At 41.6% G+C, this 144,179-nt stretch overlaps 2 protein-coding genes across 2 annotated transcripts; both read right to left on the bottom strand.

Moving 5' to 3' along the window:
- Positions 1-74,784: 74,784 nt before the first annotated feature.
- On the bottom strand, positions 74,785-97,240 carry ptp4a2b (protein tyrosine phosphatase 4A2b). The gene is made up of 7 exons (XM_070984703.1): positions 97,079-97,240; positions 79,826-80,118; positions 79,397-79,505; positions 79,213-79,305; positions 78,980-79,110; positions 76,721-76,795; positions 74,785-75,997 (listed from the first exon to the last, which is right to left on the bottom strand). The coding sequence occupies exons 2-7, from the start codon at positions 79,828-79,830 to the stop codon at positions 75,886-75,888; spliced, it is 525 nt and encodes a 174-aa protein (XP_070840804.1). The 5' UTR covers positions 79,831-80,118; positions 97,079-97,240; the 3' UTR covers positions 74,785-75,885.
- A 1,389-nt stretch (positions 97,241-98,629) lies between these two features.
- Positions 98,630-143,616, bottom strand: col8a2 (collagen, type VIII, alpha 2). Its single transcript, XM_070985257.1, has 3 exons — positions 142,879-143,616; positions 108,570-108,761; positions 98,630-104,138 (listed from the first exon to the last, which is right to left on the bottom strand). Exons 2-3 carry the CDS (start codon positions 108,730-108,732, stop codon positions 102,235-102,237), a joined length of 2,067 nt encoding a protein of 688 aa, XP_070841358.1. The 5' UTR covers positions 108,733-108,761; positions 142,879-143,616; the 3' UTR covers positions 98,630-102,234.
- Between the last annotated feature and the right edge of the window lie 563 nt (positions 143,617-144,179).

The following is a 144,179-nucleotide window of genomic DNA, read 5'->3' as shown; positions in this document are numbered from 1 at the left end:
GCTCTCTCTCTAGGCCCGCCGAGAAGCAATGATCAGACTCTGAGTTTAACATCAGCGGCTGATGGGCATCAGGGTCCCTAAACCCTCATATGCCTTCTCTTCTGCTCCAACACTTTTCATCTCCCTCCACCTTTTCCTCCGTTCCCCCTGTTGTCCTCCCCCGCAGGCTGCTCCTGTAATTGGCTGTCCAACAGCGCTGGATCTCGTGTGCGCGTTAGTGTGAGTGTGTGACTACGCGCGTATGTGTCTCCGTCTTATTGTGTAATTTTTCTCCCTCATCATCATTTCATGTTTTTATGCCTTTTAGATGATGACAGGGAGAGGGGATCTCTTAAGTGTATTCTCTCTCACTTTCTCTCTGTCTGTTGCTTGCTCTCTCTCTATCGCTCTCACACACGCACACACACAAACCATATAAACACACAGCTGCCGTCTTATACTTCATTTTCACGAGGAAGATAAAATCTCATTATGTCCTTTAATGAGCAGTCAAAATGACAAGTGACAGATGATATAAGCCTACCTGGCTTCATATTAACCCATAAAAACATTCTTTACTTAGAAATTGAAAATGTCAAATAGTTGTCAGGAGCCACGTGGCAGCTACCACAATCATGTGGAAAATATGTCCGATTTGATTATGTCACATCCAAAGTTATTTAGCTGAGCAGCAGTACATTACTGACTATTCATTTACAATGATTATCAATCGAATGGAATGGAATGGCATTCAAATGGAACACACATTTACTCCCATTAACACTTATCAGAAACATTTCAGGAAGAGGTAGGAAATATAACACCAACCTGAACTCTTCAAAATAAGAGCTCAGGTCATCCTGCTTGCTGGTTCCAAGGCACAATATTATCAGGTGTATCTGTGTATTTGCTGTGGGTCCCTTTTAACAGAGAGAAAACATAATTAAAGATGCATCACAACTTCGATTCAATGTGTACCAACGTGATTCAAGTCACTAAGGAGTTTGATTTTCTTAATGTGTGCATCCAGCGTGTTGTATAAGTCATGCCTGCTTAAATTATACAATTATGACCACATTAACATTTATGCTCCCACTCACAATTCCATAACATATCACACAGGGTCAAATCAATGATCTTTCACTGGTGCGGGCTGGTTGCACTGCAGCCCTGCCACAATGAACATCAGGGCAGAGCTCAGATATATGCTTTATTTTTAGTCAGATATAACTTTCCATCTACTCTGATCAATACTGTAGTTTGTTTGTGGTTCTATATGGCCATACAGCTGTTGTATCTTCATTAGCAGCACAGTGTTGGAGAGATGGAAATTCGTTTTGCTCTTTATTCATTAGTGAAATGTATGCTGAGATTTGTTTGCTTTGCAAGGCTCTCATTAAACGTGATAGCTTTTTTTTTGCCCCCTCTGATCTATTATCTTTCACATCTGCAAAGTATTTTTATTTGTTGGGCTAGGGAGATTGATATCAATGGCATCTTTTTGTCATTCTTAATCTTACACAGCTGATCCACATGTCAAATCACTGTGGGCACAAATTAAGTAACGCACTGCATGAGACTTTTCATGACTGAAAATGGGGGTGGCACTGATCAACATTTACATCGTGCTATCTCTGTGAAATACCAAATTAGCTGCATTTGCTCTGAAAATTCATTATCACAATTTGTACGTGCCAGAAAAAGGCATAAAACTCCAAATTCATCCTCCAGAGCTTTAACTGAACTGTTAATGCTTGTTACCAAATAAAACTGGAAAATGCGGAGAGACCAGACACCCTAGGCAAACTAATATGAGGAGCTAATTACATAGCACCTCATCCATTCCCCTCGTAACCGTGTCTCGATTTTACTTCTGAAACTTTCTCAAGCATAAAGACATTAATATCAACTCTGTGTGTGCTCCCAGCTTAAGTGCTCCTTTTTCTGCCACTTTAGCTTAGATTAAAAGCAGAAGAGAGTAAAACCTCCCTGCTCTCTACACCCCTGACACTCTATCTTAGTTTGTACCACTTCCCTTTTAACTCCCCACATCTGAATGTTTGCTAACTTCCTTTTTAATGCCAATCTCTCTGTAACGACTGTCCTCAGTCGGGGCCCAGGAGAGGAGGGAGTGCCTATGTTTGTGCTCCATCATGCATACACATAACCACCAACACTGTGCATGGAGACTCCACTGAGAGTAACAAGTCCTATTGAGAGTGATGTCACATACTCCCCTTCTGTGTCCGTGAACAACAAATCAGCTTCTCCCCATCTATAATACATATCCCCATCTGCCCCTGGAGGCTTTATCAGCTAAACACCCTCAAGGTGGAGATCCTAGGTATAACCCCATGTGTAAATTTGCTGTGCAGCTCAGAGGACAATAAAAAGCTGCCATTAAAATAGCATTTGGGGCCGTTTCTTTGTAATGAAGATGGAGGAACTGCACTCCTGACAGTGCTGGTAGATAAACCAGGGCTATATTCAAGTGTGGAGCGGTAGGAAGGTTGAGGTCGAGGAAGAGTATAAAAAAAAACTGACACTGCATTCTTGCATTTGAGCACCTTCTTGTGCTGGCATGTGCATTCAGAAAGTATGCTGCATATTCTTGTGTGCACTTTCATATATCTGATCCTGCGGCTGCACCTTCAGGAGGAAGCCGCCTTGTAGATGATGTATATTTCATTAATTCACAGTGTTGACCTCCTAGGCCGCTCACCTTCATCAGGCCTGTTGCTGAATCCTAAAATCACTCTCCACAGCTACCTCCACTGTCAGTGTGTGAGTAGTGGGGAAGAGGAAGGCTGTATGGGGATATAGAGGTTGCAGGGTGATTATAGCAATGGCTCTGCAACTCTGGCTTTGTGTCCTTTGATGGGTGTATGTGTGTGTACCGGTGCATTTTTTTCCCTTTTTGAAATGGGAGTTCAAGCAATGTGGCTCCACTACCCAGATGTCCCCTTTCTGAAAAGTGCTTCCACCGAAGAGGACAGTGGCATGACCCGATGGTGGTGACGGGCTATTCAGAGCTAAGGTGAAAAGGTGAGGTCAGCACCAGGAGGCAGAGGAACCCCAAAGAGGGAATCACAGATCACTTCATGCTGCCTGGAAGATTGCTTTGGGGGGGGGGGGGGGGAGGGGATGTAAAAGCGGTAAGATCCCACCTTGTGTTTTAGAATATAGACTTTCCTTCTTAGCAGGCACTTGTCGCATTGCAGTGAAGTTTCTGCAGTGTAGCAAATAGAAAAAAGCTATAACACAGGCACACAGGTACATGACATTATACACACTGCTTCACATCCTGGTTACACTTCCATGTACTTAGCGGACACTTAGATGAGCTTTTGATAACCATTCCTAAAATTTCCCTACATGCATGCATGCATTCACTCAAAGGTAGATAACATCTGGGCCTGTTGCGTGTTCCTCTGCCAGTGGTTTAACATGCAAAGCAAGCCAGGTACATCTACAGTGAGACTGTAAGAACTGAAAGTAACATGTTGACAAGCAACGTCGCCTGAGAATATTACAGGTGCTTCTATTATTTTTACCATATCTGAGAGAAGCTCTCATTTTCGTTAAAAGCCTTGCAGTGAAATGGAGTTTCCATAACAACACCAGACCTCTCAAAGTCAAAAAGGAATACATAATTGACACATATTTAAGTGCTGTAAAGTGATCATTTGCATCTTTGCTCTAATATGAAAAACAACAGTATTAATGGTGATTAACAACGACATTTAAAAAAAAATCTTTGCTGGTAACTTTCTGCTGAGCATTTTTCAATTAATCTTTATCCTCTGAAAATCCTGTTACTCAGCATTTAAAAATGGAAGTGGACTGACCATCTTTATATACTGTGCACCTTATTTTTAAGCCATTTGCAGAAATATTTTTTTCAATTCAATTCCTATCTTTTCCTGGCCTTTATTTAAACTTTTAGGCTGCTTATAATGAGAAAATTGCCAATTGTATTGCTAAAGTTTTGACCGGCAGTGTTGCAGAAAATAAAAAAAAAATACACAGTAGATAAATGAGAACAAGTAGCACAGCAGCTCAGATGGGAAGGATTAACCTTGAATCTCTCAACAAACTGGCCCATTTAAGGTTGGAAAATGGCTTTGGAAGGCATTTTATGACCAGTGGGCAGGTGCTATCACTGGAATTGATGGGGCTAAAGGAGAGATGTGGTGATAGAGATAGAAGAACAACTGGGAGCTGGTCTCTGCTATAGGGTGAGATGAAATCGGCACGGAGCTTGACAGGGGTAGGATGGGATGTTAAGAAGTAGGAGTGGGGGAGGTCGTAGGGTTGAGGAGAACGGCAGCAGGGGAAGGAGGGCTGAGCAGGCAGAGTGCCCTGCTGACCACTGATAAGGATGGGCACCTGTGGGTGGTGGCACCAAGCAGTTGTTTACCTCAAGAAACTCTCTCTATCAGACAAGACAAAATACAAGACAGGCAATCGAAATTTGGAGAAGAGGGCAAAAAAAAAAGAAAAGAGACAGAGCCGAGGTGCTAAATGTGTATCTATTTGTCTTCACTGAAATCTTTCTGTTTATAAGATGTGAGAAATTGCTAAAATACTGTTAGGTTCTGTTCTGTTTTGGGTTCTGGTTTGTTGTTTTTTGTTGTTCTCCCTCCCTCTTTCTATTTCTCCCCTCTTTGCAGTTCAGGTGTGTGGCAAGGGGGCGTGGCTGGTCCTGGCTCTCTGGTAGTTGATGAGGCACACCTGACTCCAATTCATTCATCATCTCCTCCATAAAGACCCGGCAGTTTCACTACTCCAGTGCCAGATTATTCCGACACGTTCGGTAGAGCTTCCTAGCTGTTTTGGTACTCTTAGTGAGATAATTCCTCGAGACTTTCTTTGTTCACTGCACGTAAGATTTCCTTTGTTACTTTGTTAACGTTGTTTTTTCCTTTCTCGTTTTTCCCACAGTTCCTTGGTTGCCTCATTGAGCTGCTAGAGAGCCGGCCTGCCCTTAAGTCTTTTGTTTTTTGTTTCTGTTGATTTAATAAACTTAGTTATCTTTTTGCAACATCCTTTTTCGTCTCTGTGTCTGCGTTCGGGGTCCAGTCTTTGTGACCGGTGTAACAAATACACCCTGATTAAAAAGAAATTGGCCTCATTTGTAGAATTTTCACAGAATTAAGAACAACCCCAGTTTTTTCAGTAACAAATAAAAGTGACCGGGAAAAACACACTGCATCTTGAGAAATAATGTCTTATTCAATATCACTTGCTGCGTGATACCATTTGTACTGAATGGGATCAACGTTAGCGCTTCCCTTGTTCAATTACTTTGAAATTATAATGCAGTGACACAATGAGCTGCTACACGCAAGAGGTCACAGACTCTAAATGAAAGTTTGGTCTTCGATTCAGTAAACCTAAATATAGGAGGTTAGATCGTGGGGTCAATTCAATTATTCTCAGTCTGGCATGGTTATTGATGATCATTATTAATGGGCTAATGATGTCAAGCATCCACTGACTGAATCAGACTTTCCAAATGCCAAAGAAACTTGATGCTGAAGAATTAAAGTTGGAAAAAGTTTTATTCAGGGGTGGCGCTCAGCCTAGCAGGTGGGGATCTGGTCTGTGCTCAGCAGCAAATGGTAGCATGCTGATGCACTGAACTAAATTGTGGTGATTGTGGAAAACATTATACCTGTTTAACATCAGTATGTTAGCATTGTCATTGTGAGCATGCTCGCATGCTGATGATAGCTTTTAAGTCGAAACACCACTGTGCCAAAGTACTGCTTCACTGAGCTTGTAGCATCGCCACAGACTCTTAGCACCAGTGCATCTAGTGACAAATTGTAGTCTTTTCTAAAAATAGTCACAAAATGAAAAGCTACTTATCTAGTGCTGCTAGCCTCTTAATAGCTATAGCTCTTCTATAGTCTAATGTGTTTGATTTGTATGTAATAAGGCAACAACGAAATCTCACATTGAATTTTATTTGTTTCTGACATTTTTTTGAAGAGATTTAATAAGAGGGACTGGTACGCAGTAACCAGTATAAATGTAGGTATGGATAGTATCTTACCAATATCTCTCTCTACAAGCAGGTGCTTTGGCTGACTTTTCAGTATCAAAAGTCCCCCTATGACCTTCATTGCCCCCTTCTATCTTTAAAGAATGCTTCATGTAAGCAAAAATACTGGCTCCGGATTCAGACATCGTGACTTTAGGTCCTCTCAGTAGCCTTCTTTTTGCCAAGATGTCAGGCCCCAGGCATTTAGACCTGCATTAACCTTTCTTCTTTCAAAACCACATACACTTTTATCTGCACATAGGCAGAAAAAGCAGGGAGAGTAAGAAACACATGCAGAATAACTTTGCAGAGGACATAGAGGTGGGTGGGTGAGTGAGCAGAAAGAGTGCCACTTTAACTGTTTGGGATTAGAAATAAAATATATTACCCTCAAAAAATGAAGCACATTATTGAATAGGCTCATGCATTCACAGATGAGTACTCCCATGCAGCATGAAATATGTATCAGTCTGAGATATGGTTTTCTCTCAGAATAATAATCAACGCTGTGGACAGCACAGAGCAGTAAAGACAAAATCAAATTCCACAACCACCCGCAGACACAAAGTAAGCCCAGCTGCATTGCAGCCGCTGGCAGCATCATCGTGGGGGATCTAAATGTTATGTTCCAGGGGCACTATGAGTTCACGCAGGCTAGACAAAGTTGTCATTGCAACAACAACTTGGTGAGTCTCCAGTGGCTTCATGCTACTTCAGCTGTCAGAATCTCTGTGTTTCTGCACAGAGAGCACTACGGCAAATGTTTTGGGGATAATTTGCTGGGAAATGTCAAAGGTTTGGTGTGTTTGCTGCACTGAGTATTTTGTGTTGTGTGCATGTGTTTACAATAGTTGCTAATATTGCCACCTTGTGATAGAATACTTAACAATTCGTGACGAGGCTTCCAAAATTGCTACTCTGCCCATTTCCAATTCATTTGCATATTCACTGAATTACCAGCATAAAGCCATTGCTTTTCAAAGCCGCTTCACCGGCCACCATTCACAAGGTCACGTTGAGTCGGAAACGCCATCAAATATCCACTGTTGGCAGTTTATCAACACTTTAATTCAGCATGAAAATAGCTTTCCTTTTCTTTTCAGGAAATAACTGAGATAATTGACAGCGGGTGAATGTGTAAGTGATTGAATGTGTACACTGAGGGGAAAAGGTAGATAACTGTTGAAATCAGGAACACTGCCAAACCTGACCTGTGTTTCGCAGTCTATGATGAGTTATCATCGATAAGTGACTTTTTAATGAAGATACGGCAAAATTATGCAATTGGAAAAGCCTGAGTAAATTTAAACCAAAAAGACCAATCACTTTGTGAAAAAAGCTCCATTAAGTAATTTACTGGGACCAACACCGACTGAAAGAACTGTCTGGAACGTAACAAAGATAGCAGAAGTGCTGACCTCACGGAGAATCAACCTCCTAGTCTAACACCCTGTTGCTACTGGCCACTTTCGGCTGATTAGTGTGGTTTGACAGATAATATATTTTTGAGTAGACATGGTCCAAACCCATGGGATTGGCCTAACTTTTAATCTAGCACCACCAGCCAATCAAACTGCTCACTTATCTAATGAAGTATCTCATCATCTACAAGATGGATTTTCATGAATTTTGATACATTCATGTTCCCCAGAGGATAGATCCTGATGACTTTGGTGATCCCCTGACTTTTCTTCCAGCACCACCAGCAGACTGACATTTGTAGTTCAGAGTGAAATGTCTCAACACCTGTTGGATGGATTAACATACAGTTCTGTGCAGACAGGTGGTAACAAATGACATTACCATCAGCCTCAACTGGACTTTGTATCTAGAGTTACTTTGCATGTTAGCAAATGTTAAACTGAAATACTGAACTTAACAATGAATAACACAGCTATTCATTTATCACATAATAACTGGAAGTACATGATGATTCCAAGAAGTCCTCCAGATTAAATTGGAAATACACTGTCATTGTCACTGGCCTCTAGAACAATACATTTTTGATCTGCCGCCACTATCAAAAGGACAATACTCACTGTGACAAAGCTATGCTTAAACATAAACACAGCATGGTAAAGGTCAAAATCATCTTAGTTTGTGTAAATTACTACTTTGTTGCAGTTAGGGGACTTTCTTCATCACGAAGAAAATAGCCACTGGGTTTGGAAATGACCACGCTCAAGGTTAAAAAAGAAGCAACACTGACCGTCGATAGAAAATGAGAAACAAAGAGGAGTCTTGTGTTAAAGTCCAACTTTTCCATGATTGATCCACCACCCCAATCTCTGTCTCCCCTCAAGGAGTTTGTGGCTCTATAATAACATCACACTACTTTCTCCTTTGCTCCTGACAGACAACAACCATGTTTACCAGTGGCAAAGCATTTCCCATTAAATTACATTTGACTTTTTTGTTTTTTCATTGGCCATTTATTATATCTGCTTCACCAAGATTTCTTTTTTTTATATTTCATATATATATATATATATATATATATATATATATATATAACTTTCACCGTACAATATATTACAGTCTTTCCAAGCTATTTCTGCCAGATGTTTAAGTAATGCATTATCCATGAGTAGCACGTACCGAACTTATCTATTATAAAAGAAATTACTGACAACAGTTTTATGAACTGTTCCCGAGCCTGTGTAGTAGTAGTAATATCCTTTATACAATCATGTGTTCACAAAGTGGTGAACCTGCTTGTGAATGACTGAGCCTTTCCAGGATGCCCATTTCAAACATGTGGAATGTTCCAAACAGATGTTTTTGGAGCATTCATCAGCATCAGTCTTTAGTTGCTCCTGTCCCAACTCGTTTCAAACATGTCGCTGCCTTCAAATGTTGAATAAGCGCATATTTACAAAGAGCAATGAAGTTGATGAGGCAAAACATTAAATATATTGTCTTTGTACTGTCTTCAATGGAGTATATGTCATGCCTTGTCCTACATGAACAGCAGGAAAACACAAAGACGTGTAACAAAATAAAATTGAAATTGAAAAAAATATAAGCAAATTATCCCACTCTGTTTTATTTGTATTTTACACACCGTCTGTAAGTTCATTTTTCTGTCCTCCTCACTAAATACAGCTTCAATTAAGAGCAATGTAGAGAAAGAAAAGATGTGTTCAAACAAAGGATGACAGGTACAGAAGAGAATGGAGGTGATTTATTAAAGGATCTCATTAGTGTGGGATCAAAGGGCACCTGAGTGAAATGTTCACTGTTCATGCCTTGTCCTACATGAACAGCAGGAAAACACAAAGACGTGTAACAACCCTCTTCCTTGGAATCCAGTTGCTTCTGACATCTCAGTGGTAAAGGATAAAGTTAACAGCACGGAGGCCTGGGAATTGTGTCTTTTTTGCATCCTGACAAGAGAAGTATAAGAATAATCAACGCTGAAGCATGTTTGCGCCACTGCAGTTATTTACATCTGATCTTTTAGCTCAGTCTTCCTGTTGACAGAAATGAGACGTGGCTACATCACAGTTGTCTTCAGTTCTGAGCCTTTCAAGGTTCAGAAGACTGACAGCTCTCTTCGGGCCAAGATTTGAAGCATCTTGATATATAAATGACACTTAATGTCTTTGATAATATTCTTCTTGGTATTTACTGACACGCTGAACGGTTCATGCTGCATGTTCGCTGTCACTTTTCACCTTCAAAAGACAGCGTGCTTGCTTGGCTTCGTTGACAGTGGCACTGGCTAATGCAATACAGTATTCACTGATCTGTAATGCTTTTTGGACACTGACACCTCTGTGACGGTTTAATTCTTTGCTCTTATCATTTTGACTGTCAAATCACACTGGAGCTCTGAGGTTAATGTACCAAAAGCTTTGCTAAGTGGAGCCCCCCCTCTTCATGAGATGAATAAAGAGCATGACAGCACTGAAATTACAGAGTTTCTGATTTCAACTGCAAAAAAGTGGTCGGTTTTAGTGTTTTACTGAAACCTCAACTTCCAATAACTTTCGCCAACAACCCAGAAACATCACCAGACCTTTTATTTTTTTGGGACTTAATATTTCCAAGTATCGCTTGGAGAATTCTGATCTGACCTTGAAGTCATAACAGCTTCTACACGGAGTGAAGAAGAAGGTAAATGGTAGGTGAAATAAAGTCCAAACCACTGCTTCCCTTGGAGAAATATTTTCAATCAAGTTATTTTTCAGGTCAGTAATGATTTGAGTAGGTGATGCTCCAGACCCTTGTTTAATGGGAGTTAAATTGCCTCAAAGTTGAAAACATATTGATGTTACATGTCAACAGTGATGTGGAATGTTTTCTGCATGTAGCGCTCTTCCTTCTAAAGAGCATAAACTCGCCTCTCAGATATTTCACTGAGGTCAGGTCAAATTCTCTGGCGCATCATCGTTGGTATCACACCTTCTACCTGGCATTTGCCATGTTGCCATGCATACTTCTGAATCATGTTATTTTCTTCTTCCCTATAACCCTCTGCTATAATAATTATAAAAAAGAGTACATTGCAATTACAGACACATTTAAAATCACAAACCAAGTGTTAAAAGACACTTACACTTACTTATAATACAACTGATTAATTCCAGCCTCAGCAATAATGACCTGCCTGACCCAAAACCAGGCTGCCGTTCTCTCAGTTTACAGTGCACAGAAAGTTGGAGTCAAGGCCACGACTAACCTCACTGTTGTGGAAAATGGCTTCCACATTTTTCGAAACTACCGTTCATAGTTTCTCTACTCTCTGACTGTTTTATAACCTTAGCTGGAAAAACAGGTCCAAACCCAAACAGGATCTTATCTCATTTGTCAGGCAACCACCTCTCTGTCATATACAGTGATGTACATTTTTCTCCCTTTTTTCTAAAATGTCTTGTTGCAGAGTCTTACTCTTAGTCTCATTTACTCACCTGAAGTGGTGCTTCTTTCCCAGCAAGTGTAGGCTGGAATACTGTAACTCTTAGTATTCTTGTCTCAGCCTGAGAGCCCACAGAATGGTAGCTGGGAGCAGAAAATATGCTGTCGCACCAAACTTCATTACGTTTTCAGCACTTATTCGTCTCATTGGATCGGAGTCTGGCGAGGTCCAAAGTATTTTCAGCGTGATCACATCCAGGTGTGGCTCTATTCTGTAGCCATGGGTCTCAAGTCTGTGTGTCAACATGTCTAATGTACAGCTTGAGCAGTTCTGGGCTGACTTGCTATCAGCTCTGAACACATGAGGCATCCTAATCAGGAGAAAAATTTATTTTCTGACACAAGCTGCAGAGTGTGGACAGAGAAGTGTAGGAAAAAGAACAAGTCTTACTGCTCTTTTAGACAGCAGCAGCTCATTAACTGGTTAATTGGAATCATCATGCTGTGGCCATTGTTGACATTTGTCTCTATTTGGGTAGCTTTGGGCTTCCCCTGGTCCTTTTTCAGATCAAGTCTTTTTTAAATATTATGTTAAGAGTCAAGTTTGGTTCTGTTTTGCACAGGTTCATTTGGATCTGATCCAAAATTCTGGACCAGTGAAGGCCTAATTTGTGATTTATTGATAAACCACCACACTGATTGAATGACAGCATAGCTGACCCCACACCTCCCGTCACATAACTGTCTCCAGCAATACAGACTGCAAATTTGCAATGTTATAGTGACACTACGTTACTTAGTGGCGACAGTGTAGTGACATTACTTCTACATATACAGTAGTATGTTCATTACACAACAGACTGTAAAAAAACAATGCGCCATATAAACTTGCCACACTGACACTTATGGTGTGAACTGATGCTTTCCATGGCATATGGAATTAATGTGGGATTGACTTAGTGGATTTAGCACCGTAATGTCCAACGTCTGCAAAATAGAGTGGAAGTGATGTATCTCCTGAAAAAGTGTGCATGCCAGTGTGAGTCAGTGAGTGTGTATTGTACACACACTGCAATGCTTCCCCCTCTGCTGCAATCAATCCCTTTAATTACTCTGTCGTCGCTGCTACCAAAGCCTTCATCTGAGTCCAAACATCACAGTCCTGGCAGGGTGCAGAAAGAGAGGGAAAGATACAAGGCCTGAAGAGAGAAAGAGTTAAAGCTGCTGTTAAAGATGTTTCAGGTGTACCTCACCTTCCATAAGATGGATAACTCTCATTTCCATTCTGACAGTGTGAAGTGTTGGATGCCTTAATATTTCATTGAATGTGCAGACGTGACAGCTTTTATATAATTTGTATGTTTTCAATTTGCATCTAATAACAGATATAAATCTGCCATTGCTGGAATCAGTTGAATTGATTTGCATGCATTAGCTATTAATAATCGAACATCATTTCCAAATTGGTTTGCATCGATTTTAGAGGAGAGGAGAAAGTCATTTCCAAATGATAAACTTCCAATTTATAAAAAAAAAAGTAGTTTGAGAAAAATGGCAGATATCTCTGATTTTCACTCAAGTAAAATTTGCTCCACACTTTCCCATAATGCACCATGACAGAGGGTTGGGTAGTCTTGATATGGCTTTTTAAACAATTTTTAACACCCGCTGCACTCCAGACCACTGGTTACTAAACTTTTATTGCTTGGGACCCTCTAATATGAAGCCCAGTCAACAGAATAAAATGCTAGCATTGTACACTCCAGCAAACCACTGATATGCACGTCACACATCCTTTAATTTTACTGTTTGTTGTAATTATGTCTTTTTTATATAATTAAGCCTTTATTTATTTCCTAAAATTACATACATAATTATACCCCGGCAGCCAGTTTACATGCAGGAAGAAAAAAGATGTAGGCTACTTAGTCAAACTAAATACTTAGTTAATCATGAATAATATATTATAGAACTTTTACTGTTACTATCTACATAAGATGCAGCATTTTGGTATGAAAACCCACATTTTCAATTTGACTAAGTATCCGTATGATAAATACATTTTCTGCTTGAAAATTGGGAGAAAATTCAATGAGTTATGATGACTATAATTGTGAATGTAACTTTTTGCCTTGATAGTACTTGCATTATAAGGCACAGCTTCAATGGACCAATATGGCACCAAGTAGAATAGCAACATGCCATTGATTCACCTCACAAACAAGCAAGCAGCTCTGTCTCTCAGCTACGTCGTCCACGCTAATACGTTTTCATTTAATGCCGAAAACCATCTCCATGCAGACACCTCCTGTTGGACCACTGTGTGTCAAACTTGCAAACAAACCCTAAACATTAACATTCACAAATGAGACCACAGTCTGTGTTAGTTGTAGGTAAAAAGACAGGTACATTTGCATTTCATACTTAATTTAAAGTCTTTTGTTCAGCAAATTCTTTTATAGAAATCAATGTCACTGCTAGGGATCTCACTTTGCAGTAAAACTCCTCAATCCCTGAGGCGGGAGGCTGCAGTGCTCTGTGCTCTCGTTGACTTGCTGAGAGTGCAGTACTCTGCCAGCCTCTAGGCAGTGTTCAGAGGCTGGCCCGGGGGTGTTACTTTGCTTTTCATCATTCTCAACCTTTAGAACGTGCCCATAGGAGGTGACAATGCTGTGGCTGGGAACTGGTGTTTTTGTTGTTGTTCACCTCTGTTGCACTTTGTTCTTTTGTCCTGGCAGCTCGTTGTTGTTCTGGTCTAATGAGATCACACAGAAATAGAAAAACGATTCACAGCAAGAGACATGTTTGGGGTTTAGTTTTGAAGCAATGTGAGAAGAAAGCCTGCGTTTATACAAGCATGCAAACACATAGTACCCACATTCATACAAATCGCATTGCACTACTGTGTCAGGTCTGGGGACAAAAGGGGGAGTTTTTTTGCCAAGAAAGCAATATTTCTCCATCTGGCTGATAGAGTGAATTGTCCAGAGCTCAAAAAAAAAAAAAAAAAAGCTACATGATGGGATGTATATTAGACCAAAAAGATTAAATGAAGTTTTATAACAACTGCAGGTTTGAGGACGAAGATCACGCTTTGAGACTTTTTCTCTCGCTGTCAGCTTTGCGGTTACACTGCCAGCTCTCATTTGTGCTGCTTGACTTTTTGTGTGTGACTGAGAAATATCTCTCACATGGGCGGGTTTTTCAAATGGTGCATCCTCACTGGCTAATGAGTTTTTGAGGGACAGTTCAGTACCCTGGATCTTGTTCAGTGCAGCGAGCGCGAGTTTTGGCAGTCGAGGACATGTGAAAGTTTGCCCGATTCCTGCAGTGCAAGTATTGATTAGACATGTTGTCTGTGCTGTACTAGACGTTTTCTTGTCAGCTAGAAGAAAAGCTGAGTATGAGCACAGACACACGCTAATTTACCAGGGGAATCAGCGGCGGCTGAGTGAAGTGTTAGCGTTACCCAGTGGACCTTTACCACTGCCATGTTAACTGTCATCATTTCTCTCTGTAGAACTATGTAAAATTGAGGGAAGTGAGCAGGACCCAAACAATCCTATGATGCAGTGCCAGGTACGCCAGCATATGGTCTATTATTACAGATTATGATCCAGCTAATATATCACAATATCACTACCACCGTAAATTGGCATCATGGGTCTGACTTATAAACTGAACAAAAGCTGGTAATTATGCTCTCTGGTGTAGTTTGTGTGTTTTTTGTTTTGTTTTGTTTTGTTTTGTTTTTTTGTCCAAGTGTTATTTTAAGGGTTTACTTGGGTACTGGTGTCAATAAGTAGCGGGTTCTTGACACTTAACAAGAGGTAACAGGTCTACTTGTTGCTTGTGAGTATGTGCTTTTTAGAAACATGGATGACAAGTAACTTATTAAAAATGTAACTTCCGTGTCTACGTTTAGATACAAGTTGCTTCTAACATCTGCGGTCAACATATACTCATCCAGGCTTCCTTTAGAGTACATGTTGTCATTTTGGATGTGATTATTACAGCTTACTTTTGCGTGGTCTTTTTTTGTTAATCACCTAAAAGATTCAAAAACCCCAGAATGGGAGAAAAAGGTTTTACCTGACAGTATAAAAATCTGTAACATTAATCAAAATGACAGCTCTTTCTTTTAATATTTGAATATATTTTACATATGACATTAATATCACTTGTACTGAAGCACAATTTTGAGGAGCTTTAGCTACAAAGGAGAAATTATACACAGCAGGATAAACTCTGAGACTACATCACTGATAACATGTACTTAATCATATTTAAAAGTACTGAACTTTCCTATATTCTGGCAATGAGACACTTTAGCATAGCAAGTGTGAGCTATAGAACCTCCAGTATATTGAGCATTCACACAACATGCAAGAGAACTGAGGCACAGGCTGCATGTTGCTGTTGTTGCAGCCATAATATTGCAGGAACAGCAATCCCTCCGGTACATCAAGAGATCATGTCTTCATAAGAAATGGTGTATTATGAATTCTGGAGAAGGGGCGAGTAAATAGAACATCAATATAATACTGTGAAATTCTGGGGGGGGGGGGCAAGCTGCACTCTGCAGTCAACATCTCAACAATCCAAACAGCTGACAGGAAAGTTTAGGATTCAGACCCAAATGCCCTTGAATGGAAGTCTGAGGCTTTTAAGTAACCTTTTTATATTTCAAAACCCATTTCTCTTGGAGAAACTATTGCATAAATTGTGTGCAGACTGTGACCGTGAGAGTGCGTAGTGCATGTCCTCTGTTGTGTATGTGCACTCCCTCTATTGTATATTGCTAGTGAATGATGGGAGACTTCTCTTTGATTTGTGGGGTCAATATCTGTCTATCACTAGCCGTCCATAACGAGCCTACAGCATTTGTCGTGTCATTAACGCATCAGACATAAACCCAACATGAATCAACCTAAATCTCCACTGTGTCAGCTGTAATCCATCTTTGGCCATCACACTGATCGTTCACACAAGTCTCTTTTCCTCAGAGTCCACACTTGAATTCATGGCTGCCCTGTGGTTGGTGACGTTTTGGTTTTCAGTGACAAACGTGAGAAATACATTATAATACCTGAATGTATATGCAATTAAGCATTATTTACACAGCACATTTAAAGGAGTGAGCAAGTGTTGATTGTTTTTTTCTCTCAAAGAGCCGATATAACATGTTACATCTACTTTCATGCTGTAAAGACACCCAAGCAAAGCGTTGATTTTTTCTTTGGTACCGCAGACTTTTGCCCTGATGTGACACATCAACCTAAACATGTATCAACCTGCGCGTATTATTCCAGGGCCAACTTGTTCATCCCTAATGTGGCTCAGTGATACAGCAAGACCTTTGCCGAGCTGAGGTTTTTTTTTCGTCGCTGCCTTCATTTTCTCTACTTATTTTTCTCCTGCTGGCTTGTTTGTTGTGGTCTGTCCTTGTGCCTGTTTCCTGGCAGTGAGCAGCTGAGTTAGAGCGAGCAGCGAAATTGCAAGAAATGGGCTGCTATTGCACTCATGGTTTGACATCATTTCCATATGGACATTTGGGGCCAATCAAGATGCTGAATTGAAGCTGGGAAAGCTCAGGTGTCTGAAAGGCTTTCATAATAAAGGAAAGAAACTGGCGCTCAGGCAATACAAGATACACAAATGGACAAGAATGCAGAGCGGGAAGGGTGCACACAAGTGCAAGCACACTTGTTAATGACTCGCAGAATTCTTGCCAACTCTCTCCTTATGTTACGCCTCTCTGTCTCGTTCCCTCTCATCGTCTCCTTCCCGCACACACAACACTAGAGTAAAATGCTCTCTGACCCAGAAGTGCCAAGGAATGAGACTACATTTAGCTGCTGTGGTGTATAATGCACTTTGATCACGTCTGATCAGACTTTGTGACACTTCCCAGCTCTTTCTCTTTTGCCTGTTGGGATAATGATTTGAATAATAAAGGAACAATCTTTTAAAGGTGCTTTTAGTTTCTCTATTTCGTCTGTTTCATATTTCAGTGAGAGGCATATCTCAGTCTTTCTGCTATGTCAGTTCATTTGAAGCAGGCGAGGCTTGAGGGGTTTCCAATCTGGAGTGTTTCAAGGTGGGGTTACGTCAGGAACTAAGGCTTAATCCTCTGCTTTTACTGCACGTGGATGTATAGTTGCAAATTACTAGCTAGAGTTTTTCTTTATGTTCTTCATATCTCTGCATTTCTTCCTGTCTTCCTTTGATCCAAAACCACCACGAATACGTGCTGAGATGAAAACTTACTTTTGATGAGAAGCTATGGCCACTCAGGCAGTCATAATGAATTCCTTTGGGAATCAGAATCAGAAAAATTTAACCTTTACTGGAAACTGCCATGAAGACAATCAGACGACCTATACCTCTGTGCTGATTTTTTCCTTTTCCCTCCCGCTCTCATAGAAACACCCGCTGAAAACATCTCACGCATACACACATATCAACCTCATATTTCTCACTGTGCGCTAGACACAAAGTCGAGATGAGCCAAAAGAGTGTACCCAGGAGAAAAGGAAATGCTCCATACTTCACGACATACAGTGATACTTTGGCTTTAATCAGGACTAGTTATAGGTCAACTCCATATCCCTCTGTCTCCATAATTATAGTGTGGAGGGGATACGGTCATGCTACATTATTTCTATGGTCATCTAATCTCTGGGTGAGTGAGACAGAGATAGTGGGAGTAAGGGAGAAATAGAAAGAGTTTTGCCGGTCATAAATGTGACCCAGTTAGTTTCTTGTCATTTTTTTTTGTAGAACAGAGAAAGGTCGAGCCGAGGCATATCGAACCTACATGGCTGAAATGCCAGAGAGTGCTACTTTATTCTTACTTTCACCTTTTGTCTTAAAGGGAAACTAGCTCGTGTTTCAAAGCTAATGTGAACCTGTACAAAAGGACTAAAATGGATGAGTCGGAAAACAAATCTGGAAAAAATAATTTATACACTTAGTCTTTAAAAACAGGAACTCATTTTATGATGATAGTGTTTTTCGATGTTACGCTGTTGTATTAAACACACTTGCCTGTCTAAAGTGTAATTAACAAGTATGGAGGGGTTTTTTTAATCATCTTTCCAAAGCCAGAAAGACACTGTAAAATTCTTCGAAATGGATTAAACAATCGCATTTCCACAGTTAGTGAAACCTACGGTCTGAAAATAGGAATAATAATAAATACATAAATAAATAAATCCACTGTATTGTTTCCTTTATAATGCTAGCCTTCAAGGAACATTAAATGGTGAGAATGCTATCTTACTGCTGGAAATATAGCTCTAACCTCAGTCTTTTTGCCAATTATCATGTAGGTAGCCATGAATTCATTGCATATTTAGGATACTTTCACAGGGTTTTCATTTTAACTGAATCTGATAGAAAAAGTAAAATGTCCTTTTCAAACAACTCATGGGGTTAGCATCAATTAGCTTGCTAGCTACAGCTGATAAAACCACCAAGCAAGAGTCATAATTTCATCTGACAAAATGTGAACAGCTAGTTGTAAGACCTGTTTCCAAAAAAAAAAAAAAAAAAAAAAAACTGTGAATGTCTTACAGTAAATCTGCAGCTGAATACACCCTTTCCAAAATCACTGTGAAGGTACCTCATCTGTGTTTGTATGTCACCTGAAGACCTTCCTCTCTGGTTCACCTCATCTGAAATATATATATATCAGTCTCTGCAGGGGTCCATTTATCCCACACTCAGCATGATCCCTCTTTAGACAAGATGGTCTGTACACTTCCCTTGAAAAAAACATGTCAATCAAGAATGTTTACAGGTTACAGGAAATCATTTCTGTCCTTATTTTGCATATTTTTCTTCGGGCTTTTAAATAGAGTTTAGTCTCTCCTGTGAAGTTCGAACATAATGATTCTCCAGTCAAACCATAATGTGAAAACTGCTCTTTACAAATGAAGGATGTTTTCATGTTTTTCAAGGATGGTATGCTCTTACAAGGGGCTTGAAAAAGGCTTAAACATTCTACTTTCTACCATTGCTTCAAGTCTTGAAGATTAAGGATTTTGAGCCAACAGTCCAACATCTTAAGTAAAAGGACTGTGTCCTCTATTTGAATAAGACTAACAAGGTCAGGGTACAACATTTAAAGATCATGAAGAAAGAAAGAAAGAAAGAAAGAAAGAAAGAAAGAAAGAAAGAAAGAAAGAAAGAAAGAAAGAAAGAAAGAAAGAAAGACATCCCTTTATTTGTCACACCACATTATATGCACAAACACGGCATGCTTAGTGATCATCTCCGCTTTTGCTTTTGCTCCTGGTAGTCATTCCTCCATACCAGGAGCTGTGGGCTGCCAGCCGACCGGCGCCCGGGGACCCGGTTCCTTTTTTGTCACCATTGGTCAGGTGGCGATCTTCTTGCATGTTTTTAGTGGGGGTATTTTTATGGAGGATACCCGAGGTGAACACGGGGGGAACATGCACACTCCACACAGAAAGGCCCTTTTCCTCGAGCAGCAGGCACTGAAGGCATGGTGGATGACACGCCACCAGCGCCCACAGCAGGATTCGAACCGGGACCTTCTAGCTGTGAGGCGACAGTGTCACCACTTGTCCAACCGTACCACCAAATGTGTATGTCATTCAAAGCTTTACACTCTTTCATTGCTTTAAAGAACACACATACTGTAGCTGTCTTTACACTGTAGGTAATGCAAACTCTGAAAGAAGCAGGTTTGTGTATGTGGCCCCACACATTCACTAACACACACATGTATTCCTCAATTAAAGACAATCCTGGCCTGATCTTTACTCCTCCAACTAAGTCCTAGTGAATAATGCTTCCCATCTGCCAAGGGTTTTTGCACCGATATCACCATTGTTGCTCAGACATTTAATACCATTATACTCCCTGTACAGGACGATGTACCCTGTACAGGATGATTGCTCAAACTTTTAATACCATCATACTCCCTGTACAGATTCTTCTTCAATTATCTAAACTCTTGTTTGGACTGCTTCTGCTCTTATTTCATTTCACTTCCAGAATTTTACACTATGCATTATATATATATATATATATATATATATATATATATATATATATATATATATATATATATATATATATATATATATATATATATATATATATATATATATATATATATATATATATATATATATATATATATATATATATATATAGCTTTTTTTTTAATTATTATGGTAAGTGCATGGTAGTAGTCAACATCAAACATACTCTTCAAAATAATCCATGCCAAATGCCGCTTTTGCTTCTGAAGTCAGAGAAAGAAGAACTATACAAGGTTTACAAATTTGATTTAAAGTTTAAAGAGGTACATTTTCTTCTAAGGTTCAACACAGTTGGTCTCTTGACCTGCCAGGCAATTGTCCACAAAACGCTGTGTGCTGAGTGCTTAGCACTCACCCATTTTGAGCATTGGAAGAGATGCAATCTTGCTCTCAATTGACGGTCATATTCTATGATGAATTTGATAGGGGCGGCGCCATTTCCTGTCTCTTAAACCCACCATGGGGTTAGATGTGAATTGCCATTGGATTATCCCTCTGCTGTAAAAAGTGGACATAGAGCACAGTTCAGATGAGTTCATGTGGAGAAGGCACGATGGGAAAGGCAGAGTTTTTTGCTGTAAATGCCCATTCATGTCTGTATGTGGTTGTTCATTTGTGCCCACACATTTGTGATTCAGACAACTAGCCTGCCAGGAAAATTTTAAGGGTCATTATGAAATTGCATTTTGGCAACCAAAGGTAAATTGCAGTTTTCAGAATGATAGCTGAGGTCTGATATATATAGGAATGGGAACTGAAACACTGTATGAACAAGCCCCGGGGCCACGCTATTAAAGACCATAGTGCTGATAAGCTCCGACATAACAAGCTCCTCTGTTGGTAAAGGATAAATTTAGGAAATACTTCCTATTTATTTAGGTTACATAAATGCTATCTTGCACATTTTATCTCACCAACTTTGTTTGTAATTTGCAGTAAGATTGTGTTCTTTTATGACGAATTTTCACTATTTCCAGTCCAAAGGAGAGATGTTTCTTTCATGGAGTAACGAAGGCTAACTCGAGCTACCTCTCACACACACAAACACATGTACACACTGCTCATTGGCACAATGCAATAACTCTTTTGCATGTTACATTCAGGAATACAAGCAATCTTTCGACACATCTTGCGATTCTTCATTCTTAATTGTTTTACAGTTCCATCATCTATAATAGTGATTTGTTCAAAACCTGGCTGTTTCTTTTGCTGTAATTAATTTATATTCCATTACAGTTATACAGAAATAGCATTGAACAACAAATTTCAAATTTCAAAGGACATCACCAAAGTCAGGAGGGTTCATTTACTGAGGACTATCAATGTCTTCCATGACAATCCATTTAAAACTGTTGATACTTCAGTCTGGACTAAAGTGGCACAGCAACTAATGAAACAACAAACAGCAGACCAACACAGCCATGTTGTCTTGTAGTCCATGTAGTCTGTAAACACTACAACATCACCATAGCAACATATCATCATGCATGTTTCATTTTGCCGTCCTGCTGTTCCAACTTTGTTTTTCCCATGTGAATGCAGCATTAGTGTTGCTCACATGTCAAATAGACTCTGGTTACAAGGTGCTGTTACCCATGAAAACCAGGGCTTCATGTGTCTGTGATCTTGCTTTTCAAAAGAATTAATTTTGTCTTCACTCTATTTTTCAGTTACCCAACTATCGAGATCTCTTAGCCTTGAGCACACAGTGCTGGAATACGGAGTTCCATACGGCAGGGGCAATGTGATATGATTGATCCAATGCTGAATCCAATATCTTGTCATGTGTCATTGTCTCAATAATACTCCCATCTTGGTGAGGCTGACCTCTATTTCTTCTGTTTTGTTTGGTTTCCTCTGGAAAAAACAAACATTTCTTGCCTCTGACTATTCCTGCTGGGTGACTAAGTGAGCCAATCATCTCAACTTTTGCAGCAACAAACATGATTCTGTCTCTGTTGCTCTTCAAATGTCCACTGTTTCTTAGCAAATGACACAGCTCTGCTGACCTCTTCCCCTCTCTGGCAGAGAGAGAAAAAGAATGAAATATACGACCTTTAGCTAGAAACTCCCCGCCGAGCTTGATACGTGTTTTTGCTGAGTGTTCAGAGAGCAGATCCAACTGCTCCTTCCTCTTCTAGTCATACTGAGTGACAGCACGAAACCGGTCGGGAAAGCATAAAGGATTATGGACAAAGCAAGCTGGGCTTCACGAATTGAGAACTGTCGATTCAGTCACTTCAGGTATTATTTCACCATATTATATTCACCCTCTATTGCTGGATGAAAGTTTCATGCCTTCACCTAGCCTTTATTCATCTCCCTGTCGATGTTGTGTGTGTGGTACATGTGTCCTGTGTGCAATTCAGCAGCAGTGCCGCAAAACGTGGTCAAAGCTGTCAATCACACAAAACTGAAGTGATATAATGATGTGTAATGGGCCAATCGAGGTGCTGACCCAGTAACAAATGATGATAGATACACCACTACTATGCACATATTTTAAAAAAAAGATCAAAGACACACCCAAGTGACGCTGAGTGATCTATTAACTGCCTCTATTAACTCATTTTAATTTGCCCCTAGTTGGAAACACAGTCTCTTTGAAATGTAGTGTTTCAGTGTGTAAGATACAGAGTGCTCGTTCAGCTGTGTAGATGCACACCCACCCACAGAGGTGCATGCTGCTGTCAGTGCCTATATGCTTATGTGACAGATATTGAATACATATTAGACACCAAGCAAAAACATATAAATCTGCATGGTGTATTAATTATGTGCCATTTGTTAACACTGCTTTTTACCACTCAGCTTGCAGCTACAGGAGATCATAGGATATAGATGGTGGTGTTGAGCCTGTTAGTGCAGTGCCGCAGTACGAGAAAATGTATCAATAATTTATCACACCACATTGATGATTATATATCATAACCCCATTTCCTCATTCAACCCTATTGATTTAAGGTGCTAGCCCTGGAACACGGCTTTATTGGTTTTTGGTAAGTTGATGTGGCAACTCTCCTCTGGAGTCGACACTTCTCCTGTTGAGCTCATTGTGCAAGCTCCTTGGTCCAGAAGGTGTCCATGAAAACTGTCATCTTTAGCTTCTTCTACCTTGCACCAGCACGTTGAGGAAGTCCAACAACAGACCACATCCCTCCTGGCTAGTGGTGGAATCATAACATCACAATATGAGCCTCTGACAGGGACCTTACATGGATGTGGTTCAGCTGCAGCCTGAAATACAGCACTTATTTCCTAGAAGTGCTTTTTCGGAGCCTAAATCATTCATGGATTGATTGAGCAAGAGAGAATTGATCCACAACAACTTTGATACATTATCAATGAATCTTTTACATTGTTTTTTTTAACTAAAAATGCCCAACAATCCCAAGTTCATGCTTCTCAATTGAGAAGACTTGCTTCATTTATTTGCTTTCTGAGGTAAGTTACTGAATATCTTTGGTTTTCAGATTAGGGCTGGGCGATAAAACGATAGCAATATGTCTCGCGATAGACACGTCATCAATATCAATAAAAAATGCATTCGATAAAACATTCGATTTTTTTTTTTCTTCGTCGGAAGAAACCTAAAGTTGCGAAGTGAGTTTGGTTGCATGAACAAAGGCACTCGCTCTCAGGTAACCGAGCAACATAGGGAGTAATCGCTAATCAGTGGGAGAGACACAATAACACACCAATCATGTAACAGTATCAAGTTCGGTTGCGCCATCTCGTTGTCTCGTGTTGGTTGCTCCGCGAGGAGTGAGATGAGAAATAGAAAGTGCTGCAGCAAGCGAAGAAATTGTCGATTAAACAGGGAGAGTCAGCTTGCCAGTATGGACTTTTTTGGATTTTAGAAATCTGACCGTAGTTAGACCAATGTGGTCTGTAACTTATGCAAGACTGTCGTCCCCACCAAGACCGGTAACACCACAAACTGGTTTAACCACCTTAGCCACGCTCACTCTTTGGAGCGCAGCCGTATTCGCCAACGTCCAACAACATCTGCAACCGCAGCACCACCACACAAGCAGCAGACCACCATGCAGAGGTATCTGCTTCAGTGCCTGATGACAAATCATCTAAAAGGCACGAAGACGTAACGAAGGCAGCGGCATATCATATAGCTAAAGACATGCTTCACTGAGCACTGTGGAGAGGCCAGGTTATAAACATCTCATACACATGTTTTTTTTTTTTTGTTTTTGTTTTTGTTTTTAAACACACTTGCAATAAAAATATAATTGAATAGTTCATGTATGTTTAGAGTAAGAAGAGTGATTAAAGTTGTTAATATGTCTAGGCTGGTTTTATAGTTCAGTCAGTGTTACTGTACTATCATGTTTATTTGTTTGTATGTTACAGATGTCAACTCTACCTCAGTTTCTGCTATGTTTCCAAAACACTGCACATATTTGAAAACATTTTATTCACCAGAGGGTGAATCAGCTTGTGAACTTTCTGCACTAAACCTGCAGAAAAAAAGTTCTCAGGTTTCTCTCTGTTTGCATTTTTACACTTTTTTTTTACATTTATTTGAGTGTTTTCCATGGTTGTGTTGACATTTCCTTTCCTTTCTGCCTTGATAGCTGAGGGGATTATAATCAGAAGAAGGTCAAATTTAAAATAAAAATGTTTAAACTGAATGTATTTTTCTCCTGGTCCTTATTTTAAATAGGTCATAAAAAATATCAATAATTATCGATATTGACCGATATAACACTTACATCGTGATAGAGTTTTCAGCCATATCGCCCAGCCCTATTTCAGATAAAACAAGCAATTTGTGAGAAGCATTTTTCATTATTTTCAGACATTTTGCAGGCTAAATGGTTGATCAAATCATTAAGGAAAATAGCAGAATAATAAACAATGAAAATGTCTAAAAGCAAGATCAGTTCAGACATAAGTGTCAAGTTCTGACTGAGCTGGCCACTGTGACACAACAGCTGGACCAGGCCACAAGCCCTATGTACTCCAGGTATAAAAGAGAAATTTCTGAGAGGAGAATAAAGAAACATAACAGATATTATTGTCAAAGCTGAACTGACAGGGCAGTTTTGTGCTTGAAAGATGACAGGAGAAGATACAGGAATGTGAGAAATCTAATGCCATATACAGCTGCACATGCCTGCTCTTGGACACACACATTTATCACTATTCAGCACAGGATTTCAAATATTCATGACCATCTGCAATGCAATTCACATGTCAACTTGACTACATTGATGGCACTTAACAGCTGCCCAAAAAAGTGATTCCTCCAGCCAACGTTTGCTCATAAGTCTTGTCAACAAGCTGACATGAATGCCACTGGATGCTAAGAATGTCACAGATGTAGTCAGAGAAAGTGACAGTTCCGTCAACACGTTTCACACGAGGGTTTAGATTGCCATTACTGCCTTTTCAGATGTCCCTTTCATCTATGTGAAATATTTTAGTTTACTTTTTCCTGTAACTTTGATGACAAGGTGGAAAATAAAGACTTTGCTGACCGTTAACTGTGCATCTAAGTAAGAATTAGACTGTGAATGGCAAAACAGCAGTTGATGACATGTTCTTACCACGTGTAATAAGATTGATTTGGAGCAGGAGGATTTGTAGCTCAAGTTAAGTCCTGTCCATTCAGATTGTACAAAAAAAAAAAAAATGTCAACGCCTTGTCATGGCCCTGTGAAGACAAGAGAATAACCAGAGAAGTTGTTAAAAGAAAAGTGAAATACACTCACCCTATGTGGCAATGACATTAGAATGCAAAAGCATTCTTAATTGGACAGAGAGAGTCTGTTCTTTCACTCAAGAACCTGCCAGTTGACAATTTTTAGAATGGATGACAAAAATACATCCTTATTTTTTAAATGACACACTAACATTTCCGAGAAGAAAGCCTTTTTTAACCCACTGACCAAAATCAGACAGGAACAGCTAATACAGCGAGCGCTGGATTATTCATGATTGTCCTTTTGCCCTTTATCAGTGGACAAATGCTACAGCCAGAAATTCACCATGAGTAAAAAACAAAAAGTGAGGTACTGCAAATGATGCCTGTGCTGTATAGGCTGGCAAAATGTCAAAACAATTATGGATGTTAAGGATGAGCAGCGACCATGTTTGGGCTGAATGTCAGATGATGAACCTGTGGGTTAGACCCACCTTTCAGCTGAATCTACTCCACAAAGATGTTGGCTTTGCTTAAAAAATAATCAGCTGGAACATGGTTTTAGAACCAAACTTTTAACATTTGCCTGATTTTCAGTTATATTTCTTGCCAGAGCTAATGCGTAAGTGAATTCAGAGGTTGACAGCTTGTTCATTCCAACACAGCTTTCACTTTAAAACAGTGGTTCCCAACCTGAGGGTCAGATCTCCCCAAAGGGTCACATAATAATTCTTCACATAAAAATTCTTTTATTGGTTTATAAAGCTCTTAATGGTCTTGCTCCTTCTTATTCTGTCTTGATTATAAAGCACTTTGTGCTACATTTTCTCATGTATGAAAAGTGCTATACAAATAAAATTATTATTATTATTATTATTATTATTATCAGTAGTAGTATAAACCTGAGGGGTTGAAAGATGATCTCATTTTTGCCATTTTACGGTGAAACACTTGATAGTTTAGATGATAGGGAAAAAACAAAATACAAACTAGAGTTACTGTCTACTGTCTCACAGTTGTACGTCTCTGCTAATCAGTCAAGTTGCAGTTAACATCCTCATCTGTCCATATAATATAGTGAGGACTTTAAAATGAATTTAATAAACAGTATTAAATATCTTTTTGGGCAAAATGAATGTTATCACTATATTATCATGTATGATTCAGTGAACAGTTTCAAGGCTGACGCCCAAGATTAGCGTCACCAGTTCAGCATCTAACCAAATGTGAAATATGGCCACAATCTGCACTTCTGGTCCTGAGTTAAGGTGTTCAATAATGACTAGAAAATGTTTTTGCAGAACATTATGATGTCCCTTTTGACCTTTAAGATATGCCATCATGTTATCCTGTGAGACATTTGGGGGGAAATTTTGTCATGAATTCTTGAGTTAAGCTGAAAAATATGTTTCCGAGAGCATTTATGCCAGATGTGCCACAGGATTGAAAGCTCCTTAAAAACCTGGTCAGTGAACCTTGAATCTACAATATTTCATCACAGATGTTTTTTTTCTTTACTTTTTCCACATATGCAACCTATGACAAGTGTTCACAAGTAGACATCATTTTGCTTTGATGATGGACAAGCAAAAAATACTGAGAAACTACTGATTTATAAGACAGATTACCTGCAGTTCTAGAAATGTTTCTCAGCTGTAATAATCAAATACTGAAACAATCATCTTGAAACAAACCCCTATCCGTCCAAACAAGTCGAGTCAATATGACTAAAGCAAATACGATTCGCAAAACCTGCCTATTGCTTACAGTATTTAGACTAATGGACCCCAAACAGGGATTAAATCTAGTTCTGGACTAAAGTGGCATTTAAACACATTATTGATGTACTGGTTGAAGCGATTTCCCAAATGAAGATAAGAAACAATCTTACCACAAGGTCAATTTAGTAACTATGTTAGAGCTTTTAACTGATCTTCATCCAGCAAATTGAGTTTGTCAAGTTAATATAATTAATATACAATTGAATGCCACATAATAGCTACTAGTTCAAAAGTTCAAAAATGAACTCTCAGAGATGGTTAAATGAATGTTTTAATCAAATGTATCAGGTTTGACTTACTAATAATGCTGTCTGCCAATGGAGATTTGGTCTGTCACTGAAGACCAGCAAGCACCACCGGCCAGACAAGTATGTATTGACAGGAGAAACGCAGTCAATAATTCTGATGTAATCAGTTTCCAAGAGCATTTTGAAATTAAAAATGCAGTGGAATCCATTTCCCCGCTCAAGCCCAAATTTGCATTGAGAAAAACCTTTTCTCCAAGTGCTGATGAAGGTTTTTGGCATGAGCGTGCTCTCATTTATTTTGCTCCTATTTTGCCTGCATTTTAAAATTTCTACCAAATTAAAGGTTTTGTGTGATCACTTCCAAGATTTATGGGCACCATTAGGCCAATGCTATGTGCAAATACTCTCACTACAAAAGGCTGAAATTATTCTTGTTCAACCCAGACAAGGACGACACAGTTAAGCAGTAAGTATTGTTGATTTAAAATGCACTGAAGACAGCCAGGATCAACAGTAGGAGATAAAAACCTTTTCCTCAAAGCACTCTGAGCTGCATTTCTCGTATGAAAAGTGATACGTTGACTCATTTTGGCAAAAACTGATACATAGTTACTTTGAGGGCACAAACGGAAATAAACTATGAATGAACAAATCCAATGTGGGTTTATTACAATATAACCAACCTTATATTTTACTCCAATAGCAAAATATATTCACAAGCTCACGCAGAAAGAAGTACATGCAAACAACATTTTCATGCAGGCTGTGTGTGCAGCTCTTTGTTCTTGACAGGTATTCCACAATGCAGAGATGAGTAACAGCATCTCTAATGATTGTGAAGGAGCGTATTGATATTCATGTTTGCCCAATCTCAGGGACACACCAAGAAATGCTGCCTGCTGCTGATTGTATGATGAAAGCACAACACTGCCTTCGTGGTGAAAAGCCCATAAATAAATAAAACTCATAAGCAAAAAAGCAGAAATGACGCACTTATTTTTTGATCATTGCTGTAATGTATTCACTCACATTCCCATGCTCAAGTGCCACGTCTTTCGTGCTCTGCTTGACTAACATTTATCTGAGAAGTGCTTGCTTTTATTACCATATTAGTCTACATTATGATGAAAGAGTGTGTGTGCGTTTTGCAGAATGTGTGAACCTTCCTCACTACAGACTGCCTGCTGCAATCTCTTCGTAATACAGGAAATGCATGCTGCCTCACACCCTGATCAAGCTCTCTCTTACACACACACACACACACACACACACACACACACACACACACACACACACACACACACACACACACACACACACACACACACACACACACACACACACACACACACACACACACACACACACACACACACACACACACACACACACACACACACACAGGCATCTGCCAAAGCACCTGTAGAGGTCTTTAAGCTTTGCCAGCTGCCCAACCAGCCCAAGCTCACAGTGCCAGTGGCTGTCATAATCTACAATGGTGCCTCGCAGAGACACATTAAAAGCCGGTATAATATGTGGGCGTGTGTGTGTGTGTATGTGTGTGCAGGACAAGTTTAATAAGAATAGTTACATATTTGTGCTTTGGAAAATACTCTTCATTGTGCATCTCTCCTTTGAGGTAGAAGGCTAGTAATTACTTTTTCTTCAAAAAACAGGGATTGAATCTTGCTTCCCCTACAGAAGCAAAGAGTAAACACATAATCTAAGAGGCTTTGGTGAGGAAGAGGAAATAAAGTTCTTCCCATAACTCTTCTTTGAAAGGAGGTCTAGCGTTGTGCTTTCACTCGTGCGCTCGCTCGCACCTCCTTGCTTTTGCTCTGTTATCACAAAAAGACACACAGAGTGAGGGATCATGTTCTTTGACTGCCACTTCTCCCCCCACCTTGTCCTCCCCACACCTCACCACCTACACCTCTTTATTATTCCTTGTTCTGTCCTCTTCTCGTTTCAGTTCAGAAACTTTTTTCATCTGTTTGAGCTCCTCCTCCTATTCTTCCTCCTGTTTCTCTGTCACATCTCTGTGTGTCTCGTCTTTTCTCTGCCTCTCTGTTAGATGCTCTGTCCAGGCAATGTTTCACTTTCTACTTAGGTCACTAAGCATGCCCCTTTCTCCCCGCATTCTTTTCTCTCTATCACTCTCTGCTGCTTTTTCCCCTCGGAAAAAACTAAAAGTCAGCACCCAAAAGCAGCAGATGTATTATGTATTATTAGATAATACATAATACAAATTAGAAATTTAGTTTGTTGCAGGAAATGTGTACATATAAGGTTGAACATCAGTTGTTTCAGGGCTGACTTGTATTTGATAGAATTTCATTTCATATTCACCTCAAAGGCGTTCATGAATGAACTTCACATTCTGATTTTGAATGGAGCTCACAGCTTAATATTCAGACATTCTACTGCGATCCCCTATCAGCCTTGGATAGCTGGAGGGGTGCGACACTATAATTCTGAAAGGTAAAATAATGATCAAAACTTGGTGCTACAATATGAGATTTGAGAAGAGATATCTTTTAAAAAAGTAATAGAAGAAGCTCATAAAAATTTCATTTTCAATATCTACATTTCCATGAGGACTGATGTACTGAGGAAGATTGAGTGATATGATCAAAAGCTCCAGAACCACTGCAGGGTGGAATGGACAAACAGCCCAAAATCACTGAGCTAAATCCTATTAGAACGTGCTTAAAAGTACACAGACAGATTCCAAGTATCTATTAGCTGTCAGGGTTGTTTAGACTGTTCTACAAATGCGCCTAACTGAGTGCAAAGATAATATTTCATAGCATATTAGCATTACATTAACCCATCACCTAAAAATGTTTATCAGTTAGTAAGGATCCTTTTAATTTGCTTTGTAAAGAATTGTGATACAGATATGTTTTGTGCAGGACATTTCACAGTTAATGAAAACTAGTCAGTGCTCTCTGGTGGACAAACTATGTTACCTAAAATATATCTTTGGCCATCCTGTACTACAACCCCGATTCCAAAAACGTTGGGATGCTGTGTAAAACACACATAAAAACAGAATGCAATCATTTGCAAATGAACTGGGTTTTTTTGTTTTTTTAATGTTTTACACAGTGTCCCAACTTTTTTTGGATTGGAAAGTTGTACAATTTCTTGTTGACATGCAGTATGATACCACTATATCTGTGATAGGCTCTGCTGTCTTTCATGTGCACGTCCAGACTCTAGTTAGCAGCGAGACAGTCTGTCTGCACTGCCAGTCTGTTTTTACAAAGAACAAAAGACACTTTTTTCTTCAAATTCAGAGAACAGATAAATGCAGGTGTGTCTTTTTCGAGGCAGCTTTCTTGGCTGACAATAAATACGACCAAAATCACCACGCAGAGCGCCTTAACCAAAAAGCAGCGTTACTTTGTAATGGTCAGAGGTCAACTGATGGAATGAATTAGCTAATAAATAAAGGTGATGGTTGTCATCTGTGCCGGCAGAATTAGAGGATGCCTGTCAGGCTTTTTGTCTCTAAACCTCTCTCTTCTCTCTTCTTTCCACATACTCATGGCTGGCTGTGTTCTCCCTGCCAGGAGCCCCATTTCAAGCACTCTCACCTGCCTTCCTTTGAACAGCATCATTCACATTTTCTCCAAGATTAATATATTGACCTCTCCATCACAGTTCTGCCTTTCCTCATCATCCATCTATTATTTCCTCACCACTTCCCACCCATTCTCCACCTCCTCCTCTCTCATCTTGACCCCTCCATCCACCACTGGGTCACCATGCCGTCCAGCGAAGCAAGCTTCCAGTGGAGTGGGCCTCATGATTTTGGCAGGGAGCTAGCCAAGAGCACTGGCCCGGGACCAGAGCCGCGATCCTGGGCGGCCCGTGCCCAGATTAGCCCTCCTAAGAGTGGCACTGGAGCTCCCCTGTTCCCCGTGCTCCAGCTGGAGGAGAGGAGATTAGAGCGAGAGGGAGGAGCAGATTGAGACACTAGAGATTCCAAAAGCCGTTTTTAGACCGCCTGTGAAATTGGATAACAGATTACTCTCAAATGTCCTCCTAACACTGTATATTAAGTAGAACTAATAACATTAATCTAATAAATTGCCAAATACTTCAGTGGTGCTTTGAAGGGAGTACAGGGTGGATTCAAACTGGGTGTGCACTCCATCTCCTCACCAGGCAGCACATACAGTTGCTGCTTTGTGTTGTGGTTGCTGGAGTTGTGGATGGGTGTTGTTGGTGTTTTTATCTTCCTTTTAAAGCTACGCTAATCAGTACTTTTAATATTAGCATTGGTCCAAATGACAATGTGTAATCTAAAAGGCTCAGAACGAGCTAACTGAAAACACTGAGGGGAACGCTTGTCCTACAGTTTTATGTTCAATAAACCCACAGTATGCTCCTTGCTCAGAGCCAAACAGAGGACAGGCAAAGTTAGCAACTGGCTGTTGAACAGAAAAGAAAAAGAAAAGAAGGCAAAAGGAGACTGAATGTTGAACTTTGTAAAGGCAGACACAAACATGGCTCAAACAAATGTTCATGTTGATCCATGTACTTCAGATTATAAATGGCCAATTGTTTTTTTGTTTTTTTTTAGCACATTTGCATTAAGAACTTAATAAGATGATGTTGGATTTCAGTTTGTTCACGAACTACAAATGACCAAAGAAAAAAATCTTAGAATTCTTATGTAAGATGAGGAAAAGCAGCCAATTCTCTCATTTGAGAAGCTTTAAAAGTCAAATGTTTGGCATTTCCGTTTGAAAAATGATTTTCAAGGATTATTCTATTATGAACATAGCTGCTGAATGTTGATCAACTAATCATTTAAACATTTATGTAGCTCTAAAATGCACTCAGAGGAATCAGAGACATTACAGAAAAAAAGTGATTCAATACAAGGGCAATTAAAAGCTGATGAAAAGCCTCCTACCTCTACCCTCCTCTATCCTTTGTGTCAAATTAAAACTAAAAAGTGTAACAACATAGGAAATTCAAACATCTGTAGACATGTCAAGCCAATGAGAATCTTGTGTCACCTGAGTATTTAATCTCCACATAATACAGTAAATACACGCTGAAGCCAAAAACACCTACAGCACTCAAATATATCAAGCTCAAACACAAACTGCTTTGTTACTAGTGATAGGTGACAAAAACAGAGGCTGCTCACATGAGATACCGAGCTTTTCTGGCCTTCGATTCATTTTTTATTTTATTTCCTTAGTTTTATAACAGCTCCAAAGCGGGACACAAGTTGCATCAGGCCAAGAAAAGAAAGACTGACACATATCAGCTCAGGCAACCACTCACGCCGTCAATCTTATGTCAGCCCCAAAAACACATGCTCGCACCACATGTCTCGCCTCCCACAGGAGCAGCACCACCACCTCATCCGCAGTCTTCTTCCCTTCCACAAAAACTAATAGGAGGTGTCAGGAGAAACGCCTCCTCATTTTCTGTGGGTAATAATCACATGCTGGAGCGATCATGTCATGCTGTAAAATTGGATTCTGCTTGGCTGCTATGTGTGTGTGAAGCATCGTCGGCTCTGTTTGCAAAAAAGTCACTGATTCCAGGGGGTCCACAGGCTAAATCAATACAGACTTTTGGTGGGGTGAATCAATAGGCAGAAACAAAGGTTAACCTGCCTCAGACTGTGTGATGGCTCTCTGCAAGCATCCAGCAACCCTTAACCTTTAGCACGGCATCATTCACTCCAGCTCACAGTGGTGTGGCCCTGTTTAACCAATCATAGCAATAGCCCCTCCCTTGAGAGATGGTTAAATCAGCTAGTTTTTTTCATCTGCAACAGAACAGTCATTATGTCATTTACCCTCTAACATGTGCTTCTTATTTCTAAATTTGCCACCATTTCGAACAAATGTTTTATCATTATTGCATTGTCAGGGCTGCATGGCTCTACTGTCGATTGGTAGTCAGAGTGGTGATGTAGGAATTATTGCTGTAGTCGCTCACCTGTGATAAGAGCATCAGATAAATGGCTAAAATGTGAAATCTGAAAGTCTAAAGCTACTTGGTGGATGTCATAACGTGGGACATTATCTTACACTGTCCATCACAGGGTGAGCTCATGACAAGAAATTCGACTTTTATTACAATCATCTAAGGTGAGGAAGAGAGAGACGAGAGACAGTGACCAGAGAAAGCAGCCTTCCTGGATACACTGTGACACTCTCGCTCTTAAGTCGCCTCAAGTGCTGCACTTCCAATAATTCAGCAAGATCCTTGACGTTCTCTGGGTATTTATAGAGAAACTGCAAGGGGACTTGTGTAGTGTGTAGTTTCAACCAAGCAATCTGATTTGGTCAAAGGCTAATTCCAACTGTGCTAATGCTTCCTACACAATCAGCTTGTATTATTTGGCGGCACTGGAGTTAATGACATCTCTTTATTTTTAGATTTACTGGTGTGTATTTTAATCCTTCATTTAAACAGGTATTTTCATTGAATCTGGATGTCTTTTTCAACTGAGACCTGTGTACAAAAAATAGACACACAACACAGACAGGTGCAGGTAATTCACAGACACATATTATGCATTTTCACAATTAAGAAAAGCATTTACAAGTGTGACTGCTTATAGATTGGTAAAATGAATGTAACTTCAGATTTTTTGGAGCTCATGCCATTGGTTTGCAGCATAGTATCTGAACTCACTTTTTCCAAGTTCAATGAGAACAAGAGGCACAGCTAATGTTAAAATGTCCTGTGACCTGACACTGTAAGTACTGCTTTTAAAAGAAACCAGACAGGAGAGGTAAGTTGGTAGTTTTTGCAGCAGAGCCTTATAAATAAATAACACACAGTGCTGCTCCCTTCTGTTTGTTAAAGAAGACGATCCCACCTTTTCACATAACATGCACTCTGTGATACACAGAGTCAAGAGGCTTCCGGGTGGAAGGAGAAGCATGCATACAATATCAACAGAATCAAACACATAAAGAATTGTAGATTGTACAATGGTCTTTCAGTAGCCAAAGAGAAGGATTTGTTTCTATACAAAAATCCAATTTTGACCTTCAGTTTGCTCAATAGGTATTCGTCATGGTTCATCGAAGTGAGTCTGGTATAGGTTATGACCTTCTTCACTGTCACAATAAGTAATGCAGGTTTTTTGGTCTTTTTCAGTTTTTAAAGATAACTACAATGAAGAATGTGGACACACATGAGGAACTGGTGAAAGGTTTAAATCACTGGACATCAAGGGAAGAAGTAATTTATTGGATATATTTACTTGATAGTAGGGAAGATTATGGAGCTATTTATCTTTTAACTCACAATCAGATGCACGCATACCACAGAGACTGCTGTTCAGTTCCCTACAGTGGTGCCTCTGGCTTTGGCGTATGAACACATTTGGCAGCTTCTGCTGATGGGAAGCTGGCGAGGTGACCATCGTGTGGTTGTGACTTAGAGCTGTCAAAATTGGCCAAAAATTCTGTTCAATTTTTCCCAATGACAGAACATATATGTTCGAACCATTCCATATCTTTTTTTGCGCATTTTGCCCGTAAGAGGGCGAACCAGTGCAACAAAAGACATACTACTTCTTCATCATTTCAGTATAAACTTGTCTTTTAAAAGATCTACATAACTACACAAATGAAATAAGATTCTATACCATGTTGAGTTATTCTCTCATTTCAGTTTGACCTACATTTCATTTTCGATCAATGAAGGATGCAGAGTTTCCAATAGGTGTTGGTCCATGTGTCCTGAAAGAGTTCAATGTCCTGGACATATGGGAGAAATTCCACTAACTTTATGGAGGCTATATTTTCCCATTTTTTGTGTCCAAGTGACTAATGGGGAGATCAATGTTTGAAGTTTTTCCAGTATTTAGTGAGAGTGCTGCAGCTGGCAATCACAAAACAGGCTGCAGTGTAATTCCTCCAGGCCTTTGTGCATCATAAATGTACATCCACTTAAAGCGCTCCTTTTTGCTACTGACAGGCTCAGATTGTTATTCCAAGTGTCTGACAACATTGTGGAAAGGATCCCTACAGAGATAGACCTTTTTTTTTTAAAAAAACAGTCATAACGCCTTCGCCAAAGCCATCAAACTTGATTCACAGACAAGAATTTTATCATCGTAGAACACACTTGATTCAAACTTGACAAAAACAAAACTCACCAAAGCCTTCCTGGCCGAAATAAACTCTGAATTCACCGACTCAGGAGAGAGTGAGAGAGGGCGGGAAAACGGCGTGTAGAGCCAGAATATTTTCACATCGAACTCAGGAATTATTTTCACCGGACGTTATGACAGTAGAGTTTTAAATATGTTGGAGTTCATTACACTTTTCCAGTAAAAAAAAGACAGTAAACCTTAACAATGTAGTCATATCAAGTCAAACCATGATGTGTCCCTAATCTAAACTAAAATGTAATGTTTGTGCCTCAACCTAGCTAAACTTTAGCACTGTCAGATCGCAAGTCAGAGTTTGATTTGTAATGGTTTTGGGAAGGCACAGAGAAGACAGATGCTTCTGTGAGTCCTTCTGGGACATGAACAAACAACATATTTTGTCATTTAATTTGGAGGAGTTGTTTCGAGGACTGTCTAGCCTCATGGGCACCAACAGATGAATTTGGATGGTCCAAAAATTCCCAATTCTTTCTCCATAATGTTGCCCTCAAATGGCAGACAAACTAAATTATTATTAATGGGATGCTTCTGGCCAAAAGAATAAATCCTTTGTGTAAAATTCAAGTAAATCAAGTTTGACATGCCAACATTACATTTCCACCAAGATGAATTTTGCTAATGCGTAATAGGTAGCCGTCCTGCGATGCATTTGAATGAAAGTCTTGGGAGAAAAGGCTGGATAAAACACATGAATCATGAATCAAGTGACACGGATCTGAGGTCTAGTCTGAGAGTTCAGGAAAGCTTTTAAGTTTAGTTTCAAAGCAATGGAGGCCTGTTGCAGTGACGGCTCGACCTCAAGTACTTGACTGACTTGTACTGCTGGGTGGAAGCACAAAATGGAAAATTTACGAACTGCTGTTACATGCTTATATTTTATATATTTCCTTTACTCAGCGCTCATAGATTTGATTCAAACTGGGATTTACTTTCATTTGTCTCTCAGGTATAATTCACTCCATGCAGAGACTCTTGTGAGAAAACATTACCACTCATAGCTGGAGCTAAATAAGGCCGCTGACATGAATACCAGAAATGCTGTCACTGCCGCAGCATAACAGCTGGAGGAACATGCCGAGTGTAAGTGGAATGCATCTATTTCTGTATATCTGTTTCCGCAAACCCTGCTGATTTAACACAAAGTTGTGCCTATTAACTACAGCACTTCTCATTTTCTTACAGTGCCAATGTCATAAGGATTGCACAGCACACATGGGAACAGTAAACATCCTGTCAGATGTTTGGGCTCTGTCGTCTCTGTCTGAAATGCTTTGAGTGAGTTTAAACAAATTAAGAAGTGACTTTTACACATTCCAAATAAAACAAAAAAGACGATCTGAACGCTGAAACTGCATTTAACGGTTTATGACAGATGAATACCAATGTTTCCCTCCTTTGAACACGCTTGGCCGTCACCCTGCACCTTGTTTGGATATGCATTATACATCTTTCAAGTGACTACAGATGTAGAAATTCCTTTAATTTGCTTGGATTCACCCCAGGTGTATTTGATGAAACTCCAAGACCTACTGTAAGGGATCAATTCATTTTTCAGAGTATGCCAAAGAACATGAAAATATCACTGAAGAACAGAGACTGTGATGTCTTAATCAAAGCCTGCGAGAAAAAGTACATTTGTCTTAATGTGTATCTACTGATCCACAGAGAGAAAAAGACAAACAAAGAATGGGATTATTCTACTGTTTGTTAGGCACAAGTACGTGCTGGCTGTCCCAAGGTCAGAAAAAGAAAAAAATTAGACATTAAGCAGGCGTGCTGTGCATGCACAATTCTTGGCTCACAGCTTAGGTTTCACTGATGCAATCGATGATTCTGAGAAGGCTTCAGATTCGAGGTTTACATGGAAATCAGCCGTTAAAAAGAAAACGCATGGCACAAAACCTCCCGTTGGCTTTTAAGACCTAATTATTTTCAAGGCAGCATGTAGGTCTCTGTGTGGGAGAGAGAGAGAGAGAAAGAAGGACAGAAAAAGAGGTTAACAATATGTGTGGAAAAGCAAAAGCAGCTCCAGCCATGCAATCACAGAAAATGACACATGACATTTCGAACTCAATTTGTTCCATATAGCAATCCTCGCTGTAAATTACCAAACCAATCACCCATGACCGTTTCTTTCTCCTCCTTTCCTCTTTGCAGGCAACACATGCAAGGAAAAGGACAAACCCTCTCAGCATGACCTATCTGTAAAATCGGTTATATATTTCAAGGGCAAATGCCACATGTGACCTTGGGATGCACTCCATGCATGAGAGGTGAAATCAAATAAATGGGTTGCAGGCTAATGGAGCCAGGAAGAAGATTTCAGAGAAGTGGCGTTAATACAGCTGGCCTTTCGCTTGACACCTTTTATCTCCAGTGGTGCTGCTCTGCATTTATTTCTGTTAACATCTACACTTTTTTCAGCCAAGCTTCCTATAGATTAAATAAAACTCCTGAATTAAATTGAAATTATCTCAGCCCCTGGACATTTGTTTTTGCATACTTAACGAATGGTGGGATTTTAATGCCGAGATCAGATTATGCAAAATCAGCCCAGTAATTGCCTGACCCGACAGACGTGGGGCATCTGGATCAAAATAAGCATCAGGCATGCTAATTGCTTGTTTTATCCTGTGTGTGTCACAGACGCAGACCAACAACAAAGCCTCTGAAATGCCTCCCAATGTCCCAACATGAAGACAGAACATATGTGCACTCATACTCACAGCACTTTCTTCTGACTGGGAAGGAAAAAAATGTTCCAGGTTGACTTTCATTAGCAAAATGTTGATTACTTACACATTTGCATTGCTAGTGCAGTCAGATGAACAGTGGCCGCTCACCTACACGAGCTATAATTAGATTGGTTCAACATGTAGTCTGCCATGTGTCAGGTCGCAGAAACAATTAATGACTATGATCACATAATCTGACACAAGGATCATCTCAATACAGCATAAGGCTAACAGATTAATAATTCTGGGGCAGAGTGACAAACTGAATTCCAAACATTTGCGATATAGTCTGTCCTGGTGCAAAGTTCAGTTTTATATCACAGCTGGCTGAGACTACAGTTTGTGCCACAACATGTCAAACACTTCTCAAGCAATATCAAAACAAACTCACGACAGTTTACAGCAAATCTTATGACAGCAGCCATGAGGGGAATTAGACTGAAAGAGCTCAAACTGCAAGACAACCGACCGACATCTCTGACATGCCAGAAATCCAACCAATCGTCCGACAGCCAGATTGCTGATTGTTCAGCCAATCAGGTGTCATGACCCAACTAATGTGCACAGCAAATGGTTTGGCAGAAATTTAAAATCCGTCCGGATGACCAATTCAGAGTTAAAGCTCGTTTTCAATTGCTCCTATTTGTCCTGTTAAAGTAACTGCTTCACGCTCTTAATACAAACACAACGCTCAGTTTGGCTGAGACATTAACAGACATATACCCGCAGTGACAGAAATTAAATTCATCAGAAAACATTATGCTTGGCATGCATATCATATGACAGCCACCTGGAGTTAATTGTTTTTTCCACAGTCTGTTTCTGGGGCAGGCTTTTATTTGTTCATGTTGACCACACCATTATTTTTATTTGAGGAAATACGGCAGTTCAATGTATCCCTTCCACATTACTGGGTAGCTAATGCTAGCTAGCCACTGTCTGGAGATGCCTCGACAGAACAGTGTCTGCCTTGTCCATGCTATGACTGATGACCCTTGACAGTTCTTGACGCATCTAGTTAGCCATATGGGATAGCCACCATTTTTCAAATTTGCAGAATAATGCCAACCTTGGAAGTGGTGTTATTTCTGAAAAATTCCTCCCCAAGCTTGAAAGAAATGCCATATCCCCCAGCTCTAATTCATTAATACCACGCACTCAAGCAATGTTGCTGTATACTACAACATCTAAAAGGTCTTAGCCTAAATCACATGACTGTGTTCATGGTGATATCAAAGTGAGAGACACGCTTTGCCCTGTCCTTGATCTCTCTTTGCCTTGCAGATTGAGTCATCTCTTATGACACCTAAGAGACTATAAAATGTTGGGACAAGGCATCTGTGTCAATAATTAATGAATGTGTCCATTTAGTCCAAGAGTTATAAGACGTTGTAACCCCTTTCATCTGTCTTGTTTATTCTTTCCATCTCCTTCACATACTGCTTTTCTTCCAATCACAGAGGTTCGGATTTTGTTAGAAGAATTAGCTGAAAGCGAAAAAGAGTCTTGACTCGCTGGATCTGAATGAAGCCACTCTCTGAAAGTAAGACTCAATATTTAACACCTTGTCAGTCATCTGAGGGATGGATTACATCAAACTGAAGTGGGAGGCTGAGTGGGTGTGCGACAGAAAAAGAAATAAGAAAAAAACAAAGCCAAAAGAAGCAGACACTTTACAATTGGGATTTTAAAACAAGAGTTACGATGAGAGAGCAAACATGAAAGCGCGTGTTTGAGGCAAGGGGTGAAAACTATACAACCATACGAGAGCCTGCATAAGTTGACAAAGATGCACCGGTGTCTGTGGCGACCGCTGTGTTCATACGACAACATTGCTGCAGAGCAGATGTATGAAATAGAGGTGGAGCAGCGATGAAGCCAGCCATGAAATTGATCTGAACATAGAGACCTTAAGAGCTCTTACACACACCGCAACTGCCCCTACATGCACGTACGCACAGAAATGCCGACAGAGGGACAAGAAAAAGCCTAAGATGAAAAGAGGACCTGAGGATATTAGTAAAGCAACGAGAGCTGACCTTCCACACTCAGGAAAGCAATATCCAACTGACACAGAGCAGAATGTAAATCCACAGCCTCGGTAATAACTAGGCAGCTTCGCCCATGTGCTGTTTAGCTTACATGGACATTCCCATTTATTCAAGCGTCTATTATATGACTGATTTGGCCGTGCTTTACTGCTGCCTCCATGCAGCTGATGGCTGCCAGACACATTTAGAAGCTAATGAAAGTGCAATATACCCAATCATTGTCCATGTGTGTATGGCTTGAGTATATCTGGTCTCCTGATTGGTGTGCTGGAGAGGATAGAGAATTAATATGTCAGTTTTAATGTAAATGTAAGAGATGGATTTTACTCGATAGATAACATGTTGCCTCAAAATGAAGGAAATCATTTACACGCCTCTCTCAATCCATTCCTCTTTGTTTCCTGCAACCTATAACTCTAAATATCTTGCAGTTGGAGACCCAAGGCACTTGGAAAATCAATATTTTTATTGATTGTAATCACTCACAAAACATATCAGCCATTACAGTGAATTAATGTTGAATATGTTGAATACTTATTGCATAGCCGGGGGGAGGAGGGTCTGCAGTTCGGTGTGCTGAGGGTCTCATCACTGCTTTTTGCAGATGATGTGGTCCTGTTGGCATCATCGGTCTGTGACCTCCGGCACTCGCTGGATCGGTTCGCAGCTGAGTGTGAAGCGGCTGGGACGAGGGCATCTGGTAAGGATGCCCCCTGGGCACCTCCCCAGGGAGGTGTTCCAGGCACGTCCAGCTGGGAGGAGACCACAGGGAAGAGCCAGGACTAGGTGGAGAGATCTCCCACACTGGCCTGGGAACGCCTCAGGATCCCCCAGTCAGAGCTGGTTAATGTGGCCTGGGAAAGGGAAGTTTGGGGTCCCCTGCTGAAGCTGTTGCCTCCATGACCTGACCCCGGATAAGCGGTTGAAGATGAGATGAGATGTTGAATACTTGGTCCACTGGAATAAAAACGACATATATGCACATTTGTGCACATACCAATTACAGCCCATGTGTTTTTATGTATGAATGCATTTTAATCAATCTCCATTATGAGAATTTGTGTGAATGCATGTGTGAGCAATAGATTTTCATGTGTGTGTCTTCGTTCCCTCAGTTCATCAGCAGTCTTTCCTGCTTCTAGTCTGCAGCAAGCTCTCGTCCAAGCCTCCCACCCAAAATAACACGGCAAATTTGCAAGAATACATTATTAATTTCCCGTCAGAAATGGCAGCCGCCTCCCAAGACAAGTGCTCCTCGCATCTCATTTTTTTCCTTTTTCATTTTCATTTTTCATTTCCTGTAGTGCACCTGAGACACAAACACTCGCTCACTGCTCCCCCTCTGTGCTCCCGACCCTCTTTCCTCCCACCTATGTGGCCACACTGACATGTCATACACATGCACACACGGTATATACACACAGTCACACATAAAGACATGGACTCAATATCATATCTTGTCATATTGCGTTCTGAATATATAGGAAAGCAGAAAACACACATGAAAACGCAAACACACCCAAAGGTGCTGCAGTGCCAGTTCTATGTGACACCGAATCACTGAGATTGAGACATGTTGGTCATCTCGCCTGCAGATGAAGAAAAAGAAAAAAAAACAACATCTTTCTCCATCTCACTGCTTTCGTCAGTCCTGACCCCCCGTCGACTCCAGCTCTTTATCTGAGAGTCTGTTTTCAGGCCTTTATTCCATGCTCTGTTCAGGAGAAACACTCAGGGTGTTGTGTGACTTGTGGAAGGGACAAAGGTCTCCACACACACCCAGTGCCACACAAACCCAGTGCACTGTAATCCATTTACAAAATAAACTTAAGATATCTTTAACCCCTGGACTTTTCAGTGCTTTTTTTTTCTCTGACAAGTGACGCACAAGCACAAGTTGGTTTGGGATTCTATCCATCAAATGGGACACTGCCTTCAATCCTCTATGGTACAGCAAGTACATTTATTTGACAAACCTAACCTCGAACCCACAGTTTTGACAAAATCTGTATTCTCAACATGACTTTCACAGTGTCATTATGTCCCTTTTAGAGTGCTATTGTGAATTATTTTATCATTTGCCCTTTTTGTTAGATAAGTACAGTAGAGAGTAATAGGAAAAGAATGAGATGACATGCAGCAATGGCCATTTGTTGCAATTACATGCTTCATTTTCACCCATTACTGTGTGGTCAAAACAAGCACTTCAGCTGTCACAGGCCAGTTATTTTTTTCTCTTGTATGCACACAAGCTCACTCAAGCTCAGGATTGAGAGCCAGGTCAAAGTCTGGTTCACTTCCTGTGAGAGTTCACACAGTCGGGAAATGATCCCTTATTTTGGAAGCCTGAGGGTTAGCATTTAGAAACTTGAATGTTTGCAGTGAAGATAAAATTTTCTAAGCTCAGAAAACAAATTGTCTTCCTGTCCACACAGGAATATGGACAAAGCATCTGGGTCTGAAAAGTGAAGCCAATGCAGAAGTATCTTAAACCCATATTCTTCCTAACGGTCAGCAGGGGGCGACACCACTTGCTGCAAAAAGAAGTCCAATTGTATGTAAGCTGAGAAAATTCTTCTCACTCGATTTAGTGGCTCAGTAAACATCAATTATTAGTTTCAAGTCTTCTTCAATACTGCATAATATTCATGATGTACACTGTGGTCCCATTTAGAGTAAAATGGACAATAAAGCAGGAGGACTACTCCAAGTTACTGACAAGTTGCTACCACGCCGTGTCCTCAGGTTCTCAGTCAGTTCCAATCAGGATAGAGGCATAGCAGTTTTTATCATCCCCAGCTCCACCTTCGCATACAAATATGGTCACCTCTGGCTCCAAGAAGGCAACTGTCACAATAAATGTGTATCTTAAAATCACATGAATAGGCATAGGAGGAGCTTTTATTGTCATGTAGATGGAGCAAGAGCATTTCAATTAGGTGTTTTGTTATATATTAAGTCGAACATTTTGACCTGTACCCCTGGCACCCACATCAAGTGTAATATTTAGGAGCCACAGCGGTGTCAAAGCGATCATCTTCAGTGCATTATAAAGGGGTAGCTGAAATCTAACTCTCCCTTATACAACATATGGATTTAAAAAGTATAGTAACTTAATAAAATGGGGCAAATACTTTATAACTTTGTAAACAAAAGATATATTTTGTTTCTGTCATATTTTGTTGCTGGAAAGTTATTTGAAGGCAGCTGGAAAAGGGGTATAAAAAAAATCGTATAAAAAAAATCATATAGAAATTGCACTGTTTCATCAAATGGACCCAAAATGTAGCAGTTATGGCTGCAGTGCACAAAATGAGATACATAAAGCATATACTGTAATATATATATAATATATTTTGAAGATTTAGCCCTCAAAATGAAACCATCTAACCAAATATATATATATATATATATATATATATATATATATATATATATACACATAACTATGGATGTATGTATCTATCCATCAAATTTGATCAAACAAGTCTGAAAGTGCATCAACAGCTTCCATGTATTACACTACAAATACTTTACATAACTGCACAGATCTCAACTTCTGCAGAATAATTAGTGGTTAATTAGTTGTCACAATTCATTTATGACACTTAGCCCACCATTTCACCAACCATTACGCATTCTTTCTTTCTCATGTGTCATTGGCCGCACTTCACAACATGAGACTGAAGTAGAAATTAGATTTAGCTGGTTTGTTGCTCATTAGCATTGTGGCTGTGTGATGGGTAATTAACTGAGGGCTTCACTGGGGTTGTATACAGTGGCAAATAAAAAAAAAAAAAACTTTAAAAATAATTCTGTAAAAGTTGTTTGACTTTCAATATTAATTGCCATAACCCACTGTTACCCCTCAATCAAATTAGTCCTGACTAATCAAGCTGTTAAAAAAAAAAAAAAAATTCTCCACAGAAGGATCTTTTTAATGCATTTATATTCATTCATTATTTCTATCTCATTCAATTATTCTGTCACTGGCCCCAGTGGCACTGTTGTGGCAAATTAAAGGCAGTTTGCAAAGAGACACACACACACACACACACTTTAGCAATGTTGACAAAAGTGACATATCTTCATTAAAATAATAACGCACTGTTTATGCACCAACTCATTGACATGCACACATGCTCTGCTTATCAGAGGGTGTCTTTGCCAATAATGTGATTATTTGCAAGTGTAATGCAGTGCTGAATACGATGTGGTGAACAGGGAGTAGGAGTCGGGATGGGGTAGGGCGTGTGTGCATGCTGTGTGAAAAAGGATAAAAAGAAAGGACAAAAACAGAGGGAGGAGGGGTAAAGTGCTGATTGGATAATTGAGCATTTCTTTTTGGAGCTAAGCCATAACAATAACTGTTCAAACACATTGCAAAGGGTCCAACCCTCCTAAGGGACAGGACAATGATTGTTTACGGGCGATTAGGCAAATTGCTAACTAAAAATATGTGTGTTTAGGAACAAACAAAAAGTGGAAGAAGACTAATAGAGTTGTTAGAGCACACTTTCCAATGGCAAGTTCCCATTAAGACGAATGTTTAAAAGATAAGGGGTCAGCCCACAGCTCAGACTTCCACATCTTTCTTGCCAGCATTTAGTTAATGATGAGGTTAGTATTATTTAAAACAAAGTTCAGATGAGGTTCTCAGTTTGGCCTTGAGGCTGTTTCAGTAGGAAAAGCAGCTTATCTTTCATTGGCAAAAGGACCACTGAGTGAATCCAAAGGTAATTTCCACTGGCTGGGCTTTTCTGCAAAAGCTTCTCACCTCCACAGAGAAGGTCAACACTTTCGGCACAACTGAAACATATCTAAAATGCGTCTCAATCATGAGTGCCAGTCTAATAAATCTGATATTACCAGCAGACTTGTCAAATGCAGAGACCATATTATTCATTTTAATTAATTTCACCAGCACTTTATGGCATAGTTTCGTATGTAGGAAAACATGAGCTCATATCTGTGTTGACCATGAAGCTCACACCAGCAGCTGGTCAACTTAACTTAGAACAAAGACTAAAAATGGGGGAACAGTTGGCCTGGCTTCGTCCAGCAGAAACACAATCTGCAGACCGACACCTCTGAAGCTCACTAATCAAGTCCACACTAAGAAGATAAAAAAAACATGTTGGAGGAGGACACCCTCTTTTTGGCTGCTCCCTCGTCAACCTGAAATCATGTTTGATGATACTTCAAACATCTGCCAGTATATGATGAACAAATATACCTCAAGCCTTAAGATTATGTACAGAAATAGTCACAGCTCTCAAACAGAGGGCATGCTAAAGCTTGAGAATATGAGAATATGTAGAGGCAATCATTCAGATTTTATCAGTATTTCAAAAGGATTGGAGATGCCCACTGTGTAACCTTGGCTACTAATCATAGAGCATATTTTTCTCCCACTCAAATTCAGGGCATGGCTTCATGCACAGACACAAAGAACTCAAAAGGATTCAGAGTGTTACATTATTGAGGTTGCAATGAAACTATCCACGTTAGGTAGCCTTGAATAAAGTAGGGAACAGTGATGTTAAACATAAAAATGGACAGGAGGAAAGTATAGAGCAGCTCTGCCTGTAGCTGAAGATGATGTTTTGCAGGCATTTACTTAAAGGAATAAGTCAACATTTTGTGACATTTATTCACTTTCTTGCTGAGACATAAGAGGGTCGATACAACCCTTATGTCTGTATGGTAAACCGTGAGCAGCTGATTATCTTAGCACAAAGACAGGAAAAAACAGCTAGCCTAGCGGCACCTCTTAAACTCACTAATGAGCAAGTTATATCTCATTTGTTTCATCAGTGCAGGACCAAAGTGTATAGATGACAAGTTGTGGCTTTACAGAAGATTATTTCCAAGAGTGTTATTGTCACTGTGAAGTTTTCAGGTACCAGCAGAGACTTCAGGCAATGACTGCACCCCGCCAAGAAATAATCTAGCACACGAACCCCCACAAAACCACAATTTTTACGTCTTGGTTTTGGTCAATCTGAGCATTCTGGCTGGAACAAGTAGTTCCAAGCTTCATTCATAAAGTTGATATTCAAATTTGAAATCGACATTCGAATGCAGCACAACTTCTTTTTTTATTATAATTCATTCTGTTTAAATCCAGAATTTCTGCACAGCTGCAGATAAGGATTTGGCTTCACTAATAATTATTTGTATTATAGGCAACTATTTCTAGAACTAGATTTCAGTGCCAACATGTATGCATGTTGATGAAGAAAGTTGATTTTTTTTTTATTATTATTATTTAGCAATTTAATGCAATGATACACTATTAAAACTGAGGATTTTATTTGAGGATTTTCAATGTCTCTTAGAGTTATGCCACCATAAAATATGACGAGAGACATTTGAAGCTTCATCTAAAAACCTCAATAGAAGCTTAAAATGCAAAGAAATGATATTATTACTGATATTATTTCCTTTGACTGACACTGACGAAGTAGTATGGAGGAGTAGCTGGAGTCCGACTGAGAGTGCACAAAAGCACCTAACAACATAATAGTCTGAAACACACATTGTAGTGGAGCGCAGCAGGAATTCCCATTTATCCCTAATTATTTTATACAAGTCATTGTTGAGAACAATCACAGAGAAAAAGCCACATTCAAAAGCAATACCTCTGTGATCATGGTCTTACATTTTCTGTCTTTAAAGGCTTGTGTGTCTAAGGGCAACTCTAAAGGCCGGCTTGTGGACTTATCCAGAGCACAGGCCTGGGGTATGGTGGGGTAATGTTATAAAAATGGCATGCAATATTAATGGATGTGGGCAGCAGGGCTTCTTATATCTGAGGTGGCTGTAGATGGTGAGTCAGGGCAGGTCTGTGAGAAAAGTGAATCCTTTCACTGACTCTTTGACCACGGCTCTGTGTTTGTTGCACACACATACAGAAATTCTACTTAAGACTAATACAAAACATAAAAAAACAGACAAAGTTGACACATGCAGATAATCACAATCCAGCAGACTAATCCACGAGCAGGGCAGTCAGTAATGACGAAGCATTCAGTTTGGCGAACACATTCCTATAAGCACACTCAATATTGTGACATTTTGACAAACAGCCTGCCAGCCCTGGTCTGTCCATAGAGAGGGGACAGTAGCCAGCAGAAAGTGCTCAGAGGCAGCGCTCTCCTCTGGGGATGAAATCTGCTCAATGTCCTGGAAGGCTGCACAACTTCAAGGACAAGCCTCCGTCTGAGCACAATGAGAATCCAGGCTGTTCCTGACAAGCTGAACTTTCAACATTGTTGTGGACAAATCCATGACCCAAAATTAGAGTTTTCTGTCGGGGAGAGGGCACGATAAGCTGATGAGGCAGTTATCAGAAAATAGAGCAGAATTAGGGTGTTTCATTGGAGCTGTAATTCTGCATGAACTGCTAATCTCTCTGATGACCTGAATGTACTGTGAACGTGCCTCAGTGTGTACGTGAGGTGATGTCAATACCATTAATTGAACAATTGTTTTCTACTTAATTTTAATTGGGAAAATGATGGGACCTGCTTGATTGGTTGCCACTACAAAACAGCAAAACATTTACTTTAAGTTCAGTTGTCAGAAGCTAATGATTATTCATTACTTTAATTAATGCACTTGAACATTTGTAGCTAATTTATTTTCATTTTCAAAGTATTAACTTCTCATTAATTACATTTTAGACATAAGAGGTTTGATGATTTTCTTGCAAAGCTAACAAAGTATGTTTTTTTTTTTTTCAACTGCAAAGCTACTTTAATAGCTGTAGTAATTTCAAGGCTTTCTGCACTACATTTGAATGTTGTTTCTGGCTCTGAAAGAATCAAATGTATGAAAATTCCTCTCATCAATCTAAATATCAAAACAAGTTCTGATGAAACAGGAAAAAGTTGCTTTTTGACAGTAGTATCCCCATCTCACTCTCCTCCCCCTGCTCGGTCCTTGTTGATGCAGATCATTCCTGCTGAGTACAGATATTTGGGCGTGTTTGTTATGGTTGAAGTGTATCATTCACTGAGGCTGTGCTGCGCTGCATCACATGAATTAATGATGAATGCAAGAGGAAAGGAGAGAGGGCAGAAAGCTGCAGAGAGGCGACACAGAGATGGACGGAAAAACAGAAGCGTGAGTTAGAGATTAGTCAGAGACATTAGGAGAGGCTCATTTTAAGAGGCAAAATGAGAAAAAAGATTGGAGGGAAAATGAGACCAATAGTGAGGGGAAAGAAAGGAAATGGGAGATAGCGAGGAAAAGAGAGGGAGCAGCAGCTCCATAGATTAGACACGTGGTCTTATCTTCCCTGGTTGTTTTGTGTTGGAATAATCATGGAATTCATTTGATTACAAGTGTCTCATTGAGAAACATGGGTTTTCAGAAGTGTGCAGCCAAATGCTTCAATCACAACCGCACGGCATTTTGTCACTGGGGGTTTGTAATGAGGACTAAATTCACGTCCGGATGATTCATCTCATCTGACATAGTGCCGGGCAGTCTGACACTCTCAGCCAATTCGTACTGTTGGAGTCAGTTCCTGGAAATGAATAATTTTGTAGTTTTTCTTTTAGTTTTTAGCAGCGCTAGCAGCGATGCTTGAGGGATGACAATTCAGACCATCTGCATTCAGTCCACCATTTTCATCTAGACTAAAATATGTGAACAACATGGATCGCCGTGAAATTTTTGTATGTACAGTATATTCATGGTCCCTGCAGGATGAATGGTTATGATGATGATGGTTATTAGTGAAATACCTGAACCAGGGTTGACTGGATTGCCATTAAATTTGGTACAGATATCCAATGTGGCCAGAGAATTCATTCTAATGACTTTGGTAATCGTCTACACCTCTTATCTTTAGCCACCTCTTTTCCATGAGGTTGACATTTGTGCTTGAATGTTTTGAACGGATTGCCATGAAACTGGTACATTCAGGTCCCCTCCGAGTAGTAATAACTGTTGACTCCCTGACTTCTCCACAAGCATTACATCAAGTCAAAACTTTCATTTCTCTAGTGTCTTGGTTTATCGCCAAATACTTTCAAAACAAATGACATTCCTACATCCCAAACTTTGTGTTTGGTGCTGTGCCAATGTTTGCATTCCAACATGCTAAACTAGCATGGTAAACATTACAGTGCCAAACTGCACTGCATGTTCGCTTACCTAAAAGTGCCAATGTGCCAAAGCACACCTCACAGAGACGATGTATTTTGTGAGTGCTGTTGTAGTATACTGTAGTATAGTATTAGAAAACTAATGTTATGTTGTAATGATTCAAAGAAACGTTATACTTTCCAGGTAACCTGGAGGGTGATGTATAATTTTGTCAGTTCCTCATGTCTATCATTGTCTGTACAAACAAACAAACATCTTGAGTGACATGATACAACCCTGACTCCTAAAAATTTCATTAATATACAACTAAATTGCATCCATAATTATGTCGTGCTGACAAATGTAATCACTGCCTGGATAATCCAGGGTTCATCTTCAGACCGTGGTTAAGTTATGGCAACAAAAAGAACTTTGATTGAGGTTACGAAACATCATGATTGCGGCTGACTTTTTTTGTATTAAAACAGACCATAATGTTTCCTAACATGAATCATGTGCCTAAAAATAACCATAAAACATTGAATAATGCTGGAGTCACCAAGAGTGGATAGTGCATTGCAAGATTGACTATTTTGGAGAGAAAGAAATGAAATATGTTGTCAGAAAACATCAACATCTTTACAACCTGCCAAGTACACTGATTAACAAAATTTCCTCATTATGGTAATACAAAACATAATTTGGACAGCATTATAGTTCCTTTAAAATGTACTTGTTGTTGTTAACTTGTTAGTATATGTAATGCACATCATTTCTAGGAGTCAGGGCTCCATGACATTTCCAGAATGTCATTCAGTGCAAACGTTTCAAATTCCAGTTATAACAAATTTAATGAGAAAGCACTTGTGATAAAGGTCACTTGTGTTGGTAATACTGCAGAACTTGGGTTTGAGGATCATACCCTGCACATAGATGGATCCATCCCTGCACATGGATTTTACACTAAGCCTCTGTAAGTTAATTTGTGGAAAATCACCCTTTTCAAATATGTCTGGATGTTCGATGTAAGATTATTTTATCATTTTGTTGATAGAATTGACATACAATCAGTGATAAAAATAAAGAAAAGAGCTACAGGGGGTTGTTTTATTCATATCTATTCATTGTGAACCTACACAGCTGTAGATCACTGGAGCCAGTGTAAGCTCTGTTCTTTTTAGTTTTTTTGCATATTGAAATATTTGTGTTTTGTAATTATTGAAGAGGAGATCCGAAAAAAACATTACTGGAAAATAAAACAGGAAAGCAAAAACACAACATAATAATAAAAAATGAAGGAACAGAGCAAAGATTTGCATTAATCAATAAAATATCAATATTTACAGATGGAAGCGTTCACCAAAATGCCAAGGATAGATAGAGGATATTAAAGACAGGATTTTAAAGGAGTTATGAAAACTGTTGCAGCTGACAGATGGTAAGTGAAGAGCCATTGTATTTTTTGTTCAAAATAAGGTACAATTCGTTCAATTTGTTGTAATATGTTCAGAACATTATGAAAAATAGAGAAATTTCCATTTGAGAAAGAAAATTCAATCTCCTCCTTGCACTTGCAGTTTAACAAAATTATATTAACTGAAGGTCCAATTACTTGCTTTTTCAGAGCTTTATGCCACATCTCACAGTCCTTATTACTGAAATGAAGTCGTCTCAGGTGTCATGGAGATGGCCCAATTATTGGCACATGGCAAAACCAACTTCTAATTGATTGAAATCTCTGGATAAAGTTTGTAAGTGAACCTTCAATTTCAATTATTCTGTAGAATATGATGTCTGGTTTTGTCCAATCCAAACAGCTGGAACTAGTCAACTTTGTCAATTTTCCATAAATGGTCGAGCTTCTCCATTACTCTTTCAATATGAATAGGTGGTAAGTTTAGATGTTTTCTTTTTCTCAGCTAGTCAGTCTCTAGTTAGTCTAGCTAGTCATAGCTGTGCCGCTACTCATAGAATCTGGAGACATGGTAAGTAACTAACAATCTGTTTTGTACAGGCTTCGTCCTCTAAAATTATCGTTAGTGGGATAAAGGCAAAGCAGGATGTGGTCCATGACCCACTATTTCCGTCCAGTACCCACAAGCACAAACACATACCCACTTTTCTAGAAATCAATAACCAGTCCATACCTTGCCAATGAGTCACAGCGCAACAGTACATCCCAGCACATCATATGCACACAGGTGGCACAGAGACAGTAGCTGATATTCACCATGACAGAGTTAAACAACTGTGTAAGACACAGAGACAATGGTTACACACTGTAACAGTCCAGCATAGAGCACAGTAGGAGAGAAAACAGCTCTCCACACACCCAGAGACATGAAGGAGAGTGCACTGTTGTACACCTCAAACAATGAGTTGGATAAAACACTCGATACAGACTGAGTCAGAGAAAACAAGACATCCATGAATAGAAGCAACTAAAAAAACGGTGGCGATAACAGATCATTAGAATAGTAAAACTTAGAATAGATTATAGATTATACTAATATTATCAACATCATGATAACTACCACAACTACCAACATTTTCTGATGACTGACTGATATTATCAAACTTGAACAAAACAAGTTTTACAAATGCCCTCACAGTGTGGTTTGCAAATACAAAACATAATCATGTTGTAATGTTTAATTGCTGAAGATTTTCTCACAGGGGCAGCACGGTGGCACAGATGGCTGTGTAGAAGTGCACCATCATTGTCTTTGGCAGATTGAATTTCTTCAGCTGCTGTAGGAAGTACATCCTCTGCTGTGCTTTCTTGATGAGGGAGCTGATGTTCAGCTCCCACTTGAGGTCCTGGGAGATGATAGTTCCCAGGAAGCGGAAAGACTCCACAGTGTCAATAGTGGAGTCACAGAGGGTGATGGTGGCAGGTGAGGCTGAGTTCTTCCTGTAGTCCACAACCATCTGCACTGTCTTTAGAGCGTTGAGCTCTAGGTTGTTCTGGTTGCACCAGGTCACCAGATGGTCAACCTCCCACCTGTAGGCGGACTCGTCGGCATCAGAAAGGAGTCTGATGAGGGTGGTGTCATCCGCAACTTCAGGAGCTTGACGGACTGGTGACTGGAGGTGCAGCTGTTCGTGTACAGGGAGAAGAGCTGAGGAGAAAGAACACAGCCCTGAAATGACAACCAAAGATGGCTCTTTGGGAGGCTTTTGCATCATGTGGTACTTGAATGCTGTTGAAACTATAGCTATCATTTATACATTTTTTACCTCTATATGTGGAAAGATTTGTCTTCGTCTCTTTTCTCACCAGATAAATGGAAGGGCCATGAGGCAAATATCACAAATGAGGAAAGGTCTGAATATTGTGGCCAACATCCAGATGTAGCTCCAATTATTTTTCCATGGGAGTCGAGTGCTGAGTTGACCTTAGAGGTAAATAGTTGAGTTAAAAGACCAGTGTGCAGGATTTAGTGGCATCTAGAGGTGAGGTTACAGATTGCGACAAACTGACTAAACCCCACCTCACCCCTCCCTGTCCAAGCTTGCAGGAGAACCTATACTGGCTGCAAAACTTGCTAAAAACAAAAAAGGCCCTCTCTAGAGCCAGTGTTTTGTTTGTTTGTGCTGCATGGAAGAAGAAGCATCAAAGGGTATCTTTGTCAGTTCTTTCATAGTCATTTAATTTGTTCAACTTGTTGAAATTATTTAATTTAGTGATCAAAAAGCTAAAATTAATGACATGACTGCATTCCGTAATTCTTGTTTGTGAACACTGAATTGAGATGGATTAAAGGCAACTCATGTTCTTACACTCATGCTGGATTTAAGGAAACAGAAATCTATGTAATTTACAACAGACATATTTTGATAAATATGCATTACAATATTCAAAGCAGAAAAAAGAATCTGCTACAAACCTCCCAAAGATACCAATAAGGGTGTGTAGCTGCTCCTGCTTTTCCTTTTCGCTCTCTTCCTCCCTTTCATCCAGCTCCCTCTGCCTCCTCTCCTGCCTTCCTATGGACTCCTTCAGGTATTCTACAGCCACATTTTTTCTTTTTCCTTTTTGGCTTGGGCCTTTTGGAACCCCAGAAAGTTGGCTTGTGCTAGTGGATGGCCCTGGAGCACAGGTACTAGGCACCTCATCAGGCTCCTCTGCAATATCTGATGAGGATTCAACTGCTGTGGCAATGATGTTAAGAGGTCTGATGGAATTCCTTTTGCCCCAGAGCCTTGTGCATTGCCACGAACAAAGGCCAGTTCACAGCTGTAACCTTCCCACTCGGGCTGGACGATTGGATGAATATATCAGCGATGGATTCAGTCAGTTGTAGGATGTTTTTGGGAGACAGAGATTTCGTCATTTATTTTGCTAATTTAATGGTCTGCCTCAAAAGTAGGAGTGAGGGCAGTGGTAATAGATATATATATATATATATATAAATATTTTGATAATACAGCACATTCTGGAAACACCCTTCATTAGTTTGAATAAAGTCTGAAGTTAAGCCTTTCAACTTACTATCGATCTTAAGAATGTGAAATAAAAACGAGCCATTTGGACAAATTTGTTAATTATCAAAGGTTGGAAACAAACCCTTTAAATTGTATCAGCTGTTTTTTATACAAGGTTGAAAAACAAAGTTCAGATAGTTGGATTGGACATACTGGACAGTAGCTGGAGAGAGCCATGTAACTGAGAGTGTCCCAAGGGATATATGGCTGTTCTCAGTGCTGCCACTTGTTCAGGACTCGACACATTGCCTGTCTCAGGAATAGTGACTCTTTGGTGCGGATCATCAGGCAGGCAACTGTCCTCCCAGTGAAGATGTGGTAGGTCTAATCTCTGAAAAGATGACAGTCAGTCACTAAATGATGCTTATGAAAGACTTGAATTTATATGTCCACAGAAATCGTTCTTTTCACTTCATTTTCCAATCTTGTTTTCATTCCAGATGCTATTGTAGATGCTCTCACAGAGAGACAAGTTGGTTGAGAAAAGGCAAAACAAAATCAAACCAAACAGTGGCAAGTTCAAACAGTAACCAAGTGCAGCACCAATTCAGTTCCTAGGACAAAATCCCTTGCACACACAGATACCAACCATAAGCCAATCCATCATGTAAAATATTATGAGCTGCACAATTTAGTAAAAGCATGTTGTCTGTAAACATGTCCTACATGTGACCCGGTAGAACATTTGAGAAGTATGTCACAAAACGCTGAGTTTTGTAAAAAAAAAAAAAAAAAGTTACAAAAATATAAATATAAAATATAAATTCATTCAAACTTAACAGAAATAAAATTAAACTCACCCAAAACTTCCACAGACAACAGAAAATCTTCACAGACAAAATTAATATTTTGGCCAGGAAAGACCAATCGTTTGAAAGAGGAGTGAAAGAAGCCATCCATGTCAAACTTGAATGACCATGACTGAACAGAGGTGGTGGTCTACAACACTTACAATGCAATCCTGAGATCCCTCCCCAGGTGTCTTCACATCCATTCACACCATGACTCGTGTGAGCCTAATGGCTCACACAATGGCTGGATGGGTCAATAATCCTGCATGAGGATGAATGCCCAGGACTCCCCACAAGTCAGTTAGAACTGAAGAACCCTCTTGGATGGGAGGCGAACCGTCTTCTAGAACATTAAACAAGTCCAGTTGCCTTTGTGAAGACCTTAGAAGTTCCACTGTTTCAAAAACTGGCCGAAATAAACCCTTAATTCACAGCTACATGTGAAAATATTGGGAGAGGAGCTAGAGGGAGGGTGAACATGGGAGAATCAGCTGGGGAAAACACCATGTAGAGACAGAATATTTTAATAATGATTTAATAATTGAATATATTGGTCATTTATTAATTACTTTGAATTATCTCTGCTCTCAGAGGTAGAGGAAGGGTTAACTTTTACCCCAAAGACTGGCAATTTCCATTAACAGCTCCGTGGATTGCTCTGGGTAAAGCTAGCTAGCTACAATGAATGCAAGACTGCTCAACTTCTTCAGCTGAGGAGAAAAATTGGGTAACAAATTGCTGTCATTTGCTCTCCCTTTCAGCCCTTTTCTGTCTGTTTTTCTGTTTCTGGCACCCCAATTTTGGGTTTTGAGTTTGACATTCTGTACATTCTCCACACAAACAAGACTGTCAGCTAGTTTCAAAGGTTCCTGATTGTGAGCACAGCTAGGCAGTGGTAGTACCCCTCACCCCACCCCCACACCCCCTACAGCACCCCCTTCCCCAGAAGGAACTGTTTTGCCTGATCAGCCCAGACATATCAATCAACAACATGCTCACAACAGAGGGAAACAGATCCAACAATATGTCAAAGAATCCCACAAGAGGTGAGCTACCAAGTCTGAAAAGATTGTTGCTCTTGTCTGAAGCATCCTTAGAATCCATTTATTCATAGTTGCATAGTCAGAAGTGCATGTCAAAGTTTCAGTGCGGCAAGCCTGTGAACACTGCCATAAGTCCTGGTCCTTTCCACTAATCATTGCAGCATGGATCTATTACCACAAAGCCTGCTGGGAAAAACACTCTGCTCAAGACGCACTGCTCATCTGCCAGCATATTTTACTCTCTCCCTCTAGAGATGTCTCGTAAGATGAAAATGAAATATGAGAGTAATCAATATCAAAGTGGTTTTTCTCTGTCTCATGAAGAGTAATTACGATGGGCACATCTAGAGGAAAGTGTGATTTTTATTACCAGGGAAACATACTGTAGTCGTTAATGTCTATATTCACTGTCAAACTTACCTATAAAAAGGGGTTTTATATCTCTATAGGAGAGAAAATAAAAGAGTGCTCTCGTGTATTTCATCCTTACATGTTGGTATGAACATGTGTGTTTGTTTTTACATTCCCCCTAAAGGCTGCAGTTACAGAGGATGCTGATGCTTAGACTTATGACAAAGTAGTTTTCTGTGTTGACAACAAGACCTGCCTTTCCTTTCTGCCTTCTCCCTCCATCGGAAGCAGCAACTACTGCAACCAAGCTAGTTTTCTCCTTAAATGACGAAGGCTGATCTAAATGTTAACTCGAGCAGGAAGGCACAACGCAATTTCTGCCTGCCTGATGCGTTGATCAATAATGGGAACTCCTTGATCTGACATTTTCACATTAAATCAGTTGCCATCAGATGTGATCTATGCATGCTGGCATGGTACACCTGATTTCTATTAAACATTAGAAGCAATAAGAAGAAACAACATTTTGTTTTGTTGTGAAAACAGGTTGATTATCTCTTCATCTATTGTTTTCTCAAGATACATAAAAAAAAAAAAGAATTGTAAGCATGGCCGTTCTCGGGTTCTGTACAAGAAACCGTTTCAGTTTGACAAAGATGTGGCTCCCTTGCAGAATCTACATCATTTAATTTTGTCCCATTTCAACTGAGAAGGTCTTTGAAATAATTTTCAAGGCCACTGCCCAATAATCTGATTCCAAAAATATCATTCAATATATACACATGCACAATAATAAAACCTGTGTTTCTGAACTCGTGTAACACGACGCCTTTCTTTAGCACAGTTACTCATTTCCATCAGTGAACTGCCCTGAGCTTCATTCCAGAAACATTGTCTTATGAATCTGTAAAAATTTATATACTCTCTTTCATTTGGCTGTCAAGCCGTCTGGTGTCTACAGAAGCAATCCTTTTAAAAGCCTGCACCAGAACTATGTAGAGCCGACGTAGCTGGGATGATTAAACACTGTCTGGCTGTGTTTGTGTGTTAATGTGTGTGTCCAGGTTTCCCTCGTATCCCTCATCCTGAACATTAAAATCCTTCGTCTCCTCGACAAGAGGACACCTTACCACAGCTTCTCTCCATCTTTTCCCCCATCACTCTTTCTCCAGTAAATGGATTAGACTGGAGTAAGTCATTCCAAAGACTGGAATAACATGAGCAAAGTCAGACCCACTGAGAAATGCTTCCCATTTGCGAAGTAATGAAGAGAAAGACGAGTGGGAGCAGGCAACAAAGAGATGCCCGAGAGATGGAGAAAACACACAAGGCTTCAGGCAATGTTAGGAGCTCTCAACGTAATCAGAAGTGACAGCACAATGTTGGCATTATGGATATTTGATCATGGCCAGAGATGCAATATGCACACGCTCATGGGAACACACACATGTGCACATAAATGAATTCAAGTTTACAAATACGTGAAGGTGCACATGTGCATACACACACTTTCTGCAGTACACTTCAAAAAGTGTTGATTTGCCATAAATTCTATTTCTGGTGTTCTGTAGCTGCAACACCACCCACCTCAAAAAAAGGCACACTTTGAACATTGTGATTCACATTTTTACATCATGTCAGCAGGATTCCATCTCCCTCTAATCAGAATATGTCAAATTTAACTTTTCCCTTGCTCTCCTGCAGTGCAAGATGTCTGTGGTTGTATTCTTCCTCCTGGAAAATAGCAACAAAAAATCCTGTGACATTTTCTCCTGCCTGCCATCGAGCCTTTGTCGGCCTAAAAATAACTCCGAGGCATGGAGAATTCACCGGCAGTAAAGCATATTTTTTCCCCACCTCTACCACCAGGAAAAGACCCTGAAAACAATATTCAATATGGTTGCTTGTGCCAGCATCAAATCAGAGCAGGGAAGTGATGCCGGTGATACATCATCATTACAGAACCCCTGGAAAAAAAAAAAAGTTTAAATAATGAAATTTCTTTCTGCACTTTGCACTGGAACACCTCATTATAAATCACACCTAACTCATCACAAGATCACTCATTTCTCTCCCGACTATAATTCTGTGCTTCTCTCAGGAGAATGAAGAAAGAGTAATATACATGAAATCCAATAGATGCCAAAGGTGTTGTTTTGACAGTGTGAGGGAGCAGGAGAGAAGTGAGGGGGGGCTCCTGACATGGGATGATAAATGTATGGCAGAGGTGGAAATGGCTTCTACCTGATTTGATATGGAACGCTCTGCCTGTCCCTCTTAATCTCACAGACTTGGTAACATATTCATTGGCACTGTCAGACACACTGCTTCATGGGCGAAAGGTGGGGAGTGTTACCTCATACTCTTATCTGTATAGCCCCATGTGCAACTTCTGGCATTTCCATACAGCACACGCAGAGCGCTGCATGGGCTGTTCCAACGTATCCTCATCCCAGGTCGTCAAATATCGGCGCCACTTTATCACGCTCCTCTGCATCTCATACAGACGCAAGGTACTCTTAGTGTCTGTGTGCGACGCGCAAAATATTCCAGCAAGAAAGCCTTTCTAACCCAGTGAACTTTGTGAAATGGTCAGTGCTGTGAAATGCTCGCAATTTACCAGCAAAACTACTTTGTTAGTTTTAAGAAAAGATCGATTCCTGAGAAGCATTTCTGACACATGGTTAAAGTTGTGAAACAGTCGCAGTTTGGTTTAGGGACCAAAACTACTTGGTTAGTATATGAAAGCCCGATGTATCTCACACAGACGCTACCTCGTGTGTCTTTATGAGATGCTGAGGGGTGTGACAAAAACGTTGGTATATGTCGACCTGGGAATGAGACCGGACTGGAGGTTCATAAAGGTGCTTTTAGGTCACAGAGGCACTGATATATCATTTGTTTATTCAAACAATATTGATTTTTCTCAAAGCAGACTCAGACACAAACACGAACTATGGCTAAACTGACCAAGTGCCCCAGCTAATTCAACTATCTAGCTGCAGGCATAAACAGATTCTCATCTCTATTTTTTATCTGTATCTATCGCAGTCTACATTTTTCTGACACACACATATGCACAAATTCCCTGCCTCTGCATGGAGAGCTGGGCAAGCTGCTGCTGCTGGTGATATAGTGAGGCTGCAGAGGCCCCAGCTGACCTGGGCTCTGCTGCGCTATGAATCTTTTATCACATCACCTCTGCAACCGCTGCTCTCCACTCTACCCTCCCCCTCTCTGCTCCCTCTTCATCGTCACACTGCAAAAATAACCAAGGAAATGGTGCAACATTAGAGAACATTTTAACATTAATAAATTATTAGCATATTTATGGCAAGGCATTAGTGTCTTTTTCATAAACAGGCCACACCACTGCCAAGACCATCATCCTCCCCCAGCCATTTGAACTCTTTGAGCAAGCATTCACGTTGCTTCAATTCTGTCCGCATTTTGATCTCAATATGCAAATTCATTTTTAAACCACTTTTACAGGGGGTGACTATCTACAGCTTTTTCCTGGCAGCTCTATTTAGCGGGAAGAGGTGTTGTTAAGTTACCTTTTGACTTGCTGGGTACATTTTCTTTTTGGCTGAGATCTGACCACAATGCGAGCAGACCCCCTCCAGATCCGATCGCACTTCCAACCACAATGCATTCTGCATGTATTTATACCTTGCAGTACAATGTGTTTTTTCCTTAACCAGACATGATATCCAGACACAGATCACATGTTAATGCCATATGTAAAGGGGTTCAATTGGCAGATGACTAAATAAGGCTGAAAACACTCAAATTTTTTCTACAAAATAAATAGACATAGACAGAAAGCAACGAATGCAGTGAAGCAAAGGATTCCTTGATATGAACACAAGTCCTCACAGAACAGAACAGGAACAAAAATGTGATAATCTGGTTAGGTATTAGCCTCTCTCTGGTTGAGGTATAAAGCAGATCAAGAGAGGCATTGGCTTCTGGAAGAAAAAGAGGAAATAAGGTGGATTTGTGTCCATGTGCATTGGTGAATTCTCTGCAAAAGTTAGAGGAGGGTAGAAATTCCCCTACTTGTCTTGGTTTTCACCCTGTTGGCAGGGCTGGATGGAAAGAGGAGGATGATGAGGGACTGAGAGAGAGAGAGAGAATTAGAGAAAATGACAAGCAGGATAAAGAGCCTCCCCAAGCCTACGCACAACTGTGTAAACACTACAGTAATAGCAACACTAACACAGCATACAGCAAGCTGTGTTCAAATTTAAATGCCTCTCTACTTAACCTCGAGTCATTCTTGACACTGCTGTCACTCTGTCCCGTGACAGTCTGGAGAGAAGGTGTGGTGTTCAATTATCCCCCCTTTACAGGACGAGCGTGGCGACCTTGGCCACCCTGGCTTTACTTTAAATGAATAACGGAGGGGGCTTTAATGTGAAATGCGAAACAGTACGGCACATGACAGGCAATTACTCTTGGTGATGTCACTCTGTCAAGGGGTCAGTCCCACCGCCATTGTTGTTATGTGCTGCTCCTCCCGCTCGCCTGACTTTTGATAGACATTTCTTTAGAGTTCAGGCCGAGCGTTGCTGGCAGTTTGTGGCTGCGCCTGGACAGAAACTCAATATGAGCCAGGACTTGTATGAATGAACTAGGAGAAAGAGATGGAGGGAGAAGGAAAGAATGCAATGGAGGGCGAGGGAGTGAGACGGCAGCTTTGGAAGTGACACAGAGAGAGACGCAATTTTGAAAAAAAAAATCACTCCTAAAGACTTGAGGAATAATGTTTGTTGCCATGGTTCATTCATGCCAATGTCTTTTAATTTCTGTCACATGCATAACATATTATTCCACAGTTAGCCCCGTTCAAGTCCCCCGAGACATCCCAGACTGCGTGAGGAAATTTTGAGTGACAGTGGAACACCATAGCTGACTTCAAAAGCGCTGCATCATTTAGGCAAAGAAAGAAAGCCCTGCTGTTTTATAAATACAAGCACAAGCGGGCGTCTTATGAACGTTCGCAGCGGCAGCCTTTTTTGAATTTTCCTCAACGTAACTGCATCCCATTTCCCTATTGGCCCTCGGATTGCTGCTCATCTCTTCCATAAAGAGCAGGGAGAATTTGTAAAAACGGGAGGAGCGCTCTTCCCCTGGGCCCCAATTAAAACTTCCTTTGGCAAAGTGGCAGCTTTTTATCCCTCGTTTTCCCAATGTTTTCTCGCCACATCTCTGAACAAACTGCAGGAAAGAAGCAGTGAAAGCAGGCTATTATAAACTAAGAGCCAATTGAGGGAGGAAGGAGGGGACGAGATAGGCTAGACGATGGAAAGAGCAAGAAAGCTATTAGTCACGCATTAGTCAGAAATTATGGAATAATTTCAAATGTTAAAACTCCATATCTGGTGTTCAGAGTCATTATTATACGGTCTGCTTGAACCTTAGGGAATGAGTGGACTGCTTCTGTAAAACAAGAACAGAAGCTAGTGAACGGAATTTACATTATACCGTGAAACCAAGAAGTGGCTGCGAGAGGTCTTTTAAATTGAGCTATGAGGTATGAGTATACGGTGGCTGTGTGAAGCAGAGGTGATTTCAAGCTCAACATACTTGTTGACATTGTGTCACATTTCAAACAGATTTCGATCCAGTTGTGAACAGACTGCTGAACCTGACAGAAAGTGCATGCCCAGATGTTTATAGTTGAAGCATGATGCTCCAACTCAGGCTTTCAGTGATTGAGTGTGATTATATGCAGCACCGCTCTATATTTGGGCATTCACATTGATGCCTGCACATCCCACGGAGTTTCACTTCAAATACAATCAACTTAAAAATCCCTACATGCTTCTTCTGCTTTGATGCGAAGCAATACGCAGTGCGATGATTAGCAATGCTTGTGGGGTTGGGTTGGCTGGCTAGATGTCTGTACTTTCTTTTCACTATCTCCATAAGCCAACAGCTCTGCTTGTTGTCCCTCAGAATACAAAGTTTCCATCTGGAGCGGACCATCAGATTCAATTACTGAGGACAAAGCCCTCAGCAGCACAAAACCCGCAGCATTCAATAGTCAATGGAAATAAATAATATGATTTCTTTTTTTAAAAAGAAAAGAGAGCTCTGAGATAGTGGAATTGGCTCATGAGGTATTTTGATTAAAAATATCCGCTGATTGCTTTCTATATATTTTTCTATCCTATTTCATTTTTGTGTGATTTGCAGCAGTCGAAAGTTCTGAAAAAATAAAGAAAGGCTCGTATTCATGGCTAGAGCCAAATATCATTGTGTTCCTGTGAACTCATTGGAATGGGACATAACTTTAATCAAGGAAATTACAAATTGGGTTGAGAAGATTAAAAAAGTTGTCATGAGGCATGTTTACAGCTGATTGTTAACAGCGGTTTTTGGAAATAAAAACAAATTAAAACATACCAGATGTTAGAGTGGCTTCACAAACAGAAATAACACGCTTGTCTTCTCAGAGAGTGAAACCTAGAATAAAGAAATGAAAGGTAAATTTGTCAAATTAAAAAGCAAAATAAAAGACAAGATGCAAGACGCATAATAACACTAATATCAAAGTGAAATCTTCAGCTTTTGCCTCCAAGCATCACTTTTATTACACATGTGGAAACACATTCATCACACTCACCAACCAATACACAACAACGGTGACTGGTCAAGGGCGATGTAAATGGACTTCTGTATGTAATGCTGGCCCATGTGAAAATCAATCACTGATTAAATCCCCTCACATAATCTTAGTGTTGACACCAGGAAATCAAACCAAGAAGCCCCAGCCTCACACTGAATGAAGAACAAGCGTCAAAACCAATTCAGACTGAATATCAGTAAAACTCAAAAAAAAAGCCTCCAGCTTCCAAATGCTCTACTATAGCTCTCTACAGCATGTAAACACACCATCAGTTTGAGACTGACATATTAACGACACTGATCCACAGCTATTTCACTCAGGCACAGATAAGAGAGCCACCATTGCTCCACATAAATGAAATCAGGGACCATATCTCACACTGGTACATGATGCATTATGAAATATAGAGGCAACCATGCAAGCTGGGTAGGTACTGTGTTGGCAGTGAAATGTGTGTGTGTGTGTGTGCGCGTGCGCAAACACTGCAGGGAATGTGACAGCAGGGATCAGATAGCAGTGAATGCATTCCAGACTGGATTTAGAGTCTGCTGATATAAAGGGTTGAAGGGGGAGATTGTCTCAGATATTTATTGACTGCAGCGCTTGTAGAGGCAGTGGCAACGCAAGCAGCAAAAGAAACTTTCATGCTTTGTGTTTCCGCAATGCCAAACTTGTATTTGACTGGACCTCCACTCTGATACAGCTTGATGAGACAGATATCCCTCGTGTGATGCCCAGCAACGCGGTGCTCGCTGCACTACTGAATTTCCTTGCAAAACATGTAATCATACTGCAAACTTGAATTGAACATTCTCTTCAAAATTCAGCCCCTTTAAGTCACTGATTTGCACCTTGTCAGCAAATAATTACAGTTGTGCCACGCTTGATCAAGTCAACATCCACACTATGCCAACCCTTTGTGGAGGTTCAGCAAAGGACATTTCAGGACATAAGGCCTCTGAATCCTGTCACTTAAGATTAATCTATGCCACTCTGGCTTCACTGGTGATGAGGCAGGAGGATAGACTACATGCCTCAGGGAGAAAGATGGCAAAGAGAATGGAGAATTTAGCCTTTGCAGCGAGAGTTATGAATGCTATAAAAGGTAAGTAAAGAAGAAATGGCTGCATGACAATAAAGAAAAAGTGCACTGGTTATACTGTTGCCTTTCAGCATGACTGAGTGCACTGCGTGCAAACCCTCCATGTGTGCTTGCCTAAGGTAACGACACAGTTTGTCACCAGGAGTTTACGTCCTAACAAGTCTTTTTCTTGTAGTCAGATTGAGGCAAAGGCCCTTGAATGGACAAGCGGCCTGAAGAGAGAGAGTCTGATTAGCTACAAGAGGCCGAGCCCTCTGCAGACCTTTTCCCAGACCTTTTTCCGTCTTCCTCTTCTGCTTCTGGAGACAGCTGAGGAGAAAAACCTTTGGTGCTTGGCCCTGAATGTAGAATAGCAATCTAGCAGTGAATGCTATGGGACTACGAAGCTTTAGTTTAGGAGAGACACTGCATCACATTTTTCCATATATATGTGTGCGTACAAACAGCCCAACAGGGATGCATTTTCTGATATGCTCTCCCACTTCAGTTTATTTTCACATCCCGCCGTTTGTTTGCAAGCAAGATTGCCTCCAAGTCTTAGATGGCCTGTGCGTATTACCATCAAGGTGCTGCTCCGCAAACACATTTGAGAAAACACACACAGAATAGTGCACTAGTGCATTTGCATGAAGACAAGTTCATCAGTTTCTCAACCTCTCGTCACCCTCCGATTTCCTACCCTGCCACTCGTATTACCTCCACCAACAGAAAACCTGTTATACATCTTGACAGCGGTGGGTGTTTGCCTGTGTGCCAGTGCAGTAAATGGTTGGAATACTAAATAGGTTTATACGTCGTTTCTATATGGGCTGTGCTGCAGAAACAGGGTTGAATTATACATGCACTTGGAGATTACTGTCAGTATGCGCATGGAGAGGGAGAGGGGGGAGAGAAAAACAAAGCATCTAAGGTCAGAGGTTTGCTATGTAGAATCAGCTGTCAATTACAGTGGCCTCATATTCACCCACTCGTGTCCCTGTCTCTGGTGCCCTCTGTCAACTGCACTTGTTGAATTTGGATGTATTATTGTTTGTTCCCTCCCACCATCTCGCTCGCTCGCTCGGTCCCCCTGATTGCAATCGCAATCTCAGCCTTCCGGCATTAAGTATGCAAGCCCTGCTGCATGCGGTGCATTCGCTATCAGCAATCAGCAAATGCCACCGTCTCTTGCCTTTTTCCTGCAGGCGGGATGAAAAAAAACCTAACACATGCAATAAGACAGAAAACTGAACACTGACAGGGGCAAAAAAACAGAAAGCAACATATCAACAAGTGCAGAGACGGAGGTGTGCAATTACACACACACACACCTGTCCTTGTACAACTCAGGCACTTAAAATGAAGAAAGCCCCAAGTTACCTCATTATCCCAATGCACAGCCTTGAATCTTTACCTTAGGAATGTGGGAGTCTCATCATCAAACTATATTTTTATCTGACCTTTATGAAACACTTACTGTTAAAGGTACACGTGGCCCACAGTTACGAACGTCTGACTTTGCCGAACCTGGCTTCCACATTTTTAAAAGCTGTTAAAAACAATCCTTAATTATTGAAATGTAACAGTCTTTTGGACTTTTTCTGAACAAACCTTCCAGAATTACAGAAAAGCAGAGGTGCGTTTCTTGACACGTTCAGAACGTTGCTGTCTAAACCTCCGTTTAGGAGGTGTGATGCGACCATGAGAGAGATTCTGGTGGTTTTGAGGAGATTAAAAGCATTTTTTTCAGACAGATGCATGTTGTCTGTCATTTAATGAAAACATCAGCGCCTGCACTTTTATCATCTGAACAGGCAGACATCACTAATGATCGCAGCTGAGAAGCTGTGGAGCACATACAGATGCCTCAATCTCACACACTGATGAGCTCAATGTGTACTTCCCACTGTGGCAGTCACAGTCGAGCCTGCATTTAAATAAAGTTGCACAGTTGAGTAGGTTAGCATACTTTGTTCTTTAAGTTATTCATTCACTGCGTGTGTTTCTCTTAGAAAGCAAAGTACACAAGATGAAAAGTATCTGAGCAAAAGCAGTACCTTAATTCCTTGATTGACAACTTAATACCTTCACAGGTGGATCCTCTATATTTTAGAAATTCTGAAAAAGAAATGCATATTTGTGTATGCAAAGTAGGGACTTCAAGGAATTATTGAACATTATGGAAAATCAAAGGAAGACTAGAAACTAGGGTAAATAGCTAACCTGGCCCTGTCCACTGAAAATGAAATCTTCCCACCTGCACCTTTGAGCATCGCTAATTAAGATGTTAACCCTTGCTCAATCCATACAAAAAGGTGGGGTTGTATGCAGGGCTATTTCTTGGCTGTGCAAGGTAACTTCCTGGATTCTTTCCATTATCAAGAGGTTACCAGGCAACCAGTAGTGAAAGTTACGGCATCTGACTAACAGCTTCACCACCTGACGATCTGCGCCAACAGCCTTTCATCCATTACTGGAGAGGCCATACTACATTTGAGTATCCTTCTCCACAGCAATGTGATATGCACATATTCAGAGGCCGAGCATAAATACCACTTTGATCTGCCCACAATAGAAGAGTAGCTTAGGGATAATGGTTAGATCACCTCTCCAACCCCCTTTCATCCACTCCCTGGAATATCACTCTGGCAGTAGTCAATGAGCAAGGCTTTGTACTAAGTGTCAATAGTGGAAAAGGGCAGCACTGAAAAGAAAGCATTACTGAGTCAATGATTTGACCATTACTGCCAGATTAGCGTTACTTGCATGATGTGGTTCAATGGCGAGTCTGAACAAGGACTATCCCGGAGACACGCTCTTGTGAAGCAAGGTTGTAAGTCGGCGGGCAGAGCATTTGTTGTGCACTGGGAAAAACTAGTTAATGCCTTTGTTTTGATTAGCAGTTTGACCCCAGAGATGGACTTGGCTCGCTTGTCGTCAATGAGAGACTGGAGGAGGGCGTTGGCATTCAGACCAGATTCTTTGGCAGCCTTTTCACTCAGCGGGGATCAGCTGTCTGCCAGAACAGATTACACCTGGGATACTGACGCTGTCTCCAGACAGTGTTTTGACAGCTGACCCCCCCAACAAAAATGATGGAAAGACTGTGTACCACAGAGGAGTGGTTAATACATACCACAGTTAATACATATTAAGTTTTACATACGTTGAAGTGTCAAGATTTTACTAGATCCATCCGAGCTAAGCCTGAAACCCAGCCTTAAATATTCACTGACATTAAATCCTGGAGGCACTTCAGATAGTGTGTGGTAATGGAAATATTACATTCTCAAACATTAGCACATCAGATTTATAAAACTATGAAGTACAGTATGTTATTCATTTGCCTCATGAAGCCTGACCGGGGCAAAATGAGGTCTACTAGTAAATAGAAAAAGATGGATACATGTAGGCTGATCTACATCCCTGTAAGTAATATTCCTCCACTGGACACAGACTCCATCTCCATCTGAATTAACACATATGATGTTTGCATACTGCATATTTGGATGTGAGCGCATACATATTTCAAGAGGTTATACCTGTTTTGTCTAGCGTCTTAATTCTTCAAAGACAGGAAAGAAACAAGGAATGGTTGCTAATTAAGTAGCACAAGTTGTGTGTGTGTGTGTGTGTGTGTGTGTGTGTGTGTGTGTGTGTGTGTGTGTGTGTGTGGGCAGATGACACTTTTTGCACATTGCTGTTTTCCAGAGCTAATCAGGTACGTGCTGAAGTGGAGGAAATGCTCAGGCGGCACAGGACACATCCTGCTAATCACGAGAGCGGCAAAGGTAAGGAAAATAAGAGAGATACAACAAAGATTAACAACAAAGGAATGCACACACCTGCCTACTGGAATGGTGTGACCCTAGCTGCTAATGAATAGACAGCTCATACACAACCAATTAGTAGATGTGCTTGCTCAACCGGCCACTTAACGCATGCTGTGTCAGGACGGATTGGCCTTTCATGGCTGCTTTGGGGCTACTGATGTGGCTGCTGACGAGTGCATAAGAGAAAATGCTTAAAGTCTAACCAAGCCTCTTTCTCTACTGTGGTATTCTACTATTATGATTTCATCTTCAGTGAGTAATTAAAAGAGGGTCAGGTAGCTAAAAAAAAAAATCAACCACACACTCATCTGCTGTTTGCTAGCTTGCTTCAGTTCTTGTCTTTTACCGGCTTGGAGCAAGAGGGAAAGAACAAAGAGGGGAGTGGAGATGGTGCTTTTGAGGGAGGGGGAGAAGTGGACTGAGAGATAGATGAGGGTTAGAAGGTGAAGCTGCGCCTGTATATCCACGGGAAAAGAGGAAGATGGAAAGACACAGCTGGAGCTGAAGATGAGAGGTAGGCTGATAAGCAAACAGGTAAATAAAGACTGGTGGAAGTCAAGAGAAGAGAAGAAGAGCTTTCCATATATAAGCTGGAGGAGACGAATAGTTTAGACAAACTAGAAAAAGTGGAGTAGGGCGGGGAGGACTTGGCACAGCAGAGGGAGGATGGAAGCAGCACCGTGGTGAGATGCCTCATGGGAGGATGACACATATTTTATCCCCTGGAGAGCGAAGGATAGGGGCCAGACAACCCCGCTGATTGACTGGCAGTGTCTCGGCCTGTCATTCACCATCCACTCACACTCATCAACACTGGCTGGGCTCCCTGCGATGGAGCCAAGGGCAGAAAGCAGCACCGCACAATGAGGCTCACCCACATAAAGCCACTGTATGCCAAACGACTGCGCCGCATAAAAGGAGCTTTGGAAAAAGTGCAATTCCCCATCCTCAGCTCTTTTTCAATAAACATCCATGTTATTCTGGCAAGACATCTGAGAGCTGTGTCAACCACTTCTGATATAAACAAACAACATTTAATTTGCCGTCATCTAAGGGAAAGAGTTCGAAAGAAACGGGCTGCAAACAGTTTTTACAACTTGTAGAAAATAAATAATTCAAGTCAACCTGAAATCAGCATCTATTGATAGAGTCTCCCCTCGCTGAGTTTGGTAAGGGTGAGTTACAGAGAAGTTAAACAGCCTCCATTTTTCAACATTTTCCTTGTTCCACAAACAGTAAATATGTGGCTATTAATTACCACACGGCTTCTGCTGCTGAATCCAAACATCCCAAATACAGTGGCAGTATGACTCACCAGACTGGTGCTGTCCAAGGTGCTGCCAGAGAGAATATATCACACTTCTCAACGCTGCACACCACCGGCATTGTCTGAGGGATTGGTGTATCAGCACTGCTCTCTAGTGGTCATGACATGTATTACTGCATTGTTCATATAGGTCTCTGTCACCATCTAGTGGGGAGGCAACACATTACACTTTTATCTTACGGCCCTCACTGGAAACGGTGAGGGGATGCATCTCGACACCCACTGACATTGTACTAAAGCGTTTGACCTGAATAAGTGTTTGCAGTGATGAGGAAAATACAGAGAGAATGGAGCTGCAATAATTTGGAAGCATGTTACTTTTCCTCTGTTTGTGTGAGGATAATGAAATGAATGTATAATTTATTGACCAACATGCCCTGTTAAATGTTGATGACATGATAAAGTTGATGAGCATGTCTTCTGCATTCTGCTTCGATGAAGCCATGAGTGGCATTTCCTGCAGACTGGGGTGTCTACCAACACACTGGCTTTTTTACAGAATCCCAAAAAACCCAACTATTCGTGAGCTAAATTTTTACTGCTGCAGGTACCTTGCCCTTGTGTGTTATCTCCTCTTACATGATTTAGCGTGGCAAAAGTAGCCACATACAATGGCAGTACCAAGCTGGCTACTGGCAGGTGGCAACCAGCATTAATGTGCATTACCGCAGTACTATGATGAGGCAAGATTGCAAAGAAACACACATAGTTTGTATTGCTTAAAAGTGAGCACACCAGTTCTTTCACCCCATGATCCAATATGTTCCAAAAAATTGCCACAATATGGATTTTTCCACCCCCCCCCCCCCCCCCAACGTGAGGATCTAAATATTTTTATAAAGGCTTCTCCTCACTGACAGGAACAAAAAAAAATCCTTTATTATTGTCATTGATATCAGTATTTGTTGGCCTAAAATGGTCAAATATACTGAATATATATACATGAATATAAACACCTCTCTAGGTGGTCAAAACCCCAAATTCCTCCATCGACCTCAACTGACTCCACAGCCCTGACTGTGGGCCTTGAAGACAAAATCAGTTCTCGGTTGTCACAGTTACTTATCTTCACTGGCACATTTATGATTTTTACATCCCTCTTCATTCATCCTTGAAGCAACGCATTCTAAAGTGACAAACATCCATTTTTACAAATGTGCCTCAGTGCTGAGGGAAAACTGATAATTTCTGTGAGTGTGCTGTCTTAAAAGATGCTTAATCCCACTCTGAAAATTAAATGGTTTTGCTCTGAAGCACCAGAGAATGATATGCACCAGTGTAGCCTGTGGGGAGTTACTGAGCGGAAATACTCATTCTGCATTAGACAGAGACAACTGATCAAAACAGACTAATTAATGTATGTGTTTTACATATATTCATTTCCGTATCAAATATTAATGAAAATAAATGTATTTGTTTTTCAAATGAGCACAAGGCTATCAAATATTTCAGACACACCTCATTAAAGATACAGAGCCAAGAGCGAACATGCATTTTTAAAGGACCACGATTCACAATGGAGCATCGCCGAGTTGTCTGCTTCGCAGTGTGGCCTAGATCAGCTATTCGAAGGGCTGACTGTTGCATGAGATCAAGGTCTTCTTGTAAAAGAATTTAAACCTCTTGGCCTTTTTCCCCCTGTGTTCTTTACAGCAATATAAAAAGTAATGCCTGGGCTCTTGATGGCCAGTTAAAAAACAATTGGCCCCCTGAATTTGCAGGGTATGTTTAGATTATATACCCAGCACTGCAACAATGACAATGTTGAATCTTGTGTCATAAATGTTAGCGGATATGCTGTATTGTATGCAGTGGTGCGAGTGTAATGATGTAAAAAATTAGATTGCAAATTAGACTGAGGATCTATAGTCAGTTGACAGTTGTTTAATCTCTCTGGCTAAAACTGATAGTCAGCTTTTGTTCCAACATGTTTCTGAACTTCATCAACCCCATTTATACCAATAACAGCAAACAAAATACAAAATAAGTTCAAAAAACAATTTTTTTTTAATTAATCAGCAAGTATTTTTAAATAAGAAAAATTAACAAGATCCAGCTTCTAAAACATGAATATTGTCTGTTTGTTTGCTTGCTTGTTTTCTTTGTTTGTTTTCTTTCTTGTCATAACAAACTGAATCTTTTTGGCATTAGAACATGTCACCTTGTGTTCTGGTGGATCATAATGGCCACTTTCCTCTATAGAACAACATACAATTAGAAAATATCTGACATTTTAAAAGACCGAGCAATTAATCGATTGATTGAGAAAACAAGTGGTAGACTGATCAGTAATGAAAATAATCAGGACTTGAACAGAATTGCCTTCATGAAGACAGAAGTGAAAGCAGGTCTATTAGACCGGATGTCTTAATATACTGTGTGAGTGTATATTAATCAACGCTTTTTGACGTTCAAAGCTGCTGCAGACTAATGATACACTGCTTTTCTGTAACACTGACAGAACTCCATAGGTACCAAACACTGTTCCATAATTACTGGATTAAAGAACAGATTCCACAACAACTACCACCACATCAGTGGGTTGGAGAGACACAAAGACAATTACCACCAACAGACCCAAGTTCACTCAAGCTCAGCTAACGTTAGCTAACACAAGCTCAGAGAATAGCGCGAAGGTTCAACAGCGCACAGGGAAACCCAGCCACAAGCTCAAGAAAATATCAACCGCAACACTGACATTTGCTGGCACAGCGGCTGTTAGGCCTCACAAAAAGCCCAACATTATAAATAAAAGAAGTTAGCGAGCACTCACTGCGTCTGGAGGTCCCCAGTCTCTGCGCGTCCGCTGAAAAAGTCCTCGGTCGTTGGCCGCCATTGGACTTGTAGACGAATGTTCTATCCAGAGTTTTATGTCCTCTTTTGCACGTAGAAAAAGTCAATTTCACCGGTCACAGTGGATCAGGCAGTGAAAGTCTCTGACTTTCATTCAATCGCCTTGTTGCTGGTGTCCAAGTGCAGGAAAAGTCCGCGTCGCTCTCAGTTTGTCTGGAGGGTCCCAACAGCCGCCTGTCGCTAGCAGTGAGTCCGCTCAGGGGACGGGCCTGACAGAGTCGCGGGTCTTCCAGTCGTCAAAACGGCAATTTCCTCTTTACTCATTAACACTAATTAATGACACAAGTGCTTTTTTTCGGGCTTCAGTTGACTTTATTTCCACTTTAGCCCCAGAGCAGGTACTAGCTAGCTAGCTAGCTAGCTAACTATCAGCTCTGCTCTAAGCTAACTTTAATGCTCGTGCTCCTCATTTGATTGGCCCTAACCAGTTGAAAAATAAACAAATGTGTCTTGATATGTAAAGTTTTTAAATTTACTAACTTCTTACATTTTATTTACAAATATGTTTTGGAATAAATTCAAACCCCAAATTTCTGACTCAAAAGTATCTTTTTGTGTCACCAAAATATTTAGATTTATTGGCATGATGCTTTAGTCACATTAATCTTATTTTCCAAAGCCTCCAGTAAGTTCTATAACAACATGTGCATGTGTGATCATTATGTTTGGAGTGCTGCTGTCCTGTGAGAACTACATTTTTCTGAAAAGTTTTCACAAGCTCAGAAAAACAGCCTGTTTTTAGCTTTGTGACCAAATCCAAGAGGGGTTTTCAATTAGTTAAAGAAGCTTAACACCTAATCCTTCAGTTTGTCAGAAATATTCAAATTTACAATCACCAAATCTGGAGATCAACTGTTTTCACAGGACAGAAAGAGGATGAAGAATTGTAATCTAAAGTAACAAGTGACTTAAGTCGTCAGACAAATGCAGTCGAGTAAAAAGCCCAATTTTTGCCTCTGAGATGGAGCAGAGTACAAGCATAAAGCTGCAGAATGGAAACACTCAGGTAATTACCTCAAATTTGTACTTGAGTAATTGTATTTTGTTACATTCCACCACTTGTAGTAGGCCGAATGTGAACAATGACGGCTGTCAATGCCGACTTACAGCAGGATGTTTCTTCAGTTTGTTCTCCTCGTGTATGCGTGGGTATCCTTCAGTCAAAGAAATGTGACCAGCTTCAAATCAAAAGAACTGAACTGTATCTATTACTGTGCACAGTTAAGACGTAATGGTTACAGTCCTCTAAGACCTCAGACAGGAGTGATTCTGAGCCAGATGGGCCCCCTGGACAAGGTTATTATTCCCAGTTCAATAGACAAGACGGATAATATGAGATGAAAACACAAGGTGAGTCTTCCTAACTTGCTGAGGGAGAGACGCAGCAGGCCGCCATCTTCTCTTGTGCTTTAAACTCAGTGCACAAAAGGTCTGCGGCTTTGATCACCATCTTACCCAGCAATGACAACCCACTGAGTCATTTACCTGCTGGGTTGCAGTGACTACAGCGCCACAAGATCCTGTGAGCTCTGGGTGTCATTTATTGGTGGAGCATAAACACATCATTGTTGCCCAAATAGATGTTCTCTCTGACTAAACTGGCTGGTCCTCCATTACCATTCTGTAGTAGGCCTACAACATGACCAGTCAGGCTATCTGTTTCTCAGGAAATCAACCAGCACAAGGCTTCTTTAAGGATGTTTGCAATGAAACAATCTGCTCCTTGCACTGACATGAAGCTATTCAGCCTATCTACAGACTACAATGAATGCAGCTTCTCATCTAGATCAATGCAAATTAGATTTAAATCTTGAGTCTTTGTCATATACTTCACTGAAGAGATTTATATTATTCATAGCACGCTATGCAACACTGAACTGGTATCACAAGCTTATTTTGGTTTGCTGCATTGTTGTGGGCAATATCATTAAGTATCAATCTCAGTGCTTATTCAGTCAAAGCCAAACTTCACAGTCATGTCAAATTATTATTTTTTCATTGAAAACTGTCAATTGGTGTGTCAATGACTTCAAAAATTAAATACTGAAAAAACAAGTTTAAACATACTGTAGATGTATTTGCTATTCCTGTAACTGCTGATGCGTTTAATTGCAACTTTCAATTATTGACTGCCCCCCATTCTCCAGCTTAGTTATGCTGTTGGTGTTCCTTCTTTCCCCAGACTTGATTTAAAGCATAGATCTCAGCCATGACAGAATTTGAGCAGCAGAGGGGGCACTTTCTACTGGTTCAGGGATTGGCTGAGGTCGTGATTATCAGTTGAGGCTGTGAGTCATTTCTCAGTACCAGAGTGTCCTGTGCCTTCCACGTGGTGCTGAGTCAGAGCGCTTTGACTGGCATGGCTAATGAGCACACACTGTCTGGGGAACACCAAGTGTTTGTCACCGAGCAAGGTGACAGCATTGTCGCTCATGTTTAACACAGGATGTATATTAGGACTGGTGCAACAAAACTCAGTTTTATAAATGAGGAATATTCATTTAAAGCATAAATAGATAAAAGTATTGACCTGAAAACAACAGAGCAGTCATATATGCAGCAATATTAACGACTAATGTTAACATGCTGTGTCAGTGTTCACTCCCACTTCTGAAACAAAACAATTTAAACGTTCAAAGCCAGTGAGGCGAGAGAAAAAGACACATGGATGCTTTTTATTTCAATTTATTTATCTTTAAAGAACCAATACGAATTGGGGATGTTTTCAAAATGGGTACAATGATAAAAAACTGACCATTATCATTCTTCTCCACGTTGTCTTTCAGATTGGATCTTAGGCTCTGTAGATGAGTTTAAATATGCATATTTAGGGAAGTCCTATTGTAGCCCATTGGATGAATGAAAGCAGGAGAAGTACCTGTTGTAGGAGTTGTTACGTATTTTCCTGTTTAACTGCCTGATGAGTGTCTGAAGTGTATATGTGCGTGTGTGTGTGGTATGCTCAGCAGGGTTTGGTGGGCTTATCTGAGGTGGACTGATTATTGCACTCCAACAAGAATTAAAGAAAAAACAAGACATGGCTCTCGAAGGATAACAAAAAAAAAATAAAAATTGGATAACAAAGTGTCCTTGCCCCTGCCAAACTCATAACTGCCACACATATCATATCTTGTGAATAAATATTGCAGACATATTCAAACTCTGTGAACCCCTAAATTGAAAGTGACATTAAACAAGTGAAGGGTAGAAGGAAAACAGTACTGCATTTTCGGGTGAACTTTTGAGTTTTTGTGCACAAAACCAAAAAAATAAACCTGGACAATCGCAATATGTGTTCAAAGTTTAAAAATGTTTTTAAAAAGGTACATTATTCTGGCCTAATCATAATATCAATAATTAGTAGAAATAAAAATCAGAATATCATTGAACATTTTGTCTTCTTACCACCATTGTTTGTGTAAAAATAAAAATTCATAAAATGGAAAATGTTATCCCATGATTACAACTGAAACAAAAAGAAACAGGATGGACTCAAGTTGAAAGAATTCTGGCCCGTGGTTGAACAGTAGAACCGGGAGGCGGGCCTATCTGTGTGCTTTCACATTCCATTCATTGGTTCGGCTGGTGGATCCCCAGATCTGGATTCATTCATTCGATCACTCGCTTGCTCTCTGATCAATTAACCATGACTCAGTATTAACAAATCATCACAATAATTACTGATAGCACTCTCTTCATTTTTTTTTAATCTCCCCGTGTTGGAAGATTCCCCACTATATGCGCATAAGAAAGATGCATTGACAGGCAGCCTACTGCACACAGCAGTTGTGGCCGTTGGTATCCTTGAACCGCAGACGCATTTTGGGTCTGTATTTCTCGAGGTAAAGAAGCTGTTTGGAGTTGAAGGCTCCACGTCTCTTCCTATGAAAAAGCAGAGAGGGGGGAAAAAAGGAGGGCAGAAGATTAAAACAATGACATTGACAAAACAGAGCAAAGAGCACGCTGTAGTAATGTTCAAAGAAATCATTCAACTTTGACATTTGGGGAAATACATTCATCTGCCTTCTGACAGAGTGAGATGAGATCTATGTCAAATGTAAGACGACAGTTAGCAGCCAGTTAGCTCAGATTAAAACAAAGACTGGCAACAGGGGAAAACCTCAAGTTGTCTCAAGGCAACAAAGCGTAATAATGAACATGTCCCATTTATTTGTTTAATCTGTATAAAAACCAAAGTGTAAAAAATGACCATTTTACTGGGGTTTATGTGGTGGGCTATTTCTTGGCTGGGAGCAGTAACTTCCTAGAGTCTTGCCCAGCTGAGAGGCGAATGCTGAACTGCTCCTTCAACACTGGACACCTTGCAGGGTACAGTGTCTTGAATTAGAGCAACCAATTACTAGTATTTGCAGACAGACAAAATCCAAATTTCATAAATTGTCAACATCGATAAGCCACAGAAACAAAAAGGCATCGCTGATTTAGCACACAAAGAACCTCAAATCACAGTTTAGCCGATAACCATAATGGACGATGGCTTTTTCATATGCACCCTGCTTCTAATTAGTCAAATTACACTATTTACTGATTAAGAGTCACTTTTTATTTAAAAACTTCAAGTTTAAACATAGGGAGGGTACTCACTGCCTTATGAACTGCACAGCATCCTCGTACTTCATCCCACTCTCAATGAGGGCTAAGGCCACCAACACTGGAGCTCTGAGAGGTAAAGAAATCCAGTGGACCAGTTCAAGGAGACAGTGAGAGAGTCAAAGGAGAGAAGGAGAACAGAAGATTAAATGCCATGGTTCACATGGTTCCATAGTAATATGGGGGAGGGAAAGGGAGGGGGTTCAAACCTGGGAAACAGGCCTGGGAAATCAACAGGGGTGCACTGCTGCCCTGCTGAGGCACTATGTGCACACCCTGAGCCACACACACACAAAACTGTGATAAGTTACAGTAAGACAATCTTCTCCTTTCTCACCAGTAGGAAAATAAATGAAAACAAATATCTGAGCCACCTGTACCACTTGGTGGGCAGAATCAGAGCGTTTCCTCAAATGTCTTTTCTCTCACGCAAAATTTACAAGGGCTAGAATGTGAGAACAGAGGGATTGAAAGAAAGTGAGAAGAACAAAACAGTGCAATAGAATGGATGGAGGGGTGAGGATTAGGAGTGTCATGGTATGTGTGTTTGTCCTGAACTGTTAAGTACAGGACGTTTGGCTCTGAACAGGGCTACAACTGTCTTTCATTGGCAATTAATCTGTTGATTACTGTCTCAATTGATCAGTAGCTTGGTCTGTAAAATGTTAGAAAATGGCAATAAATGTTGAAGTCCTCAAATGTCTTGTTTTGTCCACAACCTAAATATATTCAGCTTACTGTCACAGAGGAGCAAAGAAACCAGAAAATATTCACATCTCGGAATCAGAGAATATTGACTTGATGACAGTAACACTTGAATGTGTCGACTGGTGGAACGAGACAAAAGTGGAGGGCGAGCCCTTCTCCCCTCAGTGTTCAGCCTCTCACTGCAGATTCAAACCGAAGCAGTAACTAATGCTATCAGAGGGTTTTGGACTGTGGATATGTGACCATACTCAGTCTAGGGAATACAGGATTTAAGCACAAGTCTTAAGATTAAGCATTACTGACATCTGTGTTATTTATTTTTGTTTAGATTTTTTTTTCTTATTGACAATATCACTACTTGAGAGCCTTCAGTGTTACTGTAAGTTAAATGAGCCACTGCTGAATGTTCATATTTTTCATAATAAATGACAAAAATGAAATTTTCTACACTTTTTTTCCTGCTGTACCGAAAACATACCGAACCGTGACCCAAAAAAAAAAATCGAGGTACACACTGAACGGTGAATTTTCTGTACTGTTACACCCCTAATTAAAATACTGTTCAAGAAAGAACAACAACAAGAAGCCACATAGCTGCAGCCTCCCACACAAGGGCCTAAGGAGAATGTTGGCTGCTGTAAAGCTGGGGAAAGAAGAAGAGATGAATTCAGAAAATGCCTGTCTAACCATCTACTGGTAATTATACAACCTCTGGAATGCCACAGCAACGCAGAATGCTGGAAGCCATTGAGAAATCATTGGCTTATTGTGCGATTGTGGTCAGGAAAGACATTTTCACACTCACTCGCCCTATCATGTGCTTCAGCCGTCTTTGTTTTCACACTTGTGTTGTTATTCGGCTGAACTCGTCTTTAATTCGCTGTCGCCTTGCTCTGTGAATTTGACTGTGCATATCTACACATCGCCCGTGCACCCTCATGACCAACAGACAGATCACATGCAAATGTGTTTGCCTTCCCTTTTTCAAGCCTGCAGAGGCAACAGCAACACTGTGGCTGTTGTCCTGCCTAGGTTGTGTGGGCAACACCGAAGAAGCCACAAGTGTTAAAAGGAAGGGGGGTTGAGAGGAAGTTTAAAAGCTAGAAGATGAAAATACCAACTTCTTGAGACACTTGTAACTTTTCTGTTGCCCTGAGTGTGTGCTGCCTCTTACAGATGGCCTTCATCTCTCTGGAGTCACTTTGATGCAGCCAAGATAAATGAATCCTGCTCTAACCACCCAAACAGCAGCGTCACACTAAGCAGAAAATACTAACAAGAAGGGGAAACAGAAAATGAGATCAGGTAAAAAAGGAGGTATTACACTACAGTTACATGCATTCCCTTAAAAATGACACACTAACTGTTGTGTGCAAGCACGGGAATTGGTGTTAATCAATCCATATCACAATTCATGTTACAGGACTCCAGATGGTTTGCTAGGTAAACAGCAGGGATTTTACACCAGAGGCAGTACGACAATCCAGACAAGCAGTGCTGCCTCTTGAGTCACTGTTATCTCTCTAGAGGAAACAAGCCACTCACCGGCCAAGCCCTGCCACACAGTGCACAGCGATGCAGCAGCCAGGTTCCTCTCGAAACTTGGTGTTGAGCAGCTTCAGCCACTCGTCCACAATCTGAGTGGGAGGAGGGGCACCATCATCGAAGGGCCAGTCCTAGAAGACATACAAGGAGAGAGAGTATGTGTGTGAGCATCTAAGGTGGAAAGGATAAATATGGAATGAGAAAAGCTGCCACAAATATGTATCAACACTTACCACAACCTGTATCCCCTCCTTCTCTACTGGGGCCTTATCATAGGTGGCATCACAAACTCTCACCAGTGTGTTCACGTGAAACTTCTTCAGCTCCTAACAGGTGTCAAAAGAGAGGATTTTAGACTTAGCATGCACTAATGGACACACACGGACACTGACGTGAGACTGAGGGATGGGGACATACCTCGGTGAATTTGTTAAGCGTGGCATTGGTGGGGTTGTGGGTGATGAGGAACCTCATGCACTCGTAGGCAATCTCGACTGCAGCGGGGCGGTTCATGTTGGCGAGACGGCTTAAAAACAATTACAATACAATACTCTTACAAAACAAAAGCGACTTTTGGCTCAGAAGTCAGCAAAGACTGCTAGGAGACTTATGTATTCAGGAAAGGGTAGAATAAATAAAAATGACAACGAGTGGGAGAAGGATGGGTCAACAGGTGTTCAACTATGGGATGATGTACACAGAGAAAGGGAACAAAAAGGATGAACTAGTCCACAGTACTCCGGGATGTAAAAAATGAATTAACACAAAACCAAAAAATTTAAAATAACAAAAAAGAAAAAGAAAAAAAGATGGAGAGATTATCCAGGAGTCATCCAATCAGTTTACCCCATTCAGGAGAGCTGTTTGTGATTGGCTGTTCAAGGAGAAAGTGGAAAGCAAAGGTTTTTCGTATTGGTTGGGACAGGGCAGGACAGTCGGGCCAAGGACTACGCAATATCCCAGGGGGTCTTTGGAAGAGTCAGCAGTTCCTAGCGTGCTGGCAGTCAGGGGGGTTTCTGGGTAGCGTAGTCCCTCGGGGGGCGGCCGATTCACTTCTCCACAGAGGTGAGGTGCTGTGCCTGGCAGAATTCTCCGCTCACACACGCCATATAGGTGTGGCTGAAGTCAACACAGAAACCCTAAAAGAGAGGAGAAAGACAGGAGTGAGGTTAGATGATGATAACCGTGATGACATCACACACCTACAACCGAATGATTGTGTGTTTTTAATATTGAAATAGCAATGAAGTAGCCAGTATTACATACTACTACACAAAACCACTGTCTTAATATTATTCAGTCATTATTTAGTGCATCATACATGTAATATCACCATAAATTTGGACTAAAAACTCAACTTTTTTTCAAGTGCTTGCCAAGTTTGTTTAGAAGTTGCTTTACAGAAGAACCGCAAATCATTAAATCGCAGGGTCAGTCTGAATAATTGCAATAAGACACTTTCTTCAAATAGATCAAACCTTTCTCAACATAATTTTGATTTCCACCATCCTTGTGGCCACCTGCATTTAATCCAGCCTTCTTGCTTAACTGAAACATAATCTGGAGAAGACAGCTGCATCTTAAACTAAAAGTGTACGTAAATATATAGTCAGACCTTTGTACTTCTAAAATTTCAGCTTTCTGCATAAATTCCATTAAATCCAGTTTCCAGAAACTCAAAAAAGGGACCATCATGACTGAATATACCTTCCAGAAGTTATGAGTCTGCTGTGAACTGACGACACCTTTGGATTACATCACTCTGTCAATTCACCATTTGCCACCAAAATGGAAACTAATAATATGCACAGCATGGAGCACACACAAGGGCGTCTTACAGCACAGGTAATGTCTGGTCTGTAACTAGCCAGGGAGCAGTCAGTTAAACTGTGCCAAGTCCTTGACAGTCTAAATCCAACCGCCATAAACTGGATAGAACCGTCTCAGAGCAAAGTAGGATAGGGAGGGGGGGGTAGGCTGGCTATCACTACGCTGACTACGAACACAAAGTAGTGGGAGGGAAACAGAGAGAACGGGCTTGGACTTCAGCACCGTGTCACAGGCAGTAGTCACAAGGTGAGGATTGCAGGGTGGGCAAAGCTTCAAACAGCCCCGGCATTTCAGTCCCACGCTCCCCCTTTTCACCTCCTTGAGACTGACACAAGACTCTGTACTCTCTCTTCATTCCTAGTTACCCAGTTACAATTTCCTCATTTACCCTTGACTGTAAGATGGGATATATATATAATTTTCATTTGGTCTTTCAACCTACCTGCTTCATTTCTAGTACAGTTTAGAAAAGAACCAATGGAGACACCAATTCTTTCGCAAACCTAAGACCACTCTTCAACAACCACACCAACTCTCTCCCTTTTCTCCCACTGACTACCACACAGTCACTTACCCTCTCAGTTAACTGGCAACCACAGAGCCACTGTCAAAGGGATGTATCAACCCACTCTCCTCTATAAATTTCCTTCCTCCCCTCCATCTTTTATACTTGGCAACAGCCACAAGAGCACTAAAAACAGCCTTTTTTTTCTCATGTGATGGCCGAGATCCTCCATGACGCTTTTAATTACCGCCTCTGAGCAGTACTGAACACAGTGCGGCATTGCTGCAAGCGGACGACTGAAGCTTGGAAAAACGGTAACCTGACTTTAAAAGGCTTGCTTCTAATCCTCCAGAAATGAAAAGAATGGACAAGGGGCAAGAGGGGGCAGTTAACATGTGCTTTTCACCTGTGAAACCCAACTGTGGAAAGGAGAGCAGACAGTTAAGAGAGACTCAAACATGGAGGAAACAGTGCAGAACAAAGAGCGGACAACCACACCAAGGACACCACAATGACAGCTTAAGCTAAAAGATGAAAAGCTACTGGATTGTGGATGGTTGCCCAGATGTGCAAAGTGACTTCATACCGTCTGCGTTTAAATGCAGCCAAAAGTAGGGTTACCAAGGGGCATGAAAGGCAGACTAAGACATTTCAAATTTGACACCGACATACATGAAATGAAGAACATCTGGGCTAGGTGGAAAGCATGAACAGTTAATGACTGAGGCTGTCAACGTGTCGATATCCACACTTTACTGACTCCATGTTTAAAAAGGATACAACCTCCAATCGGTGTACATTTGAAAGCACTGAAAGTACCGAAGCCAATAAAAGAATGAATGGGTAAGTCAAGCTTACCAGTCACCTCTTCATAAACTGTACATGTAAGCAGATTATGATAATAATCAATATTAGGGTAATGTAACCCCAAAAAAAAAAATCTAACTAACAACTGAACCTTAGACCTCAGTCTTGAGTGAGCTTGTCTATGGAGAAGTGTATAAACTGTGGTAACATCAGGCCTGCCAGCAGCCTGCCAGTGGCTAGGAACGCATGCAAATCACTGTGAAATTTGCAAACTGGTTCTGCAGTTACACACCGCACAGATGCAGGAAGAACAAAACAAATACTCACACATACACTCAGAACCTGTTTGTAGAAACAAAAACATGTTTGACCACACAGGAAATAAGAAGTAGTGCACACAAAAGCCTTGAAAACTGTAGACTGGGAGCAAGTCAGCACAGCCACAAAACTTTTAGCTTTTTTTTTTTTTAGCTTGGTCACATCTCAAAATTCAATGACCAATTTAACCTTAAATTAATCCATTAAATCCAGCCTTTCTATAGAGGTCACCATCACTATCAGGCAGAATGTGGGAATGAATGAAATATACAAAAACAAATTGAGGTTGGTGGAGTTACAGTGGTAGGCACCATTAAGGCTGACTTCTCTTGTTGTGGGATCAACTGCGGAACTGTGGCACAGACATCTAAACTACACACACTTCAAAGGGTCAGCAATATACTTTTGTTAAAGTTGCATCCGGCCTTCTGTGCATGTGCGTCTATGTACAAGTATATATACTAAACTAGGAGAAAGGTCACAGAGTAAAGGCAGAGGCCCATGCAGTGGCCAAGAGAAAGCTCCCTTGGTGCCCTGTTCCTCATCACGTGGTCTACTGTTGAGAGCAGGACTGCAAGAGGCGGGAGGGAGGATTGACTGGGGGTCGATAGGGAGAGCTTCCCAAATCAGCTGGCCTCTCCCAGAACCGCCTACAGTGACTTAGGAAAAAGAACATGGGAAGTGAGAGAGAGCGGGGAGCGGCAGTACTAGCTGATAAGGGCCAAGGAATCTCAGAACAGAAAAGGACATGCAAACCTAAACAGGTGATTACGTTGCAAAAGACTGGAGATCAGGGCATGGGTACCCAGCAGCTGCTAACTCATCATTTTAGGACGATTCATCTGTCTGCCTGTCAGTATAAAGCCGAAACATGAGACAATTGTAGTGTGATTTAAATGTATAGGATGAGGCAGTTTATTATCATGTTCATACAGTAACAGATTATATGATTCAATATTTTCCACTGACAAAGCTCATAATATCAGAAATAGATAAGAGCACCGTTAAAGAAAGGTACCACAACTTAAGTGTTTGGAGACAGAGGAAAGTGCTACAGTGAGAGTGCTAATTGAAAGGCTTTCACACTGTTAAAGATTTTACTGCCACGGGACTCTATAATTTTAGAGCTAAGGCGGTGGACAACTCTTGCGGACACCTGATAGTGTCACGTTGCCAATCACTCTCACACCACATATACACTATTTGCACCAAGCGCATAAGCATGGTGATAGTCACAAACTGGCTTGAGCAATACATTTGCCACAAGAGCGAGGGGGTGGTTCTAAAATTAGAAGGAAAAACACACACACTCACACACAAGCAAATGAGCCCAAATGTCTGGACACTGAATATACAGACTGGAAGGGCATGGTGGCAAAACGTCAGAGTTTCACACAAAATGTGGAATGTCTGAGTATATCTTCTTTCCCCCCTTGTGAAAGATGTTAGTATTACATGCAACCCTGTCTGGTGGTCTGAGGTTGTGCCTGAGTCTCGCTGATGTTTTGTCTGGAGCCAGACTGGGCATGACCAGACTGCACTGCCTCAAAGCAGCTGGAGGGCTACTTTGGTGTGTGGGAGCCGAGTAAAGGAACAGTGGGAGTGCCTCTCGTCCATGGCAGGATGGACAGAGAGGGGAGGAGGGAGGAAGCCCTATTCTCCTTGGAGGGCGAGGAGCATGGACAGCACAAGAATAGATAAAGGCTCTGATGATCTTACCTCACACAACCACCTGTTTGCTACAGTGCACACACTTCTCCTTTCAGTGTCTCATTTAGTCTTCAGAAAACAAATACACACATGCAAAAATACTAGGGGACAGGAAAGTACTGCAGTTTCCTCTCAACTGTCTAATACAGCTAGCATTGATCTGAAATTCACAGAAGAGTCGGGGGGAACCCACTGACAGTTGCAATCAAACCATTCAAACAAACCATGTATCAGTGGAAATAGAAATGGGGCCATGTGTCACAGAGGCATGCCTTCATTCCTGTGGCCTTTGCGAGTGCCAAACAAAAGATAACTGATATGCTTGGAAATGTCAAAGAGGACAGGGAGAAAAGAATAGTAGCATGAAGAAATCGGTAAGATGTGAAGGAAAATCGTGGACGGACATAACAATGGATAAGAAAATTTCAACAAGGGCCAACAAGGCAGAAAAAGTAAAGGCAAGGGGGAAAAAATTAGCCAAGAGCTTGGCAGTGACTACAGCTGAGATAAAAGAGAGGATCACACCTGCCCAACGGTCCAGCTGGTTCCTTGCAGTGACGTCAATGCTGTTGATAGGGCTGGGTGGGCGGATCTCACCACAAACTGGAGCTCTCCTAAACTTAACTGTGTGCTCACATAAGCTCACCAACAAGGGGTGAAGAAAGTGCTATTCATTCATTTCAAGTGAGCCCTGGGACATAAGGTGACAAGGCAACAGCAGGTTGGGATCTCACTGACTTGAAGGGGAGAGCTGAGCAGAGGCCAACTTAGCCCTACAAACACACAGGCAGGCTAGCACGCACACGTACTTTTAGGGAGTTTTTCCACACTTGAGCGAATTGGAGAGTTTTTGGACATGGGGGGGTATTCCGCAGACCTTGGTGCATTTGGTTGAGCGTGAAAGTTGGTTTCAAACATGGTATGGGCCAGACAAGCAGTCTCTGGTCAGCTCAGACCGGTGATATGGGGTCACCCTCAATGAGCTCAGCTAGAGTCTATTTTCAAAAATGAAGGTGTTAGCATGATCGACACGGAAAGTGGCACAGCCTGCTCATCCGTCCTACTGTATGGTTACAGCATTAAACTATTAGGAAAACCACTCTTCAATAACAATGATCACTTCAACGAGATGACATGCCCTAGGATTACAGCGCAAAACACGAAGTGGAGACCTGCACTGTTCTGAAAAACAAGAAATTAGCTGAGTTCAGCTGAAGGTGCAGCTGCCAAACACGCAGGCATGACTAGTTTCCATCTATTTTTACATGTCAGCAGGACCAAGTAATAATATTAGAATGAAAAGAATTGAAAGTTTTCAACATGTGCAAGTGTGACACAGTTGTCATGTTTTTTGCCACGTATGCCTGTTACACAATCAGTCGACAGGTCAGGATTCCAATGTATGAAAACACACCTCTCTCCCAAAAACATTTTGGTTTAAAGTATTTGGGTCTGACAAGTCTGAAAATACTCTAAACGTATCATTCAAAGGCCTCCGCAGGTCCCAAAATAAGAGAATTAACTTCATGCTCAATAAAAACAAAAGTGTGCTATGGACTCTCTGGACACAGTCCAAGACTAAAGTGGCCTGTCAATGTGGAGTATGGTGACAGGTCACCACACCATTCAGCAAAGAGTACACACACACATAAAGGAAGTAGTGTGCACAACTCTGCCGGGCCAGTCATGCTTGAAAACACACAAAGACAAACAGACAAGCAAGAAACCAAACACACACACACACACACACACACACACACACACACACACACACACACACACACACACACACACACACACACACACACACACACACACACACACACACACACACACACACACACACACACACACACACACACACACACACACACACACACACACACACACACACACACACACACACACAAAACTCCGATAAGCTACACTAGTTAAGCTTCTAATCCTTTTTCTGAGTCTTACCAGTTTATCTAGCGTAACAACCAAGACACTAAAATCCTCAGGCATGTTGGGACAAGACAACGTTCAGATAGACTTGTATGCAAAACTTAACTTCAACAGATCCTAAACTGTTGCCATGCCTCCCATGAGCTGCACACTCCTGGGGTTTGTAAACATGGGTCTTAGGCTGAAAGTGATACATCAACTCAGTAGAGTCTGTGCAGCCTCATGCTTTGTTGACTGAATTCTGATAAGGTGCCCACCTACGGGTTTCTTAGAATGTAGTCCTGCATCAGGGAAGAACCGGTTCACATCCATTCAAAACCTTTCTGAGAACAGCGCCTTTACTTCACCTGCCATGAGGGAAGGGAAGGGCTGATGCTTAATTATAGCCGTGTGGGAAGCACTGCCACCAATACCAGCACCTTGACCAAATCACAGACTTCAGATGACTGTTTGACCGGTGACAGCAGCAGGATGTTGAAACACATTTCTCTCTTTTTAAAGCTCAAGAAAACAAATATACATAGTTGCAACCAACATTACAGACACTGGAAAGAAAGGTTTTGGCTTCAGCTTCTTGGTTGCGACTGCAAAAGCTTGTACAGAGCCCCCATTCTGTAGAGTAGTGCTGGGCGGTATGACCAAAAATGTATATCACGGTATTTTTCAAAATTATAACATTTTCACGGTATAGGACAGTATTTTTTTTTTCTTTCATCTGGAAGACAGATGTTTTAACACAGGTATATCCAGGCGCTCATTTGGGCAGAGTACCGTTATCTCGTCCAAGCATATGGAGAAACTCCTCTGTTGAAAACACTTTTTCAGCCCCTTTTCTGCTTGCTAATGTTCTGATCTCTCATAAAAGGACGAAATGCAAATAAAACAGTAAAATAACACCTCGGGCTGCTCAGCAGAGTCCTCTGTTAGCGCTTCGCTCATTCATGAATAAATGAGACAGAGCGGTGAAACTAACTGCACAGTTAGACCTGTCAATAGCTCAGCAACCCATTGGTCTATTTTGATGATCGACACCTCTATTGACCAGTCAGAGTCAAGAGATACGAGCGGCAGCGCCCAAATTCACCATAGTAACATCAGTGACAATCCAGAAGGAAGTAAGCCCAGAGATAGGTTATCGCATTAAGAGCGCTCCCTCCACTCCAGAAACCCCCTCCTCTTTATGTAAACAACCAGGACCTTCGTCAGTCATAGGAGGAGACATCAGCAGCATTTTTTCGAGCTGGAATCTAACTTTTGACCACAAAACAGCAAAGGTAAGACATACTGTATGATTTAGCAAAGTTTTTTTCTGCTACTGTTTGGCTGCTAGCTTGCAGAGTTTGCGTCGCGCAGTGAGGAGACAGACGTCTTAGTGATCATCAGACTCTGCTTTCATATGATAGCAGGCTTGTGTGGTTTGCATGAAGTGGCGAAATTAAGTGGACATACTATTTTTGTCTTTTTGTTACAAGACATACTTGCGGCTAAGGTGGTGGAGCAAATTGCTCCACCAAAGTTCTGGACATTGTGTAATCACATACACCGGTGTGGTGGTGTATTAGAAATTCAGATCATAACAAAAATATACACCGGTATCTGGTGTGGTGGTGTATTAGAAATTCAGATCATAACAAAAATATACACCGGTATCCGGTGTGAACCAGTATACCACCCATCCCTACTAAAGACCATGTCCCTGTGGTCGTCCATGGCAAATAAAAATCAAAAGGGCTATATTACAAGCTAAACCAACATATTTGATAACCTATTAGCAACTACTGTTAGCATTCAACCACCTCCAAGCTAACGCTTTCACTATCCATTGTTTTTTCAGGGGCTGATTAAGCAGGAACCTGTGAGATGACAAAGATTGGTCAGATTCCCTGCATTTATAGAAATTGCAACCAGGAACACAGCAGTATGACATTATCCTTTTGATAACAGCGTTAGAACTTCCCACCCCGAGTGACATCAGAGGAAAATAGCCACTGTGTGAATATGGTCTATTGCACAATAATTTAATATGCACCATTGTAGTCATTGGACTGTTCTAAAAAAGTTACATCACATGTACTTTGCATTCTTGAAAAGGTCATTGTTGACAAATGTTTTTTTTTTTCAATGAGGGAAAACAAGCAAAGCCTTCTCTTCAAAAAAAAAAAGCAAATACTACTTTAAATATGAAGGAAAATGCTTAGAGGAGCAGTTACAGTAAGGCTTTTTGCATATGTTCTACACACCTCAAAGCCAAATTCAGTCACTTCTTGTGCAGGTCAAAATATTATATGTAGTGAATATGGTTGTACTCTAAACAGGAAATGTGCATTTTCATGGAAAGACAGGTTTAGTACAACCCTGATTCCTGAACTGTGACACTGTGTAAAATGTAAAGTAGAAACAGAAAGCAATCTTTGCAAACAAACTGTGTTTACACACAACGGTTTCATAAAGTGTTCCTGAGCCCAAGTAGTAATATCCTTCACACAATGATGTGTTCACAAAGTGGTGAACCTCGTTTTGGATGATTGAGCCTTTCAAGGAATTCCCTTACATACCGTTTCAAGATACTATGATGTGCATTTAGAGCATTCCACAACTTTCCCAGTCTTTTGTTGCCCCTGTCGCAACTTGACTGAAACATGTTGCTGGCATCACATATTTACAAAAGTCAATGAAGTTAATGAGTGAAGCACAATATTGTCCTTGTACTAGTTTCAACAGAGTTTTGTCAAAAAGGACTGGGAAATTATCACATTCATTTTCATTATTCTTTTAAACAGCATCCCAACACTTATAAAACTAGCCTATAAAACTTATAGGCTACCTGCCCTTTTTGCCCAGTCACCTAAGCAGAGCCTTATAAATGAGTCACAACTAGTCATGTCTACCTGTGTCAAGGTGGAACCACGCACAGACAGTCTGACTCAGGCTTGTGGTCGTCTCAGTCTGAAACATAAGGAACCCGTGTTTTTCACATGGCTATTACCATAAACTCCCAAGATAAACAGGCTCCCCTACATTGGGCAGTAGTACTTTGAAAGGGACTCAAAAGAAAACCACAGGGCAAGACGTCTCCTCAGTGTTAAGACAGCTAAGTGCTATCAGTCCAAAACTCAAATGTGGTAATAGAGCCACAAACATTTAACAGCATTCTTGAGAAATACCTTTAAAAACCTGCAAACCAAAATGATTTGGTGTCAGATTATGACAATAACAAAGATCTTGTATTCTAGACAATATGACAACCAAAATAGTAACACTCAAGAGCATATATATATATATATATATATATATATATATATATATATATATATATATTAAAAAAAAAAAAAAAAATGATAAAGACTTTCCTTTTGCACTTGCAAAGAAAAACCATTCCTCCTGTTATAGCCTGTCTGTGGGTGGACTGTGTTTGATCAAGGCTAGAAATAGGTTGGGGGTACAGCATGACCCTCCGTAAATGCAATACTCCAACCCAAAAACCCCCAGGGCTGCCAACAAGTTGGATTCCTCCAACCACACCAGACCTCTTGAATGGTTTATAGTTTCACCACAAAGTCTCGCCTCGCCTTGTTCACACGTTCTTCATCTGTTCAAAACAACAGTGAAAGTCTGTAGAGGAGGGTATACAATAAAAGGAGAGGAAATCAAAGGTAACTGTACTGACAAATGGCTTAACAGGAGTGTGCCAACAGACAAAACAGGAAAGCTTTACTGAGGTATGGGTAAGTATAAGAATGCTGCTATAGATCAAAGTTATTTGCACGAGTTTGACCACGGGATCATTTGTTTACTCGTCCCCAAAAATAAACCTTACTGTACATTAGCCGTGAACTAGAGAGCAACGATAAGTACTGAAGGTATGTGTGTCTGTGTGTGACACTCTGGTTCTTTCTGTTATTTCTCTCCAGTCCTTTGTTTTTCCCCCTCTCCACTCTGGACATGCATTAAGTACACTTCCCCGCCTGTCATCAGTCAACATGGACAGAGAGACTAATTACAGTACATTCTAACACCTGACAGTGGAGGTCGGCACCTCCAGCTTGCTGCTGTGAACAGGTTGAGAAGCGAGGGTGAAGATGAATCCATTTTTAACCGCAGAAGTTTAAAAACAGCTCTCCTCTCCTCTGGTAAATGGCTCTGGATCTGACTCTGAGTGTTTAAGACAGTCCTCACGGAGGCCCGGCTCTGCCCAACGCTCCTCCTTCCAGAGCTCCCTAGTGTTCAGCAGCTGTCTGTTGGTGGTCAGTGGCTCTTTCCCTATGCTCTGCCTGGTCTTACCCACACAGCACTCTGCAAAGCCCTGTGACACATGCAAACTGTTCACTTGGGTTGAATAATCTCAACTTGAAATAATATGTAATTTGTAATTCGCATCAATCGCATCGCCTGGCACAAACAGAGGCTAATTTGCATCTATTTGTATCTTTGCGTTGACTGCAATTGTGCTGTATGAAAAACTGAAATTGATGACTTCTAGTTAAAAATGACAATGTGACATCTGTTCAACAAATTTTTGCACCATCCATCTGCCTTCCAGTATTTTCCAGCTTCACAGAGCAGTCACAAAAAAGACTTATTTTTACAGAGAAAGATTAGCTTTTTCTGTTTGAACAACAATTACTGTTACTTAAAAAAAGGGCAATGAGAATACTGAGCTTTTAAGTTTCATCAGGTGTCATTGACACCACCATCAAGCACATCATGTTTAGGAAAATGATTTAAAAACATGCACATGAAAGTCAATCATTTATTGTGCATGGTCATTAGAAACTTAGTACAACTGGCTGATAACTAGCCTGATCAGCCACCATCAGTAATCGATACAAAGACAATATTAGACTGTATACCACCAGTCAAACCAATCACAAACCACATCGTTATTATAGTGGAAGAGCCCGTAGATATGAGAGGTTAACCCTTTCAAAAATTCCAATTTCTCATGTGCTGGTTTGTGTATCAGATGCATGCCGAACTAAACGCTGACTAATAACACTGTTGATTCACCGTGTAGCAAAAAAAGGGTGTGTTTGCTGGGCGTGTCAATAGTGAATTTACTGCTATTTTTCAGATTTTAACGCAGCACACATACCTATCAACATCAGTGTACACTGAATGTTAATGAGTGCTGTTTACAGATAGGGCTCAACTTACGAAGTGACAGAGGTCTCGAGTTTACAACATTTACTCGCACTTTTGTCTCAGAAGTAAAGATCATGTTGCTGCTAGCCAAGTGAAAAAAGTGTAATGTGCACCAGAGCTAGTTTGGTAACTCAAGCCTAAGCTATACCATCAAGAGCTAACATTAATGTGATGAAACGCACTTTGAGGAGTCTGTGGTCAGAGTTAGCCAGGGCAGAAAAGCTAGGTCTGACCACAGACTGCTAGACAGTTCTCACTAATGAAAGCTACATCATAATTATCTGTCGCTTCATCAGTGCTGACTGGGGAGATGCAGTCCAGTGCCTTTTATATTTATCATATTTATTTTGTCATTAGGCTATGTGTAGTCCACATTTCTGCACATGTTCAGAAAAACATTACTTTACTGAAAATGTCTGTAGGTTGACATTTTTGGTACATGGACATTCCCATTTCTGTCCCCTACTCAGCACAACAGGTTACCTGTCTCTGCTCCCTGAGGATAGGAGCCAATCTTCCCGCAGGTTACTTGGTGTTCTAGTTTCTTGTGCCTGTGTAAATGTTGCTGGAAATTGGGAACTGCAAGAATACGTAACCCCTCCAGTTTCCATGAGTGGACAAACACCCCCTACACACGCACTTGCACATGGCAAAGCCCACTTATCACACTGCTTTGCAGCCTCTGAGTAAGCACAGATAAACAGTGTGACGATCAAAGGCCTCTGATAGCGCTTAGGGGGAGGGCGCGGGGGACAAGGACTGATCCGTCTCTGGAAAGGACTGAAAGAGACCAGAGCTCAGTACCTTAGAAATGGGAATGAAAAGAGGAAAACATATCCAAACAAAGGCATGTTCTGTCCTCGCTGTGGCCTAGTTGCACTTTTAATTACACTTTACACAAAATGTAACACCGGCATCTGAACAATTACATTTGAAAGAGAAACAAAGTAAGCCACGGCACTGATATTTGACTATAATTTGAATAAGGATTAAGAGTGAGAACACAAAGGGAAACTGCTTTTCTGCTGACAAAGGAGCCAAAGGAGGTAAGATAGACTCCCAACACAATCAAGTGTTCCTGCCAAAAATAAGCTCCAACAAAGGCTGGACACAATATCAAATATTAACTATATATTTGTGATAGCTTTGTCCAAGACAAGACAGAAAATACAGCAGCATTATTATGACTGCAATTATGTCAATATATTGTACAATCATTTTAAGGATATTCTCTTAAATCTAATGCTGAGTTTCTAGAGGCTGAACCAGCTGTTTTAGCCTTGCCTTGCAATTATAGAAAATTGCAGATGATCACTACTTCTTCAGGAGTTTTTCCACCCTGGACATTGTGGCTGCTAATGGTGATAAGCAAAGAACTGAAAGAGTTGATTATTTTCCAAAAGTTTCAATGGATCACTAATTGCCTGTTGAAACTCATCCAATCAGAACAACCACGGATGTGATGTTGCAAGTCAGTTTACGGTAAGTCATCAAACAGAACGAAGCGACTCCTCTCACTGTGCACCAGCCAACAGATCTTTGAAATGCCCATCTGAACCTTTGCCAACGTGTTTTAATGTGCTCCTTACATAGCTGTCTATATCAAAAGATATATATCAAGGCTGTTGTTCCTCAAAACGGCACCAGTCTACCCAGACAGAATAAATAAATTGTGTACTAAGTTTTTTTTATTTGGATTTCTTGAATATACTAGGCCATCTCCGAGCTCCTTTGATAAGTCATAATCTCATGTCACTATCCGTAAATCGGCTCCAGGACGACATCTCCCAGCCCTGACAGACACATACATCATGGCAGTGAGTCACATCTTTACCTGTTTGCCAACACATATAATTAAGGATGATAGTAAGTACTAAAACCACTGTAAAACAATCTGCAAATTTCTATGGCTGTCTAAAATAAAAGTTTTAGTACAGTTGGCAGACACTCAGCAACAGAAAGACCCAGACAGGAGAATGTCTGCTCACATTTTTGCTGAGAGGTGCAGAGTCCCACTGCGACATCAATTCTTCTGACATTTGGAAACAAACTCGGCCTTCTGACAGCAGCATCAGGGGATGCCTGTTGCCATACCAACAATTATCTCAGCAGTAGCAACAAGTGCCCCTGTAGGGAATGTTCGTATCCCTTGTGAGGAGATCAGAGAAGAGCAATGGTGATCTCTTTAAACATTCACAGACTAAAGATGAAGACGCAGGAGGGGGTGCAGCTTAAAAGAGGGTCAGGGTTCAGAGTCGATGGTTGCCCGCATACATTGATCTAGGAACTTTTTAACTTATGAAATCTAACTTCCTTACCAGAGGCACAAAGTATACCTTGTGATCTTAGATCAGCTCCTAGTAGCAAATACATCTTTTTTAAGATTAAGGCCATTGTGAACACATTACTTTGGGGTCATGTCGTGAGAGGTTGTCACACATTTCATGTGTTTGATAAGCTGCTTAAGGAAATTAAGAAAATGCTTCCTTGAGAAACAACAAAGTGCCTGAACAATACAAAATCAGGAAAACAGAAATAGGAAACATGGAAAGCACGAGACAGGGAGCCTGTTTATATGCTATAACCAAGCACTTTCTAGACTCTAGTTGCTTCAAAACGACAACACTTTCTGGATCAGTAAGAGTGAGCAGCTACATATGCCTACAAACAACAACTCTAATAACAATAACAACACCCTTTACTATAGCATGTTTTGGCAAAGAACAGTGTTTTCCCCTGCAAACTGCAGCTCTGGCAGCTGTGACTAGAGAAGGTAGATGTAAACACAAATAACAAAGCAAGATCCTTTTCCTACCTGTTGCTATAGTTTCAGTAGGCAGCCTTGCAGCAGCATCTAGAAGGGGTGTCAATCTGTCAGACACTGCCAGCGCTCCAGAGCTTGTGCTTTTGCTTTATCCCAGCACTGTGGCAACAACAGTAAACGAACACCGTGCCGACCAGGGCATGATTCATTAACCAACAGACAGCACAAGAAAAACACAAGGTGCCCATGGCTACTAATACATAATTATATATGGCTTTTTGCTTAATGGCTTGAAATGAGAAGAAAAAAGTGTGGTCATATAATCCTAGCTTTCCACTTTGGGCTGATTTCAACACAACAAAATTGCTCTGGAGCCAGGGATCATAGCAAGCAAACACACAGTAAAACCAAAGCTTGTGTTCCATCCTCACCACAGCCAGACACCCAGGGGCATAACTAGATTTTAAATTGACCAAATCTGTTAAGCCAGTCACTATGGATCAGACCTCTTCAACCCTACCTTTCAACACTCACAGCCACCCTGTGGCTAGATGGGCTGAAAGCCAGCAGGCTACAACCTAGGTGTTCTTGTCCCCTAGTTCTTGACCCCCTGAGTAAACTGGCATCATGTTACTGTACACTGGGCTCGCATTTCACAGTTACGGTAACCAAGGCTGAGAACTTCCCCACTTGTCACACTGCCTTTTTTAATGCCGCCAGCAGACAGCGGAACCACCCTTTTGTTGGTGTAAAATATCACGGAGGCATCCAGCTAGATTTAGGCCTACTACCACATACTTCAAACGTAACATAGACCAAATTATTTGTAAGCAGAAGGCAATTCAAATTTTGGTGAAGCAGGTCAGTCAGATTGTTAAGAAGGGTTCTGTACTTCCTACTTACTTACTACTGTAATTTCCCTTATAACACAGACACTTCCACATTCTGTGTGTTTAACTTTATATCCAGATATTACAGACAGACATGAAGTCCAACACAGATGCAACAAAATGAGTACAAGCCTTGTAGTTTCATAGTATACAAACACACACAGAAACAAACAAAAAAAACCCCCACTACTCTCAAGACTGGACCAACAGGTAACAGGAGTTTGACTTGCAGTGCGGTATCTCATGAGTGTTTCGAGTGTTCAGACCTGCCTTTAGCTGCAGGCTGTGCTCTAAGTGGACTGAGAGGAGCTATGCTATTTCTAGATTGGGCTGTGCATCATGTGTCAATTAGCTATAATATGAAGCAGGTCACCACTATGAGTGACCTACTTCCACAATAAAATGCAAATAGAGCATAAAGACTTGCAGTGCTATTCTGTACGAGTTGTAAAATCCTACACTTCTCATGAAGCAAGTGTGTGTAATTTTTCCTAAATCTACCTTAAGTGGCACAGCGGTGAGATCTGCAGGAAAAAATATACAAATTATAACAATAAATCTCTTGTGTTACTTCTACTACACAAGGACATGCCCACAGTTTGTTTTGATAACTGACTGTATTAACACATCTCATCACCTGTAATCTCTGCAGGAAAATTAGGTCACCTTGTAGTGACTCACAGGCAGGAATGTATAATTAGCTTACCTGTTACACCAGTTACTCATTGACTCATCCACCCATGTTGGTAGGAGTGTTCAAAGCTATTCATTTGTATTAGCAGCCCACTAAAATTTATTATCAGAGAGGAGGCTGAAAGCAGTGGAAGGTCATAAATTGAAAACTGAGAGGCATGGGAATGTGCCGCGGCCTTTAGTGTCACAGCTGCTCGACTCAACTTCCTCCCCGAGTGCATTTCCTCATCTCACATCGTCCAACATGGCTAAATGGTTGGGTGCTTTCTGTTTTAGGAAACCAGACACGGCTAAATTATAGACCCCACCTAACCCCAGTGTTGGCTATAATTTCAACATGGAAGACTGACAAATTTATTGAGTCAAACCGGCTAGTTTACAATAATGACAGTAGTTTGCCAATACAAACGGGCACCTAAGACACGCTAATAATCAACAGACAGGAAATATCGACTTGCCGATCCCCTCCGTTTTGTTATTAAAATGTTATCTTGGCATATGGGTTCAAATAAATAGGCCGACCAAGCCTATTTATTTGAATCTGGGTCAAGATTTGTCACAAAGGGCGGAAGGCAGCTAGCTCAATAGCCATCTACCTCAAACCAAGCTTCTTACAACTACCGACGTCTGAGACTACCGCTAAACACCCAGAAGAAGCTGGAAAATACTGGGAATCACAATTAATGGTCATATTTTAAACACCTAAATGGTGCCGCTGTCGTGAATAGTGACCAAGGCAGGAGTTAAAATGTTAACCAAGACATCGCTAACGTTGAACTCGATGATTCTCAAAGGATATGCTGCCTTTGCTGATACACTAAGAGCTGACTGTACAGCTAGTGGTAACGTTAGCTCTTATTTTATGAAACTACGGTCGACGTTCAGTTTGAACAATAACGTGGCGTTACACGACACCTAATGTGGTGTGTTTCGCAACAGAAATAAAAGCCACTGACCGCATGCTGACGCTGGTGAATGTAATGTTAGTGAGAAATTAGGTTTCTTCCTACTCTAGGAAATAGCCTTAGCCCTAGCATATAGCTAATGCAGCTACACCAGCTAGCAGGCTAACTCAGTTCCGCCACTTTGCATTCTCAGCAACGTTTAGCAACCAGTACAGAGACACTTCAAGACTCGCTATATTAGAGTTAATTAACTTGAGGGTGGGTAACACCAACGGGGAAAACAACGAGGGTCTATATTAATACACGTTAACACAATTTTCAACAGTGTACGTCGCCAGCGTTTTAGCCGTCCAAGCCTTGCTCTGCTAGCTAACGTTAACGTGGCTACACACTGGTTGGTCTACTCTGACGACCACTCATGAACTTACTTTAGATCCCTTGTGTTGTAACGTTACTAAGTTAATCTTGTACCATACGCAACCTAACTTTTACTCAGTCTCTTGCGGATCTGCGGTGTTGCAATCATCTGCGATCTTATCGGAAACATCTTTCAAGAGGTCGGTTTTAGTTTGGTTATTGGCTACTTACAAAGAGCAGGCTGAACATTGAAATCCCGTGACTACCCCGGAGAAAGTGGAGGGAGTGTAGAAGCTGCTGCCAGGTCGCCTTTTTGTTCCTCTTCAATGTGGCAGCTTGAATTCTCGTCGGAGGTCGGGAACTGTTGTCGGGGAGGAGCCTCCTCAGTTTGTCGATACCTTCAATGACTGTCGGAAATACGAACTGCGAGGTAGCCCAAATGTGGCAGGTTCACACAGCGGGAAGCAACTGAGAACTCTGTCATTTTGTATGGCACACGTGTGTACATGTACTTTGTCATTTTCAGAACGCACACACAACGAGGTGCAGACTAGTGAGCAGCGCATTCCCATTAAAATAAACAAATGAATAAACACTCTTCAAACGTCTCGACTAAAATGGCTTTATAAACTTGTGTTCAGGTTAAAACGTAGCAACATTTGTCTGATACACGTTTCACTCTCTGTTACCCACTGTAGCACAATGTGGATCAGAATCACAATTTTTCAATTCAAAAAAAAAGGCAAAAACCTAAACCAGCAGCCATTACTTTTCTTTTAAAGAGCACGTGTATGGTCGTCAAGTCGTGTCCTCAAGTTCTCTAGCCTGATATGCGAGTTTAACGGGATTCCTTGAATGCAGCGTAGAGGGTCTGGCGTCAGTACGACGTAAGAAGAATCCGGGTGCGCGATGACAGCTCACCATGGTGACGACAGTTCCAGAACACAACCGCACGATATTATCCTTGCGCTCGTGGGTTGTTTTTCTTTGGCCAATCATATTTCAACTGGCTCTAATAGCCACTTAAGGCATTCATATTATAGGCAGGGTGGGTCTCAAGTGCTTGTATGAACGTAACGTGTATTTATTTTGTTATTGGACAGATTTATCTGATAGATAAATACCTTATCGAAAACAAGTAAATACTGTAAAACAGACAAGAAAATATTTCTATTGAACGAGATAAAGTTAGACACACATGTCCTTCTGTTCCTGAGGTCCCCCTAAGGCTGCTTGGATTCTTTGACTGGGCATCTCTAAGAATGACAACTAAACACAAGGCAAACTAAGCCAAAGACTGATATTGTTTATTTAATTTTGAAGTCTTTCTTTATATATTATCTGCAATGGATGCACGGTCCAAAATGGCTAACATCTAAAGTTATAAAAAGGGTCTGAAGCGAGAGGCAAAAGCCTATCAATGCAGCTCTGACTAGTAGATCAGGCAAGGATCTCTTCCATGTGGAGGCCTGAAATAGTTTGCACTGTAAATGTATATCTCCCTCTAGTGTTCAATTCTTTACCTGCAACAAAATTCTAAACCAAACGTGCCATGCAGATATCCTCAAACTGGAAAAATGATTATTATTAAATTATTACAACTCTTCAGGGCTATTATTATGACTAATACTACTAATGATGCAAAAAATTGGAGGTATGTCAGTAACCTCTGTGTGTTCCAGTGATTTTACATTTTCTTTTTAATGTGCACATGCAGATAAAGCAGACAGAAATGGGAGTCTGACACCAACATACAAGAAAGTTTTTATTGATGTGGTATCAATACAATCAAGTACTGTAGATTTTGTATAAGCAGACAAACATTTTCAATCAAAAAAGAGTGCATTTATACCAACTTCTATTGCATAGAGTGCACGCAATACCCTTGTATGACAAAAATCCTATAAGTTGATACATTGAACATTACACAAATAGAAAATAAAAGTCCACAAATAATCCTTCACAAACAATGCTAGAATGCTAACTACATATTGTAAATGCTCTTAATTCATCAATGCTGTTAAATACCATTTATACGTTCTAGGCTTCGGTGGTTGGTTTTGGCATCCCTATTAAATTATCATAAATGTATAAATACATCTTCATTAATTTCATGTGCAAATGGGAATGGCCGTTTGTGTTTATTGAAACTAAAACAAATCGCCTATCCCTTAAGAACCAAAGCAAGGCTTGTAATTATTTTTTCTTTTAGTGTTTTGTTGTTTTTTTGTTTGTTTTTTTTTGTTTGTTTTTTAAAAGAAAAACACAAAAACACTTCAAAGCAATTTGTGATTGAGCCGGTACATGGATCTTACTGACACTTGTTAAATGATTTGCACACAGGGCAAACTCGGCAAGCAAGTGACATTGTCTATGAAAACATAAGGACAGAGAGTAATGGCCACATGTAACTCACATCACTGTTTCATATGTCCAAAAATAGAAGGCTACAAAACAAAGGCAACATACAGTACATAGCGAGCCTTGGACTGTCTTTAAGACTCACATAAAACTAATGATACATAGCAGTTGTAGGTGTGTTATGAAAATGTTATGAGACAGAAAGGGCAAGGGCAAGTGCATTGTTTGCATTATATATAGATCTAAAATACTGATTAGGCCCCATCCTAGCACTGCTTTTCCAGAGCAACATGAAGAGTTTATGTGTAGTGACACAGCACGGTAGATGATTAGTGAAACTATTGTTCAAATCAGACAAACAGTGTACATTCATTCTGATTGCAAAGCTCAATATTTGGCACAATCCTATATACTGACATTCACGCATAAAATGTAAGGTAGTCCTAAATTCAGCGTAATGATAGTGTTAGATTGGAATTGTGTCAGAGCTGGGGCATGTGACGGCTCAGAGTTGGTGATATAAGCACCGACGTTTCTCAATTTTGCCCGAATCTCTTTATCTCCTCTCTTCTGCAGCTGCAAGCATTGATACAAGATCTTGCACACTTCACCAGAATGTCTTTTTTCTTTTTTTTTCTTTTTCTCTTTTTTTCCTTTTTGTTCATGACTTGGTACAACACAAAAATTATTGCACACCGTTATGCCACTCATTGGACCAATATGCAATATCGTCATATCAAAAGGGTTCAGTGTTAACCAGTAAAACAAGTCTAGAAAATGAAATGTTGTCTTTTGATATCATTAAGTCCATTTGATTTCAGTTTTCTCTGTCTCCCATAATCTATTCCTTACATTCATCTTTCACCTATTTTATAACTTGTTCCCTTACTCCACAATGGCACCGTTAGATTGTGTGAAATTCTCTTAAAAACCCAAAAGGAGGCTGAAACATTTTGAAGTCAGATTTCGTGTGACAAAATGACAGGACTGTGAGCTCTTGGTAAGGTTTTGTAACTGCAGCAAGTTTGTTATTATCTTCGCTGAAGTGTTCATGACTTGAATGCCAGGGGGACGATGTGAAACAGCTACACATATTCTCATATATATTGACACAGTGACAGACAGAAGGGTAAACCTACTAGAACAGACAAGCACATGTACACACACACACACACACACACACACACACACACACACACACACACACACACACACACACACACACAGCATGTATCTTTAATGCCTCATCCAGAAGAAATGAGTCAATACACAGCACTCACCTCTGGCCCACCACCTCTCCAAGAAATCTGGCAGGAGTTTGTTAAATGTTACATAACCTGTATTTCACAACCTGTGGGCCTCGGTCAGTCCCTTTACTTATTCATGGAGTAAATGCGGATCGATTCTCATTTCCAGCTGTTTGACATTATTTGGTTCTGAAACATCTTGTCCTTGAAACCACGGCTGTTCTGTAAAGCTAAACAACAACAATTCAGCTATTTTTGCCATAATGGTTTGGGAATTAACCGAACGTCTTTTCAGTCAGGACTACAAATGATTTACAATTGCTCTCATTTGCCCAGAAACAAGTCACACAGAAACTGGCACTGAAGGAAGACGTGGATGATTTTTTAATCTATCATCCATTCGCCTCCATATTTTCCTAAACAGAAACAAGTTTACAGCATCTTCACAGATTTTGCAATATGTGGTCAGAATGGGGCTTTCATACTGTGGCAGTACAGACTGCTCACTTAATGTTAATGTGATACTGATTTATTAATAAGTAGTATGCCATTAGAAAGCAGTGATGTCATGGTCAGGGCATCTGAAGAGGATGCCTGCAACCCAGTGATGGGATTTGCAGTGTAAATGGGAAAATCAGATCGATACAAGGAAACGGGACATTGATCCAGCTATGGTTATATGCTCACTGTCCATTTTGCAGTTGCTCCCAGTATCTATTCTATGGCGTGTAAACATTGACTGTATGCATACATATATCCTCAATTAATGTCATCCTGAAAGTTAAAAAAAAAGGCATTGTCCTTGCATGAAGTTGTTGATCCTCTTCAAAGGGGCAGTTTAAATTTAATAATTCTAATACTGGAAGGTCATATTTATTCTCAGATTGGATTTCTTGGATTGTACTTCTGGACAGTTCAACAAATTATAAGAAAGACAAAAATCCATCATTTAAATGATTGGCTACTACATTCAGAAAGAATTAGAGAAATAAGCACCCAACAGCTGCTTATGCCAACAAACTGTCAAAATATATATCTCACTCTAAAAACAAAGATTTAATTCTATCAATAATCTGAATGTAACAATTGTTTAGAGTACCAAAAAGGTCAAACAAAAGAAAAGTAACGTTAAAGGTTATTACAGCATCAAATGCCTTGTTTTGCTATTGTTTGTCTATATGTTCTATGTTGTATTGCTGCTCCTTATGTCAGTATTACTATTCACGGTTTAAATAAGAACACATGGGGGACGTGACTGCAGCCACAGGAACCAATCACCCCCCAGGGTCTGGTGATGCTGTCCTTATGATGCCAGAGCATGAAGGCAGGATGTGCAGTCACATGGGGAGGTCTGTTACTAGCACATTACAAAGTAAGGCACTTAATAGTCTGAATCCAATAAACAACAACAACAACAACAACAACAATGATGACATTGACCAAATAATAACAATAAAATTATGACAATATAATAATTAAAATATTATAAGCTAAAAAAAAAAAACACCAACATAAAATACAACCCAAAACACACACTTGAAGGACATTGAAACAAAGAACACAGTATGAAATTCCTTCCCCTGCCTTTAAAAACTTTCCATATTTCGTTCACAAAGTTTGTTTTTTTCTTTCACTGATGATGTTGAGACAGATAAAGATGATGGCATTAATATTGAGAATCCTATGGGTTTTTTTGTTTCTATTATGGCTGCAGGTATTTTAGGTTTAGGACTGCTCTGAGGTGCCAATACAGGAATGTGTTTGAAAGAAAGGACAGGGTTATGTGGGACAGAGCAGGAATCCTGAGAAGGAGGAGTGGATGTACTCGGTAGAATAGAGGCCATTTGCCTGATCCGAGGGCATCTGGACCCATACCTGGTCACCCTCCTTCAGCTCTAGGACAGCACTACCAGACGCCTGGTCCATGTAGCCTTTCTTGTATTCATCATAGGTGTAAGTGGCTGGTACATTGTTCTTGTACAGTGCCACCCACAAGCTAGTTCCCTTTACATGCATGTGGTATGCAAAGTAGTAGACACCAGATAAAGGAGCAGTGAACATGCCAGTAGCAGGGCTGTAGGCATTTTGCCCATTGTACAGGGTCCTGTCAAATTTGATTGGCATGGCAGAGGGAGGGAAAGGAGTGGTGAGGATGGCTGTGAATGCTGGTGCCACAGAGGCAGAGAGTGGAACTTGACTGTATGCAGGCCCCTTCCTGTCACCTGGTACTTCATCCCCCTCCAACCGTGCATCTGTTTGCCCTGCAACAACTGTTTGGCCATTTCCTGGAAGACCGGGGGGACCTGGAGGCCCAGGAGGGCCAGGGTTACCATTAATGCCAGCAGGCCCTGGTTTCCCTGGTGGACCTTGAGGACCTATAGCTCCCTTCTCTCCAAACTTACCAAGTCCTGGAGGCCCTGGGGGTCCAGAGTCACCCTTTGAGCCAGGGACACCCTGAGGCCCCATGGGACCCATGGGCCCCTGAAGACCAGGAATGCCTGACTGGCCTCTGGGACCTGGAGCCCCTATAAATCCTGTCTCACCTTTAGACCCTGGAGCACCTGTCAACCCTGGATTCCCAGGTAGGCCAATATGTCCTGCCTCACCTTTGGGTCCAGGTTTTCCAATAGGACCATTGGGCCCAGGGATGCCTTTTTCCCCAGGGATGCCAGGTTTTCCAGAGGGTCCATTGAGGCCTTGGTCACCTCTGAGGCCAGGAAGTCCTGGAGGGCCCTGGGGGCCTGTCTCTCCCTTCTGTCCTGGCAATCCATGTTTTCCTGGGAGTCCCATTGGGCCTTGAAGTCCTGGTGGTCCTGATTGTCCATCAAGGCCTGGTTCCCCAATTGGGCCCACCATTCCTTGCTCTCCTCTGTCCCCTGGGAGACCAGGCAGCCCACCATGGCCCTTATCACCTTTTGGTCCACCCAGACCAGGCTTTCCATAGCCAGGAGTCCCAGGAAATCCAGGAGGACCCCTGAGCCCTGGCTCACCTTTTGGACCTATTGGACCTAGTCCTCCAGGAATTCCATCCAGCCCAGGCTTCCCTATCCCAACTGACCCTGGTAGACCTTGTAGACCTGGAGACCCAGCCTCTCCTGGTTCCCCTCGATCCCCTGGGAGTCCTTGATCACCTTTAGGACCAGGCAGTCCAGGCAAACCTTTTAGTCCTGGTTTGCCAATACCTGGAAGGCCAGATGGCCCTGAACTGCCTTTCAGCCCAGGAGGACCCCTTATACCTGGAGGGCCTGGCTTGCCATTTCCATTCTCGCCCTTAAGCCCACGCTCACCTGGCGGGCCAACACCACCCTTTATTCCTGGCTCACCCCGAGTCCCAGGGGGGCCTCTGATGCCTGGAAGCCCAGGTTTCCCATTCAAAGACAGGCCAGCTGGGCCAGGGAGGCCTGGCTGCCCTGGAGGACCTCTGGGACCTGGTTCACCACGAGGGCCAACCTCACCATTAAGTCCAGGCATCCCTTTTGGCCCAACCTTTCCTGGGAGACCTGGAAGTCCAGGCTTACCAATTCCTGGAAAGCCAGAAGGCCCCTGAGGGCCTGGCTGGCCATTGAGACCTGGCTTGCCCAGTCCAGATTTTCCTGGAAGTCCTGGTGGCCCTGGGGGGCCTCTTGGTCCAGGTTTCCCTTGGGGACCTGGTTCCCCCTTCACCTCAATCATGGGTGGCATATCTAGAAAAAGAGATGATGAAAATCTTAATATTGATGTATACCAAAACAAAAGAAGTAGCAAACAGATCAAAAAGACTATAAAATATACATAGATAAAAGAATACAGTGTACTGATGTATTCTGAGCAAAAGCAAAAAAAAATAAATAAATAAATAAATAAATAAAAATTGCTGCAGGTGAAAGAGAAAAAAACAAACTAGGGGATGTGACTCTTATCTACACTGCCGCCAATTCATTCCTGCAACTGCTGCTCCATTTGAGGTAAATTCAGGAAACCATCTGTTTCCTACTCAGAAAGAAACACTGCCTCATTGTCACCTAAGAATTACAGATGGCTGGAACACAGCACTTCACACATTGCTACCACTTAGTGGCACAGGTATCAGGCATTTTAAAAGGGTTAAAAAAAAGAAAGAAAAGGTTTTCTCAAACAATGTGTTACTTTTCTTGATTGCAAACAGTTTTATTGAGGTTGTAAAGTACATATTGCATAAGAAGCCATGATGTATCAGTGTACACATAACAGCAGTTAATCAACCCTATATCTGTCTTTTTTGGCAACTGGCTAATGACTGACAGGATGGTGTCACACCTTCAGCCTCAGAGTTCTCATCTTCAGCTGAATGGATAAGTGCATATGCCACTTTGAAATGAAAACATTCTGACACATTTTTCAGCTTCTTTTGACCAACAAAAGAGGCTCAAATCATTCATCAGTTTAGTCACCAAAGTTACTTTTACATAAATCAGTTCTTAGTTCTTCTTTGGCTCCTGCATCAAGTTAATCACATTTTTAATTTACAATAACTATTCAAACTGGTAAAATAAATATGTTTTAGATGTAGACCATGTGCAAAATGAACAGATTGGATACTAAAAATCACATTTTTTATTGTTAATATCAGTAATTTTTAAGAAGCCACTGAAATCTTGAAATGGAAATGTTACAACATATAGAGACACTACATGAACCAGCTACCTAGGCACTAAAGGAGAGTAAATGTACAAATACACCTGTGGGTGTACAACAACAAATATGGAGCAGAAGGTTTATGGGGGGGAAAAAAAGGCATGGTATGATAAATTAGGTAGCTACATACAACTAATTTCAGACATCACAACATCATTGCCTGGGAAATTGAAGCTTCAAATTAAAACATGGAATTTGTTGACAGTTTGAAGGCATCTAGTCTGTTGGAAGGAGCCCTCTGAATTCACTTTCCTCTGTGTGACCTGATGACTTTTTCCATTAAAGGCATAGTAATTTTTTCCCCCATCCCAGCACAGCCTGAGCAGCAGGCAGGGTACATTCTGGACAGCTCTCCAATCCATATATAAAACAGTGTTCCATGGTTCCTAGGTTCAGCAGTTGTTATGTAAGAGTACAAGTAGACAGGCGTTAACTTTTCTGTTTTCCTGCTGACTGATGTAGAGATCTTATTGGGATTGAGAGTGTCTGTAAAATGCTAAGTAGACTGTAAGTACGCCACATGTCATAAACTGCCTCATTATTCTTTCCTAGCAGAGTGAAGCCGAACAGAGCCAGGCCACAAAGAGTAAAGACACCAGCTTGATCTGGAGAACACTTCAATCACCCCAAGCCAATTTCAGCTGGTTTGTGACTCCACTCCCTCATCTCAGCAATACCTTGCCTGTGTGTTACTCTTTTTGTGAGGCCATAGGGCAGCTCGCCTTGTATTCATTTTATAACAAAGCATAAATGACAAGTACACATGTTTTAAAATGTAGTATAATGTCTGTTTGGATCAAAAAAACAACCACTGCTTCAGCCAATCTAAACTGTTGAAAGTTATAGTGAGAACAACCCAAGCCAGTTGTTTCTTAAGTTGTGTGAATCATTTCTTCTCAAACCAGATCCAGTGTTAAGTGATGCATGGCCTCTCAAACATGGATTCTGCCAACACACCTGCAGTCTTCGACTATTTGTGATCATGGAAATGCCTTTGTTGTCTTATTCAAGAGGAGTTGAACAGGAGTTAATGATATTGTTATATGCATGCAAGGAAAGTCCAGTTGGAACCCCTATTACCCCAATAATGTAACCATAGGCTAATACTTCCCCCTACTGGCAGCTCATGAGAATGCAACCATTTCAGATTGATATTTGAAATGAGGTACAATGATGAGAAGAGCTTAATTATGTTAAGCAGCATAAGGCTTATAGTGTCATATGATTCCAGTCCCAAGTTCAAGAAGACACACAGATTTTATATGCATTGATCATAATGTCGCTGTCTTTATAACTTCTGCTGTGGTACATTTAGGACCTTTAACATGAGGCCATTGGCAAAAGATGACTGAAATACTGATATCAACTTAAAGCAAAACACCAGTTTTAACAGTCACAGTTTTATTTTTGTGGTTGTGGCCATTTTTCCTATCGTTCACGTTAACATCTAACCCACCAACTTTATTGCAAAAACCAGTGAATGCAGCAATGCAAGAAAAGCCCAACAGGGTGAGGAACACAAGAGGTCAGACGATCAGGCAGGTCGTAAATATAACACCTTCTTCATTACTTGTTGCAACGCTCTCCAGGATTCAAAGACTTGAGCTGTGCTTACATTGAACAGACCAAGTCAAACTACTTATTGAAATCTGCTCTTGTAAGAGCGAACTTGCAGTATCACCCAAGCCATCTGGAGGGTGCTCACAGTGCCAAGGTGCTGACTCCTGTCCAGCTAAGAATGATACACAACCCACAGCTCATAAATACTGCAGAGTACTTTAGAAAACCTTGCAGCAAAGGTGCCCATGTGAAAGCTCTCCTGCTCATCCCTTCCTCTTGGCTGTGTGTTTACGTTCTGGAACCTGGTTGTTTGCTTTCAAAGAGTCCTGCCATCACATCCTACACATTGGCTGGGGGCTACACACCCACTGCACGAAAGGTCAACACCCAGAAATGCCCTAACACAGCAAAAATAAGATAATACAGGCAGAGGGCAGGGTCTGTAGATACCATGACACACTTTTAGTGGGTCATAAATGATGACTGAGAAGGATTTTGCACGTTAAACATTTTGCATAGAAACATTTGACGAGTTTGTTCATTATAAAATCTTTAACCTTTCTTTTTACCTGAACATGTGTTATTAATAACATGACTACATTCTCCTCAACGACCTAGACAGAAATTCAGTAAGTTGTGAGATTTAGTAGCTGTGGTCTGTTTGCTTGATATGTTTAGTACTACTCAAATGCTTTATATCTTTATCTATTTTGTAAAACAACATAGAATTTATTTTCCTCCTTTCACTTCATTTGGAAAGTTGACTGTATTTACAAATAATTACACTCCTAAATATCTTATCACAATAATAGATTTGTGTACGGTTATTTATTAATTGATGAATTATTCCAAAGGTGATGCAATGTTGACATATGACCACTGAGTGGCAGTAGAGGCATTACATTCACATGAGCCACAGGCAGCATTAGTTCCACTATTTTAAATATAAATCTTGTTTCTGCCACACTTTGAAATCCCATTTATAGAAAGCATGACTTCTTTTCACAAATATTTGATGTTTCTGTGACAGATTTGAATCCCAAATTGTTGAGTGTTGTTGAGCCGAATGTCATGTCATGAAAATGTAGCCCTCATTTGCTTTGAAATTTGCTTCTGAAGAACGGCTTCTGATAACACAAGGCACATCTCATATAATCCAGAACTTGTTTTGGTAGATGGAGTCAAATTTGATGATGATGACAGTGCGCACATTTTTTCAGGATGATCATCACCCCCCTCCCTTTCCCAGTTCCCTTGCCTCAGCCTTTTATTTAATCTATTTTTATTTCCTTCACACTCTCGCCTTCATCCCACATCTGAAGAATATGTGATAAACAGTGGGGTAACAGCATCCAGATGGCAGGAGGAACAACTGGCCCACTGGAGCTCAGCAAAAAGTGGGTAATCAGGCCTCCATTAGGCCCCAGTCGAGGACCTGCCAAGTGCTGCTGGACCCACAGGCCAAGGAGACTTCAGTGAGCCTTTTGACCGCCTGAGGAGAACCAGAAGCTTTAGTTCACAAGTCTGTTCTGGTTCCTGGGAAGGTCTCCACATCAATCACACATTAAACTGTGATGTTGGAGACTTCTTTTGGTCAAAGGAAGTTGTTCTTGAGTGTATGTCTTTGCTGTGTAGATTTGGACTTTGGACTCAAGTCTTTACTCTCATTTGGGTATATGTGTACATTTGAATGAATATCAGAGACACAGAGACTGTTGCTAATTTGCAGTTTCCAATATTTAAAAAGGCCCAACTCAAACATTACTGACTTAACATAGTGTTAAATCATACTGATCAATGACCATTACCAGTGCTTTCACTGGCCCAGGGGACTGTACGCAGGGCAGAGTGAGTGAGAGTAAAAGAAACACACGTATACTACACCCACAGGGAATACTCACCAACGTAATGTCCCTTGCCCTCTCTGAATGGGGGTCCAATGGGCCCTTTCATCATGGGCTGCATGTACTTCATGTGGGGTATGGGGGGATAACCTCCAGCAAGACCTCTTGCCACCAGCATCAGTAGCACACAAACAGGAGCCAACAGCATGGTCATCAGCATCCCAGGCTTCAGACGTTACACACGAAGAACTGGAGGCAGAAACAGAAGAGGACAGACATAAGATATTTATTAATATGCTCCAAAATGACTGGACTTTATTGTTTTTTTTTTATTCTGGATCAAAGTTCACAACAAATCTACAAGCATAGTATGTCCTGTCCAAGCCATTCACGGACGTTTTGGCCTAAGGAAACCAAGGAAACATGTTTCTTGCTTAGAAGGAGGAAAAGGAATTTTTTGGCTGACATCTACTAAGGCATCCATTTCTGTATGTACAGCTATGCACCGATTAATTAAAGGCAGACACTATCTCCAGCGCTGGCAAAGGATAAGTTACACTCCAAAGGCCTCATAAATTTTTATATGTCCAAACACAAGCTGCAAATATGTACAAATATAACTTGTAAGCATATTATGTACTGTATATCCCTGCTCTCAGTTGCTGCTGTGCGGTAAGTATTTGGCAGGATTCGTGTTTGGCCTTGATGGCCCTCAGAAACTGTGACAGGCAGATATGTTGACTTTAATTTACTTCAGGATGAAGTGACCACATCACCCTCTGGCAAATATTTTCACAGCCGTGGTCAGGTGTGAACAGGAAACCACCAGAGGATAGTTAGCATGTTTGTGTATCTTAAGTGAGCAACTGTGGGTGTCCGGGACTCGCACCAGTGAAATGATGTGTGAAAATGGCATATATTGTCGCCCCAGCTCTTCTCTGAGCTGTTTTTTCATCAGCTGTCTTTGGATTGATCACTGTCAGGAGTTGTTTTGTGATAATGTTAGATCTCAGGTTCAGTCAGCTCCTGTTTAAATGCAAAAAATGTCTATTAGGTATGGAAATTGTGTAAGGATGAGAGACAATGAGACACTTCAGAGAGAGACACTTCAGTGTTCTGGCAAATCTAATATCTGATTATGATGATCACCTCTGACTCATGTTGGGTCATTAATATGAAACAGGATAAGTACTCATCATGCTGCAGTAGGTCTCCATGTCCTCATGCTGCATTTCATCCAGCCACATCATGACCTCAGTCTGCACATGTTTGCATCCCTTTCCTCCTTAATTTCTCCTGTTATAACACTCATGCTGTCATTGTGTGTGGGACAGGTCTGCTCGTCTGCAGTTATGGTCTTGGATTGCAACAGTGATCCATGAGATGACACTTTCTACTGTGAAAATGATCTGACATTTTTTAGTTAGAAAAGCACATCAAATTATGCTCTGCAGTTAACTGCGAGCAGGGACTGATCTGCAAGTTCACAGCAGACTTCAACTCGCAAGTGCTTAGAAAAAGGTGAGCTCATTGCCACCATGTGTGCAGAGATCAGGTCTGTTTTACAGCTTTGCTCTTGCAGTCGTCTGCGATTGTTTAGCAACCACATAGCTACAAATTCTTGTTTTACTGCCATTTACCAAGTGTTTCTGAGCTATTTTTTTAGTTGTAAGTGTGTGTGTCTGCGGTATGTGTTTATGCTATTATAATGCTGTGTGTTGGGTTTTTTTGTTTTTTTTTTTTTTTTGCCAGGATGCATCAAAGGCCCCTTCTCAAATTTTCACACCAAAGTAATGAAAAATGAAGTAAGCAAAGACAAAGATGTTAAAAGAAATAAACACAAGAAAGAGAGAGTAGCGTTGGTAAGGCAGTGTTTGGTCGTTGGCCGACTTGCTGGCTGGCTGGAAGGGAAGCTTGTCTGGTATGGAGGCCTGTGGTTTTTGGTGCAGATGTAATTTAACAGGCGGCTCTGGATGCCCACCATTCTGCAGACGTCAAACTCTCTGAAGAACCAGAGCGACACACACTCAAACACAAAGGCTGTGCATCAACAGGGATCAGACACAGTCGGGTGGTTTACAGACCTCCACAATCAGTTTATCAAATGCTTTTGTTGAAAAGCTCAGCAGACGCTGTTAAAAAATCGCACGCAATCCTCTCAGGCTGGCCACCATGAGCCACTGCTGGACTGAGACTCCAACACGCTCTCGAACACAAGAACACCCACATAACAAAACACACACTCTTGGTATGCACGAGAACACAATAAACCTCAGGTCAGTGGTTACGCAGGGTGCCTTGAAAATACTCAAACTCGTTAACGTAACCCCCATTTTCCCCTGCAAAATCAGTCTGTTCAAAGCAAACCTTAACAAAACCCCAGCCTGAGAAGACAGAGGAGCTAATGGTGAACCAAAGCCTCCCTCAGTCATTACACATGAGAAGCATCCAAAATTACAGCCAAAGAACCTCGTCTGGCAGGCTGAGTGACACTTTATATAAAACAGATTTAGCAGAGAAAAAAGAAATCACCACACACATTACAGCAACAGATCCAAAATTACACAAAGAACAGAACAGAAATGTAGCATTAATGAGGAAATAAGGGAGAGTCTGACCCTCGGGTGTGAAAGGGCACCGCCAACTCCATCATGACGTTAGTATATAATAGTTGCTTCGCTGTTCCCACTTCCAGACAGCTGTCAAATAACTGAGTACTACAGTGTATGTCTGATGACCACATCCATGGACAGATTATAAGAAAATGAGCTCCTGGGCCCAGGCATGTAAAAAGAGCCCCCACCCCTGTAACGCAGGAGCAACACATCCAGATGACAGAGAGTCTCTTACATTTTGAGTTTCTTTTTATTGTTTTGCATCTCTACAGTCATAGTCATGTTCTGTATCTTTGTTGTTGTCTTGTGTCTCTTTGTGGTCATTTTGCAACTCACTGTCGCCTTTCTAAGTCAATGCGAAGTCATTTTTCATCTCTTTGAAGTTGTTTTGCATCTCTTTATACTTGTTTTGTGTCTCTTTGTAGTTGTTTTGCATCTCTTAATACTTGTTTTGTGTCTCTTTGTAGTTGTTTTGCATCTCTTTATACTTGTTTTATGTCTCTTTGTAGTTGTTTTGCATCGCTTTATACTTGTTTTGTGTCTCTTTGTAGTTGTTTTGCATCGCTTTATACTTGTTTTGTGTCTCTTTGTAGTTGTTTTGCATCGCTTTATACTTGTTTTGTGTCTCTTTGTAGTTGTTTTGCATCTCTTTATACTTGTTTTGTGTCTCTTTATAGTTGTTTTATATCTGTGGTCATTTCGCAGCTCATTGTAGTCTTTCTGTGTCACTTTGCAGTAGTTTTTTTCTCTCTTTGCATTTGTTTTGCATCTCTTTCAGTAACATTTTGCAGCTGAACCAAATTCTCAGGTGGTGCACTCTGTTCAAAAACTGCTCCTGAACATCAGCATTGATCCCAAAGGATATGAAGAGAGGCTGTCTGATCCAGGGACAACCCTCTGCACAGATATTAAACAAAATACTACAGCTGTACAAAATATTGAAGGAAACTTTAGAGCCTGAAATGTAGATTCTATGTTCTCAAAGCAGAGCAGCTAATCTGATTAACTGATTTAAATAGCTCTAGGAATGACACTATTTTAATCAAATGGTACAATAGCCTCAGTATACTGTGTAGCTGTAATATGAAGGAAAAAAAGAAACAAAAACACATATTGAATCATATTTGATTGCAGAGACTAAAAGTACCAATAAAGATCAGGAGCGGAAAAAAAAAAGAACAAAATAAGAATCTGGGCATCTCTGTGACTTTCCAACAAAAAATGTTAACAGTCACTTCAAACAGATGCTCTGGCTCAGGGGCCCCCTGAGTCCTTGGGCCCTTGGGTCTGTGTCCCCTTCAGAAATCCATGCATGTCCACATCAAAGGTAGAGACACATATTGGCATGAGCACATAATAAGCTTACAGTACACCTCACAGATCTGTCTCCAAACCACCTGGTAACCTGAGTCACAGACACAAATAAAGACCCACAGCTTGCAGCCTTTCTCGAACATGTGTTGGATGCCATTTTAACAGAGCCCAAATGTTAATCTGCGAAGGCTTCGGGCCCGCCAAAGCAGACTCAACAGCCTCCAAAACCAAACTCAGCAACATCTCAAGTGGCCTGCTCAGACAGGCAGAAGAGACACAGACACCACAGCTGAGTGCGAGCCAAGCACACACTCCCCTAACTGCTCCATCTACCCGCTAATGAAATCAACAGCGCTGGGGAGGTGAGGTTGAAGGTGCTCTGCCTCTGCTTCCCTTAAGCGGTATGTGTGGATCCAGACTGCCAGGCATTTCCTAAACCACGTGCCACAGAGAGATTATAGGTACACCAAGTGTGAGGATTCTGTGTCATGGAGGGAAGAGGAGGCGGTCATTTTTGTGGTGAACATCTGAGCCACAACTTGAGTGGAGGAATCATCACCTGAACATCATGCGCAGCAAAATGCCAGCTTTTAAGAGAAAAAACACCAAATGGTTCAACAGCAACTAAAGTCCATAGTGATTAAATAGTTTGGTTACAACCACAGAATTCTGTAGAACTGCACTTAAAACCTAACCACATATTTTAGCTGATTCATCCAATTCTGGCAAACCTGAGCCACAACCATAACCATTCCTGACCATGAGCCCACATGGGTGGTCAGCTGTTAACCAACCACAACCATCCTCCTTTGCCAAACTCTCTTCTTGTAAATTCAGCAAGCAAATGTTGGGAACTTTCCTTTTATAGCAAGAATGAACATCCAGCACAAGTGAAGAAAGAAGAAAGGCATACTGAAAAAAACCTCAATTTATATATCTGTGGTTTATTATTCAATCTGTTGTCTAGACATGTGAGTATTAACGGATTTTACAGATTTAGAAAATGATATCCACCTGCAAACGTTAAACTTACACGAACAGGCCTAAACATTGCTCAGGTATCACTTTCAGACAACACAGAGCTCCATTGACCATTGACCTGTGTGGCCTTGTTCTACACATACATAGGAGACTAAGGGAAAGACAGAGGAGGCCAGGGGAAGGTGAGCACAGCAGTTACACAACATGACGATGGCCAGAGTCTGATGGTATGTGTATATTCCTCATGTTGGAGGCACATAAATCTGTTTACACAGTCATATTATGGGGAAAAACGCAAGTCCCTGTAATGTACATAATTACATTTTTGGGTGGAGACTTGGGTTAAGGTTAGGCAAAAATAATGGGTATGGTTATGGTAAGTCTCCAGGAAAGGATTGTGTGTGTGTGTGTGTGTGTGTGTGTGTGTGTGTGTGTGTGTGTGTGTGTGTGTGTGTGTGTGTGTGGCTATGTATTGTTCATGTTGGGGGACATAAATCTGTTAACACAGACACATTTTGGGGACTCACCTTCATTATGGAGACAAAATGTGAGTACCCACAATGTAAATCATTATATCTCAGGGTGGGTTAATGTTAGGGTAGGGTTAGATTAAGGTTAGGGTTAGATGGGTTAGGGGTAGGGTTGGGATTGGGGTTGGGGTTGGGGTTAGGCAAGTAGTGGTTATGGTTACGATAAATCTCCAGAAAATGAATGTAAGTCTATGTAATGTCCCCAAAAATGATGGAAACACAACTCTGTGAGTGGGTGGGTGTGTGAGGGGGTGAGGAAACTGAGCATGCAGTGTGGGTTTTACTTCAAGAATCACCTTCTTTTGAATGAGGTAATCCCTCCTTCAGCTTGAGTGGCACTTGGACCATTACGCCTTTCCGGTGTCAGCTCACCGTGCTACATTTGAGCAGCAGTCACAGTTTTTTGTAGCTTTGAACGCACCCTGTATTACTCAACCCTGTGCAAATAAGCAATGGGGAAACAGTATGGCTGTTCACATAACGTGTCCGTGTGTGTGTGAGAGAGTGGCCACAGACCTAATGCCTATACGATGAGACATGAACATCTGTTACTTCAGTTGCCACCAGCAGGTTTTGTTTGGTTACTTCTCAGGAAAAAGTTGTGCCTCCTCTGCCACCACAATAAAAGCTGCTGTGTTCTCTCATTCGTCTTTCCACTGATTCATTAGCAAATTATACAGCAGCCATTAGATATACTGTAAATTATTATTTTTAATGTCGAGACATGATGTACTGTATACTGTTTACATTTCTGCTGTATCATGTTGATGCATACACAAATATTCACACACAATTATACAGTACATTAACTCACTAATACACACATCAAATTATCCATCCTTTCTTCAACTGGGTCCTGGGGAGTCCATTTGCAGCTGAAGAAAGGGTGGATAATTTGATGTGTATATTAGTGAGTTAATGTACTGTATAGTGTAATTGTATGTGAGGAATCATGTACTAAGAGACACTAATGCTGAACACTTAATCGATTAATTGTTGTGCCTGGAAAAAGAAAACTGTGACTGTAATTCCCATCATAATATTATAAAGCCCAAAGTGCAGAGCTGAAATTGCTTGTTGTACACAACCAGCACTCAAGATATTTAGTTTACTATTGCATAAGTCAAAGAAAAGCAGCAAATCCAAACAATTTAGAAGACAGAAACATGAATGATCCACAGTTTACCTTCATAAATTGCTTAAATGATTGAACAATTTTCAAATCAGTGGTTGTTCAAAACATTTTTTCAGAGTTTGATGTGGAGGAACTTGAGTGACTTTCCACATAGTCCTGACATCAAGCCCATCCAGCACCTTTGGGATGGACTGGATCATCGACTGCTATCAGTGCCTGATTCACAGCTGCTCTGGTGGAGCAAATGGATGTAAATCCCTACAGCAAGGTTGCAAATTGTTACGGAAGGCCTTAGTGGCAAATTAGAGGCCATTATAGAAACAAATGTGACATGTTCACATATGGATTCAGCGTGTTTGTCCACATACTTTTGGCCACGAAGTTTATATTACAGTAAGACATAGGTATGTATGTGCAAACTTGTGAAAACTGTTGCAATTCATCAGAGGAGAGACAGACAATGATAGACAGTCAAAGAGAGCTTTTTCTCAAGAAACCGCTGAGACACAGACATCATCCATCTTTCTCTCTCTGGGTAGTGATAATGATGATATATATCCGCACCCCAGATGACACCAAGGGCAGTCTTTGATTTTACACATGCTGCGCTTGCCTGGTCTAGTGCAGGCGTGTGCGCACACAACCACATCCTCGTTTTCTGTCACGAATCTGTCACGCCTGCTTGTGTCTGTCATCTGTCTTGCTTGTTTTCAAGCAGGTTTTCAAATGTGTCTTTCCTAATGTTTATGGGAAGGAACAAAATAGAAGATGACAGTCCAAAATTTACCAAGGGTGAACTGAAGACGGGGCTGAGGAAAAGCCCTCACTTTGCTTCAGCAGAGAGAGAGAGAAAGAAAAAAAATCCTCATAAAAACAGAGGAGACGAAGTAAAAGAGAAGAGCCTCATCAAATCAGGAAACGGTACCTGTGGAGAAGGGCTGTGTTTTACTAACATCCCTGAAGGTTGAAGGGGGTGAGAAAAGGGCTCGGAGATGGTCAGAGAGGGGTGAGTTTATGCTGATGAAGGGGTATAAGTGGGAATGAGTGAGAGCAAAAGGAAACGGAGGGTGTAGGTGGTGCAAAGTGTGTGAACTGATACAGGCTGTGAAGAAATATGGGGAGGGGAAATGAGTGAGGAGGTCAGACAGAGGATTTTCATTTCTTGATGACTTCATTCAGAAGAACGTGTTTAATATACCCCTGGGCACTTATCTAAGCACAGAAGCAGACGTGCTAATCATAAAGTGTGAGTGTGTGTGCGTGTGTGTACTCCTGCACAAAGCGGTCAAAGTGAGGCTAATTAGTCACAGAACTATTAACCTGTTTTACCTCGCATGTGTACAGTTGCATGTGAGTTGTAATGAGCGAGTTTATTTGCTCCTCCGCCCCTTGCAGGAACTGTTTCAGGCCAGAGAAAAGGCATTAATTACAATATATTAGCCGCTCTGTCTCCCTGCTGCTTTACAGACTCATGCTGTATCACCTCATCTTTCTGTGAAACATTTATGATCAGCATAGGGCCAAGTGAGATGAACTGAGAGTCTGCAAAACATCCAAACTAACCCACAACCTGCCAAGAAACCAGTTGCAGCATGGGGGAGCTAAGAAAGTGAGAGTCTGTAGGCACAAAGACACAGCCATACCTTTCCGGCTGACCCGTCGGTGCACCTAAACTCAATATGAGCTGCTGATTAGGTAATCGAGAGGAAAGAGTAAAAAAAATAATCTCATAAAGGGCAATCTGCTTCCACCCTTCCAGAGCAATAAATGTTCTGCTCTTCAATGCAGCAAGACAGCTCACTGAAAGCACACATCACCACTCTCAAAAACTGATATTACTGGCTTGAAAAGGGAGAAATTAATACAAAGATGGAGATTTATGGATTGGAATTTAGAAGCATACAGGGAATTGCGTGTTAGAGGGCACTGTGGAGATGACCTCACCTCACCGAGGGAAAACTTCGAGGACTCCCAGTAAAATAATCTCCTGTAAATCAGAATGATCACTCAGTCTCTCTCTGCCTTGTAGGTCTCGACTGGCAAACTCAGCCCTTTCCTCTCCCTCTCCTATTCCTCTTATTCTGTCCGCATTAAGCCTCTGCGACGCTCACTGCTGGTGTGAATACTTTTATTGTGTGCTGCCAAGGCCTGACCCAGCAAGGCGGGTTTTTTTCCCCCCGTTAGTCCGTTAGTACTGACATATACTCAAGTCTCTGTTATTCTTAATTAAAATAACAGTAGAGGACCATGGAGAAGATCAGAAAGGAGAAAATGGGAGAAAGAAGGAATGAGTAAGGACAGCAAAGGCAAGAGGAAGCAAGGCTGACGCTCAGTTTCCTCTCTAGCGCAAAAGCAGCTTCTTATTTCTAGATGATGGTGGGTTGGTGGCAGATTCTAGCAGCAAGCGAGCATAATGGAAGTGTTAACTCTAAAAGTCATTACGTTGGTGGAAAACTCCATCTCCAGCAGACTTTTTTATATTTCCAGCTGACTCGTTTTAAGACAAGAACCTATTAAAGGTTCTTATATGTACATGATGGTTAGATACACGACATCAGGCTAAAGCACTGAGGCTAAAGATCCAGTCAGCAAGAGTCAGCATCTTCACAAACTGATGATCCATGTAGGGATCATGGAAATATGTTGCAGTACTGATCTTGTTTTGCCGAGTAGAGATTGTTATCATTAGTATGGTATAGTGTTAGTAACAGAAATGTAAAGTAAGTTTGGCTGGGGTTGCTTGAGTGCAGGTTATACCTCCCAAACCAAATAAAGAGCAGGATAGCACCACTATTGTTACGTTAAACTAGGATCTTGTCTCCAGCACAGTGGATTCCAGTCCCCAACTAAGATGTTTCATCTGCAATCGCACAAAAAAATGTAACTAGTCCCATGCTTTTGCAGCTTAAGGTGAATCCATTTCTTACACTTGTGCTCTCGATATGTAAAGGCTAAAAAAAACAGAGACCATACTTTTGAGCTATCCAAAGCAGTCTGATGTTCCCAGATACAAAGCTATGACTGTTCAGCGGCAGAGTTTTAGCAGATGGCCAGTTGTTCACAGCTGGAGAGGAAGGTGTTGGATCAGGGATTGAATACAAGAATCTGTAGGGCTCTAACGTGCAGGATCGGGCTTGGTCTGTGATATGTCCTCTGTTTCTGTGCCATGTCTCCAAGTCTCCAGGTAGCTGTTACGTTGCTACCTTCACTGGGTGGGTGGCTTTGTGTCTGCCAGATTGGGGCCTGTGAAATGTGCAGCAGACACACAGAAAACTGAAAAGAGTGAGACAAAGAGCTCGAAACAAGCCACCAGGCGAATGATTCATCATTTTCTTTATAACGAGTTTTGCAGTGAGCTTCTTTGCAACATAGCTTTATTTCCTGACAATGTGTCAAGATATTCATGGTGACAGTTCATCCAAAGGCAAAGTTGGCTGTGGCGAGGAATCAAGTCCATGTGGAGAGTGTGTGGATGGGTTTTGTTGATGATTCAGCACTCTGAAGGTGAGAAATGCTCTGGGGCGCTGAAAAAAAGGCAAATAAACCCAGAACAATTGCACACCATCAATTGTTCCATTCTTTTTTGCCAGGACTGGAAAAAGTCCCAAGCTGCACGTAGCTGGGGCGAACTTCCAGAGGGAAAAGCCCAGAAAAATCCTCTCGTTGTCTGTTGCTATCAAAGGATTCCACAGTTTGACACTCCATGAAAACACTACACTAATACAGATCACATTGTCAAAGGCTACCACTGCTGGTGATGGAGGGAGATGGAAACGTACATCAAGGGATGGTGAGAAGAGGAAGAAAAAGAGGAAAGCACCTTATGACCGTAAACGAAATTGAAGCAACAGAAGGGGAGGAGAAAGTAAGAAGCCATGAAGGAGACGTGAAGTCATTATGACAGGCAAGAAGAAAAACAGGGAGATGGAGGAGAAAAATGAAAGGGAGCAGAGAGTAAAAGCTTTAGCTCTTGATCTCCCTGTTGACCCACTTCAGATGCGTGCCCCGCCAATCATCTCACACACTCCTTCCGCTGGCAGCCGAAACAGCTTCACACGTACATGCACGCATCACGCACGCACACAAACACACACATCTGTTGGCAAGAAAACAGAGAGGGAGGCCTATTTTTCGGTCTGAAATGGAGAGAAAGGGAGAAAGAAAGAGAGGTAGAAGGGAGATTATAATTTAATAAGGGGCAGGAAATCTTGGTCAAATCCCCCTGAAGGAGCTGAAATGCCTCCGTGCTGGAGGCTACTGGACTACAGACTGACTGGGCTCCATCTGAATGGGCTTCTCTGGCACAGGCAGCAGGGCAGACAACCAAAAAAGCAGACAATAGACCAGGAAGACAGAAATCCCACTATACTATGGTTTGGAGCCATATTCATATATAAAATTTTGAACCGGCAATTTGCAAATCCAGAGTACTTAACTGTGTGATTTCTGCTGGATCCACACTGATGAATTTTGTGGTTAGCATGTAAGTTAATAGGGCTCAGTGCCCAAACATTCAGGACATACTCCTCCACATTTTTATGTATCAGTTTTGCTTCTCTCTAGTGCTGATTTATGGAAGGCAGGTCATCTTATTTCTTGTCTAGGGTTGAATTTGTTGTTGGAAACAGTTCCATACTTGTGTCTGGACTTTTACCAAAACGTATACTTATTTTGATATGGTACTTTGAGAGACCTCAAAACTTTTTTACAAGCCCTCTTGGTTTCTTTAACAAAACAAGCTCAAATCATCAAACAGACCAGTGCTCAATGTTGTATTAAAGCAAGCAGCCATACAATAAGTTTGTCCGATTAAACCTGTATTCAGAAACTTAAATTAAGAAATATTTGTCCAAAGTATATGTTAAAAAACTGACGAAGTATTTGATGCTAACTTTTCAGAACTCTAAATGGGGACACATTTTGATCAGTGCTCAGAAACGAACATTTGATACTTCAACATTGTACATTGTTTTTATCAGGAAAATCTTTTGACAAACAGGAAGTGACAGGTCAAGAGTTTTTTGAAGTATAGAAAATTTAAAAAGACTGTTAGCATAAGTAGCAATAGCCACCATAACTGAGGAAAGCAGCACAGAAGAGAGAAATGATGCCACAACACTGGCCAGCTGCTGGCTTGACTGGTAAACATCTGGGAACTGCAGTGCAAAATCAGCTGTCCTGACTGCTGAATACCTAGGATGTCAGTCCATTTCTGCTTACAAAGTGAGACTTCTGAAAAGCTTCCACAACAAGCATGTCTTCTTGTGAGGTAAGGTGTGCTTACAACTTCTTTGACTTCTGTGATAAAACTGTTAGTAAAGTCAGTAACTAACTTCAGCAAAACCTGCATTGAGAACAGCGAGAGCATCTTATTACTTATGAATTCACTCTTTCATTTCATTTGTAAGTAGATTTCCATCTTTCAGAAGTTACACAGTTTCATTTTAAGTGTGAAACCACACAAGAAAACCACTTGATGTTGCAGGTTCTTTAAGGCCAATGTGAAGCCTGAAGCTTATATCAAGATGATCCAAGCTACTCTCGATTGTCTAAAATACAACTGTAAAAGGGATTTACTAAATGCATTGCAGGCTTTAATAAAAAAAAAAAAAAAAATCAACCACCAGGAAATGAGCTAGCATGTGAATGGCTGTCGCTCGAGGACTCAGACAGTGTGACACAGGACCACCAGAGGATGAAGAGGATGATGTGCTGTGAGCTCTTGGACACTATTGCAATTATGTGTCTGTCTTGCCAATAGTGTGCGGAGGCAGGGGTTAGTGTAGTGTGAGTCGTGTGTTTGGAGCCTTTTTATAACACCAACATGGCTGAGGATATCAGGTCACACAGGCACTCGGCTCAGAAATCATTTGTTCCCCCCTTCCACCTCACACTGTGTTTTAAATGGAAATTCATTGGATGGTTTGAAACCCAGTTGAGAACCATTAATTGTTCACTGCCTCTGTTTGATTGATCACTCACTTATAACGCTGCTGACCCCAGCTGGGTGTTTCTGTCTGCAGACCTTGCCAGCTGAAAAGAGCCCACAAAGCACCTCATACACACACACACACACACACACACACACACACACACACACACACACACACACACACACACACGCATGCATGCATGCATATTAACCAGACCACCAGCATACAGTGCATAGCCTCCTCTGACTGTGGTCCTTGCTGAAGCCCACCCCACCCATCAGGATCAATGCAAGCCTTTATTAGCTGTTGGCTAAGAGTGCTGGCTATGTAAGAGGACCCTGCCAGCTCTGGCCTCACACCTCCCAAAATCCACCACTGGGCTGTATAAACATGGCTCTGTGTGTGTGTGTGTGTGTGTGTGTGTGTGTGTGTGTGTGTGTGTGTGTGTGTGTGTGTGTGTGTGTGTGTGTGTGTGTGTGTGTGTGAATGATAAAGCTGTCAAGATGCTGTGAAGCTGTTAGATTCGAAGGAACAAAAACGAGATATAAAAATCAGCAATGATGGCATCAAATGAAGAGTGAGAGGATGTAAAAAGTGAGGGGTAAGAGCCAGACTTGATTACATATGTCCAGTCATCCCTCACATGTAATGTAATCATTTTTCAAGACTTTCCCAACAGTTAGGGTTGTTGAAACAATTGCGCGGCAAGCATGTGATAAGTGGGACTTTTACTATGGCTACGTCTGCACAGTCATAATCAGCCTGCTTTTCTAGCATGAAACACATAAAAGATGCTACTTGGCTGCTGATGTGCACCCAAGGCGCCACGTAAAAACTGCAAGAAAACCAAGTGGTCCGTTGGAGTAGTGAACAGTGGGCCCTCGCCAGGCATTATGAAAGCTATAGGAGCCACCAGAGAGCAGCACAGGTCAGAGAAGACAGTATTAGGAGCTTGGGGAAATGTCAGATCCTACAAGGGGTGGGGTGTCAAGTGGAGGGCTGGAGTCATGCTCAGTCCTATTTCACACTCCTGCATATTACTGGATGTCTGATTTAGTTTGTGATTTCACTCAGAGACACGGTCTCAAGTAAACATGTGCCTGCAATTCGTATGCACATGCTGTGCACACTGAACGACACCTGTGTATACAAACCATTCATTGCATCAACATATCAATTCCACCGTCTTGATCTGCTTAAGAAAATGAATAAAATTAATAATTCTCTCTTATGTGACTAAAAATATCATGAGTAGCTACCTCACACAAATAATACAGACATTTTCTATGGAAGTACATCATGTTCTCCAGGTCAGCCAATTAGAAACAGGTCGAAATGTAAACTTAGCTATGTCATGACAACGAATTTCCCAAAGAAAAAAAAAAAAAGTTGAGCATGCTGTTTGCTTGTGATCCAGTGCGACAGGCGTGATTGTTAAATATCAAGGAAGGAAAGGAGACAGAGACATGCTGCTCTGCCAAAAGCACCACGTCTTGTTTGAACAGGCACACTTTGTACACTGCAGAGGAGAAAGCAAAAAGTGGCCAAATGAGACGCTGCCGGTCTGCAGCTGCGCCGAGACAACTGAAAGACTACCGCTAATACAACTGACTTGCAGAAGTAAAGGCATGTAATAATACATTTTGTTTGATTGCATGCATGCATGTATTTTTATTTTCTGTTTTTTTAACATCAACTGTCTAGGCTGTCCCTCTCACCTGTCCTCACCTGTCATGTCTCGTGCATTACCCGCGTTATAGACACAGGACCATGGAGTGTGAGAGGTGAGACGGAGAAAGAGAGGAGGAATAAATCAGTCCAAGCTTGCAGCGGGACAGGCGAAACGTGCCTCACAGATACAGGGGTTAACTCAATATTTCCTCCCTAAAAACCTACAACACAGATGGGAAAGAGGACGTCCCCTTTCTGTTTATCTCTCTGTCTGCCTCTCTCTCTTTCTCTGACACTGTTTCTCCCTCTGACCCTCCCTCCCGTTCTGTCAACACCCCTCCACTCTCTTGACACTAATCGTGATCGGGGTGACTCCCTGTTCAGTTCTTTTTTGTGTGATTGATTTCATCAGGGCTCCTTTTTATATTAAAAACAGATCTCCCCGTTCCCTCTCTCTTATCTCCACATCCCAGTCATCAGGAGGTGATCAGAGACACACAATGGAATGTTCCAGTTGCTACGAGACAAGATATAATGGCGAAGATCAAAGGCGGCGGGAGTCGACATTGTCAGTCTGGGACAGTTTAGGGCGACCGAAATCTGGCTGCAAAACAATATTGCAGAGTTATATAATCTGGATATGACTTCTAAAGTCCTCTGAAATGTCTGCAAGCCTATACGAGCGACTGTACATCCTAAGTATGATTTAATTTAGTGAAAAGGAATTATTTGCACATCTGTTACTGCTGTAAACACAAAAAAATCAGGACAAATTTATGGTTAATGGGCTGTAAAAGTGTCTGGTTTGCTCCCCAGAATGTCAAGTCTGAGCGCTGTTCATCAGGAAGGAGCCGGGGAAAAAGCTAAAAGGGCTTTTAATGACAACAAACATTCAGATAATTGTGTGGTGTTGAATGAACTCTATTTCCTTGTTCACCTGCCTCATGGAATTCTTGCAGCGCTGCCAAGAGCCAATAAAACAGCACATTCAGCCTTTGCGAGGCTAGACGCAATAATAACCTCATTATGCATTATGTCGCAAATAGGTGAAATTAAGTGGAAATAAAGGAACAGTGAAGAAGTATTTCTCTGTGTTTGAATGGTGGGACCTGTGCTCGGTGCTGCGAACACATCGTATCAGTCTATCTGGCATGATGGAGCACAGTTAGAGAGGTTATGATAAGAGTGACGGAGGCTACATCAGCCTGCATGAAACTAATGGCTGATTGAGGGCTGATTCTCCAGATCAGATATGTGTTTATCTCCAACCTGGCAGCCAGAAGGAGGGGACATTCTTGAGAGTCTGGAGTTAGTTTAGATTGATGGGCCCTCGCTTAGATAATCACTAGACCAAAGGAGGGCTGAAGCAGCTTCTTTGTCTCCACTTGGCAGCTGGAGGGGACGGGAGAATTGGTGGGAGGAATTTGAGAGTTAGAGAGGAATAAAACTTACACCACAGACATGAGAATGAGACACATCCTTGGACACTGGAGGATCGGTGGGGGAGGATGGAGCATCACTGGTAGGCGGCGGAGGCCAGGCTCCTTAAACAGAGCCGATCCAGAGCAAATAAATCAAAACAGACACAGAGACTGGTGCTGTTGTCTGTGCAGGCAGCTCAAGGTGCACGTGCTCTTCAAAAAATAGTTTTGACCTCTGAAACATCTGGGCGTTGAAGCTGTTGTTCTGTCTGAGGGTTTCCTATTTAAAGCTGCTGTAGTCACTATTTTTATATCAAGAATAGGTCACGTTACTACTTGTACGTAAAAGGGTTCTTTTGCATTGAAGAACCCATAAGAACTTTCATCCAACTCTGTTTTATCCTCAGTTCTACAACTCTTGCAGCGACTCTCTTCTCATGGTTTGGTTTTCCGGGCACTACCTGTGCGGTGCCTGCCCTGAAATAAACAGCAGTGATCAACTCGCTGGTAAATGTGGTGAAGCATTTAGCAGGTAAACAGCCAGATGTTTCCCTCAAGAGTTGGTGGAGACCAAAGATTGAGATAAAACGAGTGCAAATATTGGACTTGTTTCTGCCGCCCCCAAGTGGCCAAAAAAAAATCTGTCACTGCAGTTTGAAGAAGTCACAAAACGCTTAATTCATTCTAGCACAAGAAAACTTCTGTGCAATGAATTTATGACACATAAAGACTCTAATATGGAACATTAATAAAGAAGACAGTGTGAAAGGTATACCTTCATGAAGTCATATTCAGCCGTTCCAGTGAGCTAAACCTCTCCAAGGGTGGGAGTCTCCGCTGTGTTATTACTCCAAACAAACTTAAATGACCGACACGCCAAAATAAGGAATGACAGGGATGAAGGGGGGATTAGAGGGAGAAGTGGCTGCTGAGCGACCTCTTTCACCAAGTTTGTTTACAAGCTGTCAGTTGGCAAACAAGTGCAAAGTGGAGCGAGGGGGCACCGGGCCAAGCGCGGTCAGAACAGCGCGGGGTCGATAGCGGTGACTCAGATGAGGCCGACCATGTGGTCTTGCCCTGCCCAGGCAGATGCCTCCATCTACATGCAAGAGTATGAGTGAGATCATGGTTGAGAAAATGTGTCGGTTTCCTCTGGGATACACCCTTGTTAATGATCTGTCAAACTGTACACACAGCAGGCTTTATGTTCTGTTAAACACCTGATACTTTAACAGCTACAGAATATGACTCAGTCGGTTCTTCTGTGATTTATCCGATGCTTCCTTGAGGCAGTCTTTTCAGTCTGTTGTGAAATGGAAGGTAGTAGTGCAGACCTACATGGCAGACAGGTTTAACAGTGTGCCAGTTTAACTGTCAGAGCGAAAGATATCATCTGCAGACTGATTAAGGGACTTGAACATCTTCCACTGAACCAAGCAAAGTCCAGACTGACTTCCAACAATTGACGCAACAGATTAAAAGCGAGGACGGGAGAGACGGCAGAGAGGAAGATGGAAAGAGAGGCAGACAGGGAGAGGGAGAGCTGCTCGAGTTCCTCGGATGACACAGTGCAGGCCGCTGCGGGAAACCTCAGCTCCTTCATTCACTGTGGCCCGAGAACATAAAAAGCACCACATCGTTTGATCTCCAGACTTGAATACGTCTCTCAGCTTCATGAAAAAAATAACACAGCTTTGGAAACCATATTCCCCAATTATTCTCCCATTACTCCCCCCTCTTTCTACCTCTCTCCCTCCTTTCTCCCATTCCTCCCACATTAGCAATTCTGACTTTGATATCAAAGTGGGATGAAGATTAAAGTCTGGGTGAGGGGAAGAGTTGTGTGGTATGGGGCAGCTCGGCACTTTGCCACAGCTCTAGATGAGGCTTGATCCACGGAGTTATTCGCCCCCTGTCTGCCCACTGTTGCTCTGTTCTGGTGACCGAAGATGGCTGGGAAATGAAGGAGGGCTTTTGTTTCCTCTCATCCAAATGGACATACTCAACGCCGCTTGACAGCTCTACATCGCTCGAGACAATCACTGGAGCAAAATCCTCCATTATCCATTCACAGCTCTAGATTTGACCTCTCCAGGAGGATTTAAAAGTCTGTGTCTGGGAGGAATGTGACCCTATAGCACTGTAAAAGCAAGCACTGGCTAAGCCTCCCTTTGAAGATCCAGCCTGCTCGCCATGTCTGCATTTATGACCCGCCATCTGCCCACCAGCTACGCACCCGTCAGTCACAACCCACCAAACCCTCACCACCTTCCAACGGAGCATGCACCGTGACTCCCAGTGACTGAGGAAATGTCACCAATTAAGCAGCAGTTGGAAAGGTCAGCGGGTCATATCCCATGTCAGTCACCGTCAAAGATCATGTTTGTTAGTGTTGTCACTCAGTTGCAGGTCTTTTCCATGTACAAAGAGATGCATTTCCATAAGGTTTGCCAAGAGCAGCAGACTGTGAAGCTCTCACTTCTCAGTGTTGAAGGGCATTCAAATCATCATCCTTTGTATTTTGTGTCCTTAGGGCAGAAGATCGAAACACAAAGGCTGCATTTTTGGCCGTCAGTGAGTGATGCGGTTTTTCATCGTCATCTGATTTGAGGATGTCTGTCCCCAAAAAATGATGTAGACAGCATTCCCATTTCCATTTATGGTATGTTTTCAGTGGCCTTACCCTAACTGGGGACAGGAATTTTAAAAGCGTGCTCATTAAAATACCACCACTCCTTACAGCTGACACCCAGAAGATACACTAACATGCCCGGATGATTGTACATTATGCTAGAAAATCTGATAATTTCTTCACACAGTGAGATTTTATTTTTAGTTCTCTCTCTCTCTCTCTCTCTCTCTCTCTCTTTTCCTCAATGCCAGGGCTGGATGATGCAAAAACTGTGAGGCTGTACTCAGGCACAGTGGTGCTTTGAGCTAAAAGCTGCAGTCAGCATGCTCACAGTGACAATGTTAACATGCTGCTTTTTAAGGATAAAGCTTTTTGCCAGTGCATCAAGCAGATATTGAGATATTTCACTGGATAAGTGAAAACCGTGACCCGCTGGAGGAAAAGTCAGCAGATCACCAAAGTCACAAGGACTTAACTTCGGGGCATCGTGAATGTCTGTATTGAATTCCAATCCATGCAAAACTTGTTGAGACATTGCCAGCCATGTCGCTAGTGTGGCTTAAAAGGCAGTCTAACATCACTGGCTTCAACAAGATGACATGTGATCAAAGAATCTTCTTTAAAATAAGCTGAATTGTGCATGAGAAGTATTCACCCCATAGGCAGATATTCAGAAAAATAAGTAACTAATAAAAAGCATACATATTTTGGACTGTGAAAGACCCAGTCCCAGGCTTAACCACTATAACTTACGTCCAAGTTGCAAAAGAGACTTGGGAACATCATCATTTGTGATAAGTATTGCCATCGCTGACTTCAAAGAAGGAAGAGGGGAGCAGCGGCGGAGCGTTTGCCTCAGTGGAAAGCCTCAACCAATCCTCTAATGCTACCAGGACCACTTCCATACCACATTCTGGCTGTCTATCCTCTCTGACCTCATAAAACCTTTGTAAGCATATCACTGTTGTCGGTGAAAACAAAAAGAAGGAAAAATGTGTTTGCAGCTTGAAAGCCAAGCATTTTTTAAAAGCAATTTAATTGGCTATAAAAAGGTTTCGCTCACCCTGAGGACACGTGTTGTTCAGTCCACTAAAGAGCTTCAGTTTCCCTCAAAATGTGCAAATGTTCATTGGAATATTGAAGCTTTTTTTGCGCACATCTAAATGACTAATGATGATGCGGTCTCCGTGAGCTTTAAGAATGACAGTATTAAATATGCTACTATACTGCTGCTGCTTCAAAACAGCAACGATTCTGCAGCACATGGGCCAGAGTGCATCTGTGGGGAAACGGGGATAGAGAAGGAGATGGGGTTCAGGCCGGACTCTCTGCTAGAGCAATTATCTTGTTCCTCAAACCTGCCATTTAATGGAAATCCTATGCGTTAGCCAAACTCCACGCCTGTCCTTAGGTATGAACCTTCAAACTGATCCATGCCCCCCCCCCCTTCTCCCCCTCTCTCATTCCACCAAAATATTTTCATAGGACATCTGACTTCAGTGGCTCGCTATTAGTTCCACAGGTGTGGAGAGACAAACACCCCGGGACATTCCACCACTACACTTGTCATGGGCCCAATACATGTCATACTTTCTCTCCCTCTGTCTCACCATACAATTCATTATTTTAATGTCTTTTCAATACATGTCCATTCTGCCATTCCCCTGAACGTAACCAGTCACTAGATTTTAAAGTTCTATCGGTTTAATAGTTATACCCTTGGGTCTCCCTCTGCATCAGCATGTGTCTGTGTGTGAATGTGTTTATTGCTACAGTAGCTGGAAATATGTAACCACTCTTCTCGACCGTGAGCCGTTGTTGTGTTAAACCCCTTGGAGGTCTCTGCATCGCTCCCACTCAAACTGGCATGAGATACAAACTGCAACCAGATGGATGACTTCTGTAATTGTTTTCAAGTTGAGCAACACCATGCAAGCAGGCAACGCAAAGGGGGGGGGGAGGTGGATAAGAGCATCTTCAACCAAATCTGAAACCTGTGCTCTGAAGGCATGCACTGTGCAATGGATTGTATGTCTAGTCTTTTGATTGTCTCCCCTTGCAAATGCAAACGTCTTCCTCTCACTTTCCTTCTGAAAGTGGGAGATTATGCTCAAAAAAATCAGTCGTAAAACACGTGTGATAGAAGGCCATCAATCAGAGATATGATGGTCCATTCAGAGCCAAAGGAATGGCTGCCTGCAGCCCACAAATGACCCCGAAATGACTCAAAGTCCCGCGTATGTAAATTGCCCACAAAACCTCTCTTTCCTTTCAAATCACTCACCCGCTGCTGAGAAAGCATAACCCCGGGCCCCGTCTGACGCGTCTCTTTAGCGCGACTCTGTATGGTTTGGAAGCCAGCGTGTTTACTTAGGTTTGGAGAGGTAGGAGTGAAAACCCCAACACTCTTTGTGTGTGTATGTGTTTTTTTTGTTTGTTTTGTTTTCTACGCAAAACAAAACAAGACGGTGACAGGAGACATCAACTCATAGTCAAACCATCAGCTTAAGAAAACTTTAGGTGTGCTGCAGGAGGAGGTGGGGCATGTTGTGGTAAGTGGGTGTAGAGGAGAACAAGTTAATATGTGTTCTGTAAATCAGAGGTAATGGCTTTTGAATGGACTGTAAAAATGTTCTGTGGCTCAGACCTCAGAACATTTTTGTGAGGGTGGGTATGTGTATGTGGATTAGATGTATGTGTACATGTCTGTGTATGAATGCATATCAACAAAACTGTTGCTATAGGGTGCAAAGTGCATTGAGGAGTCCATTTCAATAGAGTGCAACACTGCCGAGGAATGACTGTTTAACTGGTAAGTTCATCCAAATGATAAAAAAACATATTTTCTCACTTACGTGTAGTGGATTATAGCTATGAAGATGGAAGATTTGCCAGCATTGTATTACAGTGAAGGTTATCCACATTGCTACATACCACTAAAGATGAGTAAGAAAGTGTTTTCTGTAATTTGGGGGAAGAAGAATGAGGATTTGCGTGCTTCAGAGGCAGACTGGGAGGAGATGGAAGACAAAGGATCAAGACGCTGAAAAAAAGGACACAAGCCATGAAGTCAAGAGGCTTCAGCTATCCGACATCTCCATCGCCCTGCTCCATATTTGCACTCAGCCGGCTATGCTAACACTTGCAAGGATCGCGTGGTATGAGAGAGCTGTTTAGACGGCTTCTCACAGCCCCTCAGTTGAGAACAGTGCAAATAGACATAATGCCGAAATAACAGTCGTCGGAATGCAATGCTGCATATGTGGTTGTTGGCCTTGGATGGAGATTTAAGGTCGTGAGGCTGACAGATAAACCCCCCCTGCCCACCACCACCACTTTCCTGTTAGATGTTGGTCTGGTCTGTCAAGTTTTTGGAGGAGGTTGTCTTCTGAGTGTAGTCTAGTGTGGGTGATGGGGGGTTAACTGAGTCAAACAACAGTAGCACGCAGGTGGTGGGTAACATATGAGCGTAAATAGATCAGTATTAGCCCAAGCTAAAGGTAGCAAAGTCAAACATCCCATGAGATGTTTCCACATTGCCAACACGGGGTTAGTATTAGGGAACTGTGGACAAAGTTGCATCACTACACCAGTAGTAAATATCACAAGTTTAGCTGAGAGAAGAATGAAAGCAATTACTGATAAGACCGGCAAGAATATAATGCCATCACACCTCCCTGCTATCAATAAATCACTTTCCCAGACTGGAGGACTGGCCTCCCTCTCACAGAGGGAGAATGACATGGAAAAGAGACAAAGTGCAGACTTAAAAACAAACATTGTCTGACTTACTTCTCCCACATTTTCTTTCTACTACCCCATAGCCTGCCCGTGCCATAACTTCGTCTCCCTCTGTCTCCCCTGGACAACGTATCATAACGGCTGCAGTTTTTATTGGAATGACTTAAATGGCCCCGAAAATGCTGTTTGAATGATGGGTGCTGGTGTCTGTCCTCTGCGTGTGTGTATCTATGTGTTTCTGTGCGAGTGTGTGCCGGATCCAGACCCCGTTTCCATCGGCGATGCCAAATTTCTTTCACCCACCCAACCAACCCTCCCCTACCCCAAGCCCTCCACCTCCACCCCAGCTTCTTGATGTTCACCACATCTCCCACAGTGGTCACACTCATTTTTGCTTGTGCGCGTTTTTTCCTCCCCTTTTCTGCCTCTGCTTTTTTATCCACACCGTGGGGAAAAACACAACTGCCCTCTCACACTCATAAGATAATGGCCACAATTTGCTTATCGCACAAGCACAGATGTGAAAACAAATAGAGTCTAGACTGATAGCAGAGACAAAACCCTTCCATCTGGGTTTAAAAAGTGGGTTTCCAACAGCACCATGAGTCAACAGAACAAAGATGTTTTTTTATTCTAAGACACTTTTGAGGAAACAATCCAGTCCTGGCCAACCTTAATTTCTATATCTGTAGATCAGATGATTTTCTCAGCTAACAAACGTCACCATCCATTACTTTGTCTGCCTGTCTGTATCTCTGCATATGCTCCCACCCACCACAGACACTTTGTGTTACTGCCTGAGCTCCTCTCTTGTTGCAGAAAAATGCACTGAAAGTGATTACAGACACATTCCAGACGCCCTCTATGGACTGGATTACGGACAAATGGAGAAATGTACAGAGAGACGATGCAGGGAGGACATAGGATGAAGTGCATCTGAGGTTACAGGTGAGGCGTGAGAACACTCCTTCTTCCCGGGAGCTTATGTAGAGGAGAGAGGAGACACAAAGGTTCAGCTTCTGCACAGAGAACAGGCCTGTTGTGTGTTTTGAAGATGATGCACAAGGTCAACAGCGCTGCCATGCCATTTCTTGACAATGGACAGAAAAGACATGTAGGCTGAATCTTAGCAAAATGCCAAAATTGCTAAAGGACACAGCAGAAGACAGACTCCAAATGTGCCAGACTGAATTGAATCCACAGACAGGTCCGGCCTGTGAATATGCTGTTGTGTCTGGCAGGGCTGAGAACTATTTGGACAATTTTGGACCCTGGCAGCATTACAACTAATGCTTTTCTTTTTCCCCTCCTCTCTGAATAATCGTATTGAGTGCAGTGTAATGGGTAGGGACGAGGGCAGGAGGAGCGTCACATGGAGGAGATTTGCAGATTAATCGATGCAGACTCCATGCGGTGCATTCCTCAACATTGTTCTCCTGTTTGTTTAATATGTATCACTGAAGGAAAGCAGCAGTGAGAAACCCCACTGCTCAGCTTCTGTTCTGTCTAGTTCTGCTCCCAGTACAAATACAGTACACTACACTACAGTATGGTCAAGATTAGGGAACAATCGTGGATATGGAAAATAAACCGAGGTTGAGGTATACCACCACCCTGAAGTCCACACCCTCTGCCACGCTACTCACTTCCTGTCTTGGTACTGAATGTTAGCAAGGGACACATCAGGTCAGGTCGATGGACGTTAGGTTTCCACAGATGATTTCTGAGGTCTGGATCTTTATGATACATAACTACTGCTGTTCGAATGGTGAAAACTTCCTACGGTCTGTAGGAAGAGCTCTGCGTTAAGACTATGGGGCTATCATCACTTTCAGCTCACTGGGAGATGCCTTTCAACAAGCAAAAGTCCAGACGAAACAGCAAGACATTGTTGATCAACGGGATCATGCACGGGAACAGAAAGAGACACGAGACAGAGAGAAATGTCAGGGAACCTGGTTTTTGGATCATACGTGTATACAGCCCACAGGGGAAAGGCCCTGAATTCATTAGGGCACTGTTACTGTGCGGACTTGGAGGGGGTCTCTGCACATTCCCTTCAAGTGTTGATGGAGTCTGGATTTGTCATTGTCTCCAAGTGAGAGTGGATGGCTTTTTGTGCATTTCCCTGCTTCCTCACGCCTGGCTTATCTCAGCTGGCCTTCCCCAGCATCCCTCAAGACGAGATGTCCTGGCTGATCCACTCCCAGAGAGCGGTTAAGCACACAGATCTATGGTTTGTGATATTTTAACCATGTCCACACGACGCAGATGTCTGTTTTTATAACCGCAAATGAAGGACATCCTGGAACCAATTACAAATTGAATACATGTCTATATGCTGTACTGCTAGCTGCTTCCATCTAATCAGGCCCATCTTAAGAGGACATTGGTAAAAGAGTCATTTACATTTTTTTTCAACAAGTGAAAACTTGTGCAATCTGGGTATGCTTTTTTTTTTTGTTATTTCCAATGCAAATCAAATGTCCAATTTTCCATAATAGTCAAAATCAGTGCAGCAGAGATCCAGGCATCCTTAGCTTCAGCTCCCAGTTTGGCTCAAGCTCAAAAAAATGAGCTACAATTCCCATAATTCAAGTCAAGAGCATCTCTTCGTTCGACTCTTCCCGGCTGGTACATAATATATGGCCATGTCTTTCTGTTAAACATGTCTTCAAGCTCAATCCAAGATGACCCTGATGACATCACCAGGGTTATTTTTTTCAGGAAAGTTCCCTCCAGGAAAAGAAGATTATGCATCTATTTTCAAATTGTTTACTTTTGAAAACATTACAAAATAAGTAACAGTTAGTTAGCAATTAGCTGTTTGCAAGGTAGGAAGGGTCCAGTGGGTTTACCTGAGCTGTTTCATTCAAATCAGACGCTGCCACTCGTTCCAATGTTGATTATCGAGGGTGATCCTGAAACAGTTGTAGGCTGCAGAAACAAAAGAATGAGCTGTGGCTATGTCCCTACAAGCAACCCCTTTCACAGTACGTGTGGTGATTTGACCCATTGTTCGTATAAAAGTATTGATAAGTGCAGCTTTCAGAAAAACATTTCTACTTAAGCCCTTTTGTGGGCGGACATTTTTTTGCAGTCTAACCATGCGCAAGCCTCTATCTCAGCTGTCTTTTCGCTGTCTCCCTGCTCCCAACATGAGGTTTGAATCAGCAGGCTGTCATATGGCAGGGACACAGCATTCAGGACACATCCTCTCACTGTAACGATCTGGCGGACATGTCTGCGTCTTCGTCTTCCTCCTCTGCCTCCTTGTTTGCCCTCCCTCTTCCTTCCAGACTACGAGAGATACAGAAACATGCCTCATCCGCATGATGGAAGACAGCGACTGGAATAACATGAATGGATCCTGTGTTATAGGCCTAATGAGAAATGAGTTACTGAATAAATACAGAATATAAAGGTAGCGCTGTTTTACCTAAATGTATCTTTTAAATCTTCAAAACGACCTAAATCTCAGCTTCCCTCCAGAGATTAGTGGCACAGAAAGTTCTGGGGTATTACTGAGCTTGTTGCTCAACTTGAGGAATGGGCCGGGTGTTCCCGACAGGGTAAACAAACATTAGTAGTAAAGAGGTTGCGGTGAACTGAAGCGGAGTAATTCATGGAGGAATGATCTGTGTCTGGGAGCAAACAGACGGCCCCTGCATGTTTCTGTTGACACTGGTTCAAATCCTCGGCCAGATCAAAGACGCCACATGGTTGCTACAAACTGAGCGCTCATCAGACCAACTTATTTTCCCTTTTCTGCTTCTTCTACCTTCAAATCTTTTCCTGTACTTTCACCTCTCCTTGCCTCTTTCCCGCAAATACCGCCCCTTCCACTTTCTCCTGTCCCCATTTTCATCATGTCGTACTTCAATCTGTCTTTCCCCTCCAAATGAATCCATCGCCCTCCCCCTTTCCTAACCCCTCCTGATGTTTCCCATATCCCTATCACACTTTCACCACATGTCAGGAAGACTCGGGTTTGTGTGGTTTCTGCCCAGCTTTGGGCGCAATCCAGCTCAGGCTCCATTGGGCTGGTTGTCGGTTGGGCTTGCGGAGCGGACCGGGGCCCACTGTTAGGAAATGACCACTTCTCTGGTTCAAATTAGCAATGAGGCAATGCAACAGGGCTTTTTGCTGGCAGCTCACAGAGGGAAGAGCAGGGAAAGTGGGGAGAGAGAGTACACAGCCATCTGCAAGCCACATGAAAGTGAGTTGTAATTGTTTCAAAGCCCTCCCTAATTAAGTATTTTGTTGGTTGGCCAAAGGACATCCTCCCAGAAGTGGCTGTACTTATGCAGTGTTCACAGTCCAAATCAGTGCAGACTTCAGGCAGAAGTCAGGTAGAAGATGTTTTATTCCCATCATCTTCTTCAACAATCTTTCATTTTTGCAACATCTACACTTAAACTCACAGCATGTAAGTCTCTGACCATCCTCTGTTTTTAATAAGACACTTCACTTCTGTGCTACTTTATGCAACCACAGCTGCGTTCTTGCAGCCAGCAGCAGCTCCTTAATCTCTCCACTATTATTCTCATACATTGCACTCCTATGGATGAATTAGTATGAGCTGAATTCTGTATTTGATATGCAGAAATATACTTTATGTCATCACTACAGTCTCGTGACGGGGCACACTTACTAAAATGCCGGTTTTAATAAAGAAAATCATTCCGCACTCACTTGCATGCTTACTTATGTTACCTCCTTAAGTTCACATTGACCAACAAAACTGAGTATGTGTGATGGAGAGGCATACAGTGAGGCTGTCATCCAATTAGCCTTGTGTTTGTTTATCTTAGCCTTCACTGAGCAGCATCTCAAATGTTCCCCATGAAACTCTACTCCACTTGTATCCCTCCTAAATTGTTGATCAAAGCAATAACCCTTCCTGTCTTGCAAGCATGAAACAGAATAATTCTTCTTCAACAGCTTCTTTAAGCACTCAGGAATGCTGCCAAACTGCACAGCCCCTCCTGTCAAACTCCAGGAAGCATTACATATATTGTAGGGATAAACAGAAACAAGAGAACTGTAGTTAAGACTGCATACACACACACATCCACATACACACACACAACATGGTGCAGAACGCACTCAGTAAAGCAATGCTCACAAAGCATTCACCTCAAACGAGCTGGAATGAGCACAAAGTCGCTTTTTCATTTTATCGTTTCGCTACTTTACTGCTGATTACAGGAAATGATTAGGACAAAAGCCTTGAAGGACTGGTTGTGTTGTACGCTGCATAATGCCTCTGAGCATTGCATTATGAAACACATGTTTCTCAACGGGGCTCAAAGTCTGTACAAAAAGGATTAAGTCTCAAAGCCAAGGCCATTTAAACATAAAGTCTGAGGGAACCAGCATCCTGCATCGAACAATCATGGGACATAGTAAACAGCTCCAGCGAAATGTGTGTGTTATGTCTGATTCCTGTTTTTGATTTGTTGTCTTCACGTGGGATTGGAGCCATGGTAAACACATATCAGTGTCCAAAAAGATTGTATGCGCCACTGGAGGCGTAATTTGTGGTCTTGAGATACATAATACAGCGTGTCAAAAAAGAAAAAATCTAAAGAAACAACTATAAAGGCTGTGGTGATCCACTGTAGGGGACCATTTGTCTTAAATCCAGCTCTTTGAGGAACACTTTGCGGCAAACTAAATTTTAAGTGTTGATCGGGGCAGTTTGTTTAAGGAAGAAAGAGGGCTCACAGATGTTTGCGGCCATGTGGTGGGCACCTGCAGTCACCTGCTACTGAAAGACCACAGAGGGGTTTATATATGAAAGGACATCACAAACATTAACAGTCTTATGAGTGTTAATTTCCCATCATGCTCAGCAGATGCTAAAAACTCTCTTGTGACATGAAAATATTTTTCATCACCTCCCATTGTTCTGTACTCTTTGAAGCATATCTTGTTCTCCTGACAGCACTAACGAATACTTTGATATGAAAGAGGTTGGTTGTAGCAATGAACTCACAGAGAATTATCACCCGGCTCTGCAGTCCCCTCAGGTGTGTGGAGCATTTTAATATCTTTCAGCTCATTTTGTGGTTCAACTGCCTGCAGCTTTACTGGGTCACTCGTTCTCTTCTCCACATTATATTTTCCAGCCACAGCAGGCAGTTGTTTTCAGCAAAAAGGCTCTGATAAAAGGCACTGTAGTATGCTAAATACCCACACAGTGGAACATTTAACAGAGCCACTTGACCAGAAATACTAAAGAATGAACACTAATGAATGCTGTAAATGTGCAACTATTTTACTTAATAATATATTTACCATGTCAACTTCCTGAGGTGATAATATGTCAGTGATTACAGCTTGATCTGCTGCCCCCAAATGGCCACAAAATAAATTAATGATGCTTTAAATATGCCATAAAATGTTTCCCAATTTTCTTATCCCAGAGTTGGGTAAGAAAAGTAATATAATTCTTATGTGTCTGCCTGACATGAAGCTACCAATAGCAGTTGGTTAGCTTAGCTCAGCACGAAGACAGGAAACAGGTGGAAACATCTAGTCTGGCTCTGTTTAAAGGTTAAAAAACAATCTGCCTGCCAACACCTCGAAGCCTCACTAACTACTGCCACATGCTATAGCTTGTTTGCTTAATTAGTAAAAAAAAAAAAAAAAAGTGTAAAAATGCCAGACGAGTTCTTATTTATTATTGAGATTCAGAGGTGCTGGTGCACAGGTATCGATCTGCTCATCTCATCTAACTCTGGGCAAGAAATCGGATAAGCTCTTCCTTTAACAGCTGCAAGTTTAACTATGAGGTAATTGGTGGAGCAAAACCTGTTGACAGATTGTAGATATTAGGTTGCCGTCTGCTACTGGAGAAAAAAAAACTTCACTGTGTGTGACCATATAGCACAATACATGTGTCACTTTGCAAGTGTTCATGTCCTATTCCAGAAAATCTGGCCCTGTGAAATAAAACGCTTTTTATTATCCTGCTCCGAGGGAACCATAACACCACAATAACCCTGGTCTCTTTTCTCTTTTACGAACACCTACGCACACGTCTAAATCAAGCTCAGACTGAACAATAACAAAGTCTGGAGCTTTTCAAATGGTCTCAGAAGAGCTGTTTCCAATCCCTGACCCATCAGAGAGAGATATATCCATCCTGCATCTGAAGTGAAATAATAAAAATAAACACTTGGCCTGGGAAGTACGTCTGTAACAAGATGAAAAGTTGGATAATGTGAGTTTTATACTGAGGAGCTGACCCCTGTTAAAAGTTGGCCCAATGTCCTGCTTTTGGAAGCCCCAAACAAAATTTTTGCCAGACGGTGAACTGAGGGGCAATGAATGAGGTAGCAAAGACCAAAGCCAAGTAAACCTACTCACATGCACTGTGCACACATGCTCATTTGCACAGCTACCTGAACCAACCAAACATCAAACAATCTTCACTTGGCTTCGCTCACTGTTATGGAGTTCTTTTTCTTTTTTTTTGCAAAACTGAGATCACACACATCCTCCAGAGACGCGGGGAAACTCTTGCTTCTTCATATCGACTGTTGAACCAGGGAAAACTCAAGCCTCAGCAGCGGAATATGAAATGTCACAACCCATTAACTAATAACAGCACTGTTTCTGGATGAGCACTGAGGCTCTCGTTCCTGTTTGTTCCTGTTGGATTCTCTTTGAAAACACGAGCCGCCATCCCAGTAACCTCCGGCGCACCATTGGAAAAATATAGATCTGACTCCAGGAAGCATTGCTCAATAACGTGTTTTGTTCGTGGCTTGGTTACTGTGCCTTGTTCAGGCCTCACTGACTTAAAGCAATGGCTGACGTCGGAGAACAAGGTTGCTTTACCGCAGGGGTTTTAGTTTGAGCCCAGTAAAGAGTTGGGGTTTCATTCAAAAGGATTTGTAGCCTGCACCAGTAAAAAAAAAAAGTTATGGAAAGGACAAAAAGAAGCTGGGACAACTAGAACAAAGACAAGAAGAAAGGAGAAAGTTTTAAAGGGAAAAAGTGGCAATGCAATGATGAAAGCCACTTCCTCCTGATTCTGTCCCCTAAGCGTGCCCGTGATAAGTTCCCTCTCATCGCCGAAGAGGGCATGTTGTCAAGCCCCTCTGAGTTCGGAGGCCCTGCTAAGACTGAGCCACTGCTGACAGAGTCAATGGGAGGCGGAGGAAAAATAACAAGGGGCGTCTGCCAAGCCTCCCCACCGCTTGCTCTCCCTGCCTCTCTTTCTCTGTCCCCCTGCTGCTGCCAGCCCAGTGGAAAAACTCCCTCTGGTCCAGACACAGTTATGAGAGAACGAAAGAGCAAGTGGGAGATGGATAAACACAGATCAAGGGAGACAGACAAATGAATTAGAGAGCGACAGAGAGGGAAAAATAAATATGTTAAGTTGCCAAAATCTGGATACGCGTACAAACAGAATGTGAATAATAGAAAAAATTTGTTTTCCTCCTGTCCTCTGCTCAGCTTTTTCAGGGCTCATACAGAGCTGAGAGCCAAAACAATGTCCTTCAATACAAGAGCCTGATTAATAACGTGCTGCTCTGTCCACCCTGGAGGGCCATATGTTTGTGCAGATTCACTGTCTGCCATATAGCTGACTGACTTCCACATATATCAGCTGCATGTCCAGGCCAAGATGACTACTGGTGATGTGCAAACAAGCTTAGAGATTACAAGTACACGAGGTGAAAGGAAGTAAAAGGAGACAAGATGCAAATCTTCATGCTTCTGCACACGAAAATATGTTTCCCTCTTTTACTGTCTCTGTCTTTTCCTTCTTCCCCTTTAGCTGAAAAACAAATCCAACCTATTAATCTTGAACGTTATGGTCCAGGCTCTGATTAAGACCAGGGCATGTATTCTGTTTCCACCGCCCTGCAGAGCAATTCTTCATTCAGTTTATCAGCTGCACCAGTTAGCATGCCTTATATTACGTGCTGAAAAGTATGCGCATGTACAGTATGTGTGCGTGTGTGTTTGTGTGTGTGTGTGTGTGTGTGTGTGTGTGTGTGTGTGCATGGCTGTAATTACAGACATGGTCATCCGGCTGAAAAGAACACTTTAAGAAAACACACTCTTTGTTGGTGAAGCCATTAAAGGAGTGGCCTGTTTGGCACTCTTTCTTCTTTATGCTAAAGTGCCTATGAAACAAAGGGCACAGATGGGGGAACTTTGTTTATGTGTATGTGCGTGTGTGTATGTGTACGTGTGTGTGTGTGTGTGTGTGTGTGTGTGTGGTCTGAAGGTGTTTGGGTTCCAAGGAAGTAAAGGAATAAGTGGGTGTTTACTTTTCCTTGAGAATGAGTGGCATTCTCCTTCATTTCCTGCTAGCACGGCACAAGACAGAGTAATAGAAGCACATGTGCACTCTAATACACACATGCAAGAGCATATACAAACATGCACTAAGAGACTATGAGGGAGTACAAAGACACCATTACACACACACACACACACACACACACACACACACACACATGCAAGTGACACGTGAAGGTTTTGAGAACATTTTGAAAGAGATTTGGCATTCTTGACGAGGACGACAGACAAGACAAAGATCTTTGGCTGAGTTCACTTGAAATGTGTTGAAATGCTAAACCTCTGAGTCAGAGAAGATGTGTCTAAATCACAATGATGGAAGAGTAAAAGAGGGAGAAACTACCTCCATTACAATCAGTGTCATGAGGTGACTTAGTGTAGAATTTGGGAGATGTGATAAGTCTCAAAGTTATTCAGATATAAAGCAACAGGTTACTCTTGGTCACAGGACGCCGTGGGTTTGTGTCTCTGCCTGTTATTGTGCCCCCTTGTGGCAACAAAGTGGAGACTATTTTACAGGCCAAACAGGGGTGAGAAGTGGTATCAAGGCAGAGACACCTCCCATAACTTTGATTAAAATCCTTTCACTTCTTTTGAAGATGACAGTGTGCATCCATTCTACCAGTGTCTCTTTGATGAAGCAGGAGTGATTTGAGAGTTGACAATCAGCAGCACAGTGACTGATAAAGGAGACATTTATAAAGCCTTACACCTGAGCAGTTCAAGTACTCTCTCTTTTCCACTCTGCCTCTCCATTGGGCTGCTCGAATGAGGATGAAATCTCACCAAAAAGCTTCCAGATCTACTGAGAAAAACCTTGTTGTTCCACCTTGACATGAGAACAGAACTCATCCTCAAAGATTTTCAAAAGAGGAGTGAGCCGATGGAGAGTTTGGAGTCTCAAAAGTCCCAACATCAACACGTTCTGGCCTATAAAGCAATTGTAGCGCGGCATGAGAGCCGCAGTGCTATATGACGAGGCGGTTTGGCATCTGACAGCGTGAGTGTGTTCATCTGTTTGAAATGTGTGTGTCCATGTGTGTGAGGAGTGTTCAATCTATGTAGGTGTTTGTATTGCACAGGGCATAAAGTGTGCTGTGTGTGCTGCTGTGCGTTCAGCGTGACTGTTGTTTGTGCATGGTCGGTCACGCTTTGGCACTTTGTATCAAAAGCCTGAATGGGCGGCTGGTTGGAGGCTGTTAGTTGCGGTGAAATAACTCACCACACACACAAACACACTCGGGCTCCTTGTAACCACCAGTGACAAAGTAAGCGAACAGTTGCCGCCCACTGGAGAGCAGAGAATCCCAGTCTGTGGCACTGGGTTGCCATGGTTACAGGACAAAGTTGTCATCATGCATGTGCCAAGACACGGAGGTACAGGCCAAGAAAAAGGCTAGCGATGCCGGCAAAAGCAGAGAGGAGCATAAATCTCCTGATCTATAGGTACTTTAATAGAACCAAGAGAGTGTGGGAAGACTGACTGGAAACCAGTAAATCTATATGAGGCCCTGAACTTTATGAGCAAATACCACTTTGAACAGTAAAGCAGACGCTGCACCAGCAGCCCTGCAAACCCGAGGACTCCTGTTGTACCTCAGTGTCGGGGGGAGAGTTCACGCTTTAGTGTGCATCCATTCACCCACTCCCCTTGAAGATTGCGTAACACACTCTGATGCTCTCACTGATTCAGTCACCTAGGAGCGTGCATGTGCGCGCGCACAAACAGGTACATATCCAGCTGACTTTTCTAGCCGTAAGCCAGTGAAATGGAGGGATGCTGCCAAATGTTTTTGGATTTCAGAACTCCAGCCCACTGTCTTTTCCAGACTCTCTCCCCCTCTCTCTTACTCTCACTCTACACCTCTCTCTGTGTCTCCCTCCTTCCTTTACTAAGAAAGCCTGCTGTCGGTGCACTGAAACACATGTGATCGATATCTCCACAGCAAAGCATGCATTCTGGAATCCTCTCTGTATTTTTGCACATTTTCTAAGCTCCACTAATGTGTTCCTCTTGGTCTTTGTCCTTTTCCTCTCTGCTCATCTCTTTCTGTCTCTCTGCCTCTCTGTGAGTTTGTCATGCGGGATACCTGAGGACTCTGTCACGGCTATTCCTCCTCTTTCTCTTTTGCGATGGAGGGATGTCGTTACAGTGGAATGCAGCATCGCTTGCCAGAGGCGTCACAGTGGATGGACAGAGTGAAGCAACAGGGGGACAAAGAGAAGAGGAGAGAAGGAGGAAAAATGATAGGACCATGTGTCCATTTGCAGTATTCCTTCACCATGGTACATTCCACTCACAGTATGAACTTCAATAAACTTTCAGATTAATAAATCTATCAAAAACTATCAAACAAGCTGCAGTCCACGCCAACAGAACGCTGGCTTTGAGCAGCAGCTACATTCACATATACAAACACATGATCTATCCACATGGAGGCCGATAATCAGAGAGAGTGCATGTCACTGAGCCAAACCCACTGTACATATCCCACTACCACACTGCCCCACCCCTATATACACTCCAAATACACACCACGCCCACTTCAACATCATCAGCAAAAGTTCCAGATGTACGCAGGTATGGATGCATCAGCAGTGATTTAGCCCTACACCTGAAAGTTCACATAAACACACAAGGCCGAGTCAGTAATCAATACCATCTCAAACTCATCAGGAGACAGAAAATTCCGACTGCGACTACAGAGAAAGTCAGGACCTTCAGAGTAAATCAATAGCGGGTGCGGAGCTACAACTGGAATATTGTACTTTCAGTATGTATGCCTGGGCTGGAGCTTGATGAACAAACTGTACCAGTTCTTTCTAATCTGCAAGCCATTACTCTGTGCACTAGCTTAGGACTGAGGAGAATTATGCAGGTCCCATGACTAAGATATTGCACCGTCTGTTTTTTATTTTTATTTTTTCTCCTTTTCCTGTTCTCTCCTCCTGTTTCTTTTGGCCTCTGCCAGCGCAGCCACATGTGATAAAAGTGAAAAGACGAGAGGTGACAGGACCCGAGGATGCTAACAGAGCCGGAGGAATGTGAGGGCAGGTAGGGCTTACCTTTCTCTCCTCAGAGCGTTGAGGGGCAGGGGGTGGGGGGCGGGGGTGCACTGGGTAAGGGCAGCGGTAGGTGTGAGCGTCAGGTGGGTCTCTCTTCTGCCTCCCTCCTTGCTTCAGCCACGCGTGTCTCCCATGGGATGCGATGGCATCAGATATTCAATGAACATGCAGCCAAAAAAAGAGGAGGGCTACCCTGAATTGGTCCAGTGCTGCTCACAAGAGCAGGAAAAAAAAAGAAAACACAAAGTTAAAAATTGGATATTTTCAACTGCAGGTGGAGCAAATTGTCTGCTTAACTTTTATTTTTCTGCCTCCAGCAAAAAAACAAAAAGTCCATCCATGTGCTTTCTGGCAGAGACGGCAAAAGTGAGAGAGAGGATGAAAAGGCAAATGAGACAAGAGTGAAAAATCCTCTCTGTGCCGTCTTCAAGCTGTCCAGACGCAGGTCTGAGGAGCACCTTCCCAATCTGTGTGCTCTCGCTCTCCAGGGTGGAAAGTAGGAGGGAAGGAGCGAGGGAGCAAGACAGAGAGGGAGAGAGTGAGTAACAGTGGAGGGAGACTCAGTCAGTCAGTCAGGTCAGACAGGCAGTCAGGCAGGCAGCAAGGCAGTGTATATTGAGCTAAAGGCTGTGGGTCCAAGCAGGCTGAGCTCCCACTCCCAGGACTTATAACCAGGGGCTGTGCACCTCGCTGCTCCAATCTCCCTGGCTCACTCGGCGATCCCTCTCCCACTGGCTTATTTTGGGAAAGACAGACAGGATTGTTCATTGGGTTAAACCCCTTCATACAAAAAGCAAGTGTCTGTGGCAGGCTGTACTGTGGAAGGAGGGGAGTGAGCAGGATGGGGTGGGGTGGCAGCCGTACGGAGAGGGGTGGGGTAGGATGAAGAGGAGGGAAGGGAACGAAAAAGAGAGGAGTAGAGGGGAATTCGGAGGCGTCTCTTGCTCATGCTCTGCCTCCCTCCACTCTCCTCACTCTCCTCTCCTTCCCAAACTTACCTTCCAAGAAATCCCTCACTCACACAGACGCACAAATCAAATCATCAAATCGAGCTCAACCTGTAGATACTGGCATGAAACAGCCTGGAGATTTTAATCCTGAAGTCTCCCACAAAAACTTCTCCTTTTACTTGCCTTGCAGCTCCAATTAATGATCTCTATGCATAACATAACACTGGATAAGTGGAGTACATAAAGGGGCATTGTGATGGCGCTTAAAAGCTGCTGCCGTTTGTGTATAATCATTACATGATAGCACTCTCCTGGGGTTAATCATCAAAGCACAGCAGTAAATGACATCAG

The sequence above is a fragment of the Chaetodon trifascialis genome, chromosome 17, assembly GCF_039877785.1.
Source record: "Chaetodon trifascialis isolate fChaTrf1 chromosome 17, fChaTrf1.hap1, whole genome shotgun sequence".
In the NCBI taxonomy this organism is placed as follows: Eukaryota; Metazoa; Chordata; class Actinopteri; order Chaetodontiformes; family Chaetodontidae; genus Chaetodon; species Chaetodon trifascialis.
This window is presented reverse-complemented; position numbering and strand designations above follow the sequence as displayed.

What these genes read in the sequence shown, in the direction of transcription:
- col8a2 (XM_070985257.1), bottom strand. Translation starts at nt 108,732, where the DNA reads ATGCTGATGACCATGCTGTTGGCTCCTGTTTGTGTGCTACTGATGCTG. An exon ending in GGGCAAGGGACATTACGTTG is followed by an intron (nt 104,139 to 108,569) that starts GTGAGTATTCCC and finishes CTCTTTTTCTAG; the next exon opens with ATATGCCACCCATGATTGAG.
- ptp4a2b (XM_070984703.1), bottom strand. An exon ending in AGGAGGGGATACAGGTTGTG is followed by an intron (nt 79,111 to 79,212) that starts GTAAGTGTTGAT and finishes TATGTCTTCTAG; the next exon opens with GACTGGCCCTTCGATGATGG. An exon ending in GCTGTGCAGTTCATAAGGCA is followed by an intron (nt 75,998 to 76,720) that starts GTGAGTACCCTC and finishes GCTTTTTCATAG; the next exon opens with GAAGAGACGTGGAGCCTTCA.